General features: G+C 41.0%; 3 protein-coding genes and 1 pseudogene across 4 annotated transcripts; 1 reads left to right on the top strand and 3 right to left on the bottom strand.

Moving 5' to 3' along the window:
• Window positions 1–11,913: 11,913 nt before the first annotated feature.
• Window positions 11,914–23,935, bottom strand: IRF1 (interferon regulatory factor 1). Of its 2 annotated transcripts, XM_043979985.1 has the most exons (10): window positions 23,632–23,935; window positions 21,750–21,841; window positions 20,236–20,335; window positions 19,176–19,352; window positions 19,002–19,051; window positions 18,769–18,904; window positions 17,448–17,570; window positions 16,770–16,816; window positions 14,213–14,345; window positions 11,914–12,853 (listed from the first exon to the last, which is right to left on the bottom strand). In XM_043979985.1, exons 2-10 carry the CDS (start codon window positions 21,834–21,836, stop codon window positions 12,729–12,731), a joined length of 978 nt encoding a protein of 325 aa, XP_043835920.1. In that variant the 5' UTR covers window positions 21,837–21,841; window positions 23,632–23,935; the 3' UTR covers window positions 11,914–12,728. The 2 variants fall into 2 exon arrangements, with proteins under 2 accessions (XP_043835920.1, XP_043835921.1); XM_043979986.1 differs by lacking the exon at window positions 21,750–21,841.
• A 42,641-nt stretch (window positions 23,936–66,576) lies between these two features.
• SLC22A5 (solute carrier family 22 member 5) lies at window positions 66,577–143,210 on the bottom strand. Its single transcript, XM_043987500.1, has 10 exons — window positions 141,463–143,210; window positions 101,718–101,821; window positions 88,875–89,029; window positions 87,518–87,689; window positions 86,176–86,302; window positions 79,668–79,768; window positions 72,106–72,320; window positions 70,262–70,444; window positions 68,894–69,029; window positions 66,577–67,963 (listed from the first exon to the last, which is right to left on the bottom strand). Exons 1-10 carry the CDS (start codon window positions 141,853–141,855, stop codon window positions 67,864–67,866), a joined length of 1,686 nt encoding a protein of 561 aa, XP_043843435.1. The 5' UTR covers window positions 141,856–143,210; the 3' UTR covers window positions 66,577–67,863.
• On the top strand, window positions 81,820–82,569 carry LOC122742911 (CDGSH iron-sulfur domain-containing protein 1-like). The gene is given in 2 exon segments (XM_043987501.1): window positions 81,820–82,206; window positions 82,208–82,569. Coding segments are annotated over 2 exon segments (540 nt in total). The 5' UTR covers window positions 81,820–81,834; the 3' UTR covers window positions 82,376–82,569.
• LOC122742913 lies at window positions 98,758–99,180 on the bottom strand (annotated as a pseudogene).
• Window positions 143,211–144,179: the final 969 nt, after the last annotated feature.

Here is a 144,179-nt window from a genome sequence, read left to right as displayed (position 1 = left end):
GTCTGTGATGTCTAGGTAGGGGCTAGTCTGAAGTGTATACTGTAGCAATGCCAGCTCTGGGCCTTGGAGGTGGCTGCAACAGTAGCAGCAAAAGCTTTGGGAGCTTTCCACATAGAGGTAGTTAAGGGGATTGGACACCTGGTCAGAAAAGGTTACAGAAGATCCCTGTGCTAGCACTAGGCACAGGATCGAGTGCTGTTTGGCAATTCCATTGCTCATACCCAGTTGCTGGTTACTGTTCTAGGACATAGGAGTGCTAGCTCTTGTGGCTGCAAGGAAATAGGGTCTCTTCCTGGGTAAGAATCGTAGTACAGTCCAGGAATGCAGTAACCACACCTGTACCTGGATCATACCACCCTGGAAACACTGAAAACATACAAACCCCCAGAAGTATCTGTGAAAAGTGAAGACAGAGCTTGAAAAGTCCTGAACCTTCAGAACTGCCCCTGGTAAGCAGAATCCAACCTTAACATAAAGTTCAAAATGAAGAAATAGTCTGGGGAAATGAGCAAATAACAACAATAACAACAAAGAACCAGACTATAAAAAGCTGTTTTGGGGACAGGGAAGGCCAAGACACAAATTCAGAAGAAGGCAAGCATGTGAAAACATCAACAAGCAAAGCCTCAAAGAAAAAAAACTGCAGATTGAACACAAGCTCAACAAGAATTCCTAGAAGAGCTAGAGAAAGAGTGAAAAAAAAGATTTGAAAAATCAAATAAGAGTGGTAGAGGAAAAATTGGGAAAAGAAATGAGAGCAATGCAAGAAAATTATGAAAAGACAATGGCTTGATAAAATGCACAAAAATACTGAAGAAAGGGACACTTTAAAAAATAAAATTGGTCAAATGGAAAAGGTGCTACAAAACCATACTGAAGAAAAAACTTCCTTGAACACTGTACACAGTAACAGCAATATTGTATGATGAACAACTGTGAGTGGATTAGCTATTCTCAGCAATACAATGATCCAAGACAATTCCAAAGAAGTCATGAGGAAAATGCTATCTGCCTCCAGAGAAAGAATTGATGTTGTCTGAATATGGACTGAAGCATACTATTTTTCACTTTCTTTTTGTTGTTGTTCAAGTTTTCTTGCACAAAATTACTAATATGGAAATGTTTTACATGATTACACATGCTTACCATCTCAAGGAGAAGAGCAGAAGAAAGAGAGATGGACAGAATTTAGAATTCAAAACTTTTTTTAAAAACCCAATGAATAGTTTTAAAAAGTGTTTTTGCATATAATTGGGGAAAGGTAAAATATTTTAAAATGTTTTCAATTATACAAGGAAAATAACTAAATTATTTATACCCTTTAACCCAGCAATCCCTAAGTAATTCAAGGACACAATCAAATATATTCATAGCAGGAAGTAAAGAACAAAGAGGGTATCCTGGCAGCTACGTGGCACAGTGGATAACTCTTTGGCCCTGGATTCAGGAGGACCTTAGTTCAAATCCAACCTCAGACACTTGACGCTTGCTAGCTGTGTGACTCTGGGCAAGTCACTTAACCTTCATTACCCTGCAAAAAACAAACAAAACCTCACTTCTTTTGGGAGGGGGAGAAAAAAGGGGATATCCAAATGGAGAATGCCATGTATATAAATGTAATAGAGTATTACTGTGCAGTAAGAAATGATAGATAAGAGGAATTTAGAGAAATGTGGAAACATTGATAGGAATAATGATAAGGATGGGAATTAGAACTAGGAATTCTTGGATAAGGAAACTCCTTTTATCAATGTAGGTCATACCTTCCCTTCAATTTGTATTCTAATTGACTTGCCCTAGATCACATTTGGTATGAACTGATGCAGAGTGAAATAAGCAGAACCAAAAAGACAATATGAAGAATGATGACAGTACAGCAAATAAAAAAAGAAATCACTAACAGGAGGCTGAACTGTGAATTGAAAAATCAGTAAAGATCCTAGAGAAAAATGTATCTGAGAGATAAAGGGACCACTGGGGCAGAATGTTGACTATGTAGTCAGATGAGGCCACTAGGTAAGATGTTTTTGCTTGGCTCTTTTCTTGATTCCAAGGGAGGATTCAATTTGGAAGCTGGGAGAAAGGATATTTCCCAAAAACTGTGATATGAAAACAAAAAGGGATCTATAAAGCATTTAAAAAAAGATTTGGTGAGGAAGGTGGACTGCAAATGGCAGAGAATCAGAAAGAAATACAGCAAGTTCTCCACCCAAAACTCCTTCAAACAGATCTCCAAAATACACCAGACTGAATCCTGATGAGGAAAAACATTTTCTTTTTCAGCCCACATCAACTTAGGGAAACAGAGAGGTCTTTGGACCCAGAGGTGGTGGTAGTGGGTCTGGCCAGAAGCATGCTACATGGAGCATTCAAGTGCAGGGAAATATTGTGCACCAGGGCAAGACAGGGTCCCAGATCCAGTTTGCTATTCCACAACCTCATGCAGGGTGGCAGAACAGGTGCCCATTGTCAGCTTTGTCATTCATTACCCAGTTCTATATCACAAATCCAGAGTGAACTGAGGAAGGTGCCTGCTCTTAGGGGTCCTGGAATGCCAGGGCAAGGAGTCACCCTCCCTGGTGTGTACAGAGAAAAACAAATAGCAACTGTGTAGTTCAGAACCCCAGGAACATAGCAGAGATCTTAGTTTCAACTTCTAGCCCAGAATGAACCTTGCAAAGGAATAACTAGGGCAGGAATCCCAGACCAAAGGGAAGTCTGCAGTTCTGTCACTCTCAACCAAATAGTGGCTGATAGCAGCTGAGCTTAAAAGCAGTCCAGTGTTGCTCAGATCCAGACCTTGGTCAGGAACTTGCAGAACTGAGACCTGTTGGGCTGTGATGAGACTTTGCCCTGGATCAAACAAACCACTTTGGAAGCACCAAAAACTTACAGGTCCCTAGGCTAAGCTCTCCCTAAAAGCCTGGATTAATGTAACATCCAATACCTCTAAGAAAGCAGCAATGGGACCAGTCAAGACCTCCCATTTAGAAGTATTTAGAAGCCCAATCCTAACATCAGGTCCAAAGTCAGGAATTAAACTGGAAGAATGAGCAAACAAAAAGAGAATTTCACCATAAAAAATATTAGGGTGACAGGGATGCTTAAGACACAAACCCCAGAGCAGAAAATTACTCCAAAACATCTCCAAGCAAAATTATAAAGAAAAACATAACATGGGCACAAATTAAACTAGAACTCATGAAAGAGATGTATCAAGACTTTTAAAATGTTTTTATAAATGAAATGAGAGCACTAGAAGGGAAAATAGAGAAGAAATAGAAATAATGCAAGAAAGAATTGGAAAGGGAACTAACATCTTGGCATAAAAGGTATAAAACCTTACCCAAGCAACAAAACTCCTTGCAAATTAGAATGGAGCTAATAGAAGTCAGTGACTCGGGGCAGCTAGGTGGCACAGTGGGTAGAGCACCAGCCCTGGATTCAGGAGGACCTGAGTTCAAATCCGACCTCAGACACTTGACACTTACTAGCTGTGTGACCCTGGGCAAGTCACTTAACCCCAATTGCCTCACAAAAAAAAAAAGTCAGTGACTCTGTAAGACAACAAGAAATATTAAAACAAAGTCAAAAGACTGAAAACAGAAGAAACTGTAAGGTATCTCATAGCAACAAAAACAAACAAACAAAAAAGAACCTGGAAAACAGATCAAGATGAAAAAATTTAAGAATCATTGAATTACCTGAAAACCATGACCAAAAAAAAGAGCCTAGACATCATATTTGAAGAAATCTTTTAAAAAAATTACTCAGATCTCTTAGACAGCAAAATGGAAATAGAATCTGTCAATCACCTCCCAAAAGAAACCCCAAGATGAAAACTCCCAGGAATATTATAGTAAAAATCTAGAACTTTCAGGCCAAAGTGTCGGGAAAATTTTTTAAGTCCGACGGAAGAACGAAAATGACAAAGCTTCCAGGCTGAAGCAAATAGGTTTATTGAGAGAGGGTTAGCCCCCCAACAAAACCAATAGGTTTATTGAGAGGGTTTTAGCCTCCCAATAAATCCGGTCATCCAGGCATTGGGCCTGAAAGACCCAGAATTACAAAATTCATGGGTTTATATACCCTTCCAAAGTTACACTTGTACTGTATTATATCATTAGTTACATTTCTAAAATTAGAACATATTCTTAGGAAATATAAGGAACTATCTAAATGACTATAAATGACAGCACTATGATAACAATAGGGTAGATCATTGTTAGGCCACTGGTCAACAGCGTGAACTCTTATAGGCACTCGTGATTATTAAAATATAGTATTGCTGACTACTAGATCTTGTGATATTACCTAATGCTTGTCATTGGAAAATTAAGAAATATGGGAAAAGACTTAACCTTTTAACCTTATGCAATCTATATGAAATAGAATAAGTCACAATTTTTTTAGTTAATATATTGATTATTATCTTAATCAAATCACTTATAACTATAGTAAATCTCTTATAACTAAGGGATGGGGAAAATCTCACTCACAAAAGAAAAAAATACTACAAGTGGTCAAAATAAAAGAATTCAAGTACTGAGGAGCTACAGAGAGGATCACTCACTATTTAATAGCATAAGGAGTAGAGAACTTGGAATACTATATTCCAGAAGGTAAAGGATACGGGCTTATAACCAAGAATAACTTACCCAACAAAACCTAATATAATTATACAAGGGAAAAAATGGATCTTTAATGAGAAGACTTTCAAATATTCCTGATGAAACTTGCAGAGATGCACAGAGACTTTGAATTTCAAACAAAGGAGTTGAGAAAAACTTAAAAGGGTAAACATGAATGAACAATGATAAAGAACTAAACATGGATAAACTGCTTATATTCTAATATGGGGAGATGAAACATTTATCCCCTCTCAAGTCTTTTATCATTATGGGGTCATAGAGGCAGTCTAATTAGACTAAAGGCCTAGAAGTGGTTCTGTTATATCTTGATGATCTTAAAAAAAATAAAGGAGGGGGCAGCTAGGTGGCACAGTGGATAAAGCAACAACCCTGGATTCAGGAGAACCTGAGTTCAAATCTGACCTCAGACACTTTACACTTACTAACTGTGTGACCCTGAGAAAGTCACTTAACCCCCACTGCCCCGCAAAAAAAAAAAAAAAGATTGTTAAAAAATAAAGGATAAGAGGAATATATTAGGGGAAAAGGAAAGAAAAGTTAGAGAAATACTCTCACATAATCAGGGTATGCAAGTAGAAGTCTATACAAAAAAAGGGGAGGAAGTAGCTCATATTTGAATTTCACTCTCATCTGAATTGGTCAAAGGAAGAAAGAAAAAAATATATACACACATATATACATATATATATATACACACATATACATATGCATATATATGTCTGTGTGTATATATATTTACATATATTCACACACAAAGAGTTGAGTACAGAAACACATTTCATTCAATAGGGAAATAGGAGGAAAAGGGGGAAAGGGGGAGGGGGGAGTTAAAAGGGAGAGAAGGGAAGGATTATTCCTAAACAAAACAAAGTATAACTAAGGATGCACAAAAATATTTATACCTCTTTTTGAGGTGTCAAAGAATGGGAATTTTGAGGGGTGCTCATCATTTGGGAATGGCTGAATAAATTATGGTATATAAATGTGATGGGATAATATCATGCTGTAAGAAATGATGAAAGAGATTGTTTCTGAGAAACCTGGAAAGACTTATATGAACTGATGCAGAGTGAAGGGAATAGAACAATCTATACAGAGATAGGAACATTGTAAAGATAAACAATTTTAAATGACTTGGGGACTCAGATCTTTGTAATAACGAATCACTTTTAGAGTACTAAAATGAACCATACTACCTACTTCCTAATAGAGATGTAAAGGACTCAGAGTACAGAATGAATACATACATACCTATGTATATACACACATTCATATGTATATACATACATACATTTTCTTTTAGACATGACCAATAGGGAAATCTGTTTTGCTTAATTATATTTATTTGTAACAGAGAGGTTTTTGTTTTTCTTTTGTTCTCAATTTGGAGGGGGTAGGGAGAGAAGTTGGATTATTGTTGATTGAAAATACTAAAATGTAATTTAAAAAAAGATTTGTAAGGGGCTAAAATGCTAGCTAGTCTGTCTAAAAATCTAATGAGTGGTCACCAATAAATTAGAAGCTTTAGCAAGAGTTTAGACTTTTAAGCATTTATTAAAGAGCATTAGGATCTAATGATCCAAGAGAAAGGTAAAAACCCAACTATTTCTAAGAGACCCCATCATCCGACCTGCCATGTCGAGGTCAGGTACAAAAAGGACCCAACGCTTCCTTCCTCCTCCCACAAGCCTCCTGTCTAAACCGGAAACATCAAACATCACTTCCTGACAACAAGGAACTGACCTTCCAAGCCACATGGCTTGCCCTCAGACACTTTCTCCTCATGGTGGAGCTTTCCTACAGTATCTTTCCAGCAGCGGGCGTCACTTCAATTGTGACAGATTTGGAAATAATCAGAGCACTGAGGTGTCAAAAGAATAGGGACAAGCTCTGTGGTTTAATTGATATAGAGAGCTCTCAGGTAAGGACATTTGTATAGACAGGGAGCTAGTCAGGTAGATAGAAGTTTGTCTAGCACTTGCACTTTCTACTTTGGAGGGCACTTCTCTGTGCCAATAAGTAAGATGATTTAAATGGGGAAAGAGTGGTGATGAACCTTAGAATGTCAGAATAAGCAGATCATAGAACTAGGAGGTCACAGAACAAGAAGTTTACAACAACTGCTCCTACAATGAGTCAGTTGTCCAAGCTTTAGTCTCTGGCTCTCCTGGATCCTGGATACTTCTCTTTGTTCTCAAAGGAGTTTGATCCTTCTGGTTAGGATTACTTGGCCCCTCGAAGCCATAAGACCTTAGGTATCTATTCTGATCCTACTCAGGAGAGAAGCTCCAAGGGCATTGTTTTTGGTCCTTTGGATAGGACATGATGGAAATTGTTCTTCCTTCGAATTTGACAATTGAAGTATTGGGATATATAAATGAGAACCTGCAAGACCATCTCCTTCACAGCTTCTCAGGTCAAATGAGGTGAACTGAGCCAATCAGCCCTGATCTAAGAGACTTTGCCCAAGAAATCTCTCTCCCTAATTACATAAATTAACCTCAGCCCCTATGCTGTCAAATGGTGGTTAGTATTAAATTGCAGCTGGGGCTTATTGTGGAAGAAGGTTCATTAAATCTCCAGGATTAACTGGGAAAGCCTTTGTTAAATTTTGAACATGAAACAAAAAAGGTGAGAGATGGGTCATAACCTCCCCCTCCCTCCCCTCCTCGATTCAGGCCTCTTCCTGCACTTTCCAGACTCATGTTCTATACCTTGATCCCTGGCCCACATTTTGCGTGACTTCCTCCTTATCACTCCAAAGAGCTAGGAACATACGTGCCATAGCAATAAGGCGTTGATGAACCCTGTACCCCTTTCCCTTCTGTCTCCCACAAAAGAGAGAGACACGAATCATGCTTTTCATTCTAACACATAGCGTGGTAGCAGGGCCATGGGGTTGGCCAGCCAGACTATCCGTTGCCCCTGCTGAGTGCTCTGTATAAATCATCCTTCTTGTCTCCTTTGGCTTTTAAGGGATGATCTGTAGACCCTAAGCACTGTCCCCAGTTTTTATATGGCCATGAGTCATAGAACACTACAGTATTTTGAGAACTGAAATTGAAAACCACCCAAAAGGGAATGGGGAGATGCACAGTGGGTATGACTGGATTGGCAACATGTTACAAACAAGGAATTTTGAAGGAATGGCCGAGTAAAGGATGTCATCAAAGATGCTCCAGGCATGTGTAAGGGAGAGAGGGCCTATCTACTGGACATCTCACACTCACCATTGGGGAATCGCAGTCACAGTGTCAAGGAGACATAAGGATGCACTCTAGGTGAACTTCCCATGAGAAACTTGTGGGAGACCAAGGACAAGAGTCACACGGGATGGGCTGGCATGGAAGAGTGGCGACCTGTATCCCTGGAGGGAATACATTGATGAGATCTTAGATCCACTTGAATCAAAGGTGCTAGTACCTGAAAGTCAGAGATCCTTCAGTAGTTCAGTCTAGGGGGAGCCCTCTTTTCAGGGGCCCCTAACTTCAGTAAGAAGTATCAGTTCTTCACTAATGCATTGTTGGTGGAGCTGTGAACTAATCCAACCATTCTGGAGAGCAATTTGGAATTATGCCCAAAGGGCAATAAAGCTGTCCATACCCTTTGACCCAGCAATACTACTTTTGGGTCTTTTTTTCCAAAGAAATCATGGAAAGGGGAGAGGGACCCACATGTACAAAAATATTTATAGCTGTTCTTTATGTGGTGGCAAGGAATTAGAAGTTGAGGGGATGCCCATCAATTGGGGAATGGCTGGACAAGTTGTGGTATATGAATACAATGGAATACTATTGTGCTGTAAGAAATGATGAGCAGGAGGAGTTCAGAGAAACCTGGAGGGTCTTGCATGGACTGATGATGAGTGAGATGAGCAGAACCAGAAGAACATTGTACACAGTATCATCAACATTGAGTGTTGATCTACTGTGATGGACTATATTCTTCTTGCCAATGCAATGGTACAGAAGAGTTCCAGGGAACTCATGATAGAAGAGGATCTCCAAATCTAGGAAAAAAAAAAAAAAGAACTGTGGAGTATAGATGCTGAATGAAACATACTATTTCTTTTGGTTTTGGTGCTGTTGTTTTTTCTATTTTGAGGTTTTTCATCATTGCTCTGATTTTTCTCTTATGGCATGACTAGTGCAGAAATAGGATTAATGTTATTATGTGTATAAAACCTATATCAGATTGCCTGCTGTCTAAGGGAGGGGGGGGGGAGGGAGGGAGAAAAATCTGAAATTGGAAAACCTGTATAAACAAAAGTTGGGAACTATCTTTACATGTAACGGGAAAAAAATAAAATACTTTATTAAATATATAAAAAAAAGAAGTATCAGTTCTTGCATTTTATAGACTATTAACAGGGCTATCCCATTAGCCTTTCATTTGCATGAAATTATTCCTGTGTCTTTACCGTTTTTCTACATTCTCTAGCTTTTTTATTATTTTCCCAGCTTTAGCCTATACCTTCTCCAAGTGCCCAGGATCACATCTAGGCCAGGAGGCTACATAATGTGAAAATATTCATTGCCTCTTCAGAAAAAAGGGAGCACGAATACAGGCCAGCATTACCTCTCACATTCAGAGAAACTGAGCCAGAGAGATATGGAAGAGACAGAGGCAGAGAAAGCCAGAGATAGAGACAGAGACAGAAAGAGACAGAGACAAAGAGACAGAATTTATTAAGCACTTTCTATGTTCCAGCCTCCTAACTCAGCTGCCTGACTTTAGTCTCTCATCTTCCAGTGCATCTGATCCATGGTCTTCATGAACTGCTCTGATTATGTTACTGTTGTTTGCACACTCTCTGTGGCTCACCACCACCTACAGAAGAGACTTCTGATTGCAGTCCTCATGGTCTTCCATCTGCTGCTGGCTTCACCCAACCTTTTTTTTCCAGTCTTCTATCATTCATGAACCCTGGTGGACAGTTAGGTGGTGTAGTGGATAGAGTACTGGCCCTGAAGTCAGGAGGACCTGAGTTCAAATCTCAGCTCAGACACTTACTATGGTGACACTGGGCAAGTCACTTAACCCCAATTGCCTTAAACATCCAGGGCCATCTCCAGTCATCCTGATATCTATCTTACCACTGGACCCAGATGGCTCTGGAGAAGAGAGTGAGTCTGGTGACCTTGCACAGCCCTCCCTCACCTAAATCCAATTCAGTGCAAGTCATGACATCATCTCCCAGTATCATGGTCCTCTTCGAGAATGATGGACAAACAACATTCATGAACCCTAGGTTCCAGCTAAATCTGGACTAATCTACACTCTGCTCCCCCTGACACACCCTCTCTTTGTTTTGTTCTCTTCCATTTATGTCTTTATTGGTGCTTAGCAGGGGCTATCTGTTCTTCTGCCTCCCCCTTCATTTCTTCCAATTAAAATCTGTCCAATTCTAGCTCTGATATCAAATCCATGAGGCCCTCCCTTTTGCCCAAATCCCTTCCAAAAAGGTTTCTCTCTTATATTTTTCCCAGTGTGCTTTGGCTAGGCTTCTTTGCTCTTATAATATACTGCCTTGTTAGATTACAAGCTTCTCTAGGGCATAATTCTGAGTGATTCCATTTTATCTTTGTATCCCCAATGCCTAGCACTGCATTATACGTAAGTAAATGTTTACCAAATTGAATGATCCACTGTGCATTCTTCCTCCTGAAAAGAGGGGGATTCATTATTTCTATTCCTTTTTTTTTTCCCAGTACATGTTACCTTGCATTCTTAAGGTAAGACTTGAACTGAGAATGAGTTCATCAGCATCAATCATCTATGCAGATATTTCTAAGCTCTATTTATCCAGCCCTAACCTCTCTCCTTACCTCTAGTCTTTCATCTCCAAATGCCTACGGGGCATCTTGAACTGGCTGTCTTGTAGACGTGTTAAACTTAACATGCCCAAAACTGAACTCATTTTTTTCCCCAACTCCTCCCTGCTCTTCTGTGTGTGTGTGTGTGTGTGTGATTTTTTTTTTAGTAAGGCAATTGGGGTCAAGCGACTTGCCCAGGGTCACACAGCTAGTAAGGGTTAAGTGTCTGAGACCGGATTGGACTCAGGTCCTCCTGACTCCAGGGCTGGTGCTCTATCCACTACACCATCTAGCTGCCCCTTCTCCCTGCTCTTCTGAACTTCCTATTCCTGTTGAGAGTACCGCTCCAAACACAAGTATCATTCTTTTGGTTTTTACGGGGCAATGAGGGTTAAGTGACTTGTCCAAGGTCACACAGCTAGTAAGTATTAAGTATCTGAGACCGGATTTGAACTCAGGCCCTTGTGACTCCAGGGCCAGTGCTCTATCCACTGCGCCACCTAGCAGTCCCCCCCCCACCAAGTATTATTCTTAACTGTCCCTCTCCTTCACTGCCAATATCCATTCATTTGCCAAGTCTTGTCAATTCTACCCTCATGTCACATATCTCTCTCTCACACACACAATTCTTCCCTTTGAACCTGCCACTACCCTGGTTGGTGCAGGCTTTCATCACTCCACACCTGGACTACAATAGCTTTCTTGGCATTCTAGTCTCCCCACTCCAGTCCATTTGCTCCTAAGCTGCCAGGGATTTTCCTAAAGCACAGGCCTGAACATATCACTCCGCACTCAGCTTAACTCTAATGGCTCCAGCCTGCTTCCAGGATCTATCATAAAATCCTGTTTGGCTTTTAAAGCCCTTCACAGCCTGACTGCTTCTTGCCTTTCTAGTTAGTTTTACACTTGACTTCCCTCCATGTCTGCTGCATGCCAGTGGTACTGGCCTTCCTGGCGGCTCCTTACGACTTTTCACTGGCTGTCCTCTATGTCTGGAGTGCTCTTCTCTCCTCACCTCCACGGTTCCCTCGAGTATCAGTTAAAATCTCACTTTCTCCTGGAAGCCTTTGCCTATCCTTAACTGGAATGCCTTCCCTTTGTTTATCACCTCCAGTCTATCCTGTATGTATCCTTTAAGTTTGGGGTTGTTTGCATCTTGTCTCCCCCATTAGACTATGAGCTCTGTGACAGCAGGCACTGGTTTTGTCCTTTTTTTGTATCCCCAGCCCTTAGCACAATGCCTAGCACGTAGAAAGAGTTTAAGAACATTCTTTATAAAAGCGTAAGTTTATCTTCATCTCCATTTTCTGATATACATATATATATACAAATATATATATATATAAATATATATACACACAAACACACATATATATACACACATACATATATGTACACACACACACACATATATATATTCCACATAAAGGGTCATCCTCAGATGATTCCTCTGTAAACATTTTTTAATAAAAACAAATTTACATATTTACACATATGTACATTGGATCACACACATGACTTAGTAATGGATGGTGTTTCAGACTTTAAAGCCAAGGCACATTCGCTTCTCTCCTCAAGCACTGTCGGGTACACAGCACTTCCTCAAGAGACAGTATAAATAAATGCAGATGGTCACTAGATTTTGGGGAAAAAATAGTGTGTACACAGCTCTGTGAGGGAAAAACTATTCACAGCCAATGGGAACTTGGATTCAGGAGACGGCTTCCTTCCTAACACAAAGTCTGGAGGAAGGAAGATTGTATGTGATTCTTTTTCCTTCACATTTCACTGGCCTTAAAACATTTACACGCCAGCCCAACGGTCTTTAGGGGAAAGGGCTCATTTAGTGCAAATGATTATGAAATAGGGTCATTTTTAGTGCAAATGACTGTCCCCAGTGGTTCTTGCTGAACTCTCTTGTCCAGCATGGGGGCATCAAGAGGCCTGACTGAACCGATCCTTCCTTCCCTCCACCAAACCAGAGAAGTTTGCCCAGACCTCACAGCCGCCATATCTGGGGGCAGCCCAGAATATAGCAGTTGGGAGCTTATGAAATGGGAAACTAAGGACTAGGAATGGAGTTGCAGCCCCTGCCTTCATTGTCTTTCTGACATGCTTTGAAATCCAGATTTCAGTCTTCTTAGGAGGCAGGTCCAGCCCCCTTCTGACTCTAAGTTTCTTGGAGCTCTGCAGTAAAATGTCTGTCTTCATCAGCTACCAAAACCCTGCCCTGTGGGCTCCCGGAGGGCAGAGGACATGGTTACTGTCCACAAGAAATAGCCTGGATGTTGGGTTGTCTAACTGGTGTCAGCAGGTTGTCCATCCAACTTGCATCCAGGGTCCTCAATTCTGTGAAAGCTCGATGTAAATTCAACTCAATGACCTCTGGAAGAGAAATGAAAAAGGAAGTGTGAGATTTGTTAGCCAAAGGCTGGATCAACAAAAATCTTTTTTTCAAGACTTGCACATTTAAGAGGCATACCTATGGCCTCCTTTACCTACATCACTGGGAAAAGGAGGCCTTCCAGAAACCTAGGTTACTTCTCCATGGGTTCCAGAGGGTCTTGGGTCTATGACCCAAATGATATCAGGAGAAAAGAGAAGGGAAGGAGGCACCTTTCTCTAAATGAATTCTATATTATTTACCCAAGCTTGCATGCCAATGGGTGAGGGAGCAGCTGGGAAAGGCCTTCTTATTTTAGGGTAATTTCAGGGGAGAAGAAACAGCAGTTATTCTTAAGTGACTTGCCCAGGGTCACACAGCTGGTAAGTGTCTGAGGCCGGATTTGAACTCAGGTCCTCCTGACTCCAGGGCCAGTGCTCATCCACTGCGCCACTGAGCTGCCCCAGCAGTTATTCTTTAATCAGCAATGTTAGAAATGAGGCTCATACTGGGAAGGGGTTTAGAACTAGGGACGTCTTGCTTCAGTTACTCTCTGAAACTTACCCACTAATAGTTCCTCAGGCTTTTGGAAATCTTTAGTTCTAAAGCTCCTCCTTTATCTTATTTAATCACCCAGTTAATAAGCATTCATTGAGTACCTATTATATGCCCCAAACACAAAGACAAAAGCTAAACAAGGTCTGCCCTTGGGGCATTTACAATTGGGGGGGGGGGGTGTCAGAGTAGATAAAAGGTAAAGAGGGGGTAGGCAAAGCACAGTTGGAGGGATTAGGAAAGGCTGCACTTATTTAGGTGGGCTAAGTCCTGAAGGAAAGTAAGGATTCAAAGAGGTACATGTGAGGAGGGAGTGCATTCCAGGCAATGGGGAAGAACCAATGAGGACAGGAGACATGAGAGCTGAGGAACAATAAGGACAGTGTGGCTACTCCAGAGTATAGGGGACTGGTGACCTGTAATAAGGAAAGCTAAGTAGGGGCCAGGCCTGTTTGAATGCCAAACAGGAATCGATATCTGAAACTCAGAAGTGATAGGGAGCTACTGGAAGTTCTTGAGCAGGGGAGTAGCCTGCACTTTAAGGAAAACACTGGGCAAAGCATGGGCTGGAGTGGAGGGACATCATGCAGGGAACCAGTTAGGTGCAACAGGTGATGAGGGCCTCAACTTGGGTGGTATCTGAGTGAGTGGAGACAAAGGGAAAGATGTGACATCATTGGGGGAGGTAGCAAATACAATGTCACCATGCCTGTCTTTGGAGAAGGATGCTGACCAGAGGTTTACACAGCCATGAAGCCCTTCACTTCCCTTCCCCCACAGGACTTTGAACCCAGGCCTCTCCCTACCTCCTGAACCATCCATGTCACTCTCTTCTTCCTTCAAGTTGAAGTTACTGTAGATGGGCTGGGTGCCTAGTTCATTAAGCAGATACCCTTTACCGTCGATATCAGTCGGCTGCCAGTCTGACTGTTCTATTAGCTGGGAGGGATAAGAAAGGAAGAGGTTATCTTATGTTCTTGCTTCCCCATCATCCCCTTGACAAACCAAAGTGCCTGTGACAGGAAACTACTGCCCAGGGCCAATGCTGTGGCCTTGGATTCGGCTCCAGACATAGTGCATAAGGAGCCTTGAATGACAATATGTAGTACCAGCCCACAACATCGGCCTATAGGCTTATTAACTCCCTAATACATCATCTTTTTTCTCCCTGGTGCCCTTTTCACTGTGCTCCACCAAGAGCCTGGAGCTAATCTTTAAGTCATAATGTCAGAGTTGAAAGGGACTTTAGATCATCTAGTTCATCTCTTTCATTTTCCTGATGGGGAAATTGAAGCCCAAAGAAGAATGAATGACCTCCCCAGGGTCACACAGATAACAGGTGACAGAAAAATCAAGACTTCGTCCCAGGTCTTTGGATTCAGCACTCTTAACACTGTCATGCTATTGTGTTTTAGCTTAATTAGATGAGGGAATATCAAACAAGATCAGAAGTGAAATACAGTTAGCTTTCCATTATTTTTAATCCCGTTACTCCTTTGCCCAAAAGGCTTCAGTGGCTTCCCGTTGCCGACCACACTTTAGAAGGCCTACTGAGCACCTTCGCCTGGCTGGCCCCTAAGAACCTAAACTCACCGTGTCTAAAGCTGAATCCCATCTTTTCTAACACCATGGTTTCTCTCCTGGGCCTAGGAGACCTTTTGACTTTTTCCTACTCCTCTTCTACCGCTGAACTCAGTTGTCAAGGTTTGATCTTCACAGTATCTTCTGCACCTGGTCTCTGCTTTCTACTCCTCTGCAACTACCCTAATTCAGTGTGCAAATCTCCTCCCCTGGACTACTGGGTTTGTTTTTTTTTTTTTTTTTAGTGAGGCAATTGGGGTTAAGTGACTTGCCCAGGGTCACACAGCTAGTAAATGTTAAGTGTCTGAGGCCCGATTTGAACTCAGGTACTCCTGACTCCAGGGCCGGTGCTCTATCCACTGCACCACCTAGCCGCCCCTGGACTATTGTTAATAGTCTCCTCTCATTCTAACCTTCATGTCTTTACCTCTTTTGATTATAAAAACTCCTCTTCCTCAAATCCTCCAGCGTTTCTCCCCACTGTTTACCAATTAAATGTTACACGCCAGATCTTTTCAAGTTCTTCCCTAATCTGGCTCCAGCGACCTCAGTTTCTATCAACTTTTTGCCCTTTCTGTTTTCCATGCATGCCCTCGTTTCTGGCCATAACCTCATGCCTTGAATAGACTTGCTGACCTTAACTCCATCTCCATCTGCTCAAGTCCCTCTCCCTTGCAGACCTACCTCAGGTGCTCCTTTCTCTGTGAATCCTGCCCTGAATCCCTCCCCACCCTCAGCTCAAAGCTGAAGCAGGCCCTTCTTCCCTCGATGGCTTCCACAGTTCCTCCCAGCTCTATCTCCTATCCTAGATTTTCCATAACACATTGCTTTGGACCTTTCTACAGCTTTTATCACACTTTCTTCTGACATCATTATCTGCATGTGGAACTGTCCCCTTCACTAGATTGTAAGCTTCTTGAAACCAAAGCCTATCTCTTATCTATGGTTGTAAACTCAACATCTGACAGGAATAGCTCATACTCATGCATGGCTTTAATTTTTGCAAATCCTCTTACATGCGTGATCTTTTTGAACTTTCAGCCCTGCCTCACTTAAATCCAATTCACTGCAAGTCATGACATCTCCCCAATGTCATAGCCCTCTTGGAGAATGAAGGGCAAACACCACCACCATACTATCTGGAACCTTATAGCTCTGTGAGGTGAGTGTTGTAATTATAACCACTTTACAGATGAGGAAACAGGCCAGAGAGGGTAAGTGACCTGTCCAGGGGCACAGAGCTTCCAAGTGTGTGAGGCAGGAAAGTCTAGCACTCTAGTCACTAGCCTCATGCCTCAGTGCTTTGTACATGCCAACCACTTCATGTTTATTAAATGAAAATTTTCTTTAGGAAAACATAATTGGGTACACAAGTTTTCTGCAGGCAAAAGAGAGATATGATCTTACATTCCCAAGACCAGTGCAAAGCATTAACCTACATTCCCTCAGTGCCTACTGACTAACAGGGAAGAAGACGGCTGAGAGTTCAATCTAAGCTATGCACCTTAGAGTACATTAGATTAGCCATGTGAAAGTAATTGGAGCTTTTCTTTCATTACTACAATGTCCCCACAATATAGAGCCTCTCTGCAGTTAGACAAAGAGAACTGAGCATTCCTGTAGTAATTGGTGTGTGCCTTCATCTCTGTGGTAACAAACTAGCACCTGACATTTTTTTCCAGAAGCTTCCTTGTTTCTTGTTTGTTTTGGTCCCCCCCCCCCCATGACTAACAAACTGCCACTTCCTTAAAGCTGACCATAAAAGCAGAAAGGGATTTTTACCTTGATGATGTCCTCAGGTATTTTTTCTTCTTCCTCCTCATCCGTTGCTGAAGTATTGTGGTAAAGGGTAGAGAAAAGGTGGTTTTTCAGTCATTTCTTCCATCTCCTTGGTAAGCCAGCCCCACCAAACTCTCCCTACACCCAATCTTACATGCCAGCTTCCTAACAGCAGGAGGATGCACAGGCTGGACTGACTATTATTGGAAACAGTCCTCACTTGAGAAACTAGTCTGAACAGTCAGCTGTTTCTGGCCTCCCAGATTCCTGAAAGCCCCATCACTATTCCTACCCCATCTTTTTCATGTGGAGGAGAGATCTACCAGTGACAGCTACAGAGAAACTAGGGGACCAAGCTGCTTCCCTCCCAAAACAAACCTTTGCCCGAGCTACCAATAATCCCCTGTTAGACAGGAATCCTTCGCCATGCCCTCTGTCCCACCCCCCTTGCTTCCTGTACCCCACTACAGTCCACACCTGGCCTGTAATGCCAGGATATCCTTGCTGCCTCATCTCTTCCTGGACTATCTTTGAAGCTTCCCAATGAGAAGGAAATGCTAACATTCCTTCCTGGGACGCTCCACAGAACCTTCTGGGAAAGCTTTGCAGAAAATGGGAATACTAAAGCACTTTCTGCAGTCAAGTCTGGGAGTAGTTCTGTGGGTCCCAGGAGACACGAACCATCAGAGCTTGAAGGCATGGGCGACACCTGGAAGGGGTACACGTCATTGGTGCTGTCAGGGATGATATCCATTGGGACCTGCCAGTCAGGGAGGGTGCTGCTGACATCACAGGAGGAGAGATCTGGGGAATGGGAAAGAGCCAAGAATCAGAGCTTCAGATCTGTGTAAAAGATCACAAGTCTTCCCAGTCACAGACTCCCATAATTTAGCATTAGAAGGGGCCTCAGCAGTCATTCAGAGCAAGTCACAACTGAAAAAGAATTCCTACTAAAGCACACCTGACAAACAGCCCGTCTAAGCTCTGTTCACAGACCTCCGAAGGGTCTGCTTCCCTTGGCAACCTATTCATTCCACTTTTGGACAGTTCTAATTGTTAAGAAGCCTTTTCCAATTCTGAGCTCTGTGCAATTTCTAGCCATTGCTCCTGGTTCTGACTTCTCAGACCAAAGAGAACAGAGGGAATCCCTCTTTCACATGACAACCTTTCAAATACTTGAAAACAGGAATCACATTCCCCAGTATTCATTCCTCCAGGCTAAACATCACAGCTTCTTTCAACTCATTCTTATATGGCACAGATTCCAAGGACTATCTACCATTCTGATTATTTTCCTCTGATGCTAACCAGCTTATCAGTGTCCTAAACTGTGGCACCCAGAACTATATAGAGTACTCTAGGTGTGGTTAGACCAGGGCAGAGTACAATGGAACCATTCCTTCCTTATTCCTGGAAGCTATTCCTGCCTTGAATTAGCTTTTTTTTGGCCATCATATCATACTGATAACTCATACTGAACTTGACTTGCAGATTTTTTTTCCTGGACCAAGCTGTTTTTCTATGACCCAGATAACATCTGAATCCACTAAAAAACATGTAACCTTGAACCTCCAACTTGACTGATGATGATTCAGGGCAATGTGAAAGTGCCGAGAGTAGGGCACAATGTTTAAATTTCTAAGCACCTGGCTACCTCTAGTATCCAGTATCTTTTGAACCCCAAAATAAATGGATAAACTTGGCTAGCAAAGAGCTAAGCACTAAAACCAGCTTTGAGACCCCTCCCTCAGTAACAATGGTCTTAGGAAAGAGCTGGGTCCTTGTCCCGGTTACTACTAGCTACAGTAGAATCATGATTAAATCCTTCCCCTCCATGGGCCTTACTGTTCTTCTCTATAAAGTAAGGAGGTTAGGCTAAGGACCTTCTAGCTGAGGTACCGTAGTACACTGAGCCCTGTGAGGCACTCAATGCCATCTTCAGGGTCACAGAAAGAAGGAAGGCTCTCACAAGGGAGTGGTGGACACATGGTCACTGACTTACCCAAAGAGACAGAGGAGCTTTCCACCTCCATGTCCTGCTCAGGATAAATCTGAGCTGTGTATCCACTGTGGTCATCGGGGAGAGTCAAGCTGCTAAGCCCATCTGACTGGGTGTCAGAGCTGGATTCTGCATAGGACTGACAAAAACAGAAGCGATTCAGGCCCCTGCCTAGCACTTATCTCCCAGTTTCCCTTATGTTCCCGACCAGACAGTCTCCTTAAGGAAATACCTACCTTTCTCTTGCTCTTGCTTCTAGACTCTTTGGATGACTTGGATTTTCTCTCTGTGAAACAGACATTAGGTGAGATCTATGCTGTCTCCCTGAATGCAGCCTCCTTTATCCATCCTACCTGCCCTCCCCCCACCTCCCTCCCCCTTCCCTTCCACCCAGTAGCAGTCCCCTGTACCTTTCCTCTGGGTCTTAGTTAGAGGTGGGAGCATCCGGTACACTCTCACAGCTGAGCTGCCCTTGTTCCTGCTTTGGTCCTTCACTTCCTCTATGTCAGGGAGGGAGTTCATGGCACAACGGAAATTGGCCTTCCATGTCTTAGGGTCTGGCTCCCTCTCCCCAGCTTTGTATCGGCCTAAAGAAGATAAAACGAGGATGTCAGAATAATTGTGAGAAGGCAAATGGATGTCTCACAGAGTATCTTATATTTTCCCTTGGGAGACTTGGATTGAATGGGTTGAGACTCATTCTCTCTCTCTCTCTTTTTTTTTTTGGCGGGGCAATGAGGGTTAAGTGACTTGCCCAGGGTTACACAGCTATTAAGTGTCAAGTGTCTGAGGCTGGATTTGAACTCAGGTCCTCCTGAATTCAGGGCTGGTGCTTTATCCACTGTGCCACCTAGCTGCCCTCAAGACTCATTCTTGACATAGGCAGTGTCTGCTATGAAGGGAGCCCCTTACTGTCTATTGAGCAACCACTCTGCGACCTTAGGTTATCCTGACATGCTCAAAAAGACCATCTGTGCCTCCACACTTTGGCATTTCCTTATATAATATCCTCTAATTGTTTTACATGGGTACATTCTAGCTCTCCAACTAGACTATAAGCTTCCTGAAGGAAGGGGTCACAGGTCAGACTTTCTTTTTTTAAAATCATCTTTAATCATCTAGCTCAAGAACATGATGATTGTCAATAAGCTGGTTAGTTGATTGATTAATTGGCTGGCCAGCAACACAAGGTAAAAGAGTCATATTTATATGTTCCTACATGGGGGTGGGGGTGGGGGGTGGGAAGCCCAGACTGAGTGGGCACGAGGTCCAGTCAGAATAGAGATTTCTCCAAGGGATGAGGGAACCCAATAAAGGACTCAGAGCAGAGAGAAACTGTCCTCTCTTTGACTAGAACAAGCTCTGAGAATTTTAAACAGATCCCATCTGTCTGAGTCCCCATCTCCCATTCTCTGCATCCCTGAGATTTCCCATGCCGAAGGCCCAGCTCCAGGCATGGCACCTACCTACCTGTGTGAATGGCCCAGCTCCGAAAAAGACAAGCATCCTTGTTGATGTCCCAGCCATGCTTTGCTGCATGTTTCCATGGGATCTGGAAGGTCATCTCTTCCTGGGGTTTAAAGCAGAGCTCAGGATGAATATACAACTGTACCTCTGTGTGTATCCAAAAGTCACCAAGAAGCAGTACTATGCAAAGGCAGAGTATATAGACTAAGGCTGGAGCTATACAATAATAAAACAAGGGGCAAGAAATCTATGTCAAGAATGAAATCTGAAGTGGATTATGATGGGACATTTCATCTCTCCCCAGCTAGACTCCCATAACATGATAAGACTTGGTGCTATTTGGCAAGAGAGAAGGACTCATGTTCCCAAGCATGTATACTATATTCACGGCAAACCTCCCCCTAGCCTTATGGGGCAACCTCTGACCCTGGTTCTGAGTTTTGTCTGGAGCCCTTTTCTGGCTACACAGTCTGCTTTAAGTACAAAGATGAGCCATAATGCATCCTTTTGAGATGGGGTCCTCCTCTGAGCACAGTGAACCTCAATATTGTTTCCTAAACTGACAGATTCCCCTCACCCCATACAACTGGTTAAAGGGACCCAAGTTAAAGCTCAGGTTCTGCTGCTAACTCATTATCCAACTCTGGGCAGGCTGCTTCAACTCTCTGGACTTCAGTTCCCTTATCTTTAAAATAAGGATACCTATCTCTCAGGGGTTTATGAAGATCAAGTGAGAGATGGTGTCATATATGACAGTAGAAAATCCAAGATGAGAGGCGGTGTGGGGTAGTGCATAGATACAGGTGGGAGGGAACCCAGGACAATCTGGGTTCAAGTCCTCCCTCTGATACACACAGGTTGTGAGATCGTGCCTAGATCATGTAATCCCCTTATGTCCCAGGCTGCTCCCTAAAATTAAGGGAGCTTATAAAAGCCCCACTGATTGCTGAGCTGTGTTGATAAAGGGAATTTCATCACGGGGGTTCCCTATGCTGATGAAATCACAGGTCTAGAAAGGAAAATACAATTTATTATTATTATTATTATTCCCCTGCATTAGGAAAGAGCTAAATAGTTCACTAAAGGCTCATTCCTCCACCTAAAAGCAGAATACACTTCTGGCTGGTTCTCTACTCCTTACAGATCTCAGTCAGAAAGTGTCTATCTCTGGCACCAAGAGGGAGATTCTGTAGTGGGTAAGGCCAGTTTGAGGTTGGAAATGAGCGCCATGGGAAGTTGTTGGTTACTCTTAGGTCTGGGTCTAGTCTGTGCTAAAACAGAGGAGAGATGGGAGTGCCCAGAAGTCCTAAACACCAAGGACAGCAGGTGCCTAGTTGATTGTGCCTTGCACATGTTTGGCATACTTCATACAGGGTCTGGCCTGGGATAACACATTCTTCTACCTCTTAAAGTCTTTCCTCTCCGAGATCCGTTTGGAACTTTAGTTCATATAGTATGAAGACTTGGTTAGCAGGAGAGGATGGGGAAAAAAAACAACAAACAGGTGGGGCTCTCACCTTGTTAATCCAGGTCAGGCCTGGGATTTGGTTGGAATTAATCTGCATCTCTAGCCAGGGTCTCATGCGCATTCTGGCAATGGGCATGTTGTCTGTGAAGCCAAGAAAAAGGCTCAGGTTTAACTGGGCAGGAAACAACTGCTCTACACATCCACCTCGATCGCACGGACACGAGGAGACACATATGCAGCTACAACACGAAGAGTGATGGATGCATGAAGTGAAGGACAGTTAAGGCAAGAGGACATCCTTAAAGACAGAGCACAAACAGTTCTCCTAAATTCTTCCCTTCTCAAGAAACAGCCCGAGGCATGAGGGCCAAAGAAAGGAAGGAAATAAGATAAATCGAGGATTTTGTAGAAGAGGAGATTAAGACCCACTTTTATATTTAAATGCCTGGCCGGCCTTTTTTTCACCGATAAAAAAAAATTCTTTTTGAAGGCGGGGCCTTCATTTTCATTTTCTAGGCCACTTGTTGCCAAGAAAAGTATCTCCAGCTAAGAATTATCCCACGGAGATGAACGGTCTACTCTCTCTCCACTCTGTTATTAACAAAACTAATCACTTTGGGCAGCCAGAGATTTTCCTCCCTATTTTGCGAAGGAAGACATCAACATTTACTAAGCAAGCTTGGCCTGCAACGTCTCAAAACGCAGCTTTCTAGATCTACCAGCCATTCAGCAGAGCGTTAACTATTTATCCGATCTCACTACAACCCCCCCCACCCCCCCCCACCCCTGTTCTAAGGAGGAGCTCAGCCTCCCGGCCAAATTAGCCTCCCAAGCTTCCTCCAGGAAGCTCCTCCCACGACTGTCTTGGGGGAGCTATACCTCCAGTTCGTCCCCGCAACTGGTGCCCCAGACCTTTCCCTGCAAGGACAATTTGCCGCCAGCGCCCTGGCATGGGGTCACTGGAGTTTGAGCCTATACACTTGCTGCGCGGGGACAGGTGGCTCTGAGCTGGGTTTTCTGAAAGTTGGGGACTAGTCGGCAACTGGGCCATTCTTCCCAGAATTGGGGGGATGGGCAGGCTGGTCCTCTGTTGGCCTTCTCTTGGGGGCACGTGCAACACAGATTCCGGTGGTGTAGCCTCCCAGTGGTTCCCAGGCAGTAGTTATATCCTGCGGGTGCCCAGGGATAATGACCCTGTGCTCCTGGGGTTGTGTAGTTTCATAGAGGCGTGTGCTGAGAAGGAGCCAGATATCATCACCCTTAGGCCGGAGCCAAATGATCCCAAGATCAGGGACCAAAATCCAAGGGCTTCCTGGCCTGAGGACTTGGGAGGGGAAATGGCTGGGTGGAGGGAGGGTCAGCGCGTCCCGGCCTTTCCTCTCTGTGGGCAGCTAGCACCCCCTCCCTCTGGGCTGCTTGTCCTCAAACGCCCTCCCAAGGCCAAGCTCCTCAGGCACAGCAGAGAAGAGAAGAGCAGGGGAGCCGAGCCGAGCTCAGCTCTGCTCAGCACACAGCACACAGCACACAGCACACAGCACACAGCACACAGCACACAGCACACAGCACACAGCACGGCAAGCACGGCACACACACAGCAGACGGGAGAACACAGAACAAGTGGGCTTAGCAACAGCGCGGGCGCCCGGTTAGCTCTCTTGCCTTTTATTATTTTTTTTAATGGTCTTTACTTCCTGGTCTGGGGGAAGAGACGCCCAAGCCTTTAGCAGAAGAAATGACAGGGGCGACCTAGCGAGGAGTGCGCCCCTCCCCCCACCCAAAGGATCAGCCCCCGGCCGCAGACATACACCGCTCTCCTACTTTCCGTCCCGGCGCTCTTTCCCGGTGCGAGGGAAGAGGGATAGGGTTGGGGGGAGGGGAGTGTTGTGGCCCAGGTCTCCCAGAAAAGGATGTGAGCTAGAGGCCCCGTTTACCTGGGTCGGGGTTCCGCGCCGCCGCTGTCTTAGAAGTCTGGCTTGGAAAGCTGGAGCTCGCCTGGTCCCCAATCTTCGGCCGCCTGGTTCTGGGCCCGCCGTCGCCTCCCGTGGGGCAGCTCCAGGGGCTTCAAGCAGGGAAGGTTAATCTGCTCCAGGTGTCCCCAGGCGCGGTTAGGCTGCAGAGTCCGAGGCACGGATTCTGCTCCTGCTCCTGCTCCTGCTTTTGAGCTCCTGCTTCTAGGACGGCGCCTTTAGCACTGAGCCTAGGTCCTCTAGCCGGCCGCGAAGACTAAACATTGAGCGGGATTCCCCGCTCTGGGCAGAGCTGGTCCCCGCCCAATGGGGAGCCGCGCCACCACTGATTGGCTACAAGGCGAACATCATTTCGGGGAAATCAGGCCGTTGTAGTGCTAGAGGCTAGGGGGGAAGTACAGCGCCTCTTTCCCTCCCTAGTTCGCTAGCTAGATCTCCCTCTGCTTTCCTCCCTCTCTTCCTCCTCCTGCCCCCGAGGGCTACTGACACACCCCCGACTGACAGTCTGGCTTGCCCAGGAGAGAGAACCCTCTGGTGTCCAACCCTCTGGGCTCCAAGCTTCTAGCTGCCTGCCCTTAGAGAAAAGGAGAGAGGTCATTGAGGTATACCCCGCTCCTGATTTTTCTTTTTCACGCCAGGCTTTGGAATCCTGCCCTTCTACATAATTATTTTATTCCTCTAGTCATGTTTTCTCTGCACTTACCGGACCGAGGTGAGACGGCAGGCAGGGGTGTTGCCCTAGGGGGAGGGTGCTAGGTTGTGGTGCCAGGGACTCACCTTTCTCTGGAATGTAGTATCTGCCACCTTTAGGGTGGCCACAAAGATTGAAACCAGGAAAAGCAGCAGAAGTCATTGTGCTAGGCAGTAAAAGATCTGGAGTTTTTAGCTTTCACCTTGCCCCTGACTCCCTAAACGATCTTAGATAGAGACCGATGACAGAGAAGTCTGTCTATCTGTAAATCTTATCACCAAATTAAACTTAAAAGCACAAACCTTCCCGTCTTGGTTCTGTTACGCCACCTACATTACAGTTGTTGTGAGGAAAGTGTTTTGTGAATCATAGAACACTGGATGTAAACTCCACCGGCAGCCTCTTCCCCTTCACAATGTCTCTCCACTATAGGAGCAATTCCAGTATGCTGAACTCCATCCCAGTTGATCTGAGTGTTGGAGAGGCAGAAGTAGGGTGAATCCACTTTGCAGTTCAGTACAAATACAGAGTAATACAATGGTTTGTTGGGCGGGGGGGGGGGGGGGGGGGGCGGGGGGGGGGCGGGGGGCGCAGGGAAGGGGAGGACATGATTCCCTTCCCCTACCTGTCTCCTTTAGCTATTATTCAGTCAGTCAATAAACATTTATTAAGTGTCTACAAATGTGCTGGGCATTGTGATAAGCACTGGGGATCTAATATCAATCAATAGGGGACAGCTAGGTGGTGCAGTGGATAAAGCCCGGGCTCTGGATTCAGGAGGACCTGAGTTCAAATGTGGCTCCAGACACTTGACATTTACTAGCTGTGTCATTGCCCTCATTGCCCTGCAAAAAAAGGAAAAAAAATCAATCAATAAACATTTGTGAAGCACCTACCACGTGCCACTTGCTGTTCAGTCATGTCCAACTCTTTCCTGGCTCCATGTGGGGTTTTCTTGGCAAAGATGCTGGAGTGGTTTGCCATTTCCTTCTCCAGCTCATTTTGCAAATTTGGAAACTGAGGCAAACAGGCTTAAGTGACTTGCCCATTGTCACAGATCTAGTAAGTGTCTAAGGCTAAATTTGAATTCAGGTCTTCCTGACTTCAAGCCTGGTGCTCTATCCACTGTGCAACCTAGCTGTTCACAATATGTGTCAGGCTATAAAGCTAAATGATGAGAATAAAAAAAAGGAGGCAAAAGACAGTCCCTGCCCTCAAGGAGCTCACATGGAGAAACTCAATCAATTCCCAACTGAGTGAAAGTCTTCTCACATTCAGCAGGAGGCTGTTTTCTCCTTATTTTGGCATTTCAAATCTATCACATTCTGTCTCCCAACATTCCTTTTCAAGCTTACTACACATCAATCCCCTTCATACACTCTGCTTTCTGACTAAACTGGTCTTCTTTCTGTTCCGAGTACACAGCTTTTCATTACCATCCCCTCCTTGCCTCTACCCAGGTGTACGGCCACACCTGGGAAGTTCTTCCCTTATTCCTTAGCTTTCCTCAAGGCTCAGTTCCAGTGATCCTTCCTACATGAGGCCTATCCATAAGTACCCCCCCTCCCCCCCCCCTACTCGGTCCCTCTCCTCCACCCACATTACTGTATGTTGATTTTGCATATATATTTATATTTCTTTATCTCTGTAGATATGTTTGCTCTCCCTGAGGGCAGGGACTGTTTCATTTTTTTCTTTGTGTACCCAGCATTTAGCACAGTGCTTGGTGAATGTTGAATGAAATTGTGGAAGAACCTCCCTTGTAGACCCTTTGTCAAGGGGAGAAGCATAAGAATAAACAGGCCTTCCCCAGAGGGGGAAAGCTCAGATAAGCTTCAGACAATAAAGAGAAAGGATTGAAGCATGTGTACATACAGATATGTATGTCATGGAAGGTATATTGGAGGGCTTTAGGGGCCTAGGTATTCATGTGTGGATCTTAGAAAAGTTCATTGGATTTGGTGTCAGACCTGTATTCAAATCCTACCTCTGTTACCATCTTTGACAAGTCACTTCGGCTCTGTAGTCAATTTTCTCACTTGTAAATGAAAGAGTTGGACTAGACTGCCCCAAAGTTTCCTTCCAATCCTAAATCTCTGTTCCTATGAGATGAGACTGTATGAGGAAGAACCAAGGCTTCTCTTGTTCTTAGTTGTTATTTGGTGGCACCTCGGAGAGACTAGTAACTGAACTGAGTTATAACCCATTAACCTGGATCAGATTTCAGGCCAATTATATTGCTCTCACACACTTAATCTCTATTGTATTTAACTTCCTGATACATTGGGTCTGACCTTGTCTTCAGGTGACCCAAGCTAACCTTCAACCTCCTGAGGAGTTGCTGCTGATTCATAAGTTGGTTCCAGGGACTTAACTCATCATGTCCCTTACTTCAACCTCTGATTGCCCCTCTTTATCATTAGACTGTTAAAATTTATGGCCAGAAATGGATATTTTCCACCTTTTCTATTTATCATTCGATCAACTTTGTCCTTCCTTTACATCAAGTGTGTACACCACTGGGCCAGAGTTATTAAAGCCAAGGTCAGGGCTGTCTCTCTCACCTGTCAGGAGAGGTGAAAACAAGGGGTATGTTGGAGTCAACTCAAATAGATCTAGTGAGAGCCTGTTGTTAAATTTTCAGTGTGAACATTTACACCACTACTAATCAGGGCTTGATTTATTGTTTTGTTGATTGCTTGGAAGAGTGAAGGAGAAAATGTTAATAATGTAGATTAAACTTAAAAGTAAGTCCTATATATATTTCCTGCCCCTTTCTCCCCACCCCAGCCAATTGTTACCAGCACATCCCTGAATGGAAAGAAGACTGTATTTCAAATCACAGACCCAAGTCAGATTGAGTTTGAATCCCAATTCTATTATTTGTAGCATACATAACTTTAAGCAAGTCATTTAACCTCTTTGGGCCTCAGTTTCCTTATCCATAAAATGGGGGGTAGATCAGTGTGCTGGTTGTTGTCATTTGTTCTTGAAGAGAACCAAAATGACATCACCATGTCAGAGTCAAAGCACGGGGTGTCTGACTGATCAGACCAATATGAGCTCAGAATGCTCTACTACAGGTTAGAGCCAAATAGTCCACATGAACATTTGGAGTGGAGTTGTCTCTAAATGTGCACTTCATATTTCTTTTGAGCCACTACAATTCTGCTTTAAGCACAGCACCTTCTCTGATGTGGGCACACCCTACTGGGCAGTCCTGTGCCAATGTCTCCCATGTCTCACAACCAATTCCAAAGTTCTTCACAGAGACCTTAGGGATGTCCCTCTATCACTTCTTCTGACCTCTAAGCATGGAACATCTTCATAGGCCAACCAATGTTTGTCATTCAAACAACATGGCCAGCCCATCAGAGATGTGCTCTCTGCAGTAGAGTCTGAATACTTGGAAGCTCATTTGAAGAAAGGACCTCAATGTCTGGTACTAAGGTACCTTGTCAGGTGATCTTCAGAATCTGCCTAAAACAATTCAAATGGAAACAATTCAGTTTTCTGGCATGGTGCTGGTATGCTGTCCAGGTCTCAGAGGCACATACAACAATGAGGTCAGCACAACAGCTCTGTAGAACTTCAGATTGCTAGGTAACCTAACTCTTCTTTTCCATACTTTGCTTCAGAGCCTCTCAAACACTGAGCCAACTCTGGCAATGAGTGCATCAACCTCATCATCTCTGTGTACATCTCTGGAAAGTATACTGCTAAGGGAAGTGACTTTTTGCACAGCATTCAGAATTTCCCCATTGGCTGTAACCAATGGTTCTATGTATGGATGGTGTGAAGTTGGCTGATGGAGAACCTGTGTTTTCTTAGTGTTAATTGTTAGGCCAAAATTGACAAAAGTGGCAGAGAAGCCATCCATACTTTGTTGCATCTCAGCCACAGAGGCTACACTAAGTGCACAATCATCTGCAAACAAAAAGTCATGCACCAACTCTCCCTCCACTTTAGTCCTAGCTGAAGGTGCCGACATCTCTAAAACTTAAAGAGCATGGGAGCATGCACATAACCCCACTTTACTCCAATGATGACTGGGAAAGCATGAGAACATTGTCCATTATCTAGAACCCATGCAGGCATGCTGTCATGAAACTAATGTATAATACTGATGAACTTCTCCGGGAATCCAAATTTTGTCATGATCTTCCAAAAACTCTCATGTCTGACAGTATCAAAGGTTTTGGTCAGATCCACAGACTTCTGTTCTGTTCCTGGCATTTCTGCTAGAGTTGTCAGGAAGAAAACACCATATAAACCGTTCCTTGGACCTTTCTGAAGCCACACTGGCTCTTGGGTAAATGACCACCTTCCAGGTAAAGAATCAGCCTTTTAAGGAAGGCTCTGGCAAGAATCTTGCCAGCAATGACTAAAAGAGAGATTTCCCCATAATTGTCACAGGACAACCTGTAACGATTGGAATGACGCCACCTGCTGGAGACTTACTGTAGAAGAGTTCCGCCCATGAAAGGAAGGTCTTTGAGGGCAAGACCAGGAGTCTTTTCTTTGGCGTCAGGAAGTGACGCGGCCTAGTGGGAGGAGGAAGGAAGAGACTGGCACGCGCTCTCTGGCTCTTTCCTTTGGACTCTGGTGGAGAGCGGAGCTAGAAATGTGCTCTCCCTTTAATAGATAGGAATCTAGGCCTCTCTCTCTCTTTACCAAATTCTTATTCTCCTTAATAAATGCTTAAAAGTCTAACTCTTGCAAAAGCTTATAATTTATTGGCGACCACTCATTAGATATTTTAGACAGTTTAGCTAGAATTTTAGCCCTTAACAAACCTATTTCCTTTTCTTGGACAATGGAAGCATCCTTGATCTCGGGGCCAGGGTGGGGGGATTTCAGTCAGCTTTTGTATGAGTCATGAACCCCCTGCCTTGTAAATCTCAGCTGGAATAGAATTATCACTAGGTGCTTTGCCACATGCTAGGGGCCTCTTCTTCAATTGGAAGTTCTGCTAGAGAGGGACTGACTTCAACCTGAAGTATACAGTCTTTGACTCCAGCATTGGTTGATCATGGTCTGTTGAGAATACTATAGAAGTGTTCAACCCCTCTCTTCCTTATCACTAATCAATATGGCTCCATTAGTACTAAGTAGTTTCAATGCACCTTAGGTCTTTGGCCCATAAATAGCCTTCAGGGAATCATAAAAACATTTTGGATTGTTATCATCAACTTAAAACTGAATTTCACCTGCCTTCTTACTGAGTCAAGACTCCTGCATCTCTCCAAGCTGCGTTTGCACTTTACTTTTGATAGTTAGACCTTGCCTTCTCAGAGACAGATGAGTGGAGTTCTCATTTTTCATTTAGCCACCTTTGAATTTCTCCATCATATTTTGTAAACCAGTCTTGATGTTTGTTTTGGTTCAGTTTTCCCTCCAAGTCAGCAACAAACTTCACCCATGGAGAAGCATTCTTATCAGTTGGCATGAATTTTCTGGTACTCATCTTGCCTCAGGGTCTCTGCTTTTGTTGAATATGAATGTTTAACTTGGAAAGGATAAGTCTATGATCAGTACAGCACTCTGTGTATCACCTACACTCTCACATCCTGTCTGTTTCTTCTTACAATGACATAGTCTATTAAATATCAATATTTGCTGTTAGGATGCATCCATGAAGTTGTATTGCCTATAGGTAAATGGAAGACAGTTTTAGTGATAAGAAGATCATGACATGCACAAGTCATCAGTAGTAAGGGACTATTGCTGTTGCTATTTCTGACTCCATTCCTCCCAAGGACTTCCTGTCATGTGTGATAGTCTGTGCCTCCTCTGACATTAAAGTCACCTGGAATTACAAGTTGTCCTCTTGATGATGAGGGTCTCCAGGTCTTCATAAAATTTTTCTTTGACCATATCAGGGTTCAGCATGGTGGGAGCAAAGGCACTGATGATGGTGGTTTGGCACTTTCCTGCAAGTGGCAATCGTGTTATCCTAAGTCTGTTGTTCATTCTTTTTGAGAGGCATATATGCTTGTTGACTGGACAAGATTTAATTGTGAAACTTCTGTAGGCTTCATGGTGCTCCTCATCATGGCAACCACTTCAGAAAAACATGTCTCCAGCTCCAGCTTTGGTAAGCTGGCCTTCATTTGCCAGCCTTGTTTTACTCAGAGCTGGTATTGGATGCAATACCTGCTGAGTTCTCTGGTAACAAGAGCTGTTTGTCTTTCGGGTCTACTGCATTTCTTTTTGTCCATAAATGTGCTTACATTTCATGTACCAATGGTGAGTAGGATAATTTTTGCAAAAGGTTTTGAATTTTTTGTGTTTTGACCACAGGGTAGAATCCCTCCTTGCTATAATAAGCAGACCAGAGCTAGGTTAGGTGAAACAGACAATTTTTAGGGAACTTTTTCTAGCCCCTTCTTCATGTCATGAAGTGAGCAGTACAATCCAAAAAAGGCAAATCAGACACCCAGGGGGTTGGGTGAATCCCACTGCTGTTTCAGTCTAGTGAGAGGATGGCCATAGGACTTCCAGTGTATCCACACCTGTAGCTTTTTCACTTGCCTATCACCACAGGACTTTGAGGTAGGTAAAGATGGTAAAAAATGGTATGGGTATTGTCTTTTGGCTTGGACTTGATTGAAGTAGAGTTGCTCAAAGTCATTGGCCTCACTCTTTCTTTCTTCCAGAGTCATAGGAGTCCAATGGCAAGACAAAAGTCAAGATGACTGGAGATGGCCTGGGAAATAGTGGAGGACCATAGCATCTTTGATGTCTAACTAAACTCTAAGTACCCCAAAGTGCCTGCTTCAGCCACTATCATGAATGTTGGAATACATTGTTTTCATCTGCCCATTCTACCAGGGGAAGTCTTCTCACACTTTGGGTAGATGCCCCCTAACTCACCAATGGGTTTCAGACTTCTCATTTATTCTTTTTTTTTCTTTTGTGAGGCAATGAGGGTTAAGTGACTTGCCCAGGGTCACACAGCTAGTATGTATTAAGTGTCTGAGGCCGGATTTGAACTCAGGTCCTCCTGAATCCAGGGCTGGTGCTTTATCCTCTGCGCCACCTAGCTGTCCCCCCTCATTTATTCTTTTTTTGGGGTGGGGTGGGGCAATGAGGGTTAAGTGACTTGCCCAGGGTCACACAGCTAGTAAGTGTCAAGTGTCTGAGGCCGGATTTGAACTCAGGTACTCCTAAATCCAGGGCTAGTGCTTTATCCACTGTGCCACCTAGCCGCCCCCCCCCATTTACTCTTAACCTGGTTTTGCCCAACCTTTTTTTTGTTTGTTTGTTTAGGAAAACAAATTCCTGCATCGATCATGTCTATAAAATTTGTTGCATTCTGCATCCTACTTCCATTACCTCACTGTCAGGAGGTGTGTATCATGCATGAAGCCTTTTCTTATCCTCTCTGTTGCTTGCTATTCATATGTAAGGTCCTGAGTTCAAAAAAGAGACAAATTATTTTTCATGTACTCAGTTGACTAAGGGAGAAGGGTTGTACAATGCAATTTACTTGCTATCAATGCTACTAATGGTCTCCCCATCCCACCTCAATATCTTGTATCAATTTTGTATACTCCTATATATGTCCATGTTCTCTTCCTTAGCTATATAGACTGTAAGCTCCTTGAGGTCAGGGACTAAAGTTTCACCTGTGTTTTTGTAACCCCAGCACTTAGCACAGTGTGGGCACATAGGAGGCATTTGAAAAATGCTTGGAGATTGGTCATTGAACAGGATTATCTGTGTGGTTGGATTTATTAAGGAATCTTGTATGATCTTAACTTATGCAGTGGTGATAACTTCATGTAAGAGAGCTGTCCAATTGCTGGAAACCCTGGAAGGATCTGTCCTGTCTTCCCCAAGTCAAGTCTGGGGTAGGTCAGCCTGCCCCATGGTGCCAGGTGGGAAATAAACACTGGATGACTGTGACCCAGATTGAGTTTGGCCTGTTGTTGTGGATATTACATTATGATGGTGCCTTAGTTTGTCTGCATGGTTGGTTACTAGCCCAGGATCAGGACCAGACATGTAGTTCATCAACAATATTCCGGTTACTGGAGGAAAGCCACAGGATTGGCAGATGAAGGACTTGGGCCCTGCTCCTTACTAAGCCCCTGGCTCTTCATATGTGAGACCTGAGAAAAGTCAAACGAATCTACTGAAACCACAATTTCCTCTCTTGGTAAAATGCAAACAGAATCAATCCTCTAGTTAGACGTTTAGTTTAGATGGGTTGGATTGTTTTATTCATTTATTTTTAATAAATATTTTACTGGAATTCCCCACCACCTTCCTCTATCAGAATCCTCATTTATAACAAATAAGCACAATTAAGTAAAACAAACCAATATACTGGCCATGTCTAATAAGGTCTGCCTCATTCTGTACCTGTAGTCTACAATCTCTCTGCCTGCTTCACCCTCACTGCAGTCATAACTGTTCACTTTGATCAGAGTTCCAATATCTTCCAGTATTTTTTTTAATTACTAAGGTCATTGTGCAAATTGTTACTAGTTGATGGGTTTGAGAATAGATCCTGATGCCAGAGAAGTATTAAACTTGGAATAGAACAGGGTCCAATAATGGTAATTCCCATTTGTAGAGGAAGAATAGGATTTCATCACTAAGAAGTTCACAGGAATGTGCTTTTTTTGGGCTAAAGGAAACTGCTAAGGGTACCCAGAAAAAGCCTTTTGTTGACTGAGTGGTTTCAGGGACTTGATGACTCACTGCTTTGTGATAGGGACTCACCGTGAAGAAGCAGTTTCATGAAAGCTGTTCATGAGTGAAATGACACTTTTTGCTTTGGATTACAATATTCATTTTCAGTATTCACCAGTTTAACCCTCATGGTTGGATTTGGGTTGTTTTCTGAGTCCTGTTGGAATTTTGATTTTAAAGATTTTTTATTTTACCTTAGAGCTTTTAAGAATCAGTTTCTAGGTCCAGTAACTGCTTATTTATTTTGTATGTATGAGCAAGAGGCATTCTTGATGCAGTCAACAAGGATTTTTTTAAGCACTTACTATGCACTAGGCACTTATTAAGCACTGGGGATACTGTAAGCTGTAACTCTGTAAGTTCTCAAGTTATTAAAAAAAATTTTTTATGAAAGTCTAAACTGCTTTGTACAACCCTTCTCCCTTAGTCAACTGAGTACATGAAAAGTAATTTGCCTCTTTTTGACTCAGGGTCTTTCACATGAATAGCAAGCAACAGTGTTGTGAAGTTGAAAGAGCAGGAGGACCTAGGAACTGACTTCAAATCTGATGCTCATTATTGTTCAAATGACCATAAAGATTCTGTCCATGGTCTCAACCATCTTATCTATCCTGATGACTTCCAGATCTCTAACTTTAGCCCTGATTATTTCTCCAGACTTTCAGTTCTATGTTTCTAAATGCCTATTGTGCATTTCTACCTGTATATCCCAGTGATTCTTTAAACTCAACATATCCAAAATTGAAGTCATCTTCCCCCCAAAACATCCACTTCTTTGGACCTCCCCATTTCTGTCAATATAGAATATCTCAGAAGTCTTGGTGTGGTTTTAAGCTTTAATTAATTGTGAGATCCTTGAGAGTAGGGGCTGTTTTTTGTGTTTCTTTGTATTCTCAGTGCTTAGCACAGTTCTTGACACATACAGTTATCCCTTCTACATTTGAGGGGTTAAGGGCGTGGCACAACCCCCCCCCCCAACTGGAAAATCCCCTTAAAATTTTTTGGGCCTCTCTTCATACCAGAGAAGAAGTCTGAATTTTTTTTTATTTTATGGGGTGTTTACAGTACTTTATTGCAAAATTTGGGTTGATATTGAAAAACACAATTTTTTCTAAGAACTGACTAATCCTTACCTATTATCCATTCCCATGCCAATGAATTGCCTGGGGCTGACCAGATTTTGTCAATTATAGCTTCTTATTATTTTATAGGTCTCCCAAACTCTCCCCTCCAAAGATTCCCAAGCTTTCTTTATGTACTTTTTTGTATGTTTGTTTTTTGTGGGACAATGAGGCTTAAGTGACTTGCCCAGGGTCACACAGCTAGTAAGTGTCAAGTGTCTGAGGCTGGATTTGAACTCAGGTCCTCCTGAATCCAGGGCTGGTGCTTTATCCACTGCTCCCCCTAGCTGCCCCCTTCTTTATGTACTTTTTACTTTTGATGTAAAACACCTTACTGCCTCACACCTAGCAGGTGTGGCAAAAAAAAAAGGAAAATAATAAATGTCTAAACTGTGCATACCCTTTGACCCATCAATACCACTATTAGGTCTGTATCCCAAAGAGATAATAAAAAAGGGAAAAGGATCCACATGTAAAAAAAATATTTATAGCAGCTCTATTTGTGGTGGCAAAGAATTGAAAACTGAGGAGATCCCCATCAGTTAGAGAATGACTGAACAAGTTGTGGCATAAATGTAATGGAATACTATTATGCTATAAGAAATGAGGAGCTGGCAGATTTCAGAAAAACATGGAAAGACTTAAGTGGACCGATGCTGAGTGAAGTGAGCAGAACCAGGGGAACATTATACACCATTGTGTATAATGTGTATTATACAACATCGTGTGATGATCAGCTGTGATAGACTTTGCTTTTCTCAGCAATGCAATGATCCAAGACAATTCCAAAGAACTCATGATGGGAAATAATCTCCATATCCAGAAAAAAGAATTGTGAAATCTGAATGCAGATTGAACCATACTATTTTTTTTTCTTTCTTGAGGTTTTCCTCTTTTGTTCTGATTCTTCTTTTACAACATGACTAATGTGAAAATATGTTTAATGTGATTGTACATATATAACAACAGATTGCCTTCTGTCTTGGGGAGGAGGGAAGAAAGGGAGGGAGAAAAATTTGGAACTAGAAATCATAAAAACGAATGTTAAAAACTAAACAAACAAACAAACAGCAACTTACCTTGTGAAACTATGAGAAATGTACTCTTCCCAAGGGCAGCCTCATTTCTCTTTCTTTTCTGTTACCCCATATAAACTCTGTCCCCAGTGTCCATCTTTGGCTATTCCTAGCATTGCTTTGTTATACTCTGAGTTATAACTCGTCTGCCCTGATTAAAGACCTTACTTAATTCTGTTATATTGTTTCATAAAATTTCAGGTTAACAATATTATACAATACTATACATATATTTTATGCATTTCTGAGTTTCTAAACTTTTTCTTATGGTCTGCTGGTCTTCACATGTGCAGCTTCCACAAAACTCCCCCCAAATTCCCATTTATTGCCAACCCAAGATAGATTGAAACTGTGATGGGGAAAGTCTCAATGTGGAAGGGATAACTCTAGTAGGAGCCAGGTTCAAAACTTTTGTCATTTGTCCTTCCCTCCTCACTCACTCATTCACTCACTCACTCACTTACTCCTTCCCATCATCTGTGGGATTTTTTTTTTTTTTTGGTGGGGCAATGAGGGTTAAGTGACTTGCCCAGGGTCACTCCAATTTTTTGTCGTTGTTGTCGTTTTTCAACAATATGTTGGGGCAGCTAGGTGGCGCAGTGTATAGAGCACTGGCCCTGTATTCAGGAGGACCTGAGTTCAAATCTGGCCTCAGACACTTAACACTTACTAGCTGTGTGACCCTGGGCAAGTCACTTAACCCCAATTGCCTCACTCAAAAATAAAATAAAATAAAATAAAAAAACAATATGTCTTGAATCTCACTCCTTTCAGCTCTCAGTACCACCACAATAGTCCAGGCCCCCAGGACCTTTTACCTAGACTGTCATAGTGGTTTTTCAGTTGGTCTCTGGTCTCTCCCTGACAACACACTACTACAGATTACTCTTCCAAACGTGCTGGTCTGCTCTGGCCACTCCCTTGCTAAAAAAACAAACAAACAAAAAATCCTCGGTTACTAGTCCAAAATCCTTAGCCTGGCATTCAAAATTCTCAACAAAGGCTCTAACCTACAATTCTAAATGCAGTTTATATTATGATCTGGTATGAGCTGTCCACTCCAGCCAAACCTGTATCTTTGCTGTCTCTAGAGCATCTCCTTTAGCTTCTTGCCTCTTTGCTCATAGCACCCTTTTCTTTGTGGAATGCTTTTCTCATTTCCCCATGTCCATTTAGGGAAATTTCATTCATCCTCAGAGAGGTCCCATGGTATAGAAGCTTGACCTTGATACCAAAATATCCTATCTCTGGTACAGAGAGGCTATGTAACCTCAGGCAAGTCACTTACCCTCTCAGTGACCTCTCCCTTTTGTGGCTAAACTCCTTGAGAAGACCATTTACTAGAGGTGCCTCCGCTTCCTCTCCTCTTACTCTCAGCAGTCTGGCTTCCAATCTTATACTTTAACTGAAACTGCCCTCTCCAGAATTACCAATGATCTCTAAGATGCAAAATCTAATAGCATTTTCTCAGTCCTCATTCTTCTTGACGTCTCTGTAGCCTTTGACACTGTCGAACACTCTCTTCTCCTTGATATTCTCTTCTCTCTAGGTTTTCATGACAATGCTCTTTCCTGGTTTTCCTCCTTTTCTGACTTCTCTATCTCTTTTGTTGGTTCTTCATCCACATCATGCCCACTAAGATAGGGAGTCCCCCAAGGTTCTGTCCTGGGCTCTCTTCTCCTCTTCCTCTATACTGTTTCACTTGGTGATCTGATCAGTTCCTATGGTTTTAATTATCATCTTTATGCAGATGACTCTCAAATATACTTGTCTAGACCTGACCCCTCTCTTAACTGATAGTCTCACATCTCCAACTGCTTTTTAGACATATCCAAATGGAAGTTTTGCACTTTATCTGCAACTTATTGCCAGTCAATTAGCATTAATTACGTGCCACCACAAGCCAGGCACTGCTCCAAACCCTGGGGATACAAAGAAAGGCAAAGCAAACAACAACAAAAACTAGCCCCTGCTCTCAAAGAGCTTACAATCTAGTGAAAGTGACAATATGCAAACTACATGTAAAAGCAATACAGATACAGGATAAATTGGAGGTATTCTCAAAGGGAAGGCACTAAGATTTGGGAGGACTGGGACAGGCTTCTTGCAGAAGGTAAAAAGGCAGGGCATTCCAGCATTACTGGGAGTGGGGATAGCCAGTGAAAATACTCAGAGTCCAGAATTGGCGTGTGAAACATCCTGTAGGCCATTATCACTCGATCGTAAAGTATATGGAAAGAAGGAAGGTCTAAGGAGACAGGAGAGGTAAGAAGGGGCCAGGTTATAAAGAGCTTTGAAAGCCAAACTGAAGACTTTATATTTGATCCTGAAGGTCATAGGGTACCACTGAAATTTATGGAATACAGGGAAGGGGTGGGGACATAGTCGGACCTTAGAGTTGGGAAGACCAGTTTGACAACTGAGTGGAAGATGGACTGGAGTGGGATGAAGAACATGAAGCAGAAAGCTATGCAGTATTCCAGGGATGAGGTAAGAAAGGCCTGTCCCAGGTCTCTGGTAGTGTAAGAGAAGAGAAGGGTGCACATATGGAGAAATGTTTTGAAGGTAGAAACTACAGGACTTGACAACTGATTGGGTATTGGTGGGGAAGGGTTGAAAAAGAGTGAGGAGTAGAGCATGAGACATGGGTTTCAAGCATGGGTGCCTAGGAAGATAGTGGTGCCCTTGTTTGTTTGAGGGGTGTGGGGTGGGGACAAGACATCTATTTAGGTACATCTTATATCTCTAGTCACCAGTTCCTAGTGTTAGGGCTGCCTAAGATAATATGGATGCAGGAGAAGTTTGGCTGGGTAGCTAGGTGGTAGTGTGGTTAGATTGGGCTTGAAAGCAAGAAAACCTAGGTTCAAACCTTGCCTTTGACACTTATTAACTGAGTGACTCTGAGCAAGCCACTTAATTTTTCTCAGCTTCAATTTCCTCCCCTACAAAACAAAGGGGGTTGGATTTGAGGGCCTCTAAGACCCCTTCCTGGATCTAATCATGATCCTTCAAGACCCAACTTAAAAGTCATGTTCTTGGGGGCAGCTACATGGCACAGTGGATAAAGCATGGGCCCTGGATTCAGGAGTACCTGAGTTCAAATCTGGCCTCAGACACTTGACACTACCTGTGTGACCCTGGGCAATTCACTTAACCCTCACTGCCTTGCAAACAAACAAACAAACAAATAAATAAATAAGTAAATAAATAACCTTGAAAAAAAAGTGATGTTCTTACAGCTGTGATTACTCCCTCCTTAGAATTCCTTGATTAATAGTTAATGTCGGGGCAGCTAGGTGGTGAAGTGGATTAAGCACTAGCCCTGGATTCAGGAATACCTGAGTTCAAATCCGGCCTCAGACACTTGACACTTACTAGCTGTGTGACCCTGGGCAAGTCACTTAACCCCCATTGCCCCGCAAAAAAAAAAAAGTTAATGTCTATGTTTGGCACATAACTTCTCTTGACTTATTTTGGCACCTTTTCCATCTAGATTGTAAGCTCCCCTGGGCCACAATTCTTATCTCATAGGTGTAGCTGGTGGTGTGGTGGATAGAGCACCTGACTCCAGGAGTTAGGAGGACCTGAGTTCAAATTTGACCTCAGACACTTGACACTTACTGTGTGACCCTGGGTGAGTCACTTTACTTCAATTGCCTCACACACAAAAAAAATATCTAGTAGTTAAAAAAAAAAACAATAAAAAACCCTTACAGTACCTTGCCCAGCAGATGTCATATTGCTCTGATGATCAGATGCACCCTTAAAATGAGATCTATTTGGGAAATACACATGCACGGGTATTACTGTAGCCAGCAAAACACCTCTCTTTCTTCCATGTGCACTGGACACACATACATGTCCCCTCTGTGTATATTTCACATGCATGATTCCTATACGAGCTTACTCTTCCCTGTGATAAGGCATATATTTTTGGGAGAGAATATGTCCCAATTTTGTGGGGGAAATGTTCTATTGTGATGTTTCTCATGTACTATTTTTTGTTTTTGTTTTTGTTTTTTTGAGGGGCAATTGGGGTTAAGTGACTTGCCCAGGGTCACACAGCTAGTAAGTGTTAAGTGTCTGAGGCCGGATTTGAACTCAGGTACTCCTGAATCCAGGGCCGGTGCTCTATCCACTGTGCCATCTAGCTGCCCCTCTCATGTACTATTGACTAAATGCCTTTGCTATGAACTAACTGTATGTTCTGGGTGATGGAGGAAAAAAGTTAGCCTGTGAGGGAGGTGCTTTAGAGAAAGCTAAAGTGCTAGTCTTAGAGTCAGAAAGAACTGAGTTTGACTGGAAAACAGTATGGCAGAAATTAGGTATAGATCAACATCTCACACCATATATTAAAATAAGGTCAAAATGGGTACATGATTTACACATAAAGGATGATACCATAAGCAAATTAAAGGAGTATGGAATTATTTATCTGTCAGATTTATGGGCAGGGGAAGAATTTAGGACCAAAGAAAATATAGAGAATAAAATTTAATGTAGAATAGATTATTTTGATTATATAAAATTAAAACGCTTTTGCACAAAGAAAACTAATGTAACCAAGATTACAAGGGAAATAGAAAACTGGGAAAGAATTTTTGAAATAAATATCTCTGATAAAGGCCTCATTTCTCAAATATATAAGACAACTGCATAAAATTTATAAAAATGTAAGTCATTCCCCAGTTGATAAATGGTCAAAGGATATGAACAGGTAGTTTTTAGACAAAGAAATCAAAGCTATCTATAATCATATGAAAAAATGCTCTAGATAATTATCAATTAGAGAAATGCAATTTAAAATGCAAAATAAAGAGAAATGCAAATTAAAACAACTCTGAGGCATCACCCCACACCTTCAAGAGTGGCAAATATAACAAAAATGGAAAATATTGGATGTTGGAGGGGATGTGGGAAAGCTGGGATAATAATCCACTTTTGGTGGAATTATGAAAAGATCCAACCATTCTGGAGAACAATGCCCAAAGAGCCATAGAACCATGTGTACTCTTTGATCCAGCAATAGCACTACTAGGTTTATATTCCAAAGACATCCCCCAAAAGAGAAAAAGACCTATCTATACAAAAATATTTATAGCAGCTCTTTTTGTGGTGGCTAAGAATTGGAAATCAAAGGAATGTCCATCAATTGGGGAATGGCTAAACAAACTTTGGTATATGATGGTGATGGAATATTATTGTGCTATAAGAAATGATGACTTCAGAAAGGCCTGGAAAAACATGTATGAAATGATTTATTGTGAAGTGAGCAGAACCAAGAGAACATAGTACACAGAGACAGCAATATTGTTTGATGAAGAACTGTGAATGACTTGACTATTCACAACAATACAATGATCCAAGACAATCCCAAATGAATATTGATAAAACATACTATCTACCTCCAAAGAAAGAAGTGATATTGGGGCAGCTAGGTGGCGCAGTGGATAGAGCACTGGCCCTGGATTCAGGAGGACCTGAGTTCAAATCTGGCCTCAGACACTTAACACTTACTAGCTGTGTGACCCTGGGCAAGTCACTTAACCCCAATTGCCTCACCAAAAAAAGAAAGAAAGAAGTGATATTTATGGAACAGACTGAAGCATGCTATTTTTCACTTTCTTTCATTTTTTTCTTTTAATTAAGTTTTCTTGTACAAAATGACAAATTTGGGAATGTTTTATATAATCATACATGTATAAGCCATATCTGATTGTTTGCCACCTCAGGGAGGGGAGGGAGGGAAAGAAGGATAAAAATTGGAACCCCAAACTATAAATAAAAATGTTTATTATTAAAAAAGAACTGAGTTTGAATTCTTGGATATATTCTAGCTACGTGACCCTTAGTTCCTCAGTTTCCTGATCTGTAAAATGGGAAAGAACAGTCCCTACTTTATAGGGTTGTTGTGAGGGTCAATTATTTGAACACTGATTTGCAAGCTTTGATACTATATAAATATTAACTATTATTAAGTAGCAACAACTTCTAGCTTGCACTTGGGTTTTAGAGAAGCTATATTTTGGGGGAATGTATGGCATATTTTTATACCAATATGATATACTCTCAGGGAAACCACACTGGGAAAGAGCCTAGTATCTGGTCTGTATGCCCAAAGGAAATAACTTGTTCACCAAACACAGCCACTTATTGGGTGCTGTGGATGAGATCTGAACCAAATTACTCTGTTTTCCAAATGCAACAGAAGGGTCAGCCAGGAACACTAGGCTGAAATCAGGGCTACAGTTTTACTTCTAACTGTGTGAACTGTTAATACAAATGTAATAGGTGTGATTTCCAAATTCATTTTCATTTGAAAATATCAGGAAATTGCCCATACTCCTATGCCTCCCAGCTGCTTGTCTCTTCTTCCTGCATTTCCACAGGAATCAGCCTTGGCTGTAGTCTCAAGGCACCTTGGCATGACAAGTTTTCTTCTAGCTAGGTCCAGGGAGTGGGAATGTCTTATAGATAGGAGAGTAAAAGGGGCTTGTTTTTTGGAGAATACCTGTGTGCCATCTTGGGCAGCCCAATCAACAGGGAAGCAGGGATAACTGTGGCAATGGGTGCTAGGCCTTGCAATAGGAAGCTGCTCAGGGGAAGCCCAGCCCTTGCTGGGCTTTCATCCAAGTTTCAGTCTGTGGCTAGAGGTCACTCACTGTCTCTGCCCCTTTTCTTCTGCAGAACAGTCTGAGGCTGGACTCCTTGATTTTAATACAGAGCCTGGGCCTTCCCCATGGGTTGACTTCCCTTGCTATGGGCTCTGGGTAATTCCCCTCAGTCCCTGGCCTCAGACCACTGCAGATGGACAGCCAAAACCAACAAGGGCCAGTCACTCATGGAAGGGATTTCTCTTCCTGTGGCAGCCATGTACTGTGATGGGGTCTGCTGAGTGACTCCTATCTTCTTCACAGGCCTTATCAATTGCATCCCTAACTCTCTCAGTTCAGGTGTTCCATGGAGATAAGCTCGTTGAACTCTTCTGCCAATGGGGGAGAAGGGAGGGACTGCTGGACAGGATGACTATATTTATTAGAAGAATTTAAGTCTATGGGAAGGGAGGGGTGAAGGCTTTTGGAGATATATCTTCTAAGGCGTTAAGAGTCCCTGGAACTCAGCCTGGGTTCTCTAGTAAGGAACTTGTTCTTGGCCCTTTTAGGGCCTTGGGGCTCTGTCACTTGGCAAATTTCCCTCTAAAATACAACCAGGGAACTACGTCTATAGGAAGGAGAAGTAGGAAAACCCTTGTGTGAACACATTTGGCCAGACTAGGCAGGGTCAACAAAACAAATCAATAAGTGCAGTCCAAAGATCAGATCAGACATGTGGAAATAGGACTAGTCCTTCTTATCTGAAGGGCGCTTAAAGAAATTAAACTAAATTTTTTTCACATCTTTTATTTGTAAATGACCTACATTTCCCAACGTATCCTTTCCCCCAGAAAGTCATTCCTTCTAACAAAATAAAAAAGATGAAAAAGAAGTTCAGCAAAACCAACCAACATCTCAAAAAAGTATAACTGTATGCAGTTTTCCATACCCAGTCTTCCATCTCTCCAAAGGGTGGTACCTTCTGAAGAAAACCTGTAACTTAACTTTGCAAGTGCTTTCATATTCACCTAAACAAACATTAAAACTAGTGTAGTTTATATTAGCATAGCCATATATCCAGTAGGAGAATAGACTTTGAGGAGTAGGAGCAACCTCATTTTATAAATGAGACCAAAAGAAGTGAGTGATTTGTTCATGGTCACAAAGGCCCTTCTTTGTATCCCCAGCATTCAAAACAGTGCCCTGTCCAGAGTAGGAACTTAACACATGCTTATTGACTAACTCACATTCTAACCCTCAACCCCAAGTGGTATTCTGGTATCCATTCTGCTACTTGATAACATCTGGTGCAATCGCTTATCACCTCATGCCTGGATTTTTGCTATAGCCTGCCTGCTGGTTGGTCTCCCTGCTACAAGTCTCTCCCCACTCCAGCTCATCCTCCACTGAGCTGTCAAAATGATTTTCCTAAAGTGCAGGCCTGAGCATGTCACTCCCTTACTCAATAAACTCCAGTGGCTCCCTATTACCTCCAGGATCAAATATAAAATCCTCTTTTGTTCAAAGCTCTTCATAACCCTATTCCCCATCACCAACACACTCACCTCTAGAGGCAGCTAGTACAGGGCCTGGAGTCAGGAAGACTTTATTTCAAGTCCCTTCCTTAGTTGTGTGACCTAATGAGGATAATAAAATCACCCACCTTGAAGGGTTGTTGTGAGGATCACATCAAATGAGATGATAGCACAGTGCCTGGTACATGGTAGGTGCTATATAAATGCTTATTTCCTTCCCCTCTGTGATCCAGTGACACTGGCTTCCTTGCTGTTCCTCACACATAACACTCCAACTGCTGACTAAGCATTTTCACTGGCTGTCCCCAATACCTGGAGCCCTCTCTCTTATCTCTGCCTTCTTCCTGTCCTGGCTCCTTCAGGTCTCAGGCCTTTACTGGGTATCCTGAATCTTAGTGCCTTCCTTCTGAAACTACCTCCAGTTTATGCTGCCTGTGTCTTGTTTGTCCATAATTGTTTGCATATCCTCTGCTCTATTAGAATGCAAGTTCCTTGAGAGAATGGACTGATATTTTTTTGCCTTTCTTTGTATCCCCAAGCATTTAGCACAGTGCCTGGCACATAGTACAAGCTTAGAAAACACTTCTGGGGCAGCTAGGCGGTGCAATGGATAAAGCACTGTCCCTGGATTCAGGAGGACCTGAGTTCAAATACATCCTCAGACACTTGACACTTACTAGCTGTGTGACCCTGGGCAAGTCACTTAACCCCAATTGCCTCACAGAAGGAAGAAGAAGAAGAAGAAGAAGAAGAAGAAGAAGAAGAAGAAGAAGAAGAAGAAGAAGAAGAAGAAGAAGAAGAAGAAGGAGAAGGAGAAGAAGAAGGAGAAGAAGGAGAAGAAGGAGAAGAAGGAGAAGAAGGAGAAGAAGGAGAAGAAGGAGAAGAAGGAGAAGAAGAAGGAGAAGAAGGAGAAGAAGAAGAAGAAGGAGAAGAAGGAGAAGAAGAAGAAGAAGAAGAAGAAGGAGAAGGAGAAGGAGAAGAAGAAGAAGAAGAAGAAGAAGAAGAAGAAGAAGAAGAAGAAGAAGAAGAAGAAGAAAACACTCACTTCTGGTTTTAAATCTGCCAGATGATGAACTTTAAATGCTAAACCAAGAAATGTACATTTTATCCTAGAAGCAATAGGGAGCCACTGGAGGTTCTTTTGGGAAAAGAGTGGCTTGTTTTGGTAGCTTAGATTAGAGAGGAGAAAGACTGAAAGGAGAATATTGCATTAATCCAGAGGAGATGTGCCTGAACTAAGGGAGTAGCTGTGTGAATAGAGAGGAGAAGGGATGGTTCAAGAGATTTTTGTCGGGGTAGAACTGGCAAATCTTGATGACTGGTTGGATATGAAGAGATTAGGGAGAGAAGAGACAAGGATGACATTGAGATTTTGAATTTGAGTGACTGGAAGGACAGTGGTCCCCTCAATACCTTCTCTCACATAGTCTCCATCTCCACAGTTAACCAGAAGAGTCCCCAACAGCTGAATATTAACTATACTTACATATTACATATACAATATTATTTATACAATTACATACAATTATATTACATATACAATATTAACTCTATTAACTATTATATAGTATTAACTATACTTGCCCCTTTCTTCCTTTCTTTTCCTTCATCTTCCTTTTCACCCCAGTGAAACAACTGCTAATTGTAATGGGAGGAATGTTTGCTGCAAGGAATTCCTGGTTCCTGTACTCTAAGGAGGAAAAAAACCCTGAAAACTCACAGAACCATTGGTACTTAGAGAGGAACTATTTGTTGACATGGAGCAGAAGGAGCCTACCTCCTCTTAGAAGGACTAGGGCAGGAAATAGCTATTATAGTGAGAGAATATGATATTATGGGGAGGGGGTAGAACCAGGCCAACTTTTTTTTGGCGGGGCAATGAGGGTTAAGTGACTTGCCCAGGGTCACACAGCTAGTAAGTGTCAAGTGTTTGAGGCTGGATTTGAACTCAGGTCCTTCTGAATCCAGGTCTGGAGCTTTATCCACTGTGCCACCTAGCTGCCCCCAGAACCAGGCCAACTTGTGACTAGGAGACAATTGAGTCTTCTCTGGGCCCTTGGGAGGGAGATCATAGGATTATAGTGTAGAGTTAGAGCTGGAAGAGACCATAGGCCAATCACCTCACTTTATGATTGAGGAACTGAAGCTCAGAAAGGCAAAGTCCCTTTCCTGTTTCAGACAGGTATAGATGGTATCAGAGGTGAGATCTGAAACCAAGTTCTCTGACTACAAATACAGCAATGTTTCCATCACAACAGGGGATGTAGAGAGACATGGCTAGGGATCAGTGAACAGAAAATGGTAGTTGGAGAGTTTGAAAGGGTTTGCAGGTGAGGAAATTGAGGCTTAAAAAGGTTAAATGACTTGATCAAGGTCACAGAATCAAAGACCAAGATTTATTAAGTTCACTTGCACATTACTATGTGCAAAGCCCTCTTCTAGGTGCTAAATATGAAAGAGTTGAGCAAAACAGTCCAGCCTTCAAAGACACATGCTGGGGCATTGGTGGGGGCAATAAAAGCACAAAGCTAACTAATTACCAGCTATATATAACATGAATACAAATACTTTCCAGGAGCACAAGCAACAGGAAAGGTCCTTTGAAGGAGGTGGCCTTTGACCTGAGCCATGAAGTGACTGAGAGAGGGAGTACTCTCTTTGTCTGGGCAGCCTGGGAAAGGCAAGAAATGGATAGATTGCAATTAGATTGTGAAGGGCTTTAAATGCTGGGGGGTTGTATTTTATCCTAGAGGCAATGGGAATTGGATGAAGCTTTAAGGGATGACAGTATTCCTAGGATTTAGGAATACCAATTTGGTAACTGTCCAGGAGGATGGATCATTGGAGGCAGAGTAGTTGAGGGGAGTGCATTTAAGAAGCCGGCTATTTCAGCAGTCCAGGTGAGAGGGGATGAGTCCAAGTGGCGAGGCTGGGATTCCACTGCACCAAGGTGTCCGTATGAATCAGGAAGAACTGTGAACTATTTTCAGATGAAAAAAAAAAAACCCAACCAAACCCAAACCAACCAAACCCACGTAATTTTAAAAAGAACTATTTTTTAAGAAAAAAAAATTGAAAGCAGTTAAGATTCAGACATGTAGCATCCTAATAAGATGTTGGGATGGGAGATAGAGAGGGAAGGTTTTCCTTTCTTGTAAATGCCTTTCTGATAGGAAAAGGGCCAGGCTCTGAGTGAGACATAGTCACTTGCCCAAAGGGAGACACAACAGAAAAAATACTGGCTTACATTCCTGAACTACCCGTAGCGGGTGAATACACTCTGAACAGGAAGAACTGAACGAATAGAGAGGGAGGGAATGAACTGGGAGAGTGGAGCTTAACTATACCCTTTGGTAGCGAGAATGGCAAATGAATACACTCTGGGCAGCTTATTCTATCACTTTGGTTCCTCTTGCAAAATGTCTTTCTGGTTCTCCGTGCATTCAGCTGCTCTCCCTGTCTCAGCGAGGCTTTGCAAGGAAACAGGCTGATTTCCCACCCAGGAAGGCGGGGGAGGGGTAGGGAGAAGAGAGGAGGGCTAGGGAGGAGCTCTGGTGAGGAAGCCTTGGAGCTTATAACTGGGCTGATTTCCTGGAAAAGGTAAGAGTCAGCCTCAGCTGTTTTAGGGGGCGCTGTGCGGGTCAGATGAGCTCACCTGCGGCAAAAGCTTCAGCACGGGGGAGGGGGGGGGAAGGTTACAGGGAAGGGGCGGGGCGGACTAGCCAACCCTGCCATGCATTGTGCCAGATTCTAGCCTCTTCCTTCTCCGGCCTGGGGGGCAAGTTGCCCTAGCCCTAGATTGCTAACTAGTTAGTCAGAGACCAGCAAAATCCAGAAGGCAAATCCAGAGTTTAAACGAGTAACTATCCTACAGCCACTGCCCACACGGGCTTATGCAGACTTTGGGAGCCTTTTGGCCTCTTCCTCGCAGCACAGACAATAGGGAGACTTGCATATGAGTAGGACTTCATGCATATGGAGGCTGGTTCACTTAGGCCTGTGTCTGCCCGATTTCCATCTCCACAGATCCGGCCTAGGACGGGACATGAGCTTTTCCTAGACCTCTACAGCCTCTCCAGACTGGAAGGGGCTCAGCTGGTCCAGTCTCTTCTGCAGACGAAAACATGAAGTGACTGACCCGTGGCAACACAGCCAAGCCCTGGAAGAGCAAGAGAGGGCCAAAGGAAGCCCTTTCTCTCCAGCAATGTCTTCCAGCCTCTGTGCAGTGTAGACGTGGCGGCCTCGCGGCTTTGCTACCTGTGTGACCTCGGGCAGGTTTCAATTTCCCTCAGTGGAAAACGCAGGAGTGCGTATGGGTGACCCCGGGTTGTCCCAGCCCCCTCCCGCCAGGCTCCATGTCCGGCTTTCCGGTCAGTTTCCCGGGAGCCCAGCACGGCGGGGCCGCCACCCCTGCGCAGCACGCGGCGGCCGCCTGCCTCGGCCCCGCTCGCCTCCGGGGGGGGCAGTTTCGGTTTCTTGCAAAGCCCATTCGGACGGCGAAATCGAGGAGTTTCCGGGAACTAGGCAGGCAGCGCCGCAGTCGGCTCGGAGCGGCCCCGGGCGGGGCGGGGGGCGGGGCCGCCGCAGGGGAGGGGGGAGGGAGGAGGGGGAAGCCGCTGGGGTCAAGGGCAGCTGGCGTGGGGGAGTCCCGACCTGAGTCAGGGCCCTGGCAGGCCGGCGGGAGTCCAGAGGCTGGAAGTTCCAAGGGGGAAAACCGGCCCCGGAAAAGCCCGGCCGGAGGACCCGTCTTCCCTCTCCTTCCCACTCCTCTCTTCTCTCCCCGAGGCTCGTGTCCCCGGGTCAGGAAGGCCACTGCAACCGGGCGCCACCGCCCGCAGTGCCTGATAGCCTCGCGCTACCCAGAGGCCTGGGCTGCGGGCCGAAAGAGCGGGCGGTTGGCAGCGCCCCCAGGTGGCCGGTGGCGGGAGTGCTGTTGAACCCGAGGAAGGGGAAGGGGAAGGAGGAGGGAGAGAAAGAGGATAGGAAATGAGGAGAGGAAGAGGATAGAGAATATGGAGAATGAAGAGGAGTGGGACAGGGGTTGGAGGAGAGGAAAGGGAGAGAGAGGGAAAAGGGGGGGAAACGAAGAGGAGGGGGAAAGGGCCTTTCCTCATTTGTCAAATGAAAAGCCCCAAACAGCAGAGCACTGAGTCCCTCCATCGGAGGTGGGGGACGATTAAGAAGTCTAGGTGACTTTTTCTTTGCAGCTGGGCCCGGGACACTGACTAATCCAGTGGAGACATTGCATAGGATTTTCGTTGGGAAATGTTAGAGTTTGATTTTAAATATCTAGGCCAACTCCTCTCCCCAAGCCTTAGTTTACTACATGTAGCAAGGACTAAACAATATCTTCCTTTATCAGAACCTTTTCTCTTGCCTAAAGGTGCCTAGGGGAAGAGCATGATCTAGCCTTCCTTTTCCAGTGCTTGGCTCACTTTCATTGGGCAGCCCTGATGTCCCAGAATAAGATAGGAGGTGGGAGGACAGAAAGGGAGCTGCAGGGCCTCTCCCAACATAGCTGGAGTGGGAGGAACACATATCAGTGTTTGCTGCCACTTAGGTGAGTTTTCCCTCTAAAAAGGTAGTCGAACTGCCTTTCAATCTTAATTGTCCCTGGGGACTACGACTCTGATCTTTGACTTAGCTTCCTGGTGGCCCAAAGACAAATGCCAGTGGATGAGGAGTAAGGGGCTCCTCCTTCAAGACTGATAAGCTTTTAACATGTCCACAAATGTGGCTAACACAAAGGCAAGGAAGCTGTGCCCAACTGAATTCAATGCTATAGCCTTTCCATGCTACAGTTAAGTAAACTTGCTTTTATCAATTCTTAGATGGTCTTTGGGTGCTTCCTTTTGTTCCAATCCTGTCCTCTCCTCCTGGGGACACCTCATAGTATTTGGTTGACTGGCACCAACAAAAGCACAAACTTTACTTTGCATCACACTCCCCCAACTTCAACAAGGCCATTCTGACAAAATACTGCCAATTTTCACCAATTGTTATATGTCAGGCCTAATTTAGGCTGCTCTACAGCTTCAGGTCTATAACTGGAATTAAGTGAGGCACTCATAGACCATCTAAGATTTCACAAAAGAATCTTTAGCCATAGCATGGAAAGGACACTGAAGAAGGGTACAGCATTGATTCAGGGGAGCACAGCTTCCTTATCTCTGTGCTGGCCATGCTGCTGTACTGGTCAAGCCTGAAGAATAGCTCTTAGGGGCAGCTAGGTGGTGCAGTGGATAGAGCATTGGCCCTGGATTCAGGAGTACCTGCGTTCAAATTCCGGCCTCAAACATTTAACACTTACTAGCTATGTGACCCTGGGCAAGTCACTTAACCCCATTGCCTCACAAAAAAAAAAAAAAAAGAATAGCTCTTATCTGTTCACAGGCTGGCTTTTTTTTTTTTTTGTACTTAGGTCACCTGGAAGCTACTTCTCTGCAGAATCAGTCCCCTGAGCCAACTAATTTCAACAGTGGATTCTAATACCCTTCAGTGAAAAACTAGCCTGGCTCATTAGCTATTTTTCCTACTGTGAAAGTTAGTTTTTCCCCAAAAAGCTAATGAAGGGGCAGCTAGGTGGTACAGTGGATAGAACATTGGCCCTGGAGCCCGGAGGACCCGAGTTCAAATGTGGCCTCAGGCACTTAACACTTACTAGCTGTATGACCCTGGGCAAGTCACTTAACCCCAATTGCCTCACCAAAAAAAAAAAAAAAAAAAAAAAAGCTAATGAAATCATCTTCCAAACCCCTCGGGCCACTGAAATAGCTTCTTGGTGCTAGGAAGCCAGGAGATAGAAATTGTTCTCTCTCTAGTTTGTCTGGTTCTTAAACATAGCCAACACAGAGGAAGGGAAGCTGTACCCAATGGAGTCAATTCTGTATCTTTGCTGACTAGCCTTTCCATGCTAGGGCTAAGTAAGCTTCATTTTGTTAACTCATAGATGGTCTTTGAGTGTTCCATTTTGTACCAGTCTTGGACCTAAACCAACAAGGCATCTTGAGGCTGGCCTTGCCTGATATTTCCAAAACTCAGTGGGAAGTACTGATGTCAGTAATAGGAATACTGCATGAGGACCAGGTGAGGGAAGAGGTAAACAGCTGTCTATGGTGAGTCATTTCATAGAAGATAATAGAGACTTGTTGGAGGCCTTTTGGGTTCTCCCCATTATTTGGCTCTCATTCACTATTAAAAGTAGGGGAACCCCTATGGCAAGAGAGTTGCAAAAAACAAACATGCAGCGCTTCTTGTATAGAGGAATGAATCTCAAGCCCTTGCCACTTTTTGGAAGCGCCACCCAAGTTAGGATTGTGTAAGTCATAAGGCTTTCACAAGCCCCAGAGAGCACAAGTTGGCCCATTGGAAGGGGGCCTCTTACTACTCTATAGGCTCAGAGGTGAGTTCTTTTACCTTGTCCCAGGGCCCCAACCCAAGGTAATACTGTAAATTACATGGACTATACAGGTCCTTGGTGATGGGAGTAGGGGACTTCAGTACATGGAAGAGGAAACTCTTGATTTGCTATGGGCTTGAATGTGAGTTGTTTTTGTTCATTTACTGTTAATATAATAATGGCATTTTTATAGTGTTTTAAGATTTGAAAATCACTTTACAAATAGAGTTTACCCTTACAAAAACCTGGGGGGCAGGTGCTATTTTTATCTCCATTTTCCAGATGAAGAAACTGAGACAGAGGTTAAGTGACTTGCCCAGGATCACACAGTCTATGTTTAGATGCCTTTTGAGCCAGAGAGCTTGTAAGGAAGAATGCTAATTGTTGAAGTTCTAGGTCTCACTGGGCACAGGCAATGAGATAGAGATGTACAGAGGTCCCCAAAGTATACCCAAGTCTTTTGTGTCTAGGAGGAGCCTCTGACACAAAGAAAGGGAGAAACTAAGGCTCAGGCCAAAGGTTGCCCAAATAAGAAGTAGTGAAACCATGAACAATCTAGAGCCTCTTGTTCTTCTCCCACGCCATGCTGCTTTCTAGCTCATTTGAAGGAACATCCCAAGTTTGTGTTGCAGTGGTTTGGTTTTGTGTGTTACTATGCTAAGTTCCTTGACTCAGAACTCAGAATACTTTAAAAACCTTAATCTTGACCAGTGGACAACAAAACATGATGGAGAACCTTTCCCTTTCTGAGCCCCTCTTAATTCCATTGCCTTCCTTCTGTTAATCATTTCCTGTTCATCGTGTATATAGCTTGTTTGTACATAGTTGTTTTCATGTCTCCCCCATTTGATTGTGAGCCCCTTGAAGGCAGGGACTGTCTTTTGCCTCGGTGCTTTGGCACATAGTAAGCACTTAATAAATGCTTCTTGATGGAGTGAAAGACTCATACAAGGTCTGGGTACAAGGGACCAAAGGCAACTGTCTAAGCTCTTGCCATATATCATCTTGTGTAATCATAAGAATAATCCTTGCCCACAAGAGCCTCTCAGGGGAAACAAGATTAAAACAAATGACATAACAGGACAAAACCATGTAGAAAAGTACTAAATTATATAGGAGAGACAGAGAATAAGATGGTATATAATAAAGTGCTAATTAAGTGGTAGAAGAAACACTACAGTAGAATGAGAACTAAGAGAGGAATGAGGATGGGGCAGTTTCATGGAGAAATTTAAGCTGGATTTTGAGATTGGAGAAAGATGATACGGAAATAACTTTTGAAGCATGGCATGGCAATTGAGATTTATGGAGAGATTTCAGAACTTATTCTGAAGGGGGGATTGTGGGAAGACTAAGATTTAAAAAATCTCTTCAATAAATTAACGCTGTGAACCACTTTAAGCACTTAGCTTTCTACGGAGATCATTTTTATGTTTAATAGACATTGTTGTGTCTATTTCATGCCAGTCAATCAATAAGCATTTAATGAAGTACCTTCTATGTGCCAGGTACTGTGCTAAATTGCCAAAGACAGTCCCTGTCCTCAAGGAGCTCACAATCAAATGCAAAGTCAGAAGCAAACAATATGTATAAACATGCTATATATAAGATGAATGGGAAATGAAGGCACAGGAATTAAGAGGGGCTGGGAAGGGCTTTATGTACCAGATTTTAAGAATTTTTCTGGGACTTGAAGGAGGCTAGGGAAGCTAGGAGGTGGAGGTGACACGAATAGTCAGGAAAATGCCAGGAGTTGGGAGATAGAGTGTCTTGGTTGTTGGAATAGCAAAAAGGCCAGCGTAACCGGATCAGAGAGTAAGTAGAGGGGTATAAGGTGTCTCCTGAAATGCAACACCCTTCAAATGACCTGTCTTTTGACACCAGGTTTTGCACTGACTTCATCTTTAGTATGTCTTACCCTTTCAGAAGATCTCAAGAGATTTTACCTTTAACATTTGGCTGCTCCTCTAAACAAATGAATCCTAAGCTGGGGCTCCCCCTTGTCAAGAAAATTCAGTTAAATTTAATTGAATTAAGATTAAATGCCTACCATCGGCTCCTTCTCAGTTTCCTTTGCGGGATCTTCATCTAGCCCAGGGCTTCTTTCGGGGCTCTTTCCACTTGGGACCCCTTTTTGCCCAAGAAATTTTATGCAACCCTGGTATATAGGTATATAAAATAGGTATACAAATCAAACATTTACTGCTAAATTTCTCATGGCCCCACATTGTTACTCAACCCCATATGGGAAACTTTGATGTAGGGAATACCCACCAAATGTGGGTGTCACTTTGGGTTCTGTGCTGGGCTCTTTTCTTCCTCTATACCATTTCAGTTGGTCATCTCAACTCTCATAGCTTCAGTTTTCACCTATGTGCTGATGATTCTCAGTTCTATTTATTCAGTTCTATTTACCTCTTGGCTGACCAACTACCTATTAGACATCTCCATGTGGATGTCCTGTAGACATGTCCAACACTGAACTCCATAATCTTTACCCTCAAACCCTCCCCTTCCAAGCTTCTTTTACTGTTAAGGTACCACTATCCTATTATCACTAGGTACCACTACCACTATCTTCTCTAGCCTCATAACCCAGGTATCATCCTTGACTCCTCCCTCTCTCAGATCCCATATGTTTTGCTGCTGAGGTCTGTTGATTTTACTTTCATAACATCTCTCCCCTACACCTCCATCTTTCCTTTGTTATTACCACTACCCTGGTACTGGCTCTCATCTCCTCACATCTAGACTATTACAATAGCCTGTTGATTAGTCTACCTGCCACAGATCTCTTCTCACTCCAGTCTATCTTCTATTCAGCTGCGAAAGTGATTTTGTTAAAACACAGGTCTATGTCACCTCTTCTCTCCCCTCCCCCAATAAACTCCAGTGGCTCCCTATTGCCTTCAAGATCAATTATAAAATCCTTTAGCATTCAAAGCCTTTAGCTCTCTCCTCCCCGCAAAGCTTTCTGGTCTTCTTATACTTTAACTGATCCCTCCTCCCCCACATATAGATTCTTTCATCCAGTGACACCAATCTTGCTGTTCCTTGAACAAGATACTCCGTCTCCTGATTCTGGAATTTTCACTGGGTATTCTTCATGCTTGGAAGGTTTCCCTCAGCATCTCTGCTGTCTAGTTTCTCTAGTTTCCTTCAAGTCCCAGCTAAAACTCCACCTATTACAGGAAACCTTTCCCAATTCCACTTTATTCCAGTGTTTCCTCTGTTGGTTATGTAATATGGAGGAGCTTTTACAAAGCGAATGTTTGCTTCTAAGGGTATAATCACAAATATACAAATTTACTTCCTCCAACACATGGGAGGTGTAATCCTCCCTCCCTCTCACCTCCCCTCTCCTCACCCCACCCTTTCCCAAATCAGTCTCTGGGGAGGGGAAGAGGATTAGGTTCATAGCCGAACTTGGTTCCCATAGAGCACAGGCCCAGTTCCAAGTCCAGAACCCCTACTGGGCACAGTTCCAGGCACCTTGTCTTCTCAGTTCTTCCATGATGGCCTGGCTGGCTGCACTACCTCACCTACAATCCTGGCTCCAATCCTGGGTTCACGGAACCTGACAGAGCAGAAACAAAAGCCACCAGATCCATTGCTTGGAGCTTCAGTGAAGAAGTAGCAGGGGAACACAAGTAGCTCCCTTTTCACTGGTTTAATTCATGGCATCCATGGTGAGCACAGTAGCTAGGAGCTGCTGAAAAGATGATGGGAAAAGAGCTACTGGCTCAGTCTCATTAGTTTTAAAACTTCAAGCCGCCATTCAAATGTTACTCTGCTCACATGGTAGGGCATGCCCTGACTTCCTGTTAGGCTAATTGGGCAAATTCAAAGGCCCCTCAAGGCAGGCTCCATGTTAAAACAGGGCATGCTTAGACCAGTCTATGGTTGCAGTTATTTTCTATTTATCCTATATTTGGCTTATTTGTACACAGTTGTTTGCATGTTGTCTCCCCTATTAGATTGTGAGTGCCTCAAGGGCAGGATTGTCTTTTGCCTTTCTTTCTATCCCTAGTGCTTAAAAGAGTATCTGGCATGTGGTTGTTGTTTGTCCTTCATTCTCTTTTCTTTTCTTTTTCTTTTTTTTTGGTGGGGAAATTGGGGTTAAGTGACTTGCCCAGGGTCACACAGCTAGTAAGTGTCAAGTGTCTGAGGTCAGATTTGAACTCAGGTCCTCTGGAATCCAAGGCCAGTGTTTTATCCACTGTACCACCTAGCTGCCCCTTTGTCCTTCATTCTCAAAGAGGACCATGACATCAGGGTGATGTCATGACTTGCACTGAATTGGATTTAAGTGAGAGAGAGCTGTGCAAGGTCACCAACCTCACTTTCTCCTCCACAGCCATCTGGGTCCAGTGGCAAGATATGTAGCAGGATGACTGGAGATGGCCCCCAAAGGCAATTAGAATTAAGCAGTTTGCCCAGGGTCACACAGCTAGTGACTGAGGTTAAATTTGAACTCAGGTCCTCCCAACTTTAGGACTAGTGCTCTATTCACTTCATCACCTAGCTGTTCCCTGGCACATAGTAGGCACTAAATGAATGTTCATTGTCTGACTGATACACATGGTACTATGCTTAATGCTGGGGATACACAAATAAAAATGACAAAGTTCATGCCTTCAAAGTATCTGAAGCAATAATAATCATAGAGATAAGGTATTGACCGAAAAGAGGAAGAGGATTTAAAATATATATATATATATATATATATTTTTAGTGAGGCGATTGGGGTTAAGCGACTTGCCCAGGGTCACACAGCTAGCTATTAAGTGTCTGAGGCCGGATTTGAACTCAGGTACTCCTGAATCCAGGGCCGGTGCTCTATCCACTGCGCCATCTAGCTGCCCCTAAAAAATATATTTTTAAAAAGCAATAAAGACAAATGGAAAAAAACACATACCTAACTCATAATTTTAAATGGGAATGGACCAAACAATAAAAAGAGCATCAGAATGGGTAAGGAAGCAAAACCCCACAATATGTTGCTTATAATAAACACATCTAAAAAGCAAATATTCATAGAATTAAAATGAGAGGCTGCGAAAAAATTTGCTGTGCATCAGGTGAATCCCAAAAAGTATGAGTTGCAATCATACTATTAAGGAAACCTAAAATTCAGGATATCAATAAACAAATCGCATCATGCTTAAAGGAACCATAAACATCAAACTAATATCAATATAGAATATATAAAATTGTATAATATCTAAATTCATAAGTGAAAAATCAATTGAATTGCAAAAAAAGACATGAATAACAACACAAAAATAGTAGATTTAACTGTTCCACTTGCAGATATGGACAAAAATAACAAAGATAGACAAAAAGGAAATTATAGAACTGAACGAACTCAGAGAATTTAAAAGTAAAAGATTCATGGTGCCTTTTGTTTTGTTTTTTGTTTTGTTTTGTTTTTGGGTTGGGCAGTGAAGGTTAAGTGACTTGCCCAAGGTCACAAAGCTAGTAAGTGTCAAGTGTCTGAGGCCAGATTTGAACTCAGGTCTTCCTGACTCCAGGGCCAGTGTTCTATCCACTGCTCCACCTAGATGCTCCCATGGTGCCTTTTGAATGAGACACTAAACATTATTTCTCAGCACCATATGGCATATAAAATAGACCATGCATCAGACAGAGAAATTGCAAGTCAACATTAAAAAGTAGAAACAACACACATATTTATTATAGTCATTGAGGTTTTTTTGTTTTTGTTTTTATGGGGCGATGAGGGTTAAGTGACTTGTCCAGGGTCACACTGCTAGCAAGTGTCAAGTGTCTGAGGCCAGATTTGAACTCAGGTCCTCCTGACTCCAGGGCTGGTGTTTTATCCACTGCACCACTTAGCTGCCCCTCGTCATTCAGTTATTAAGGATTTATTAAGCACCTACTAGGTGCCAGGCACTGTGCCAAGTACCGGGGATACAAAGAAGGGAAAAAGATAGCCACTGCCCTTGAAGGGGGTCATACTCTACTGGGGGAGACAGCATTCTAACAACTAACTGTATCAACAAGCTATATACAAGATAAATAGAATATAATTAACAGTGGGAATGCACTAGAATTAAGAGAGATTGGGAAAAAGCTTCCTGTAAAAGGTGAGATTTTATAATCAGAGAAATCAGGAGATAGAGATGAGGAAGGAGGACATTCCAGGTTTGGGAAACAGCCAGTGAAAATGCTCAGAGCAGGGGGCAGCTAGGTGGTGTAGTGGCTAAAGCACCGGCCCTGGATTCAGGAGTACCTGAGTTCAAATCCAGCCTCAGATACTTGACACTAACTAGCTGTGTGACCCTGGGCAAGTCACTTAACCCCCATTGCCGTGCAAAAAAAAAAAAAAAAAGAAAAAATAAATAAAATGAGCATTTGGTTATAGATCATAATGCAATAAAAATAATAATTTAGGGATCACAAGCAAAAGACCTAGATCTAAAGGGAGACTTAATGATGACAATCTAAATCATGAGTGGGTCAACAAACAAATTATAGAAACAATAACCATGGAAAAAGATAATGATGGGACAAAATACCAAAATTTCTGGGATCCATCTAAAGAATCCATCAAAGTAAAATATATCTTTGAAAACATGTAATCAAGGGGGCAGCTAGGTGGCGCAGTGGATAAGGCACCAGCCCTGGACTTAGGAGGACCTGAATTCAAATCTGACCTCAGACGCTTAACACTTGATAGCTGTATGACCCTGGGCAAATCACTTAACCCTCATTGCCCAGCCAAAACAAAACAAAATAAAACAAAAACAAAAAACCCAAGAAAACATAATCAAAGTAGAAGACAATGAACTGAATGTGCAGTTATAGATGAGAAAGCCAAAAAGTAAACAAACCCAAAATACAAACAAAAAAGAAAAGCTTGAAGATTAGAGAAACAGAGAAGTTGAAAATTTAAAAAACCCATAGAAATAATAAAGCCAAAGAGAGACTGTATGGTATAATGGATAAAGAGTTGGCCACGGAGACCTGGATTCAAGTCCTTTCTTGGACACACTGGACTTGTACATTTATGCAGAAGTATTTGAGGACCTGCCTTTTATTACTGGCTCCTTCCTTAGATTTTTTTTCTCCTGTGAATTACTGGGTATCTCTACGCTATTCTTTTTGAATTTTAGTTATTATCTATGGTATTTAAATATAATATTTTATTTTTATTCCTGATTATATGTAAAAACAATTTTAACATTTAAAAAATTTTGAGTTACAAATTCAATCCTTTCCTCCCTCCCCTCCCTGCTCCTTGACATGGCAAGCAAGTCGATATGGGTTGTACATGTGCAATCATGCAAAACATTTTTGTTAGTCATGTTGTAAAAGAAAACACAGACTAAGAAAAAAATCCCCACAAAAAAAAAGTTTAAAAAAAAAGTGTACTTGGATCTTCATTCATACTCTATCAGTTCTCTCTCTCTGGAGGTAGATAGTATTTTTCATCCTAAATTCTTTGGAATTATCTTAAATCATTGTATTGCTGAGAATAGCTGTCATTCCTAGTGGATCATTGTATAATATTACCGTCACTATGTACAATGTTCTCCTGGTACTACTCATTTCACTTTGTTTTAGTTTATGTAAGCATTTCTAGGTTTTTCTGAAATCCTGCTTGCCATGTCTTATAGTACAATAGCATTCCATTACAATCATACACCATAAACTTGTTCAGCCATTCACCAGTTGATGGATATCTCTTCAATTTCCAGTTCTTTGCCACCACAAAAAGAGCTGCTATAAATATTTTTATACAAATAAGTCCTTCCCTCCCTGGCTCCACCCCTTTTGAAAAAAATCTCTTTACAATACAGACCTAATACTGATATTATTGGATTAAAGGGTATGCACAGTTTTATAGCCCTTTGGGCATAGTTCCAAATTATTCTCCAGAATGGTTGGATCAGTTCACAGCTCCACCAACAGTGTATTAGTGTCCTAGTTTTCCTACAGCTCCTTTAATACTTATCATTTTCCTTTTCTGTCCTATTAGCCTATCTGATAGTTATGAGGTAGCTTTTGGGTAGTCCAGTAATTCTTTAATTATCTCTCCTTGATCTATTTTCCAGGTGAATTGTTTTTCCAATGAGATATTTCAGATTTTCTTCTATATTTTTCATTCTTTTGATTTGATTTTATTGTTTCTTGATGTCTCATGAAGTCATTAGCTTCCACTTGACCAATTCAAATTTTTAATATTCTAGTATTTTATTATTTTCTAGTTACATGTAGAGATGGTTTTCAACATTTGTTTCCATAAGATTTCTAGTTTCAAATCTTCCTTCCTCCCCTCTCTCCCCCTTCCCAAAACAGCAAGCAATCTGATATAGGTTATATATGTACAATCACATTAAACATACTAATTCAAATTTTTAAGGAATTATTTTCTTCAGTGCCTTTTTTTTTTGCCTCCTTTTCCATTTGATCATTCTACTTTTTAAGGAATTGTTTTCTTCAGTGATTTTTTTTGTACATTTTCCCCCATTTTTTGTTCTTCCTTTACCAAGCTGTTGACTCTTTTTCCATGATTCTCTTGTATCACTCTTATTTCTTTCCCCAATTTTTCTTCTAGTTCTCTTATTTGATTTTTTTTTTCAGGGCAATGAGTGACTTGCCCAGGGTCAACACAGCTAGTAAGTGTCAAGTGTCTGAGGCCAGATTTGAATTCAGGTCCTTCTGAATCCAGGGCCAGTGCTTTATCCACTGTGCCACCTAGCTGCCCCCTCTTATTTGTGTAAGAATATTTTGTTACTAACTGACTGGCCTAATCTGTTGACTTTTGACTGGCTAGCTATGTGACTGCTATTAATTTCCTAAGCCAGTCTCTTAGGGCTGTTTAAAAAATCCCACACTGCTTCTCCCAAATTGATAAGCAAAAGATTAAGATGCCTCTTCCAATTTAATAGCAGAGGGTTTATTTATGAGATACAATTTAAAAATAAGAATACAGGAAAATAAAATGTACAACCTGACTGCTTTCTGGCATGTCTCTCTCCTGCTGTGGCTTGTACTTACTCTTTGCCGTGTCTACAACTTTCTTAGTGTTCTCCGCTCTCTGTCCTGTCTCTCTAGCTCCTCGCTAGCTCTTTCGCCATCCCTGCACTGCAAAAAGCCCCCTGCTTCACTCTTTAACTTTTCTCTCACTACTGTAGCCTCAGTCTCCTTGCGAACCCTCCTTCTGTACTGTCATGATGACTCCCCAAACGCTTCTTCTCTCACAGACCTCCCAGCGTCTACCTCCCAGGCTATATATGTCCCTTCTCTCCCCTCAAACCTCGGACTCCCTGCACCCCCGCACATGCCAAGCTAATTTGCTGGCTGCCCTAACATCATGGCCAGGGGGCTTGAGTGAGCTGCGTGCACCACACCCAGGGTTCGAGGGGCCTGTGCCCCTTGCTGTGTGCCTGGGACCTCTGCATAGGTGGCACTGTGCCACACCCGGGGCTAGCCCAGGATCTCCAGGGTAGATCCCCTCAGGGTGGAGGGAGCTGAAGCTTTTCTCAGCCATCCAGCCTGGCTCAGAGGCCTCCCACAGCTGAAATGGAGGGGGAGGGGCACCAGCCCATCTTACACAGAGAAAAACCCTGAGGGCCTAAGGCTTTTAAATCTCAGCCCAAAGGCAGGGTCCCCAAATCACAATGAATTTCCTCATTTGATTTTTAAAATCCTTTTTGCCCTCTTTCAGGAGTTCTTTTGGGGCCTGAGACCAATTCATACTTTTTCTTTGAGGCTTTGCATGTAACTGTTTTCACAATGTTTTCCTCTTCTGAATTTCTGTTTTGATCTTCTGTCAGCATAGTAACTTCCATGGTTAGGTTTGTTTTTTGTTTTATATTCATTTCCCAGCCTATTTTGTGACTTTTAACTTTATGTTAAGGTTGGGCTTTGCTCTTGGGGTGGCATGGAAACTGGCCCAAACTTCTTGCACCAGGGACTGAGGCCCTCCCTGCTAGCTTATTGTAGGGTTTGGGGACTTCCTGATGGCTTGCCTGGATGCCATCTGCACTGAACTGTACTCCCATTTTACCCTCATAATACAGGTATTTCCTGCTTACCTTCTAAGTTGTTGAGCTAGAAAATTGTTTTACCTCATTCTTTTGTTGATTCTGCCCTTCCACAATTTGTTTTGAGAAGACATTTTATAGTTGTTTAGAGGTGAATTTGGGAGAGTTCAGGTGAGTTCCAGCTTTACTCTGCCATCTTGGCTCCACCCATCTCTTTATAGTATTTAGCTTGGTTAGTTACCCATGGGCAGTTTCCCCTCTCCCCTTTCCTTTCTGATTTAAAGCCCTTTAGACAATATTTGTAAGACTCAGTCAAATATATTTTTGTCAGTTCTCATGAGTTGCATTCTATCCCTGGTCAAGAACCTGTTAATCCTTTGCTTTAAACTGTAATGCAACAAGCCAAATTCAATTCTTAGAGACCCTTAGCCAAATGTCTGCTTCTCAGAAATCCCCTTATCTTCTAAAGCACTTGTCTTCAACTTGTCTTGACTTCAGTCTTGAAAATACTATCTATACCCTTAAAGTCATCAATTTCTTGCCAAAGACCTCAAACTCCATAGCCATGCTTTCTAGCTTTTTTTTGGGGGGGGGCAGTATAGTTTCTCCCAATATGAGTCACTAGAAGTGGTTAGTAGGCAGATTTGACAAGTCTTGAGAGATTTCTCCACATTTCATATACAGGCTGTTGGAAAATAGCCTATTTTTCTAATTATTGCCATATTGGTTCTCTATTGTCTGGTGAAGGCCTCCCAGCATTCCTCTCCTCCATCCCCCAGGGAGCTTTGTTCTGAACTTGGAATTTGTGGAGCTTAACTTTGACTGAGAAGTTAGCTCCTCCAATGTTATATGGTTATGAGAGAGAAGAGAAGCCAGTGCAAAGTTGGAGAGAGGAACATGCAGGAACTGGAGAGGCTGAAGTGGCAGAAAGGCAGCATCTGAAACTCTGGGACCAAAGCCTATAGGGGCAGGCTGTTCTTTTGCTGTTGGAAGTGCCCTTTGGTCTGGACTGGAGATTTTAGATTTAATTTTTTTCTTCTCCACTTTCCCATTGCCTGTTCTAGCCTGGCATAGCACCACATCACTGCTAGTCAACAAACAGCTGCCTTGGTACCACTCAGTAGGGACTTGTAAAACTCTTCTACTTGATTATTTTTCCTCTGACTCCTAAATGCTGATGTTTCTCTCATCACCTGAGGATTCACATAATTATTTCTTGGAGGACAAGCTTCCTCTTCAGAGGGTCCAGCTCCATCATCTTAATTTCCTAGTGAATTTATTGTTTTTTGCCTTTTTTCCCCCTAAGAAACATTTCTTTATCTTCTTCACTGATTCACCTCACTTTTCTTTTCTTTTCTTTTTTTTTTTAGTGAGGCAACTGGGGCTAAGTGACTTGCCCAAGGTCACACAGCCAATAAGTATTAAATGTCTGAGGCCGGATTTGAACTCAGGTACTCCTGACTCCAGGGCCGGTGCTCTATCCACTGCGCACCACCTAGCTGCCGATTCACCTCCCTTTTTATCCATTCTAAAATTTTATTCTCCAATTCGTGGTCTATATATCCCTATTTATTTCTTTAATATTTTAATATTTCTCATAGAATTAAAGCTTTTAAAGTACTTAGTTTGAGCCCCACCTTCTAATTAATTTTTATTTAATTGCCTTTATAGATCTTGCCCTTTTGCATTTCTTTTTTTTTTTTTTGTGGGGCAGTGGGGGTTAAGTGACTTGCCCAGGGTCACACAGCTAATAAGTGTCAAGGGTCTGAGGCCGGATTTGAACTCAGGTCCTCCTGAATCCAGGGCTGGTGCTTTATCCACTGTGCCACCTAGCTGCCCCCTGCATTTTTTCCTTATTATCCTTCACTTAAAAATATCAATTGATGAGGGAAGTAATGTGTCTAGAAGCAGTACTGTTTGGTAGGAATTTCCCTCTGTCCTAAACTGTGCAAAATAATTCTACCCACTGAACTCCCCATGATTCTCCTTCCTATTAGCCATGTAATGATTATATAGAGACTCCTACCCTCTTCTGTGTGCCAGATGCCCCTAAAATCTTGAATATTTCTTTTCCTAGGGGCAGGATGTTAACTGGAGATAAAATACTTCTCCAGAGAAGGTTATCCCTCAAGGTATCACCCCCAGATAAAACCCATTTTAAAGTCTCCATCTCATATAATAAGAGTAAACCTCTTCCCTCCATGAGTGCTTTTCGGTGAGGACTCCCCCTTTCTGCCCTTCATTCTACCAGTTTCAGTGCCTCCCTTCCTTCACTTTTCCAATTCTTCTATCTTCCCTCTTTTTGCTGAGAGACTATAAGGTGTCATCACTACTTCACTGTTTACCTATGGACTTGATAAGAGTACATTACACATTTCCTTCTATAGTTCCCCTCCCTTCTCTTCATCTGTGGAGTCTCCCACTTAACAATTTTGTCCCACAGAATATTTTATTCCACATGCAGGTGGGTTGTTGGTGTAATCATGACATTTCAATTTGGCTTCTTCACCTTAATTTCTCCTCTTTTTTTCCAATTCCTTTACATCTTTATTCCCTTCTGTCCTTTTTTTTTTTTTAAATCTTTTGGTAATTCTTTCCTCCACCCTTGTAGGTTACCCTTTTAAAATTTTTTTCTTGGGGCAGCTAGGTGGCTCAGTGGATAGAGCACTGGCCCTGGAGTCTGGAGGATCTGAGTTCAAATGTGACCTCAGACACTTGACACTAGTTGTGTGACCCTGGGCAAGTCACTTAACCCCCAATTGCCTCATCAATAATAATAATAATAATATCTTTTTAAAAATAATAACTGTTGAACATTGGTAACTAATTTCATTACTTCTTTACTTATTCTTTCTTTGGTAATTGTACTTATTTACCTTTCTTGTATTTCTGTGGTTTGGGGTATTTGTAAATCGAATATTCTATTCCTGTCTTTTTCCTTTTCTTCCCAGAATGCCTCAAATTCTTCTTGAATGGCCATCTTTCATTTCACTGATGAGTAGGCTCAAGTTTATAGACTGTCATTTTGGGTTATAGCTTAACCTCTTTTGCTTTTCTGATGATTCCATTCCTTTCTGTAGTTTTGAGGCAGTGCAGAATAATCTTGTGTTATTTGAATTTTTTTCTTTATATTTGAAGATCTTTCTCCTGGTTGCTTGCAGAATTTATTGCTTTTCATTAGAATTGCTTAATTTAACCACTATGTATTTTAGAATTTGAAGTACAGTTTTTTTCTGGAGGTGAACTATGGATTATTTGAATCAATGCCTTGTTTTCTATGGTCAGAGATTCTGGACAATTTTCTTATTTCCTGAATTATGGTGTTCAAGCTTTTTGATTTGTCATGTTCTTCTTAAATTGTCTCTGTCTATCTTGTCTTTGAGGTCAATATCTTATAGGGACTGTGAGTTCTTTTAATGTTATAATTTTCTTCTCTTCAGCCAGATTTTCCTCTACTTCAGTATTTTTATTTTCTAAATCCATTAATCTCTCTTTTACATCTTTTGAGAAACTCGCTATTATGGATTCAGAAATTTTGCTAGTCTGTTCATTTACTTTTTCATTACTACATTGAGGCCTATAACTTCTTTACTTTTTTAAAATAAATTTTTATTGATGTTTTTATGTTACCATGATTTTTCCCAGCATCCCTCCCTCAATCTTTCTGAGTGCCATCCCAAATAACAAATAGTGTTTTTTAAAGACAAAAAAGAGGAAAAAGTAAGTATAATTGATCAATACATTGAAAGAGTCTAAAAATGTGTTCAATGTGAAGCACTTGTGGACCTCCCATCTCTGCAAAGGGGTTGGGTGAGAGGAAACTTATTTCTGACATATATTCATTCTTAATTTATTTTATGGATTTTGTTTCTCTTTTGAACCATTTTGGAATTTCTTGTTGCTGTCTAAACTCTTGGGATTCTACAGGAGGCTGCATTTCACTGGGCATTGGTTCCTTTCTTTTGTCTCATAATATTTGTTGAGAACTTTGGAATTTCTCTGAGGGTTAATACTCAGTCTTTCTTCTCATTTTAGGATTCTCTGTTGATTTACCTGTTTGTGTTCTGGATTTTTATTGAGTTTTCTTCCTCTTGAAATCTTTGATATTTCTACCTTTTTTTTTTCTTTATACAGGATATATCACTGTTACTCACTTTCTGATTCCTCCTTTGATGCCTTAGGCTTCTACCATGTTAGAGGATTTAGGTTTCATTGGTCTTGGCTCCTGTCCCTAGTAGCCCAGCTGGGTTTTAGTTTCCTTTCCTTCAGGCCTAGCAAGCCACTTATGTTGTTCCTCTGTCCTAGTTTCTCCCTTAGCTCTTGTCCTTTCCTTCTCTGTTTAGATAATTAGTGTCTGTCCCCTTTTTCAGGGTTCTGAGAGGGTTGAAATAGTCTCTTAAGCCTTTGGGGTCTCTAACCTAGGAAATACTCCAAGCAGACGGCAGCATGATTTGTGTTGCTGGGCAGAATTGGTTATGTGCTGCTTATTGCAGAAATGGGAGGCCAGCCGGGGGTGAGGTATATACTACAGTGACTTAGTAGCTGCAGCGGGGTCCCACCGTGGGTTCCAGTCACAAGCATATGAATCAGTTTGTGTGTCTACTTAAGGGCATGGAATCTGGTTGAGAAAGGAGTGCTGAGTAAGCAGTTTTAAGGTTTATTATTCTGATATTAATTCATAAGGACTTTACCACATGGTAAACCTCTCACTTTTTTGTTCCTTTAACTCAACTGTCAGTATTCTGTGTGGTACTTAATTACTCTTTGTGAATTCTTCTGTGAGTTAAGGAGGAACAGGAAAAATGTTTGGTCCGCTACATGGTCAAGTGTATTGCATTTTCTCCATTATCCTCTGGCCCAGTATTGGTCATTATGCTTCACATAACTCTTTCCATTTACATGTTTACAATCATTGTGAATATTGTTTTCTGGTTCTGCTCATTTCACTCTGTATTAGTTCATATAAGACTTCCCATGCTTCCTTGGATTATTCATATGAATCACTCCTTACAGTCCTTCAGGTACCAATTAGTTTAACCCTATCCTCACTGATGAACATCAACTTTGTTTCCAATTCTTCGCTATCACAAAAAATTAGTTTGCAAATATTTTGGTGTATATAGGGTTTTTCTTTTTTGTCTTTGACAGTATATGCTTGGCATATATGCTTAGCTGTGGGATCTCTAGGTCAAAGTATATTAACATTTTAATCTTTATTTTAGATTGCAAATTATTTTCTGATATGGTTGGACCATTTTATAGTTCCACTAATAATCTATGTGTGCCTGTTTTCCCATAGCTACTTCAAACACTACTTCCATCTTTTGTTCTCTTTGCCAATTTGATTGGTATAAGCTGAAAACTCAGTTATTTCAGTGCTCTTATTAGTGGTTTAGAGCAATCTCTAATATGGTTGTTAATAGCTGATTGGAAGGACCCATCTGTGGGCTGGGTTATGCAGAGGTCAGACCGTGAGAGAGGTCTGAGTTGCGTGCCTGGGTTTGGTGAGGAACTGGAGTACCAATTTATGGGTGATGAACAGTGTGAAGTTGTTTGACCGACAAAGAGATCTACTTCATTAACCTTGGCTGTTGAATCAACCAAGCCGACTTTTTACAAAGTCTGTGGGAAGATAGAGTAGATGATGATAGAGTTTTTTAGACCTTAGGTTAAACTAAGTAGAAGAGTGATAAATAAATCAGTTGCTTTAATAGAAGTAAAGGTTGTAGACATCTATAATTTTTTTTTAAAAAAAATTTGTTTATTACAGTTTTTTTTCACATCCCTAAGACACCACACTAGTTTTCACACACACACACAAATGCATTTTTTGACCAGGTGAAGAATATGCTTTAGTTGTACCATGGCAATAGAATCGGGGGGCGGGAGGGGGGGAGAAGGCAAATCAAGTTTACTACCCTCCTCACCCCACAACCAGTTTCAACTATAGCTGTCACACGACTTAAAGTAAGTACTTCTGTTACTTGGATGAGTAGATATACTCATGCCCACAATCTAACAGGACAAACTCAAATCACATCCATGGTCTTAGTCATTTTTTCCATGATAGAGATTAGAAAAGGAAAGTACCCCATGTCGTCACTTTTGGCATCTACACAAGTACTAGCAGCATTGGCTCCTAGCACATATTTACTCACATCCCGTTTATTTGCAGCTGGGCACAGATGGCAAAAACTTAGGGACCAGTTAGCCCCCTTTTCCAAGTATAGTTTGAAGGGCAAATGATCTAAAGAGAAAACCCTTCCCCTCTACACTCTGTTGGAAAAATCTCGAGGCTTTGAGAAAACAGATATTAACTTGTTTTCTCTCTCCAGCCTCCCCAATATTCTCCTCAATTCTGTGTTCCTTTTAGACTACTAGGGATAAAACAAAACAACAATCTATCACCTCAGAGCCACATTGAAGGTTTGACTTATCTAACAATGGAAAATAGAGGGGCAGAATTGTGATAGTTTTTATGTGGGCCTGGAGAAGCCCAACGCTTTGATCATCCAGTATCTGTGCCAAGTGATTAGAGAAATTCTGCGAGCAAATTACTGAATGATGGCCAACATTCTACATAATAAAATCCATTCCCACCCTAACTACATTCAGGTTTTCTCAGCACCCATCCTTTCCTCAGCCCTGGGGAAACAAGTCTGGTTAAATAGTCCTTGGGAACATAGGAAAACAAGACAAGCAAAATTGCCATCTCCCAGCAAATGAAGGAAGGAAGGAAAATAAACATCCCGTTTTATTAGTGGCTTTTTCCAGAGAATCTCAACTTACTCTGTCAGTTTAGTACATTACCCCCACACCAACTTCAAATACCCATTAATTCTAGTAGGTATTGAACTTTTTATGAGGAGCCAAGTCCATTCTGATATTGAAAGCAAACTGGTCTTGATTTCTCCAAGAACAGTGTCTATGTGCCTATTCAACAATCAAGGGAAGAATGGGTTAGATGTAATAAATACCAGGGTGTTTGATACCCCAGGACACTTAGTGTTCTCATAAGCTCTTGTAGGAAGGTCTTCAGCCTCTTACTGAATACAGGCTTCACTAAAAGGGTGTGCTTTTAAGGACTCTGTGTCTCTCTTCATCTTCTTTTAATATCGTCGTGTCATTGCTGTTGCTGCTAGGACTTTGTCTGTATTTTATTCTATAAAAAATATAGCAAATGAAATTTAGTCAGAAATGTATAAAGCCGGCCTCTATCAGAGATTTATCTGTTCTAATCACAGCATTTAAAAATAGAATGTATTTTGAAAAGGGTAGAACTTCACCAAGGGAAAAGGAAAGACCATATCCTATAGGCCTCTTATGACCGTTCTTCCCATTGTTTGCATTATAACAAAGCTTTTGTTTCTGGAGAGACATTTAAAGAGCTGGTGTGGGGCAGGATCAGACAGGAGGATATATGCTGGGAACACCTGCGGTGTCTAGCACACTGGAGGCTACATGATTCTGCAACCTCCCCCACCCCCCACAGCCCTACTGTTTTCACACGTGTTCTCACTCAGCATTTCTAGGCCTTTTTACTCGCTGTCCTGCATGCCTGGAATGCTCTCTATCCTCATATTCACCTCCTGGTTTTCTTCAAGTCCTAGATAAAATCCCACCTTCTACAGGAAACATTTCCTGATCCCCCTTAATTCTAGTGCCTTCTCTCTGTTATCTATTACATTTATCCTCTATGTGTGTGTGATACACACACACACACACACACAGAATCTGTATATAGCTGTTTGCATGTCATCTCCTTCATTGGACTCTGAGCACTTTGAGGGCAGGGACTGTGTTTTGACTTTTTTGTATCCCCAGTAGGTACTTAATAAATGCTTATTGACTGATAGCAAGATCCCTGGGACTGCTTTCCCCTGGTAGGCATTGCATGGAGAATGTTGGGCCTTTCTGTTTTTATTTTGACTACTCCAAGGGAATAAACTATTCCTGTTACACTACATACAAATCCACAGCATGCCCTGGGTCCTGTGGTGTCTGAATGGAACAGTCAGGGAATATGCCAGCTGTGAGGGTTGACTGAATCAAGAAGAAAGATTTTAGGATCTTAGAGAAGAGATTTCCTTACCCTTTGACCCTCAGCATCTGATCAATGGTATCTGGGAGAGGGATCCCAAAGCTCTCTGGGAGGAACAAGGTAAGGATGGCTGTCAGTACAGTCAGGCTTCCCATGAGGATGTAGGGCAGGAAGCGGTCATAGGCACCTAAGACACAGATCTGGGTGATTACAATGGGGCTTGGCTCTCAATACAGCATGACCTGGGGCTATACTCTTGCCATTTGGCCCTAGTACTTATTGGGCTAGCTTTCAATCCTCTCTCCTTCCCATCTCCCCTCCCCCATCCCATCCTTGCTTCCCCTCACCAGCTCCCACAACACAATATTCACAACAGATTGGCCTTTCAGCCCAGCATTGCCAGAGCACTGTATGACTCACCAGAAGACAAGGCCAATGGGCTGAGGACAGTAGCCTCTTGGACATCTATACTGGGTGTAGCTAATCAAGGATGTCATTAAAGGTCCAAATACTTAGTGTTGTTTCTGCATGTTTCCCAGTGTCACACTTCCAAGACAACCATGGCTTCAACTTATAGACAGAAATAACCTGATGAGACCAGCCCCACAGATAGGCCACACCCTGTCTATGTACCTTTATGCTGAATGAAGCGAGTTTCCACTTGTTGGAACCACACAGCCTGTGCACAAAGGACTGACTGCAAATGCTCATGGGCATAATACCCTACAGGTCCAAAGGCAGGGATCACAGCTGGGTAAGTGTGGCCATTCCTGGGTGAGGAAACCTTACCCAGCCAACAACAGCCACAAGATCATCAAATTAAGAAAAGTAGCCAAGCAGTAAAAGCACTGAACTTGAAGTCAGGAGAGACGAGTTCCAGTTCTGACTTGGCTATCTACTAGCTATATGAACCTAATAAATATGTGCATTTTCATACAGTTTCTTTATTCTCAGGATCTTAAATGAATGTCTCTGTGGGAGAAATGCAGATAGAAGTAGCTGAGGCAAAAATAATAAGTAGCCCCATTTGAGTTTTTGTAGACTTGGTCATTTTCTCATTTGGAAAGTACCACCCCCACAATCAGTCCACATACCTTCTCACCACTAACCCATGAGTTATGCTTTTTAATCACCCAGAGACACCATGTGGTAGAATCATAAATTGTCAGAGCTGGAAGGGACCTTGGAGATCATCTTCTACCTCTGAACAGAATTTAAGTGTCCACCTCAAGTGGCTACTCTACTGTACTTAGCTTTTCATAAGGTAACTGCTAGTTCATAGAAAAACCAAAGACTATGCTTGTCAGCTAAAGTCAAGCCAGTCTGTTCAAATCTTATGCTAAACTCTGACATGCTAGCTTAGGAATACGATTGGTATATCCCTTTTGTTCAGGCTACACACTGTCCACAGCAACTCACCGAGATAAACAAAGTAAGGAGACAAGATGCTGCCCAGCCTTGATGCCATGGAACTGGCTCCCACTCCCATGTTCCTGACCACCGTGGGATAGAGTTCAGCTGTGTACACGTACACCATGGCGAAAGCACTGGTGATCCCAAACTTCCCGATCATCACCAAGCCAGTTGACAAGAGGTATAAGTCTGGGGAGACAAAGCAGGGGCAGGAAGACCGCCCTTCAGTGAACTTCGGAGCAAGTGCCCTGCCTGCCACATTACTCCAATCACTTCTTCTTTTTTTTTTTTTTTGTGAGGCAATTGGGGTTAAGTGACTTGCCCAGGGTCACACAGCTAGTAAGTGTTAAGTGTCTGAGGCCAGATTTGAACTCAGGTACTCCTGACTCCAGGGCCGGTGCTCTATCCACTGTGCCACCTAGCTGCCCCTCCAATCACTTCTAAAGTGCTGATAACTCCTCTTTGCCTGAAGATTTTTTTCCTTTATACAGTGAAGACTATATCTCTATTTCTTTGTCAGTTTACATAACTTGTTAATGTAAAAGGAGAGTTGTGCCCAAGGTCCTGACTCCAGTCCTTGTACATGTGTGAGGTTCACCTGGAAACCCTAGTGCACATGGTCAGCATGTGCTGCCCACCATCAGGGCAGTGTCAGCGAGAAACTGAGAGCCTCAGCCTACATATTGAAGGAATACTGCAGAGGTCCTTTCAAGAACCACATCTTTGGCTCTATTAACCTAACGGTTGTTATTTGGCTCTATAACAACCTGCATTCAATAGTTCTTGAACTCGGTTTCCAAACATTCCCACTGTGCATTTGCTTCTAAAATGTGGCACCTGAGCCCTGTGCTATAGCCACTGGGGTTTGCTCTCATGCTTTTCTAGCTGCTTGAGAAGGACGCTCCCCGGGTGGTGCTCACGTTCTTCATTTTCCCCACCCTGTACCGGCCAAGGCAGATTTCTTCAGATCCATCCCATTGTCAGATAACCCAACAGAGACGTGCATCTCTTGCAGTTCTTTAAGAATACCTCCTCACAACCACACTTGTATGTAGTTTAACGCTTTCCCTGTTACAAATAATCTGCTGGTAGAGTCCAGTGACCTTGGAGTCTGTGAGCAGTTTAGCAATATTTCCATTCTGAGTCATCTGTCCTTGTGACTTCCCCATTCCTGGTCTGGCTCAGGTCAGGACTTTGTCCCAACAATATGGGGCTAGCAGCTTCTACTCACTCAAGGGTACCTAACTGTGAGGTTTCGTCTTCAATTCCTGTGTTGCTACAGCTTCCTTAACACTAGGAAATCATACTACAGTTCAATACAGGCAGGATGGGAATGTGATGATATTGGACATTTGGTTCCTGCCTGTGGTGTCAGCGTGGTTATAGGGATAGTAGGAAGTAATTCCCACTTTGCAAGCTTTCCTTTCTCTCCACTAAGAAACATTTCTCACCCGAGAGTCAGATGTGATGGCCACAATCAAGGCAGTGTCAATGTCTGGAAGAAAAAAGGGTTTTAACAGTGATTGGGCTCATGGTGGGGAAAATGGAAGAGGAAGAGTCTTCCTTTCTCTTATGGAGAGAAAAGAGTGCCAGAATGTCCTGGAATATTTCTTACCCACTTAGGACCGGGACAGAATTTAAAGGGGCTGGAGCCCCTTCTCTCAATCCTGGTTTAAAATAATACCCCAGCCTTATAGAGAATTGCATATCCATAGTCCTTGGCCAGTAATGTTAGATCAACTAGAAGGAACTGACACTTAATTTTACTTCCTGTGCTAGTGTGGGAGGGGAGTCATTTATCTACTAGGGCGTGCAGAGAAAACAAAGAGCATGACCCACAGGGCCCTCACCTGGGGGCACTAGCTGTATGAAGAGGAGAACACTGCCACCCAGGAAAAGGGCAGATGACATGGAATACCGCCGGGGCAGGTTCCGTAAGAGCAGCCAAGCAATTATGTATGCAGGGACCTCGATCACAGCAGAGAGGAAGCAGTTCAAGTAGCTATCACCATGTAAGTTTGGAGTGTCAAGTGAAAGACCAAAGTAGCCCACTGATATGGTCATCCTGTTAAGAAATGGTGATCGTTAAGGGAAAAACAAAGCTGGAAAGACCATCCCTCACCCCATTCCACAACATGAGTTAACATCTGTGGCCATCCCCTGATACTCACAGAAGGGAGGCTTTTGTAATTTGATTACTGCAAGAAGCAAAAGTAGAGGATAGAAGAATGCAGTCCATTGATCTATTGCTGCTCTAAAAGAAAACTTCCTGAGTAAACTCGGGGAGGAAGATGCTACAGACAAACTTTGTTGAGCTAGGAATAGTTACCACTGCAAACATTAGGCTTTACACCACCTTCAGATGTTTTAGCACATAAATGAAGTATTGCCATTGCCCCTAAAGAAAATGAATAATTTCCAATGTGTCTCATAGTCCCCCCACCAATATAATGCACAAAAGCACCTTATGATTCATCTCAGACACCTGGGGAAGGGGGTCTGCCCACTAGGCAAAAGTGCAAAGGATACTTTTTATAAGGGCAGATTTATAATGAATGTTAAACTTAATTTAAGGAAGCAAAAACACCTTGGAGAATGAGGGAAGAAGTATCAGCTCCAGTGAATGGGATGAAACTTGATGAGAGGTTGATGTTAGACTCATGGAAGGTTAGAGCTGGAAGTGCCCTTAGAATTCATTTACCCCAACCCTGATACTTTACAGGTGGGGAAACTAAGGTCCTGAGAAATGAAATGACCAGACTCAGGTCACACGGTGAGTGAGTTAGGTCAAATGAAAGAAGAAAAAAGTACTGACAGACCCCCTGACTACAGCCACCAAGAAAAAAATTGACAAGATAATGGACAAAAGTCTGCTCTCTGTGGGCAGGGACTGGGCCTTTTCTTTCCTGAATTCTTACCCCTTACCCCCTGCCCCCACTGCTCTCTGATCCAGTCAGTGACTTGCCTCCTGGTTGCACCACATTCAAGACCCTCCATTTCTTTGTTCCCAAGTTTCGAAGGCTCTCCCTCCTCATCGCTGCCTTTTGGCCTCCCTGGCTTCCTTCAGGTCCCAATAAAATCTCACCTTCTACTGGAAGCCTTTCCTGACCTCCCTTAATTTTTGTATCTTCCCTCTGCTGGTGATTTCCTGTTTATCCTGTATATAGTTCATTTGGATGCATGTGGTTTCCCCACCCCCTGGCCCCCACTACAGACTGTAAGCTTGAGAGCAGAAACAGTGTTTTAACTTTCTTTGTATCCTTCGTGCTTAGCACAGAGCCTGGCACATAGTAGGTGCCTGATAAATGTCCACTGACTGAAGATCAAATAAAAGAATCTATGTTAAACACTCTTAAAATCTGAAGAACTATATAAACGGCAGTTATCGTTTGCCTTCTGGATTTCAGAAAAACCTGGACTTAAATGAACTGATGTTGAGTGAACTGAGCAGAACCAGAAGAACATTGTACATAGTAACAGCAACATTGTGGGATGATTGACTGTGAAAGACAGCTCTTCTCAGCAATACAATGATCCAAGGCAATTCCAAAGGACTCATGATGGAAAATATTATCCACATCCAGAAAAAGAACTATGGAGTCAGATACAGATCAAAGTATACTATTTTCACTTTATTTGTTGTTATTTTTTTCTTGTGGTTTTCCCTTTTGTTCTGATTCTTCTTTTACAACATGACGAATACGGAAATATATATAACATGATTGTACATATATAACCTATATCTGATTGCTTGCTGTCTTGGGGAGGGGGAAGGGAAGGGAGGGAGAAAATTTGGATCTCAAAATCTTACAAAATTGAATGTTGGCCCCCCAAAAAAGAGCATTAATAAAAATGAATGTTGAAAACAATCTTTACATGTAATTGGAAAATAAAATAAAATACTACCAAAAAAAGGAGAATGATTTGCTTTCACTAGAATTAAAGCCACCAAAATAATTGGAACCAGACACTAATCACTGTCACTTCTTCCCTTCACCTTCCCCTCTTTGAAAACTGCTCTCATACAGTCATCCTGATCTAAACTCCAACCCAGGTTGTAATATTTCTTCTATGGCCCCTCTCAACTTCCAACCTCTTTCACATTTTTCCCTTCACAGAGATTTCAGGTTAACTCAAAAACTTGCCATTCAGATGGAGAATCTTACTGGGAGGTTCATTTTCTATTTTATTTTAATTAGATCATGGCCTCTGAATACTGTTATCATTCTATATAGGAGCCCTAGGATGCAAGATGAAGGCAATACCTTCCCTTCCCCACTCCCACACATGCACTCTCGCTCACACCAAGGCCCAGGGGGCTTGCTGGACTGCAGAACCCAAGGTAAACTCTACCCTCATTGCCTCCAGATGACTCTTCCCAATCACAGACTGAGCCCTGAACACAGGAGGTATTTAGTCCATGGTACCATATGAGCAGCACTTACAGTCTGGGAGCAAGGCTGGGCTGAACAGGGTGTGTCAGGTATGATCTGGGGCTAACTGTATCCTGGGCAGGGCTTGTGGGTTTTTTTGCATGTCGAAATCCCTATAAATGTACTTTTTTCTAAAAGGCAATTGGGGTTAAGTGACTTGCCCAGGGTCACACAGCTAGTAAGTGTTAAGTGTCTGAAGTCAAATTTGAACTCAGGTCCTCCTGACTCCAGGGCCAGTGCTCCATCCACTGAGCCACCTAGCTTCCCCCTAAATGTACTTTAAAAAAGTATTTTTCGACACCTGGAAATCTCAGGGAAAGGAGAAGAATTATAGGGCACCATGGAGTGACTCACTGTAGCCTGGAAGTTCCCAGTGTGGCTGGGATCCTTGCTGTATCTTGTATGAGAAGCCTGTGCTATTCCTTAGAAATGAATGACTCACAGATACCTCTAATCCATAATGTGATGTGCCTGGATTTCCTCTTAGAGTAACTCCACAAAGTATATATGCTGTGATTCAGTTTCTATCTGTCTGTCTGTCTCTGAGGCAGGATTTGTACCTTCTTGACTCTAAGACTAGCTCTCAAACCACTATACTTCTCCCTTGTGGGGAGGGTGGGGTGGGTGGGGTGGGAACCAGGATACTCCATCACTATGGTGACTTTACCCAGGGGCAGCTAGGTGGCGAAGTGGATAGAGCACTGGTCCTGGAGTCAGGAGGACCTGAGTTCAAATCAGGTCTCAGACACTTGATACTTACTAGCTGTGTGACCCTGGGCAAGTCATTTAACCCCAATTGCCTCAAACATCCAAGGCTATCTCTAGTCCTCCTGATGTATATCTTGTCACTGGACCCAGATGGCTCTGGAGGAGTGAGGCTGGTGACTTTGCAGAGTCTTCACTTAAATCCAATTCACTGTAAGTCATGACATCACCTCCTGATGTCAACAAGACTTTTCCCAAGTTGGGTATATAGGATTGGCTTGAAAGTCTTCAACAGCATTTTCCCCTTCTTACCTAAGGTGCTGAAGATTATTTAGTTGCTAAAATTTCTTGGTCTTTTCATAAGGAGTTTTATGAATAACAATGAAGACCATGTAGTTGAGTGCATTAGGATCTTTTTTCCCCCATTACCTAGCCGTTTCTAAACATATTATATATATATAAGAAAGCGTATGTAATAAGGGGCAGTTAGGTAGCACAGTGGATAGAGTGCTAAGCCTGGACCCAGGAAGATTCATCTTCCTGAGTTCAAATCTAGCCCCAGACATTTACTAACTGTGTGACCCTGGGCAAGTCACTTAACCCTGTCTACCTCAGTTTCCTCATCTGTCAAATGAGCTGGAGAAGGGAATAGCAAATCACCCCAATATCTTTGCCAAGAAAAACCCAATTAGGGTCACAAAGAGTTGTACACAAATGAACAACAACTTTAATAAGGACCTGGAGATAAGGTTCCTCCTTATCATTACTATTATTTAACAGTCTTTGTTAATAGCCTCTGTGTCTATGGCCCTGGATATCATGTAGAGTGATTTAGAAAAGCAGACAGACCTTGTCTTCAGGAACCTGGTCTTAAACCAGGTTCTGACTAGAACAAACCTAAGGAGACAGTCCAATTCATTCCCCTGCCACCAGATAGTCCTCTACCCAGCCATCCTAGAGAAGAGTTCATCCTGTCTCCATTTTCTGGAGTAGTCACTCTTTCCAGATAAGTGATTACCAACCCCACCAACACACAGGATATAGCACCTCCACACCCACTACTTTCAGAAGTCAAGAAGGCTTTTCTTTGTGGGGATTCATCTAGGCTCCCATAACCACTATCTACCTAAGGGGAGTTGAGGCAGAATCCTATTTTGGAATCCATAAACTGAGAGGAACTTGGTTTTGCACCTGCCTCAGCATTTGGGGTGACCTGGGGCTTCTTCTGGTCATTTCTCTTCCCTGTGTCTATGTTTCTTCAGTTCTGGCTCTTAGGGGGGATCATCTTCACTTTTACTGTTCTTGTTTCCCACTATGAAGATTAAAGAGCTTTGTGGAAAGATATGTTAAGGAGGCAGAGTCAAGATGGTGGAGTGAATCCAGCATTTTTGCCAAATGCTCACAACACTCCTCCTCCATAACAACCAAAAAAAAAAATGCACCAAACCAAATTCTGTGCAAGAAAGCCAATTTAAAGTCACAGTGAATCATTTTTCTAGCCAAGGGCAGCTTAGGAAATCAGAAGGAGAGGCCAGTGGGTGGGGTGGGGGTGGGGGCTAGCCAGAAGCATGGGCCAGCAGAAATGGTACCAGTGATGATGGCAGCAATTAGTTATGACAGTGGCAGCAGTGGTGGGGAGCAGCCTAACACCTAGGGACTGAACATTTATTTAGAAAGATATCCCAGAAGATTCCTGTACTAAAACTGGGAGCAAGAATGACAGTTTTGTCACCTGTTATCTAATTCCAGGGTAGAGTGAAGCAGTTGTGTGGTCACAAGGAAGCAGGAGCCCTACCTGTATAAGGATGAGAGGGTAGTGACCAGACCTCTCCCTGGTTTATACCATATTGAAAGCACTGAAAACTTACAGGCCTAAAGACCTGTTTTAAAAGCAGCAAAAGGTCATAAAAGACAGAAGCTCAGGCCAGTCATTCCAACTTTTCTTCCCCCTCCCCTGGCCCCAAGTTGAGCTGAGCCCAACAGAACATAAAATACAAAAAACTACTATAGTTGACAGGGAAACTTGAGACTCAAACTCAGTAGAAGACAATGACCTGAAAACATTTATAAGTAAAGCCTCAAAGGAAAAAAAAAAAAGAAAAAAAAGAGGCAAACTGGATACAAGCTCAACAAGAATTCCTAGAAAAAGCTAAAGAAAGATATTTTAAAAGAGCAAAAAATGATTTTGAAAATTAAATAAGAGTGGTAGAGAAAAAAATTGGGAAAAGGAATGAGAAAATTATGAAAAGAGAATGAACAGGGGCAGCTAGGTGGTGCAGTGGCTAGAGCACCGGCCTTGGAGTCAGGAGTACCTGAGTTCAAATCCGGCCTCAGACACTTAACACTTACTAGCTGTGTGACCCTGGGCAAGTCACTTAACCCCAATTGCCTCACTTAAAAAAAAAAAAAGAGAATGAACAGTTTGGTAAGAAGCACAAAAATACTAAAGAAAATAACTACTTAAAAATTAAAATTGGCCAAATGGAAAAAGAAATATAAAAGTTCACTGAAGAAAATACTTAAAAAGTTAGAATTGGTAAGGTGGAAGCAAATGACTCCATGAGATATCAAGAAACAAACATAGTTAAAAGGCTGAAATAATAGAAGAAAATGTTAACTATCTCAGGAAAAACAACTGACCTGGAAAACTGAGGAGAAACAATTTAAAATTTATTGAACTACCTGAGAGCCGTGATGAAAAAAGGAGTCTAGACATTATATTCCAAGAAATTATAAAGGAAAACTGACCAGATATCTTAGAACCAGAGGGCAAAGTAGAAATTGAAAGAATTTACAAATTACCTCCTGAAAGAAATTCTAAAATGAAAACTTCCAGGAATATAATAGCCTAAATCCGGAGCTCTCAGGTAAAGGAGAAAATACTGAAAGCAGCCAGAAAGAAATTATTCAAATATTGTAGTGCCACAGTCAGGATTATACAAGACTTACCAGCTACCATGTTAAAGGAATAGAAAGCTTGGAATATGATATTCTGGAAGACAAAGGAGCCTTCCAATCAACAATAATATACCCACTAAAACTGAGCATAATCAACAGGGGGAAACATGGATATTTAAAAAGACAGAAAACTTTCAATCATTCTTGATGAAAAGACCAGAGCTGAATAGAAAATGTGACATTTAAACACGACTCAAGAGGAACATAAAAAGGAAACATGAGTGAGAAATTATAAGAAACTTAACAAGATTAAATTGTTTACATTTCTATATGGGAAGATGATACTTGTAACTCCTAAGAACTTTATCATTATTAGGGTAGTTAGAAAGAGTCTATTTAGATAAAGGGCATGGGTATGAGTCTATTATATTGGAATGATCTCAAAAGAAGAAAAGAAGGCTGAAAAAGAAGATGCACTGGGAGAACATTGAAGGAAGAGGAAGAAGAAAATTATCTCATAAAAGAGACATGCAAGGAACGTTTATAAAATGGAGAGGAAAATAGTGGAGGGTAGTGGGCCACACTTGAACCTTATTCTCATCTGAACTGGTACAAGATGGGAAGAATATAGATATACACAACTAGGTACAGAAATTCATCTTACCCAACAGTAAAGTAGGAAGGGAATGGAATAAAAGAAAGGGGAGTGGCAATAAGAGGGAGGGAGGATTAAGGGAGGCAGTAGTCAGAAACAAAATGTACTTTTGAGGAGGGGATGGGGTAAAAAAAGAAAAAAATAAATAGAAGAGAATAGAATGGAAGGAAATACACAGTAATCACGACCATGAATGTAAATGGGATGAACTTGCACAATAAACAAACAGCTGAATGGATTAGAAATCAGAATCTAATATGTAGTTTACAAGAAATACACTTGGAACAGAAACACACAGAGAGAGTTAAATTAAGAGGTTGGAGCAGGATCTACTATACTTCATCTGAAGTAAAAAAAAAAAAGGCAAGAGATAGCCATCATGAAATTAGTTAAAACAAGAACAAAAATAGGCCTAATTAAAAGAGATAATCAGGGAAACTACATTTTGTTAAAAGATACCATAGATGATGAAATAATATCAATACTGAACCATATATGCACCAACTAGCATAGCATCCAAATCCTTGGTGGTATAACTGTTTGACAGAAAGGCTTTAGACAATGTCTCACCTTTAACATTTCACATCTTCCCCTGATTTTTTTTCTTCAAATTTACATTACTGATTTGATCCCTGTTTGCTTTTTTGTTTCTAAGTAATCAGGATTTTAACCTAGCCATGAGTGCTGTTCTGGTAGCACCGAGGAGACCTCACTTACTCACCACAGAATTATAGACATGATGGTGATAGTCCGGATGTTCTGGGTTCGAAGTAGGTCCAAAATACTGTGGGACTGCTGCTTCCGGGAATTCAGGTCTTGTAACTGTAGGAAAGACAGGGTAGTGAGGGAAGAGACTTCAGCCAGCAGACAAACATGACTTCAAAGGACAGGGTGCCAAGTTTTTTTCATAACACAGGGCTTTTTTCTCTTGAGTCTTCTGAAGAGCTTCCTAGTCCTTAGCAGCAGCAAAACTGGAGACAAGTTTTCTACCTGTATTTTTTTATGAAGTTGCACCAGAATGCTAAGATAGCCAGTTACTCCTTAGCTTAGAATTTAAGGCCATTCATAATTCGCCACCCTGACTTTCTAATATCTAACATTACTCCCCTTCCTGTGCTCTGTGTTCCAGTCAAACTGGACTTGTTCATTATCCCCCATATTGTCCCTGGGCTTTCCCACCTCTTTGCCTTTGCTTAAGTATTATGCCAGAAATGACCTCTTCTTTCTCTTTCCTCTCTCCTCCCCACTCCTTCACTGTTATTCAATTCCTACCCATCCTTTAAAGCCCAACTGGAATGAGGCTTTCTCTGATCTCTTTAGTAATGACCCCTCCCCCAACCTTACCCACTATTTTGTCTACACTTGATACTTTTATGTATTATTTTCATTGTAGTTATTTTATGTGCTTTATATTTCACTGCCAAACTATAATACAAGTTCCATGAGGGCAAGAGCTGTCCCACCTGAACGCTATCTTCCTCCCAGTATTAGAACAATGATTTGCTATAGGCTAATGATACAGTGGATAGAGTGCCAGGCCTGAAGTCAGGATGACCTGAATTCAAATCTGACTTTAGCCACTAATTGTGTTACTTAACCTTGTTTGCTTCAGTTTCTCATCTGTAAAATGAGCTGGAGAAGGAAATGGCAAGAGATACCATTCTGGTATCTTTTCTAACCCCAAATCGGGTAAGGAAGATCAGACATGATTAAAACAACTCAACAACTTAATGTTTGTTGAACCAAATCATTCCTAGTTGGGCATGAGGCCAGAACAAGAACACAAACTGACAGCTCATTTCCTTGACTGCTATGAAAGGATTTACAGTGCAGGTTAAATAGAATCATAGCATCTTTAAATCCTTAGGCTATGAGAGTTGTAAGGGACATTTGAAGTCATCTAGTCCAACCCCCTCATTTAACAGATGAGGGTCATAAGACATCTGCATCAGTGATTGCAATTTTTGGGAAGGTCTTGCCACTCCTTTGTGTCTGAGCTAAATAAGCCATTTAAAAAAATATATTTTTTCTGAAAAGCTGGGATGATTTACTTTTTGTTCTGTGCAGTTTTCATTTATGATTTCTTGAAATACAGATCTGAAAAAACAAGCTTTAAAAAAGCCCAGTGTGTTTCAAATGGAACTACTTGTTGTTCAATCTTGTTCAACTCTTTGTGAACCAACAGCACTCCAGATCCTTCTACTCTCCAATATCTCTGACCAAGTTCATATTTGTTGTTTCCATGATACTATTTATCTATCTTATCCTCTGCCATCTTCTTCTCCTTTTGCCTTCAGTCTTTCCTAATATCAGGGTTTTTTTTCAATGAATCCCCTCTTCTCATTATGTGGTCAGCTTCAGTATTCGACTTTTCCAATGAATAGCCTGAATTAATTTCTTTAAGTATTAACTGATTTGATCTCCTTGCTCTCCAAGGGACTCTCAAACATCTTCTCCAGCAGCACAATTTGAAAGCGTTGTGATTCTGGAATACTCAGCTTTCCTCATAGTCCAACTCTCACAGCTATACATTGCTACTAGAAAAACCAGAGCTTTGATTTTACAAACCTTTGTTTGCAAGGTGATGTCTTTGCTTTTTGGTATGCTGTTCAGATTTTTCCACAGATTTCCTCTCAAAGAGCAAGTGTCTTTTAATTTCATGGCTGCAGTCACAGTCTGTAGGGTCTTTGCACCCAAGAACATAAAATTTGATGCTGCTTCCATTTCTTCTCACTCTATTTGCCAGAAAGAAAGTGATGGGACCAGCTGCCAAGATCTTAGGGTCTTGTTTGTTTTTGTTTTTTGATGTTAAGCTTCTAGCCCTTTTTGACATTCTCTTCTTTCTTTCATTCTCACTTTTAAACCCAAATCACTCTGGCTTTAATTGAATGGCCAATAATAGCCCTCAGCCCAAGCCTTTAGATTTTGATGGTTTAAGAATGAGTGGTAAGGCCTCGGGAGCTTCGGGGTCCGCGGGCGGCGGGTGGAACGAGCCCCGGTGTTCGGTGTTCGGTGAGGGCCGGCAGGGAGGGCCTGCACGAGGCTGCGGCGGCGCCCCCCCTACCCCGCCCATCCCCTTCCCGCGGAGCGCCGGCGCCGCCATGGGCCTGCATTCCAACCTGTCGGTGCGAGCGGACTGCATTGCAGCTGTGGCACTGGCTGCTGGGACTGCTGTGGTGGGCTATCTAGCTTACAAAAGGTTTTTGGTGAAAGAAAAACGCTACAGGTCCATGGTCAACCTCACCATCCAGAAAGACAACCCCCAAGGTTGTCCACGCATTTGACATGGAAGACTTAGGAGAGAAAGCTGTGTACTGCCGCTGCTGGAGGTCCAAGAAGTTCCCATTCTGTGATGGTGCCCACACAAAGCACAATGAAGAGACCGGTGACAACGTGGGACCACTGATCATCAAGAAAAAAGAGGCATAATCAATGGACAGTGTAGACTGATTTATCCTAATGTTGCTGATTGTTTTACAAGGAATTAGATTACTTCTGTCCAATTTCCTTTCCCCGGGTTCTCAGTGTGGTCTCTTGTAAGCTAAGGCTTTCATCTCTGTGCCCTCTGCCTTACTACTTGTCCAAACGCCGTGGATACGCTCACTATAAAGAATCTTCCTGTCCTGTGGGTTGTTCTTCTGTCTTGTAGGGATTGTGTTCATTGGTTTCCTCAAATTTCAAATAATGGCAGGATATCCTTGGATCTGTATGTTGATGTTAATATATTAAATTATTTTCAAAATAAAAAAAAAGAATGAATTGTTTTCTGTTCTGGTCAAAAACTTTGAGGGTCTTTTCCTCCTAGGTAGATATTTTTGTAATGGCAAATTAGGCCATTTTTTGTCTCAATTCTTACCTAGGCTTTAATCACTGAATGGATGTTGCCTCAGACAAACTGGGAAAAACCTTAATTCAGGAAGGCCACTCACCCACTGCATCCCGAGCCATCCCCAGTTGTCTTGACTTTTGTCTTGCCGTGGGATTTCGATGACTGGAGGAGAGAGTGAGACTGACAACTGTGTACAGCTCTGCCTCACTTCTATCCAATTCACAAGCAAGTCCAGACATCACCCTGTGATGTCATTGGTTCTCTTCAAAAATAAAGGATGAATTACAACAAACAAGCCATTTTCCTTATTAACATCTAGCCTAAGACCTTGCATATGGTAGGTGCTCAATAAATGTTTGAAATGAACTTGAACCAATCTGTTTGCTTGGAAGCATTTCTGTTATTTGTTCTCACACTGTATGTTTACAGAACTGGTCTTAGGGAAAAGAGAATTTGGAAAGAAAAACAGGAGAACTGACCCAAGCTTCACCCAGAGTTACTTCCTGTCAAACTTGGTGCAGCCTTAGCTATTAATCAAGTTCATGTCCAAACATTCTGATGTTTCTTCTTAAGTAAACTGGGCTTTGAGTGGTGGATTTTTCCCCTAGTTAGCAGTTCAATAAAAGGTCAGTTTGTGACTTTAATGGGATTCACTGAAATAGCCTCTTTTCCCCAAAGCAGTCTTCTATTGGAGGGGGATAGATGGTAGTCTCAATTTTTCTCCAAACATTCTGGTTCACCCAATATGAACCTTGGTTAAACATATTTCTGTGACCATGTTTCCTTCCTCTTCCATTTATCAGGGGCTGTCAGTGAGTGTTTCCAAGCCTCCCTCCTACTGCAGCGCCAGGATATCTAGGCTAAAGGGTCAGGAAATATTTAGTTTTGGGCCCTTTCCAGGGAGCAAAGGAAAGAGGGAAGACATAAGCTAGTAGATGGAGTGTTGTAAGGGGGAGAGAGAGGGGGATGGGACCAAGAGTTCTGGAAACTGTGAGAAGACTGGTAGCTAGGTAGAAGCACCTTAGTGCTCTGAAATACTAGGTCACCTAAAGTCCCTTCTAGCTCTAAATCTATGATCCTCTGAGTTGACAGAATTTGCCAGAGCTCCTGCCTGAAATGGAGGGCATTTTTCCTCTTGGGCCTTTTTAAGAATCACGACAGTCCTGGATTCAGAATGTAGTGAAGATGAGAATATCTCACCATGCTGTGGTAAAAATTATTTGTGGTAAAGATTAATATTGCCGTTTTTAACTGACTCATTTGGGAGAGGCCACACCTGGCCTACCCCGAGGTTACGTATGCTGCTGAGGTCAGAAGGAGAACTCTCCATAGGCGGTTTTTGAAGGACCTCTCCTTTTGGGGGAGGAAAGATTGAACGCTCCCTGAAGGGAGGCGGAGGGTTCTTCCTGAACGCTAGGCTTTTTCCAGAAGGCGATCTCTCAGTCTTCTGCTCTTGTGGTGGTGGCTCGTGTTCACTCTGTCTTGGGCAGCTGTTTTCCTGGTAGGCTCGGGAAACTGTAGACTGTCCAGGCTTTGGTGAGTTAATTAAGGAAAACCTTAAATTCCTTTGAACTAGCTTAATTGGAAATGGTCTGAGGATTGAATAGGTTAAGTTTAGAGTTAAGAGCATTTATCTGTATTTCTATTTTCCTATTTCCTTGTCTTTGATTTTTTATTAGTTCCACCTTTGTTGTTTAATTAATTTCTAAGTAATAAAATCTAATCCTTCTGTGAGTTAAAGCTATAAGGCTCCTTTCTTATTGTCCTGGGAGAAATATGTAAAAAGGGCAGTTCAGAGGGGAGGGGGAACCTAAAAGGTCCCTCATATTTCCGGGACCCCAATATTCTGGCGAGTCACCCAAATAACGCTCCGTATATCAAATTTTGGCCCTCACAATGCCATCCTTCACATCTCTACTGTAGGCACCGGCTCTGGAGAGCAAAGATTACTGTTCACTGGAGAGTTCCCAGGAGCCATTCTGCATTCATGGTTTCTCCAATCCAGGCTCCTGGGGGCCTACCAAAGGTACAGCTAGGACATAGTTTAGCAACAAACACTCCTGGGCTTTTCTGCTCCATGGTAGGACCAAGGGGCAGTATAGCCCTGCTATAGCTGTGGGCCAAAAAAAAGGGAGAAGGAAGGGAGAATAATAGGAAAGTAAACAGCCTACACCAGGGCTCTTGGAAGGAATAGGGTCTAGCAGTCAGATTTCAGGGTTTGGACACATATAGCAAACTACCCACTCATACCTAGGAGGTGATGCCCACAAGCAACATGGAGGCTTTTTTTTTTTACCAACAAACTCAAATCCCAAATATGTTATTGCTTCTTTTTAGTGTATGTATGTATGTGTGTATATGTGTGTGTGTGTGTGTGTGTGTGTGTATTTAAAAGTTATATCTCTCTGACAGGTCTTTGAACTAACAATACCTACATTTACCTATCACTGTTTTTTTTTGGTTGTGTTTTGTGTTTTTTGGTTTTTTTGCGGGGCAATGAGGGTTAAGTGACTTGCCCAGGGTCACACAGCTAGTAAGCGTCAAGTGCCTGAGGCCGAATTTGAACTCAGGTCCTCCTGAACCCAGCGCTGGTGCTCTAACCACTGTACCACCTAGCTGCCCCTGTTTTTAAAGCACTTTTAAAGTCACCAGGCATTTAACATTGAAGATATAAATACAAGCAAGCAGTACCTGGCTTCAAGGAGCTTATGTTCTTAAAGAAGAAAATAAATATAAGAAATCTGAAAAGGTGGAGGTGGAGGAAGTGGGGATTTAGGGGACATAAAAGAGAAAATCTAGGTTTCTATCCATTGTCTCAATGAGCTGCTTTGAAGCAGTAAGAAATTCAAATAGACAAAAACTGCAAAATGCTAGTGTTAAATGCCTAATATTTATTACCAATAAAGGGTTATTATTAATAGCCTAATAAGTAATCATTGTTTTCCAGGGAGCTCCAGCTTCCTGCTTTGGGAGAAAAAAAAGTAAAATCAACCCATAAGGATGAAAGTTTGATTGATAACACCTTCTCCCCTAACCTAACTGCATAAAATAAGCATTTAATAGTTTAAAAATCTGAGTGAATGGCTAGAATAAGAATTCTGTGCTAGAATAGTAGCTGCTTTTCCAACAGGTAGTAGCAAATACAGATGAAGGTTTGCTCTCTAATTTTGCCAACAAAGCATTAATTTATACTAAAGATCATGGATCCTAAATTTATCCTAAAGAAAGAACAAGAAACTGCCATCCATTGACACCAGACTCATTTCTCTGAAACTACCCTGCTCCTACTGCTAAGGACAGAGAATACTCTCTTCTGTTGGCATGTAATACATCTAGAAATAGATGGTCTCAGAGTGATTCAAATGCATGACTAATTTGTCGCATCTCTCTCAGCACTTACCTCCATGGGGTCAAATATTACTGATGGTCCAACAATCCCGTTGATTTTTGCAGCCTTCTGGATGATGACCTCTGCTTCTTTCAATCTTCCCTGAGACAAAAGCCATCTGGGCGACTCAGGAATGACCCTGTAGCAGCAAATTTGATAAGCATGCAGAATCTACACTGCATGACAATTACAAGGTAATCACTACCAGGATGCTACAAAGAAAACAGACTGAGACTGCTGTCCTAATAGAAAAGGTTAGGGCACAAACCTTGTCATATCTAGTCAGAAAAAACAAGCACAAACGAATATTGTAAGTTCCCAGAGTTTTCCTTACTCAAAGGTAGGCCAGACTACCACGATAAAATCTAAACACAAAGGTTGTTTGGTAACTTAGTCTCCACTTCCCTGACCTTTTTTTTTTTTTGGGTGTGGATAAAACAATGTGACTTCTTATGAAATTAACACACCACTTCTGATAGTTGAAGCATACCCATGCAATATAAAAGCAATGGCACCATCTTGTGGACAATGGGAGGAGATGGGAAAATTTATTTTTTTAGACTGTCAATCAGGCAGGATTAATTAACTGTAGCAAGACGTGTGGCAGGAATGAATGGGCTTGTGGTGTAGCCAGATTTCTTTGGAACCTGAATGGGAAATTTATAAATAATTCTTGAACATCTCTCACTCTCCCATACCCATTACCCTCGTCCAGGTTCAATAGTCTTTCTGTATACTACCAATAGGCACATCTTTCTACCCCCCCCCCCAACCAAGATTAGGAAATCAGTTTCCTAGTTTCTACTACATAAAACTTAAAGTTTACTCCCAACTATTCCATATGATTTCCTACTGCCCTCACTATATACCTCCTCCTCTAGAGAAATTGTTTTCTCCCCAAACACACTCAGAACTCCTGTAGGCAGGAGACTGTTTTCTCCTTCTTTTGTAACTCTAGCTCCAAGCACAGGCTTGTACACTAATTTGATGAATTATTTATTTTTTGTGGGACTGAGAAATAATCTCTTTCAAAAAATTTGAAAAGTAAATAGGCTTCCTGTACTTGAAAGTTTTGATTAGAGAGTAACCAAATTGTTTTCTTCTCTATTTTTAGGAGCAAACTACAGAACATATAAGCTTTTTTTTTTTTTTCGGGGCAATGGGGGTTAAGTGACTTGCCCAGGGTCACACAGCTAGTAAGTGTCAAGTGTCTGAGGCTGTATTTGAACTCAGGCACTCCTGAATCCAGGGCCGGTACTTTATCCACTGCACTACCTAGCTGCCCCACATAAGCTTTAAGATCAAATTCAAACAGCTACAAAAAAGTTCTCTCTGTGAATGATGTCGTACTTACCACCATAGCGGAACACACAGCAACCCTGGCAGAGTTAGGGCCAGCAGCAACATCCTCCATTCTCGAATGAAATAAGCAAATAATGGCAGGAGCATGTAGCCAATTGCATAAAAAATGCAGACTCCCAATGTGGAGAATATTATTCGAATTGATTTGCCCAGAATTTCTGTTCCTTTAAAAAAAAAGAGAGACATATATTAGCACTGTAACTTGGCTTATTGACTGTTGATAGCAAAAGTGTGATATTGTCTTCATTTCAGAGACTGGACTAGCTAACAAACCCCAAGGTGTAGAATGAGGCAGAAACTGGATTAACAGTTCCAGAATAGTGGTATGAGTCTATTGCTGGCTCATTCATGTGATCTCTCACTTTCCCCTCATATCAGACTAAAGAGAATGGACTAAAGGTAATAATACAAAGCAAAGTCCTAATGATGTTATGTAAAGTAAGTGCTTCTTAGTAGTTGATATTAAATTCCAATGGAGGGGAAAGTTAGTAAGAAAAAAAAGGTCCATAGAGGGGTGGGTGATAATGAAATTAAATCAAGAGGGAATGCTGTTGATTAAATCTGAGGAGATAATAACTCCCTTGAAACTGTATAAACCAAGGGAAACCAAAGGCCAGTGACTCTGGGACTTTTGTCCAGGAGACAAAAGGAGATCTGGCTTCAGCAATTTCTGATTTTCTAGACAGATAATATATTAGAAACCTAAAGCCTTTCTGTGGATCTGGCTGGTCTCCTCTATCCCTGCTTACAATTTTAATTAAATAATTAGACAGGAATTATAGACCATATTAATAAAATCCCTTTCTTTCAAACTTTTTCTTTTAAGTAGTTTCTGCTTTTCTCTAGGAGGGAACAATTTCTATTTTGATAAGTTCATTGATCACAACCTCCTTCTTAATTTATGCAATCCCAAAGCTCAAACCACATTTTCTTCCACAGGTCACACTCAGTGCCTGGAATTGGTGAAAACTGCTTTATTGGCTAGGTTTTTATTACATCTCTGCTTTAAAAGGCGAACAAGTTAAAAATTTAGATGTCTAGTTACTTTTGAGATCAAGGCAGCAGCGGGGCTCTAACTTTGGCTCTACCATTAGTTCATCTTGGACAAAATCCTACTGGCTTCTGTTTTGCCTCTTTTTTATCCCTGGCACTTAGCACAGTGCCTGACACATAGTAGACACTAAATAAACATTTATTACTGAATTTTCCTGTATGTAAATGGGATCCACTATTTCTAGTCAGGAACAAACTCCTGGGTGAGGAACATCAGGGATATCGTGGGGGAATATAAAGGATGGGATATGAATGAGAGACACAACAAGTACTCAGCTCAGCAGAGACTGTCATACCAAGAACAAAAGCGGCCACATAGTTTGAGATCTGTCCCATGCCCACAAGGACAAACAGCACTGAGAACATCTCATAGCTTGTTGAGAAGACTTGTAGAAAACTAAATCCCGTCTGCATCCCCATCGTCACAAAGAGAACATTCTTCCGGCCAAACCTTAGGGAAAGAAAGAAAGGCCATTGACAAAGGAATGACATCATGAGAACAACACACCTACTGAAAGGAAGTAGAGACTTGTTCTATGGGGATGAGGCCCTTCCTTAAAGCCGCGAGAAAGCAAAACTTGGAAGCAGAACTGCCAGGTGATCTGGTTTTACCACTCTCTGCTGATGAATGAGTGAGAAGGTTCCCAAGCTTGGCCTAAGGTCACATGAACTTTTTCTGGCTGCTATTTCACACTGCTAACTCTTCATGAGCTTGTTTACAGGGCATTAAAAACCTGGAGGCTTTTTTTTTTTCACGTAACTCTTGTCTAACCACATCCTTTCTATTGTTGACTTGTAAAATCCAAGTGTAAGACTTTATATTAATTCATATTAAAAATCCTCATGTTTAATTTGGTCCATCCTTCTGGCCTGCTAAGATCTTATAGATCCTGTCTCTGTCATCCAGCATGTTATTAATCTGTTCTGGTTAGTTTTTCATCATCTGAAAAAATTGATAAGCATGCCATCTGTGCCTTCCTCTAAATCATTGCTTAAACCAGGAGATAGAGAGAAGTTGAATATTAGAGAGATGGGGCATGACTGAAGTTTCAATCTGCTAGAGAAGATGGGAGGGAATGGGATCAAGGATTTGTCTTGGCAAGGTGAGGGGCCACCTCATTAGAGCTTGAGGCAAAGGAGGAGAGATCAGGGGACAATGTCAAGGAGTTTTGAGATGAAAAGGAGAGAAGAGGGCTTTCACAGTAAGTGGTCTCAATTTTCTCTTTTTAATTTTTTCTTAATAGTATTTAATTTTTTCCAGTTACATGTAATAGTTTTTGACATTAGTTTTAAAAGATTTTGAGTTCCAATTTTCTCAATAAAGTAAGGAGCTCTGGTGTGTGTGTGTGTGTGTGTGTGTGAGAGAGAGAGAGAGAGAGAGAGAGAGAGAGAGAGAGAGAGAGAGAGAGAGAGAGAGAGAGATGAGGGGGAAATATAGGAGGTTTGGGAAGCGAAAAAACATAGGTCAAATATGTGCTTTTATAAACATGATCACATTTGATCCTCACAATAACCCTTTGAGGTAGTAGTAGTAGTAGCCTTCCGCCAGTCACAGACGACCATGGATCAGCGCCTTGAAGAGCCACAGGCCACAGTGTGGCTGTGCGTGTTGTGTCTACCCCATGAGGAGTAGCTGGAGTGTCCTCTCCAGGACGCTGGCCTGGGCGGATCAATATGGAGAACAAGCTGTTGCCCATGCAGCAGGTTTCCCTCTCCGAGACATTGGTGGATCCAAAGGAGAGGCAGAGCCAGTACAGTTTGGCACCAGTGCCGCCACAGGAGTTGCCAGAGGGATGTGATGTCCAACATCCAACTGCCTAAGGGACTCCTACCCTTTGAGGTAGGTGCTATTATTATCCCCATTTTACAGTTGGGGAAACTGAGGCAAATCAAGGACAAGTGACTTGCTTAGGGTCACATAGCTAGTATATGTCTACGTTCAGATTTGAAATCAGGCCCAGTGCCCTAGCCATTGTGCTGCCAATTGTCTCAAGTTGCCTGAGAAAGTACTGAGAGGCAGAGGGATCTACCACCACAATGAGGGACAAGAATAGGTTTAAGAGAGTTAAGGCATAGGGCAAGATGGAATGATAGGATGTTATATATATTCAGGTAGAAGGATGTCAGTTTTTGATTGAAGAAGTAGAACACTTTTGGAGAACAGCAATCCAGAGTGTGACTACTCCCATGTGTGGCTGAAATGGAGTAAAGGAGGAGGTCATGGGATTTAAGGTTATTGGAGAATTGGGAGATTAGGGAGCATCGGCATAGTTACAGAACTCTTCTCGTAGAAGGACAGAACTTGGGGAGGAAAAGGAGCCAGTATCTAGTTTTCCCCTTGTATCACTGCTCATAGCCAACCCTCTCCACTCATACAGCTACTATTCTAGTTCACGTCCTTGTTGCCTTTTGCCTGGACTATTTGCAATAGCCTCCTAATCCTTTTCTCTGCCTCGAATCTCTCACTCTATAATCCATCCTCCAGAAAGCTGCTAAAGAATCTTCCTGAGGCAAAGGCCTGAACTTGTCAACCCTCTGCTCAAAGATCTTCAAGTGGCAATCTGATTTCAGGATAAAATGCAAAGTCCTTAGCTTGGCATTTAAAACCTTCCACAGTCTGGGTCCTACTTACCTACCCAGACTCATTTCAAATTACCCTGTATTCCAACTAAACAGGCTTACTGGCTGTTCCCTAAACTTGATATGCCTCATCCTATCTTTATGTTGTTTCATAGGTAGAAACCCCCCTCCACTCCCCACCATGCTGACAATACACTTCCCCTTCCTTCAAGGGGAAGTTCCATGATTATATCCTACTTTAAACCTTCCCCACCCATACACATGTTCCTTATTAATGTGTTTACTTCTTCAAATTCCTTATCTGTGTACATGTTGTATTTCCCCTATAGAAAACAAGCTCCTTGAAGGCAAGGAATGTTTAGTTCGTGTCCTTGCATCACCAACTGCTAGCAGTGGAGGCACTTGAAACAGATGTCTTAAATCAAAGACCCTTTTTAATGAAACATTTACAATAAAGTCTCAGTAACAGGTTTGCTTGTCAAGGGGCATGATCAGTTTTGTGATTTATTGGAGAGTTCATCCATCCTTTCCCTTTATTTGATAATTTGGACATATGCCCATCTCCTATCCTTAGGGCATTTCTACTGATCTCTGCAATTATCCTAAGATCACTGACAGTGGCTCGCTAGTCACCTCTGCCAATTCCTTGAGTATCTTAGAATGCCTGGTGATTGGAACACTAAAGGTAGCTTGATGTTCCCTACCATCTCTTTACTATCTAGGGGTTTATTTTCCTGTTAACTATTTTTGTTCTGTCCTTCCCAAGCTGAAGATTGTTTTCCTTAGAAGAAACAGAAGCAGATTAAGAGTTGGATAGTTTTATTATTCATCCTCACCCAGCCCAACTCCCTGGAACAGTCATCCTATCTCTTCTTTCTTCTTTCTTGCCCCCATCATAAGCTTAAAAAAGTCTTAAAAAATTTTTTTTTTAGCATTCATTGCTGTTTCAGCTTCTGTTTTAGTGCTTCTAACACTTTTCTTACAAGATCATTCCTCTTGTTTGTATTCATCCTTAGTTGCCTTTTCTTGCTTCTATCTTCCATATGACTTCTTTAAATCTAAGTCTCTAAGTGTTATGAACACCTACATTAGTTTCTTTAGAGAGCGATTCCTCATCAAAATCATTTGTGTCAGAAGATTTCATTCTTTTTGCGGGGGGGGTGGGGGGGGTGGGGGGCAGGGTAATGAGGGTTAAGTGACTTGCCCAGGGTCACACAGCTAGTAAGTGTCAAGTGTGTGAGGCCAGATTTGAACTCAGGTCCTCCTGACTCCAGGGCCAGTGCTTATCCACTGCTCCACCTTGCTGCCCCTTAAAATTGTATTTACCTCCTTCACTTCTTTCTTATTTTATTTTTTTCTTTTTGCAGGGCAATGAGGGTTAAGTGACTTGCCCAGGGTCACACAGCCAGTAAGTGTCAAGTGTCTGAAGTTGGATTTGAACTCAGGTCCTCCTGAATCCAGGGCCGGTGTTTTATCCACTGTGCCATCTAACTGTCCCATGCAGCAGATTTCATTTTTGACAGAATCCTAAACACACAGATTTCAATAATTATACTGGAATGACTTCCTTAGCAGAAATTTAGGGCAGGGAATACCTATCTACATACATATATACCATATGCATATATATTTTTTCAGCTCTTCCTTTCCCTTTGCTTCCTAAAATCCCTTCTCCTGAAATCTAGGGTATGTATCAGAGTATTTCAACTTTCCATTTCTTATCTATTACAAATTCAAAGATGAAATGGTCACTTCCTTCCAAATATCCCATCATTTCTACTACCATTTCCTCCTTCTAAGAATCATGTCTGTAATATAAATTTCCCTTGTTACTTCCCCCACTTTCTAAATGTTTTTTACATGCATTTATGTTTCTCCCATTAGCACCTTTATTGAATAACCCCCCAGAAACCCCATTCTGAAAAAACCCTCATCATCATAGTCCTACAAAATAAATTTCCACATTGGTGATGCATGAAAATATATGTCTCTCTCTGCATTTTAAGTTCATTACCTCTCTGGCAAGAGGTGAATGGCATGTTTCATTTTCAGTCCTCTGGATTAGTGGTTATCATTGCAGTGAATGAGTTCTAATGTCTTTCAAAGTTGCTTTTTTCCCCTACAATGTTGTCATTATATAAAATGTTTTTCTAGTTAGGCTCACTTCACTATGCATCAGTTTATAAAGCTCTTCCTCATTTCCTCAGAAACTACCTTTTTTTCATTTCTCATGGCAAAATAATTTTTTATTATATTCATACACCATAATTTGTTTAGATATTCCCAATTGGAGTTTCCAGTTTAGGGTAACTATAAAAAGAACTTCTATAAATATTTTTATATACGTCTTTTTCTTCTTGCTTTCTTTTTAGTTCTTAGTACTATTATACACAGGTTAGTTACTTTTGGGGGCATAATTCCAAATTGCTTTTTAGAATGGCTGTACCAACAGTATAGAAAACAGTGAGCAGTGTAAGTCGCCTTCCCCCCCCCCCAAAACTCTTTCAGCATTAGTCATTTTTTTTGGGTCATGTATCTATTTAGAGTTTGTCTTGGCATATAGTATGACATTTTGGTATAAATCTAATGTCTGCCAGGCTGTTGTCCAGTTTTCATAAGTTTTTTGTTTGTTTGTTTGTTTGTTTGTGTTTTTTTGCAGGGCAATGGGGGTTAAGTGACTTGCCCAGGATCACACAGCTAGTAAGTGTCAAGTGTCTGAGGCTGGATTTGAACTCAGGTACTCCTGAATCCAGGGCTGGTGCTTTATCCACTGCGCCACCTAGCTGCCCCTCATAAGTTTTTTTTTAAATGAGAAGCCCTTAGCCTAGTGTTTAAAAAACCATTATGTTACTGTGTTCAGTTCCTTCTTTATGTGTATCTAATCCACTGATCAATCAGTGGGACAACCAAATTATTTTAATTACTACTGCCTTATAGTACAGTTTGTTATAGTACTGTTAACTTTTCTCCCTGTTTCCTTCCCACTTTTTTTCATTATTACTTTTGAGATTCTTGGATTTTCGTTCCTCCATATGAATTTTTCTTTTGCAGTTTAGTATAACGTTGAATAAGTAAATTAATTTAGCTGCTCTTATCATTTTTATTATACTGGCTCAGCTACCCATGAAACAAATGTTCCTCCCATTTATTTGTCTTTATTTCTGCAAAAAGTGTTTTATAGTTAGGCCAATTATGGTTCCTGGTTGTTTTCTTGGTAGGCACCCACATATTTGGGGGGGGGGCAGGGCAACGGGGGTTAAGTGACTTGCCCAGGGTCACACAGCTAGTAAGGGTTAAGTGTCTGAGGCTGGCTTTGAACTCAGGTCCTCCTGACTCCAGGGCCAGTGCTCTATCCACTGTGCCACCTAGCTGCCCCTACTTGTTTCCTTCTTTCTGGAAGGTTATAGTATTTTTTTTCTTTCACCTGGAAGTTCTGGATTTTGGCTATGATGTTCCTAGAAGTTTTCATCTGGGAATTTCTTTTAGGTGATCAGTAGGTTGTTTTTTCAGGTTGCTTTCTTGTCCAAAGAGTTCTGAGGAGTTTTCATTTATAATTTCTTGAAAGCTGGTATCCAGGCTATTTTTGGGTTATGGTTTTTAACTACTTCAATAATTCTTAGATTACTGCTCCTTGATCTGTTTTCTAGGTTAGCTGTTTTTAAAAAAATATTAAAAAAAAAAATACAATGTATTAGGGAAGCTGGGTGGCGCAGTGGATAAAGCACCAGGCCTGGATTCAGGAGGACTTGAGTTCACTTGACACTTACTAGCTGTGTGACCCCGGGCAAGTCACTTAACCCTTATTGCCCTGCAAAACAAAACAACATATAAAAACGGTATATATAAATACAATGTATTAGGTTTTCTTTTTTCCCCTCCAGTTTAAAAATGTTGTTGTAATATTTCTTTTCTTATTGAGTTGTTTTCTACCTGGCTCACTTCCATTTTTAGGGCATTTATTTCTTGAGTGACTTTTTCTACTACCCATTCTAAGGCATCAGTTCTGCTTGCCAGTCTCTCCTCCCTGGCTAGTTCATTTCTTCCAGCTATTCCAGTAACTTTTGTGGCTGAGATATATTTTTCTTTGATGCTTTGCTTGGATTTTTTGTAGGGTTACTCTCTTTTTCAGAGGCATCTCTCAAATAAAGTTATTTCTTCATGGTATTTGGAATTTACCTTAGTTTGATCATCTCAAACAGTCTCAGTATCTGGGTTGGGGGTTCTGTGCTTGGGCTAGGCTTTGCCACTGAATGGCATAGACAGGGCCTGCCTGGTCCTGAGTATGGTATCTAAGACTAGGTACCTCCTTCACTGACATTGGGTTGCTTCATGGCTGCTCTCTGCCTAGGGGCTCTTTCTTGCCCAGGGCACCAGACCCTTCCTCCCCCCTGATTTAGGTCTTTTTTTTAAACTATTAATTTAATTTAATTAAAAAATTTTTTTGGTGAGGCAATTGGGGTTAAGTGACTTGCCCAGGGTCACACAGCTAGTAAGTGTCTGAGGTGATATTTGAACTCAGGTCCTCCTGACTCCAGTGCTTTATCCATTGTGTCATCTAGCTGCCCCTCCCCCCACCCCTTTTAACTTACACAGTATTATGTATTAAGTATTATGAGGTTTTTTGACATACAATTTATTATTTTGTTTTTCCCCCTAGTCTTTTGATTTTGCTGTACTATTTTGTTCATTATTGAGTTTTTGTTGTTTTCTACCTGGCCTATTTCAATGTTCATAGCATTTATTTCTTTGATCCTTACAACAACCCTGTGAAGTAAGTGCTATTAATATCCTCATTTTACAGATGAAGAAACTGAGACAGACAGAGGTTAAGTAACTTGTGTAAGGTCACACAGCTACTAAATGTTTGAGGTCAGATTTGGACTCAGGTCTTCCTGACTCCAATTCCAGGCCTCTATACAGTGCAAAACCCCCACACTTAGGATTCCAAGGGTGCTTCCAGGATTGGGTAGAGGACTGCTGAGGCGATTCTTCTTAATTCTAATTGGATTGGTACATTTCTAAGCCCCTCCTCTAATGCTACCATATTCTCATATGAGGGCATGTTAAGTATTATCTGCTCTAATTAAACGGACAATGAGCTTTCAAAAAAAACAAAACAAAACAAAACCAAAAAAACCAGACAAGAGCTTGAGCAAATAGCTCAAGTCTCTGATCACTATTATAGCCTACCTCCATGCCACTTTTATGACTTTTTTCCTAAACTCATTTGGCTAGGAAATTTGTTGTCTACTTCCACTATGATATTATTTCTATTTCTCCCCCATTGATTCTCACTCAAATGTTCTCTTCTATGCTTCCTGGATTTTCTCACATGAGCATATCTTCTTAATAATGTTAGTCCATCTTCCCTTTAATCTAAGATATTATTTTTGAATAGATTTGATGGCCTTCCTTAGTGACATTGCAATACTGAGTCACAACCCAATGCGTCTTATTATACTCCCCAAATTACTTCGATATTGGCTATGTCTTCTTGCATTATGCTAATTCATATTATTCCTGTAATCTCTGTAAGCAGGTATTTAGGGTTTTGATTTTTCAAATTACTGCCTCTCTTTCCTGTATCTTGTCCCTTGTGGGTTATTAATCCTTTCCACTGATAATTCTCTTCCTTAGGTATCTGGCTTGGGCAAATGGATGTGGGTAATTTTGTTCTTTCTTCCTGCATTCTCCATTTGAAGTCCTCCCATATCAGATTCACAAGTCTTTAGGCAAAAACATTTTTTTTATTAGCTTTCAGCAGATACACCATTCCTGGCCAAGATCTTATCATTCCTATACTTCAAACCGTGGTGTAGAGAACCAAATCTTATTCTCAAATACCATCTTTTCATTTCATTTCTCAAACTTCACTTTTTTCTTCCTTGGAAACCTTTACCTTTGATTGACACTAGCAAGGAAGATACAGCTTGTGCCCTTTAAATTCTTCAGTTCTTCACCCATGGCTTCATAATCTTTGAAGAAGGCAGCAGGAATTTTCTTGACATTTTCAGAAGACCTGGAACTCATATGCACTTTAGGACAAAAGCATATGACATCTCCAATGCTGAATAATGACGGCATAAAATTAAGTCTGCAATCTATTTCTTGTATATTTTGGCTGCCAGAGATATGACTACCCTCAAAATTATACTCTAGCTAAGACACAGGTTTGGGACTGTACTTCTACAGAATGGACCCTGCCCTTCCATAACTCTGTAGGTTTTCATTATAGCTATTTACAGCAAAGAAGGCAAATACTAACAATAAGCTTCTGGTTGTGGCTAAGCCAGGCTGCTGAAAATGACATAGGAAAATGATGAGGAAACTCCAAGAAAGTCTTCAGGATTTCTCATTTATCTTCCCTACCTCAAGTTGATTAATAGCTTCCATTTCCATGGCATTTTACAGTTTATAAAGCAATTTTTCTCACAAACTTTATGAGGTAGTACAGATGTTATCCTTATTTGACAGATGAAGAAACTGAAGCACAAAGAAATGATTTTGGAAGATTTACACAGTAGGAAATGTTAAGACTCAAAGCCAATTCTCCTAATTCCAAGTTCAAGTCCAGGGCGCTTTCTACTGTCTAAAACTTAACTAGTTCCTTTTCACAAACAAACATGGTTGTCAACGTCTCTATTTCTGATTCATGGAATCCAAACAAGTTCAAACAAATGCTCAGGGGGTTGAGGTGGTCTTTTAGTAGTCCTGACAGAAATGCCTCCCATTGCAGCTATTAATACTGCCTTCTCAATTCCTGGATTACCTCTACCTTTCACACACTACTCCACATACCAGAAAGTAACTCCTATAAAATACCACTAACCACATTTATTTTTTCCCAGGATTGAGCACTTTAGGCAAAATCAAATCTTTTGAAATATACTGTAGAGAGCAGGTCTGCTTTCTTCTGGCTAGAATGTGGACTCTAGACTGAACTAGAAGGACCAAAAAAGCGTTTAGATTCAAAATGCTGTGATTTTTATAAACAATCTTTGTTAAGTTGAAAGGTATTTGTCTTCCCCATTACAGAGCAGATGAAAAAGAAGCACCAAAGAAAGATCTATAATGTCATCTGGAACCAAGCCCAAAGTGGGCAAAAGGGATAGCTAATCCTGTAGCTGTTCAGTATCCCTTAGTAATGAGGCCTGGGGACAGCAAGGAAAAAGCAAAATCTGTTTACTCTCCAAAGAACAACATTGTCCTCTCCTCACATACCCAACCTATCTAGCTAAACTGGTTTGATCTTCATCTATTTTCCCTTCCCTAGTTCTTTCTGGTGGAGAAATTCTAAAAAGCAAAAAAAAAAAAAAATGGTGAAGAGCAGAAAAGAGAAAGAAGGTGGTCTAGGGAACCCACCGTCTTGGATAAACAATTCCTGATAATCTTGAATTGACTGGAAGTCTAGCAAGCCAACTCTAAAGAGGTAAGCTTTTAGGTTGTAGAAAAAGGAAGCTTTGGAAAAATACCACATACATACAATTTCTTTCAAAAAAACAACACTAAATATTAAACTGTATTTTCTGTCCTCATACTATTAAACTGTATTTTCTGTCCTCATACTGTTCTTTTTTTTAATTAAGATTTTATTATGTTGACATGTTTCTCATTCCACATCATCTTCGGCCAAGCTCTGTACACTCACAATTCTCTGGCTTATTGTTGGCAGCTTAGTCAGAAGCATCTGGGACACTGGTGATGGAAGAGTCTGCTGTGGCTGCCCACAGACAGCAATGGCATTTGTCAAGTGGTCAACACCCTTTTCATATTCACCTTGGGCTAGTAATTCCTCACCAAGCTGTATTTCTTCAAGGAAGAACTTCTGAACAGCCTCAGAATTTTTAAGGTTGGGTAATTTTGAAAGTCCAGCTCTCTCTTTAGCAAGCTTCTGTTTCTTCGCTCTCGAAGCCTGTTCATGAAGTTGGGGTCGCTCTGTCTCTTGCGGTCAAAGTAAATACAGTAGCCGATGAAGAGAGGCCCGCACACACTGGCGGCGATTGCTCCACTCTGTCCCACCATGTTTCCGGCAGCTGCTTATGAAGCAGGTAGCAGCAGCCACGCCGTCCCCCCGCTGACCCTCAAGCCCCCTCATACTGTTCTATTAAAATATATACATAATACATATATGTACATGTATACATACACACGGATACATATATAATGGTCAAATTCAAGTCTCTGCCAATGCAAATTCAAATCATTCTTAAACTTAGGGATTATTTATTTTGCAGAGAAAGAGCTTAAACCTTGGCCTGTACAAGCATTAATCAGCACTAATCATAGAAACTGGCCTGTATGAACAAAGTGTTCATTCAAGATGGTAATTAAGCTTGCTATCCTTAATGTTATTGGTCTGGGTTTTGGAACTGCTTTACTAACAAATGACTAGATATGCTAGAGAATAGGATCATACAGTTAGAACTGGAAAAGACTTTGGAGGTCATCTAGTCCAAACTCCTCATTTTATAGGGGATGCCAGAGAAAGGAGGTGACACAGATAGTTCTGGAATTTGGATATAGTTACTCTGCCACCAAATACAGCACTTTCCACAGTAACACACCGCCTCTCAATTTATGAATGGGTTGTATTCCTCAAATTTGTATGTTAGTTGCTTGGTCCTAGGAATGTGTTTTCCCAGAGAAACAATGATCTAACTCATATGATTTTAGATCAGCCCATAAAAAATTTATTTAACCAAGAATGTAGTTGAAATATTAACATTGTTTTCTTGAGAAAATGCATTCCATTTTCAAATTCACCTCACGGTGCTAGAAACAGTTTGTCATCCTGACCTTATTTATACCAAGAAGGCTACTGGTTGAAAAGAAAACCATTCCTGGCCCTCTGCCCAGACACTTCTGGCCCCAGTGTAACTGAAGTCGGGAAATCCCTTGACCAAACAAAGGCAGGAGGGAGTGTCCTCTTCATTCGAGACTGCCACTGGTATGACAGGGACATGAACATTCCATATTTTAGAAAATGTCTCTATCTTCAATGAACATCTTCACTTAATTTTGCTCAAAGAAGATTATAGGAATTTCTCTTCCTTCATCTCTGCATGATGCCTTGGAAGAAGCCAATTCTAGTGAGAAATAAACATATTTGGTTTCACAGGTCTTGAAGTTGGAAGAAACCTCAGAAGCCATCTAAGTTAATCTAGAGAATACCTTCATGAGAAAAAATTCACAGCTTTCTCCTGTAACTCTCATCAATATAAAAATATTTATACAATCACAACCAACCACAGTTCTGTGCCACAACCTAGGAAACTGCTCTTTTCTTTTTTTTTTTTCATTTCTTTCTTTCTTTTTTTTTTGGTGAGGCAATTAGGGTTAAGTGACTTGCCCAGGGCCACACAGATAGTAAGTGTCAAGTGTCTGAGGCTGGATTTGAACTCAGGTCCTCCTGACACCAGGGCCGGTGCTCTATCCACTGCCACCTAGTTGCCCTGAAACTGCCCTTTTCTTAAGGAAAAATGTTTTTCTTTACTGCAAAAACAACCTCAAAGCCCAAAATAGCCTGGAGGAAAGTAATTGAAATGAATTACAATGGAAGCATAATGTAGCCTTATCATCCTGATCCCTCTGATAACTTATAGAATCTAAGACACAGTTGCTACCTAAGCAGAAGTCATTCCTATAAGAAAAAATTCATGCCTGAACTTTTCATACATTTATCCTTTATAGGATCCTAACATCCTTTGCTTGGAAAGACTTATGGTTCCTCAAAGCCATTTTTCTCTATATCCTAAGTATTTTTCTATGCAAGGGCACCTAGAAGATTTGAAGACAAGTCCTGGGTAGGAAGATTTCATATAACAGATGGTTTTGGCCACACCAACACTGTCTTACAACAAATACTAAATAGGTAATAGTACAGGTAAAATGTCACCAGCACTAATCAGTATTCTACCAATTATCCAATCTCTGGCTAAAAGAGGCATCTCATAAATAAGACCTCTCATTTGTCAGGTGGAAATCTGCTGTGAGGTTGCAAAATAGGCAAGGTTCTAACATCACTTGACCTAGAGTTTTGTTTTACTTTCCCATCTATTCCACCAGCCCCTGGGAAAAAGGGAAGGAATAGCAACCGGGCACAGCTATTTTGGGACTATCCAGTGAAAGAAAATGCTAATTGCCTACTGGGTGGATTAGACAAACCCCTTGGATAGTTCAGGCCCTACACATTTTTATTTTCATTGTCAGGAGGGTGTGGGAGACTTTTCCTTCTTGAGGCTTCACAGTGGAACTTGCTGGTGAAGATAAAGTTAGTCTTTAAAAACAGAATTCTCAGGCCTAAGGAAACAACTCACATGTTCCTTCACCATCTGAGCTTTGGTTAAAAATGTTCCTTAGTCATGGGGAAATGAAGAAAAGAAGAGTAGGAGTGGAATCTATGAGTGAGGTTAAGGACTTCTTTACCCTAAAAACCTCATCCCAAAGGAAGAAGGCCATGCAAGCCCTGCTGTATGACACTACTTCACACTGAGCACAACTGAGCAGCAAAGAGAGAAATAGCTAATTGCTTCACAGCCAGTAGAGTGGATATACTTTACTTGTCTGAGAGCTGTCCTGAAATAAAGGATCCGATAAGCACACCCACAAAAAATAAGGAGGTAGTTAGTGGAGCTTTCCAGTCATCCTCACAGACCAGGTCCCACTGTAAAAGAAACAAAGGAAGACTTCACTTTTACAGTTTATCAACATCATCTTGGCACATTCTATTAAGAGGTACCCCATTATCCCACCTGTTTCAGATATTTAGTGAGGATTCCATTACCCTTGATTCTGTCTTCACACACATATACAAATGTGCACATACTAGGGTGTACACTTCATGTTGTTTTTTGTCCATATGTCACTGGGAGCAGGGGAGGCAAAAAGAAGTGGGAAGAGGAAGAAGCAAGAAATTTTTGGTTTGGAGAACAAGTTTTCCTTCTCTGCCAAAATCAGGCAAAAGCCATCCCCCACCCCACCCCCCAACCCCTGCCTTGAAACAAAGTACAAAGCAGCCTTCCTTTGACCTTTCAGAAAAGGGCTAAATTTCTGGTTCTTAGGGCATTCATCAGAGTCCAGCATCAGAGATAGGGATCAGCATATTCCCTATATCCATTTGAAGTTTTTAACAGGGTGTACTGCCAATTCCCATCAAGTAACTGAAAAAAAAAAGTCCACCACAGAAACCACCAAGTAACCTAAGAAGAAGGAGCTGGTCTTGAATACTCTACTGGTCTCCAAGCTGGTTGAGTGAAGCCCCTGTCTCTGGCACCAGGTCTGTGTTTCCTCATCTCCACCCTTCCCCTTATTCCCTCCCATCTTCCTTAGTCCACTCTCTCTATCTCTCAGACTTTAGGAAGATCAGAAATATAATCTGAGAGTTGCTGGGTTCCTAAGGGTAGTAACATCACCTGTAGTGCTTTGGGACAACCTAGGAGGTTCTAAGCCTGTTCTTTTTGTTGTTGTTCGGTCATGTCCTACTCTTTGTGACCCTATTTGGGATTTTCTTGGCAAATATACTGGAGTGGTTTGCCATTTTCTTCTCCAGCTGATGACGAAACTGAGGCATACAGGGTTAAGTGATTTGTTCAGGATCACATAGCTACTAAATGTCTGAGGCCACATTTGAATTCAGGTCTTCCTAACCCCAAACCCAGCAGTCTATCCACCAAGCCATCCAGCTGCCCCTAAGCCTGTCTTTAGACACAAAATTAATACTCAATGCTGATCTCAAAAAGAACTAGTCCACAGTCAAGGCTACATTTTGTTAACACAATGTAGAGGAGGCAGAGCCAAGATGCTAGAGAGGAAGCAGCAAGCTGCCTGAGCTCTCCTTCTGTTCCCTCAAAAAGAACAGTAAATCAAGCCTCTGGACGGATTCTGAAACTACAGAACCTGCAAAGAGACAGAGAGACACAGTCCTCCAACCAGAGATAATTTAGAAGACTTCAGGAAAAGGTTGGTCTGACTCGGGCAAAAGGGAGGCCCAGTGTAGGGCAGCAACCCAATGCCGAGGGGGTCGGGGCAAGTCAGCAGGAGCTACGGGCCACAGCCAAACAACTGAGGCCCCTGGAACCTGGTTCAAAAATCTGGTGGCCAAGAAGGACAGTGGAAAAACCTACCTGCACCGGCCGGGAGAGCCACGAATGGGTCAGGCGGGATCAGACACCGAGTTCGGGCACCTGACTGGCCAAGCGCAATCAGACAGGAAGTGCAGGGCGGGGGATCTCCACACACCATAAAGGCCTCAGAGTAAAAACCCGGTCACACAGCACCTATACCCCTGCACAAGAAGCCCAAAACAGGGACCCTGGTGCCCCCAGAGCAGACCTCAACTTAAAAAATAAATAAATAAACTGTAATAATGAGTAAGAAGCAAAAAAGAGCCCTCTCCATTGAGAGCTTCTGTATCAATAGTGAAGAAGCCAACACAAACTCAGATGAGGACAATAGCCTCAAATTGCCTACATCTGAAGCTTCACGAGGGAAGGTGAATTGGTCTCGAGAACAAAAAGCCTTCCTGGAAGAGCTCAAAAAGGATTTTAAAAATCAATTGAGAGAGGTAGAGGAAAAAATGGGGAGAGAAATGAAAGCAAAACAAGAAAACTATTAAAAAAGAATCAGCAGCTTGGAAAAGGAAGCTGAAGAAAACAAAGCCTTAAAAAATTCATTTGGCCAAATGGAAAAAAAGGTGCATAATCTCACTGAAGAAAACAATGCCTTAAAAATTAAAGTGGGACAGTTGGAAGATAAGGAATCCATGAGACACCAAGAATCAGTCAAGCAGAATAAAAAAAATGAAAAAATAGAAGAAAATGTGAAATACCTCATTGGAAAGACAACTGATCTGGAAAACAGATCGAGGAGAGACAATTTGAGAATCATTGGACTGCCTGAAAGCCATGACCAGAAAAAGAATCTAGATACCATATTCCAGGAAATTATTAAGGAGAACTGCCCTGATATTATAGAATCAGAGGATAAAATCATCACTGAAAAGAATCCACCGATCACCTCCTGAAAGAGACCCCAAAAGGAAAACTCCAAGGAATATTGTAGCCAAATTCCAGAATTATCAGGTGAAGGAGAAAATACTCCAAGCAGCCAGAAAGAAGCAATTTAAATATCATGGAGCCACAGTCAGGATTGCTCAGGACCTGGCAGCTTCAACATTAAAGGACCGCAAGGCTTGGAATATGATATTCCGGAAGGCAAAGGAGATCGGATTGCAGCCGAGAATCTATTACCCAGCAAAAATGTGCATTTTCTTTCAGGGGAAAAGATGGACATTTAATGACATTGGGGACTTTCAATCTTTCCTGGTGAAAAGACCAGAACTGAATAGAAAATTCGATCTCAACATACATGACTCAAGAGAAGTTTAAAAAGGTAAACAGAAGGGGGAAAAAAAAGGTTACCCTATTAGGTTAAACTGTTTATATCCCTACACAGGAAGATAATACTCATAACTCTTAAGAACTGTAAATGTATTTGGGCAGAGAGAAGGACTTTACATAGAGGGTATAAATATAAATTCTCTTTGATGTGATGATACAAAAAAGAATTAAGGGGTTAAAAAAGGAATCTATGGGGAGGAGAGAAAGGGGAGCTGGAATGGAATGAATTATATCATATGAAGAGGTGGAAAAAAAAACCTATTACAACAGAGGGAAAGAAAGGAGGGGGAACATTGTTTCAACCCTATTCTCATTAGATTTGATTCAAAGAGGGAATAACATATACATTCATTGGGATAAAGAAACTTAACTCATTCTTTAGGGAAGCAAAAGGGGAAGGGAAAGGGGGGACTGATAGAAGGGAGGACAAAAGCAAGGGAGGAAAGGGTAAAGAAAAGAGGGAAATAAAATACTTTATTAATTAAAAAAAAAGAAAAGAGAGGGGGGTGATAAAAAGGGAGGGCAGATTGGGGGAGGCAGGAGTAAGAAGTAAAAACGTCGGTGAGGAAGAATAAAGTTAAAGAAGGGGGGAAAAGTACAAAGGGGGTAAATAGAATGGAGGGGAATAGACAGTAATAATAACTGTGAATATGAATGGGATGCACTCTGCTATAAAATGGAAGCGAATTGCAGAGTGGATTAAAAACCAGAATCCTACAAATGCTGTTTACAAGAAACACATTTGAAGCAGAGAGATACAAGCAGAGTAAAGGTAAAAGGCTGGAGCAGAATATATTATGCCTCAGCTAAAGTAAAAAAGGCAGGGGTAGCAATCCTTATCTCAGACAAAGTGCAGGCAAAAATAGATCTCATTAAAAGAGATAAGGAAGGAAATTATATCTTGCTTAAAGGTACTATAGATAATGAAGTAATATCAATACTAAATATGTATGCGCCAAGTGGTCTAGCATCCAAATTCTTAGAGGAGAAGTTAAATGAGTTACAAGAAGAATTAGACAGTAATACTATACTAGTGGGGGATCTGAATCTACCCCTCTCAGAATTAGATAAATCTAGCCAAAAAAAAAAATAAGAAAGAAGTGAAAGAGGTGAATAGATTACTAGAAAAGTTAGACATGATAGATGTCTGGAGAAAATTGAATGGGGATAGAAAGGAATATACCTTCTCAGCAGTACATGGCACATTTTCAAAAACTGACCATGTATTAGGGCACAAAAACATCACAGTCAAATGTAGAAAGGCAGAAATAGTAAATGCATCCTTCTCAGATCATGATGCAATAAAAATTACATGTAAGAAAGAGCCAGGGAAAAGTAGAATGAAAATCAATTGGAAACTAAATAATTTCATTCTAAAGAATGAATGGGCCAAACAAGAAATCATAGAAACAATCAATAACTATATCCAAGAGAATGACAATAATGAGACAACATACCAAAATCTATGGGATGCAGCCAAAGCAGTGCTTAGGGGAAAATTTATGGCTCTAAATGCTTACATGAATAAAAAAGAGAAAGAGGAGATTAATGAATTGGGCATGCAACTTAAAAAGCTAGAAAAAGAACAAATTAGAAATCCCCAATTAGACACTAAATTAGAGATCCTGAAAATTAAAGGAGAAATTAATAAGATTGAAAGCAAAAAAACTATAGAATTAATCAATAAAACTAAGAGCTGGTTTTATGAAAAAAACAATAAAATAGATAAAATATTGGTTAATTTGATTAAAAAAAAGAAAGAAGAAAACCAAATTACCAATATCAAAAATGAAAAGGGTGATGTTACCACCAATGAAGTGGAAATTAAATCAATAATTAGGAATTATTTTGCCCAACTGTATGCCAATAAATTTGACAATCTAAATGAAATGGATGAATATTTACAAAAATACAAACTGCCCAGGTTAACTGAAGAAGAAATAAAATCCTTAAATAAACCCATATTAGAAAAAGAAATTGAACAAGCCATTAATGAACTCCCTAAGAAAAAATCCCCAGGGCCAGATGGGTTACGGGTGAATTTTAACAAACATTTAAAGAACAATTAATTCCAATATTATACAAATTATTTGGAAAAATAGGTGAAGGAGTTCTACCAAATTCGTTTTATGACACAAATATGGTGGTGATTCCAAAACCAGGCAAAGCAAAAACAGAGAAAGAAAATTATAGACCAATTTCCCTAATGAATATTGATGCTAAAATCTTAAATAAGATATTAGCAAGGAGATTACAGCAAGTGATCACCAGGATAATACACTATGACCAGGTGGGATTTATACCAGGAATGCAGGGCTGGTTCAACATTAGGAAAACTATTAACATAATCAACCACATCAATAAGAAAACCAACCAAAATCATATGATTATCTCAATAGATGCAGAGAAAGCTTTTGACAAAGTACAACACCCATTCCTAATAAAAACACTAGAGAGTTTAGGAATAGGTGGAGCTTTCCTTAGAATAATAAACAGTATCTACTTAAAGCCATCAGCAACTATTATATGCAATGGAGATAAATTAGAGGCCTTCCCAATAAGATCAGGGGTGAAACAGGGATGTCCATTATCACCCCGATTATTTAATATTGTCCTAGAAATGTTAGCTTTAGCAATCAGAGAAGAGAAAGGAATTAAAGGAATTAGAATAGGCAAGGAGGAAACAAAACTATCACTCTTTGCAGATGATATGATGGTACACTTAAAGAATCCTAGAGAATCAACTCAAAAATTACTTGAAACAATTAACAACTTTAGCAAAGTAGCAGGATATAAAATAAATCCACATAAATCATCAGCATTTCTATACATGACCAACAAAGTCCAGCAGCAAGAGATAGAAGGAGAAATTCCATTTAAAGTAATGGTAGATAATATAAAATACTTGGGAGTCTACTTGCCAAGACAAACCCAGGAACTCTATGAACACAACTACCAAACACTCTTCACACAAATCAAATCAGATCTAAATAATTGGAAAGATATCAATTGCTCATGGATAGGCAGACCTAATATAGTAAAAATGACAATACTGCCTAAATTAATTTACTTATTCAGTGCCATACCAATCAGACTACCTAAAAATTATTTTTTAGAGCTAGAAAAAATAATAACAAAATTCATCTGGAAAACAAAAAATCAAGAATATCCAGGGAAATAATGAAAAAAAATTCACAGGAAGTGGGGTTAGCGGTACCAAACCTGGAGCTTTACTATAAAGCGGCAGTCATCAAAACTATCTGGTACTGGCTAAAAAATAGAGTGGTAGATCAATGGAATAGGCTAGGCTCAGGAAATCCAGTAGTAAATGACACCAGTAATGTAGTGTTTGATAAACCCAAAGACTCCAGCTTCTGGGATAGAAACTCAGTATTTGACAAAAACTGCTGGGAAAACTGGAAGATAGTATGGCAGAAATTAGGCATAGACCAACATCTGACACCTTATACTAAAATAAGGTCAAAATGGATACATGATTTAGACATAAGAGGTGATACCATAAGTAAATTAGGAGAGAAAGGAATAGTCTACCTATCAGATCTTTGGAAAGGAAAACAGTTTATGACCAAACAAGAGATAGAGTATATTATAAAATGCAAAATGGATGATTTTGATTATATTAAATTAAAAAATTTTTGTACAAACAGAAGCAATGCATCCAAAATTAGAAGGGAGGCAGAAAGCTGGGAAACAATTTTTGAGGCCAGTACTTCTGATAAAGGCCTCATCTCTAAAATATATAGGGAACTAAATAAAATTTATAAGAATCCAAGTCATTCCCCAATTGAGAAATGGTCAAAGGATATGAACAGGCAGTTTTCTGATGAAGAAACCAAAGCTATCTATTCCCATATGAAAAAATGCTCTAAATCTCTAATGATTAGAGAGATGCAAATTAAAACAACTCTGAGGTACTACCTGACACCTATCAGATTGGCAAAAATGACAAAAAAGGAAAATAATAAATGTTGGAGAAGCTGTGGGAAAATTGGAACACTAATTCATTGTTGGTGGAGCTGTGAACTGATCCAACCATTCTGGAGAGCAATTTGGAATTATGCCCAAAGAGCTATAAAGCTGTGCATAACCTTTGACACAGCAATACCACTCTTGGGTCTTTTTCCCAAAGAGATCATGGAAAGGGGAAAGGGACCCACATGTACAAAAATATTTATAGCTGCTCTTTACATGGTAGCAAGGAATTGGAAGTTGAGGGGGTGCCCATCAATTGGGGAATGGCTGGACAAGTTGTGGTATATGAATACAATGGAATACTATTGTGCTGTAAGAAATGATGAGCAGGAGGAGTTCAGAGAAACCTGGAGGGTCTTGTGTGAGCTGATGATGAGTGAGATGAGCAGAACCAGAAGAACATTGTACACAGTATCATCAACATTGAGTGTTGACCTACTGTGATGGACTATATTCTTCTCACCAATGCAATGGTACAGAAAAGTTCCAGGGAACTCATGATGGAAGAGGATCTCCAAATCCAAGAAAAAAAAAAAAAAGAACTGTGGAGTATAGATGCTGATTGAACCATACTATTTCTTTTGTTTTTGGTGCTGGTTTTTTTTTCTATTTTGAGGTTTTGCATCATTGCTCTGATTTTTTCTCTTATAACAGGACTAATGCAGAAATAGGATTAATGTTATTATGTGTATATATATATATATATGTGTGTGTGTGTGTGTTTGTGTATAGATATAGGTATATGTATATGTATATATAGATATAACCTATATCAGATTACCTGCTGTCTAGGGGAGGGGGGAGGGAGGGAGAAAAATCTGAAATTGTAAAGCTTGTATAAACAAAAGTTGAGAACTATCTTTACATGTAACGGAAAAAATAAAATACCTTATATGTAAAAAACAAAACAAAACAAACAAACAAACAAAAAACCACAATGTTGAAACATAGATAGGCCTTACCTACAACTATTATTGTTAGTGATTCCAAAAGCTTAGTGACCTTTCACTCTCTCTGGGTCAGTGACAAACCTAATGGTAACTGTCCAGGCCTAAGCATAACTTGTACCCCAACCTATATCATCAAAAATGGTACAAAACATTTATAGCAACATTTATAAAACATTTACTTTTCAAATTGAACTATTAGGGCACCATCCCCTCCAGCCTTAGCTTTGACTCTGCAAGGAAAATTATAGGCAGAATAAAAAGACCGAAAATAGTATGATGAGAAAGACAAGCAATGACTCCTTCCATTGCACCTTTTTCTCTGGCTTCTGGGTCAGTTGGTGGGTGCTTCACAGGCTAGACAGAGAATAGTTGCAGTTACATTACATATGCAGTCGGGTGGCACTCAGCGGTCTGTTAGGAGGTGGGGAGCATGCTTGATCACTGATCCTCTGGAATTATGATAACTCATTGCATTGATAAGTCATTCAAAGTTGTTTTTATAATGTTATTACATGAATTGTTCTCCTAGTTCTGCTTAATTTATTTTTTGTATAAGTTCATACAAGTCTTCTTAGGTTTTTCTGAAACCATCCTCTTCATAATTTTTTATTTCACAATAGTATTCTGTCACATCCAAATACCATAATTTGTTTAGTCATTCCTCATTGATGGGTACCTCCTTAGTTTCCAGATCTTTGCCACTACAAAAAGAGTTGCTATAAATTTTTTTTGTACATTTGGTTCCTTTTTTTCTTTCTTTGGGGATATAAGCTTAGTAACTGTTTTACTGGGTCAAAAGGTATGCATAATAACTTTTCTTTGGTATAAATTGCTTTCCAGAATGGCTGGACCAGTTCACAGATCTAACAAACAGTGCATTAATATACTTGTTTTCCCACAGCCCCTCCAACCTTGTCATATTCCATTTTTTTTTTCAGTTTTGCCAATATGATGGGCATGAGGTAGAATTTCAGAGTTACTTAATTTATATTTTTCTAATCATTGAATTTGGAACATTTTTCCATCTTGCTATTCATAATTTGTATTGCTTTCTTTGAAAACTCCCTGTTTGTATTCTTTTGCCATTATCTATTGAGGAATAGCTCTTATTCTTATAAATTTGAATCAGTTCCTTATATTTTTGGGAAATGAGATCCTAATCAGAGAAATTGCTTTCTTTCCAATTTTAGATGCATTATTTTTGTGCAAAAACTTCAATTTTCTGTAATAAAAACTGTCTATTTTATCCTCTGTGGTCTTCTCTATCCCTTGTCTGGTCATAAACTATTCCCTTACCCATCGATGTGAAAGGTTATATTTTCCTTCCTTTTCTAATTTATGATATTACTCTTTGTCTAACTCATGCATCCATTTGGATCTTATCTCTAGCTACTTCTTTATGACTTGAAGAAGAAGCTATATTTCTAAACTTAATCCAAATTGTCAATTTGGACAATTTATATTTTTGTAAATATCCATCTACACACGGCTATGTATATTAGCTGATTTTATAATATTACCTCATTGTAGCTTTCTCAATTTTTCCTCTTGGGCAATTTGTGTTCTTTTTCTGTGTCTCTTCTCTAGCTCCTTCTCTCCTTTTAAAAATTATATTAGTCAACGATTTGTCAACTTTATTGCTTTTTATAAAAACTTGGATTATTTATGTCTAATTTTAAATAATTTTGTTTGCATCTTTTATTTGTATATCATTGTCTTTCCTAAACTTAGTCTATTTCACCTTGACCCAAGGCAAAAGTGAATCTTTTCTTGTAACAAAGAAAATCAGTTAAACAAACAAACAAAACAATCCACTACTAATAAAACATACCCTTTTCCTCACAGAAGAGAGGTAGGGGAGGAGACTGCTAAGGCAGACTTTTATATATGATCAGATTTCACTGTATCAAATGTGCTTGTTTTTTTTTGTTATCACAAGAGAGTTCAGGCTGGAAGAGGGAAAAATTTCTTTTATAGAAATGAGTGACCAATACAAAATATATGGAAAAATAATCTAAATATTATATATACAATTGATATGTAAATGTGGGAAAAAATAAACAAAAACAACTGCTAAAATAACCCCATGACTAAAAATGGAAGTAACATTCTGCCTTAGTAGTGAAGAGCCAGCCAGGAGTTAATTAACCTATATCTTATGGAAATTATACTATCTCCAAGTGAAATTGTAGATATTGTCACAGCAGGAAATTCCTTAGTAGCCTCAGAAGAAGCTTCCACAGAATGGCCTCTCCAGGAGCCACACTGGGATTATAACAATCCACAGCAATTCCAAGAGCACATGGCTCTGTCCTCTAGAAAGGGTTATTGAACCTTATTGCTTGATTTATAAGACAATTAATGAACATATTGAGTCTCACTGATGTTTTATTTCCTTTTGATAAATTGTTTATAGTATCTGTTATTGTCATTGTACTAGATAGAGAATTCATGGACAAGATGATGTGGTTTACTTGTTTAATGAAGATTCTGTAATAATATTTAATAATATCAGCCATTTACATTCATTTATCATTTGTATGTCATTGTGACTATGTATACTCTGGGTTTGGTTTGGGATTATATATAATATATATATATATATATATATATATTTCAAGTATATCCTAAGTTATGCAGTGAAGCATGCATTTTTTACCATCATATTGTCTTTGGTGAAATTAATATGAGATTTATGATTTATGAAAACTTACCATTTCAGAGACTAATTGCTCTTACACTGAGCTTGACAGAGATGGTTCAACTCCACCATGCAGGCCCTGGAGAGAACATATGTACAACAGGAGGAGAGACAGGTACACATAAGATACCCTGATGGAGGCTGAGAGAACAGCCAAGTACATTCAGGAAGTCCATAGTTTGCTTATGATAGTGGCTATGTAGAGCACAATTGCTGGACATAGTCCAGTTTCTTCTTCACTTACTCCAAAAATGGTCTGGTGTCATGTTAGCCCCGACACATGCACCTGGTTTAACTTAACTTGGCTTTTTCACTCAGTCTGGTGGCATGGTCAGAATCCATCCACCTGAGGTCCACCACAATTATGGGATGTCTACAGAACCACCACATGTGGTATGGTAACCTTCCCATAACATTTTCAAGTGTCATCACAGACACATTACCGAATTTGGCCTTGATCCAGACATATGGCGGTAAAAAGTATTATTGATGTCATAAATGCCTCAACTCTATATTGCATATGGGTATAAGTATCCTCCAAAGGGGGGGGACTCCAATATGTTGTATGTATCATGTTTTAATTTGTTTTGTATATTTTGAAGACCTTTCACTGTTTTTGGAAGAAATTTCATTATTTAATTTGAACATTTTGGACAATGCTATGCTAAAGATTAGTGAAAATTCAGCAGTTCAACAGTTCCAGCAATTCAACAGCTAAAGAGATAACCAGTATCCAGAGACAACCAGAAACCTGAGTCCAGACCACAATCCAGATCCCCTGATGACATCTCAACCCTCCTATGAAGACAAGATTTCAAGGACTCTAAATGAACATTTTTGTTTTTTGTTTTTCCTTCTGTTACTATATACATCATCTGTAATATGTATTTTCCCTTTCCTATATTGTTATTAGTATATTGTTTGTTAGCATGGGTTATGATATTCTGTTATTTTTTTATCTATTTATTGTTCATTATTTATTGTTACATCAAGGAAACACCCAGTGTTTCTTGATGAAACAAAGGGGGAAAGGTAAAGAATTAATTGTTATTTGAGGTTTTTATGACCCCATCTTTTGGCTAGAATTTAAAAAACCCCGGCATGTGCACTGGCCTGGGGCTCAGGCACCGCGCCACCTCAATGGCACAATGCTCCACCCACTAGTTGTAGCTGTTGCCACAGGCCTGGCAAAATTATAATGACTGGAAACCCAGTGAGGGCAGTCATGTGACTCAGTCAGGGCTGCCAGCCAATTGGCTTGGGGCTGTGTGTGGTCAGCCTGGGGTCTGCTAGGAAGGAGAAGGGAAGAATTTCGTCATTCTAGCTTGAAGCTGGAAAGTGATAGGATGCAGCCATGTGTTCTCAGCTGATCCCTGGGCAGTGGTGTTATTCAGGTTGTATCATATCCCTTTCCCCATTTTTTTCCTTTCCCTTAATTCTACTGATCTTGCTTGTGTTTTTAAGTTTGTTCTTGTTAATAAACCCTGTTCTGTTTTTGAGGGAGGCTGTTGATCTCCTTCCTTGCCCCAATATTGTGGCGAGCTGCCTAACTAACATTCCCCAATTAAAATTTGGCCCCTACAGTAGCCTTCTTTTTCTCTGTCAAAAGCCAAGGGTAGGGGCAGCTAGGTGGAGCAGTGGATAGAGCACCGGCCCTGGAGTCAGGAGTACCTGGGTTCAAATCTGGCCTCCGACACATAACACTTACTAGCTGTGTGACCCTGGGCAAGTCACTTAACCCCAACTGCCTCACTAAAAAAAAAAAAAAAAAAAAAAAAAAAGCCAAGGGTTGCATTTCATGATCTGTTCTCTGGGACTGTCATGGTTTACAAAAAATTACCTGAGTGTGATGTCCTTTCATTGATCTTTACTTTACTTTACTAATTGTGCATATTATTCTCATGATAACTGCCTACTTTACTCTTCACCAGTTCATATAGAACTCCCCATGTATTCTTCTGTATTCTGTATTCTTCATATTCATCATTTGTTTACTAAGTTCTGATTGCTTCTTTTCCTACTTTCCTTAGGTTATACCCATGTTTGTCTCCGCCCCCCCTTCCCCCTACTCTATACCCAGTATCATTAACATGCACATATTTCATTTTTCTCTCACTAGAAAAGGATTAGGACCATGATTTTACCTCAGAACAAATCTGGCCACATCTCAAAGACTTTGATTTGTAGTATTTATAGTTTGGTTGTCAAATTTTCCTCATTTCCTTTTGTAATTATGTTCTTGTTATTTAATCCTAATTTTTGTGAGAATTGGAATGACGCCTCCTGCTGGGAGGGAGATTGTGAGCTCTGGCCTGAAAAGAAACCATGTGACTTTAGTGTCCAGAACTGACCTTTTCTGGGGTTTTGAAGGTCAGTTCAGAATCAGGAAGTGATGTTTGCTCATGGATCCTGTCAATCAAAGTTACCAGCAAATTAGCTTGGAGCTGTGTGTGTGTGGACGGCCCTTTTTCCTGTTTCACAAGAGGTTCTGGGAGTAGCTGCTGAAGCGTTCATCTTTTGGGTTCCTGACCTTGACTTGGGGTTCAGATGCTGGGGTCTATTAGATAGTTAGAAGAAGTTTGCCTTTTACCTTTCTCTCTGTATTCACTAACTTCTTTTTTTTTTTTTTTTTGCAGGGCAATGAGGATTAAGTGACTTGCCCAGGGTCACACAGGTAGTTAAGTGTCAAGTGTCTGAGGCTGGATTTGAACTCAGGTCCTCCTGAATCCAAGGCCAGTGCTTTATCCACTGCGCCACCTAGCTGCCCCTATTCACTAACTTCTAAGGCACTTTAATAAATACTTAAAAGTCTAAACTCTTGCTAAAGCTTCTAATTTAAGTTGACCATTCATTAGATTTTAGACATCATAGCTACAATTTTAGCCCCTTACATTTTATTAGTCATTTCAGAAATAGCGTATAAATGTTCTGCCTTTTTCTATTTGCTAAGAGCAATTTTGCATATGTGACCTTTTTTGTGAAAGGTTTATGAGCACTTGGAATAAAAAAAGGATATTCCCTACTTTTTTCCATTTTATTCTCTCCAGATATGCTTATTCCAACTTTTTTTTTTAAGTTCAATCCTAGTTTATTAAAATGAATTAAAAATGAATAAATGAATGTATAGCCTCTTCAAAGGGGATTTGCTTCCTGTTACAGTAAGTAAGGTATTTATTTAATTACTTGGTTCAAATCATTTTGTGGAAATATTGTAATGCAAATGAAGATATTGACACATTTTTAAAAACTATTTTTAGTTACATTTTAAGTTCAGAATTGTCTTACTCCCTTCCCACCCCACACTAGAGAAGGCCACCATTTGATACATATGTAAATGTATATAAAGCCATACAATCCATATTTCTTTTTTTTGCATATTTCTATTTATTAGTTCTTTCTCTGGAGGTGAATATTATCTTCCCTCATAGGTACTTTGTAGTTCATTTAAGTATTTGTAATACTCAGAATAACTTGGTCATTCATAGTTGTTCTTGAACAATACTGATGTTACTATATACAGTGTTCTCTTGGTTGTGCTCATTTCACTCTTCATTATTTCCCACAAGTTTTTCTACATGTTTAGGCTAAAATTTTAGCTATTCTGTCTAAAATATCTAATGAGTGGTCGCCAATAAATTATTAGCTTTAGCAAGAGTTAGGCTTTGAAGCATTTATTAAGGAGAATAAGAATTTGGTAAAGAGAGAGAGAAAGGCCTACATTCATCTATTAAAGGGAGAGCGCATTTCTAGCTCTGCTCTCCGCCAGAGTCCACAGGAAAGAGATCGAGTCAGAGTGCCAGGCTCCCCCTTCCTCCTCCCACTAGCAAACGTCACTTCCTGATGTCAAAGAAAAGATGCATGCTCTGGCCCTCAGAGACCTTCACCTCATGGCAGAGCTTTTCTACAGTAAGTCTCCAGCAGGTGGCGTCATTCCAATCATGATAGTCCCTGCTTTGTTTCTTCAAGAAATAGGGCATTTCCTTGATGAAACAGTCAAAAATAACAGAATATAATAACCTATGCTAACTAACAATATGTTAATAACAATATAGAAAAGGGAGAGAGGAAAGTTTTGTCCAGAGGGGCAGTTTTTTTTGTCCTCATGAACCGGCGCTTTGACATTGGTTTTGCAAAGGGAGGGCCTCTGCAGAGAGTACATGTTACAGATGGTGTATAATAACAGAAGGAGATAACAAAAACTAACAAGGGGCAGCTAGATAGCACAGTGGATAAAGCACCGGCCCTGGATTCAGGAGTACCTGAGTTCAAATCCGGCCCCAGACACTTGACACTTACTAGCTGTGTGACCCTGGGCAAGTCACTTAACCCCCATTGCCCTGCAAAAACAAAACAAAACAAAACAAAAACCCCAAACAAAAACTAACAAAACAAAACTGTTCATATAAAGTCTCTGAGTTCTCTTTATTTGTTTTTCAGATGAAACAAAGGGGGGGATGTGATAAAAAATGGAAGTTTTAGCTGAATCATTTGAGAGTTGAGCACATGCTACTGAAGTGGCTTTTGAAGGACCTCCCTTTTGGGGTGCAGTCCACGATGAACTTCCGGCATGCCAGCTTAAAACTGAGGGTGGAACGGAAGTTCGGTCTCTCTGGCTTTTCAGCTTAGCCGTGGCGGCGCACATGTTTGTTGTTCAGTGCTGGTTCTCAGCCTGGCAGGCAGTTTGGGATTCGCTGGAGTTTTATAAAGGAATATAGACTAAGCTTAGATCTAAGATTATTCATTTGTATTTCTACTTTCCTATTTCCCTAATTGGTATTGTCTAATTAATTCCCAAACAATAAAAACTAATCCCTCACTGATTAAAGCTCAGAGGCTTCTTTTTCTTAGTGGTCTGGGAGATATATAAGGGAAAAGTTAAAAGGTGGAATTTAACGCTCGTATATCCAATTTTAAATCTCACATACATTTTTCTAAAATCAACCGGCTCATCATTTCTTACAACACAGTAGTATTCCATTACAATTATATATCACAACTTGTTTAGCCATTTAACTATTCCCCAATTGATGGATTTTCCCTCAATTTCCAGTTCTTTGCCATCACAAAAAGAGTTTCTATAAACATTTTAGAACATATAGGTTCTTTTCTTTTTTCCCTGATCATCTTGAGAAACACACCTAATGATGGTATTGCTGGGTCAAAGGGTATACACAGTTTTATAACTCTGAGCATAATTCCATATTGCTTGGGGGCAGCTAGGTGGTACAGTGGACAGAGCACCATCCCTGGATTCAAGAAGACCTGAGTTCAAATCCAGTCTCAGATACTTGAAACTTACTAGTTGTATGACCCTGTGCAAGTCACTTAACCCTCATTGCCCTGCAAAAAAATAAATAAAATTCCAGACTACTCTCCAAAAGGGTTAGATCAGTTCTACCAACAGTGTATAAGTGTTCCTATTTTTCCACATCTCCTCCAACATTTGTCATTTTCCCCTTCTATCATTTTAGCCAATCTGATAGGTGTGAGATTCTATCTTAAAGTTGTTTTAATTTTCACTTTTTCTAATCACTGATTTAGAGCATTTTTCCATATGTATAGCCCCATGTAATTTTGATTTCTTCATTAAAAACTGCTTGTTCATATCCTTTGATCATTTATCAACTGGGGAATGACTTGTATTCTTTTTTTTTTTTTGCTGGGCAATGAGGGTTAAGTGACTTGCCCAGGGTCACATAGCTAGTAAGTGTCAAGTGTCTGAGGCCAGGTTTTAACTCAGATCCTCCTAAATCCAGGGTCAGTGCTTTATCCACTGTACCACCTAGCTGCCGTGGACTTATATTCTTATAAATTTGACAAAGTTCTCTATATACTTGAGATATGAGACCTTAATGTGAGAAACTTTCCCCCAATTTTCTGCTTTTCTTCTAATCTTACTTACATTAGTTTTATTTGTATAAAATCATTTTAATAAAATATAATAATCAAAATGATCCATTTTGTATTTCACTATGCTCTTATTTATTCATAAAATCTCCTATTCATAAGTCTGATAAGTACTATGTTCCATGTTTTTCTAATTTTCTTAAGCTATCTCCCTTTAAATATAGGTTATGCACTTAACACTTACTAGCTGTGTGACCCTTGGCAAGTCACTTAACCCCAATTGCCTCACTAAAAAAAAAAATTAAATATAGGTCATGTATCCATTTTAATCTTATCTTGGTAAATGGTGTATGATATTGGTCTATATCCAATTTCTATCAGATTGCTTTCCAGTTTTCCTAACAATTTTTTGGGGTGGGCCAATAAGGGTTAAGTGACTTGCCCAGGGTCACATAGCTAGTAAGTGTCAAGTGTCTGAGGCAGGATTGGAACTCAAGTCCTCCTGAATCCAAGGCTGGTGCTCTATCTATTGTGCCACCTAACTGCTCCCTTTCCCAACTATTTTTACCAAATAGTGAATTCTTATCCCCCAAACTCAATTCTTTATATTTGTCAAACACAAGGTTATTATAATACTGTGTATTGTATGTATACTCTATCTCACTGATTCACCTTTCTATTTCTTAGGCAGTACCAGATAGTTTTGATAATTACTGCCTTATAACAAACCTTGAGATCTGGTATTGTTAAGCCTCCTTCTTTTACATTTCTTTTCCCATTTTCCCTTGATATTATCTCCTTGATATTCTTTTGTTCTTCCAAATGAATTTTGTTATTATTTTTTCTAGCTCAATGAAATAACATTTTGGTAATTTAGTTGGGATGGCATTGAATAAGTACATCAGTTTAGGAGAAATTGTCATTTGTATTATATTGATTCTGCCTAGTTAATATTTCTCCAATTATTTAAATCTGACTTTATTTGTACAAAAAGTGTTTTATAATTATGTTCACCTGGTTCTTGGCTTTGTGTTGGCAAATATACTCACAGCTATTTTACACTGTCTATACTTATTTTAAATGAGGTATCTCTATCTCTTCTGGTGGGATTTTGTTGGTGATATATAGCAATGCTGATTTATATGGATTTATTTTATATCCTGCTATTTTGCTAAAATGATCCATTGTTTCAACTAATGTTTTAGTTAAATCTCTAGGATTTTCCAAGTATATCATCATATTGTCTACCGAAAGAGATAGCTTTAGAAACCTGGAAGGACTTGCATGAACTGATGATGAGTGAGATGAGCAGAACCAGAAGAACATTATACACAGTATCATCAGCATTATGTGTTGATAAACTGTGATAGACTGGATTCTTCTCACCAATACAATGGTACAAGAAAGTTCCAGGGGACTCAAGATGGAAAAGGCTCTCCAAATCCAGAAAAAAACAACACTGTGGAATATGGATGCTGATTGAAACATACTATTTCTTCTGTTTTTGGTGCTGTTGTTTTTTCTATTTTGAGGCTTTCCTTATTGCTCTGATTCTTCTCTTATGGCATGACTGATACAGAAATGTGTTTAATGTTGTTATGTATATGTATGTGTATATATGTGTGTATATATATATAAATAATATATATGTATATATAAATATATATGTATGTATGCATGTATATATATTAAACCTATATCTGATTGCCTGCTGTCTAGGGGAGGGGGGGAGAAAAATTTGTAATTGGAAATCTTATATAAACAAATGCTGAAAACGATCTCTACATGTAACTGGAAAATAAAACTTTTATTTTTTTAAAAAAGAAAGAGATAACTTTATTGTCTCACTGCCCAATCTGATTCCTTCAACATCTTTTTCTTCTCTTATTGTATTGTTAATATTTCTAATACAATATTGAATAACATTGGTGATAATGGACATCCTTGATGCCTGCTTCTGATCTTATTGGCAAGATTTCTAGCTTATCCCCTTTATAAATATACGTGCTTATGGTTTTAGGTATATGCTTCGTATCATTTTAAGGAATATTCATTTATACTGATGCTTTCAAGGGTTTGTTTGCATTTTTTTGAGGGGGAATGAGGGTTAAGTGACTTGCCCAGGGTCACACAGCTAGCAAGCATCAAGTGGCTGAGGCCAGATTTGATGATCATCCCATTTGTGATGGGAATTTTTTCTCAGTGGTATGTGGTACCTTTACAAAAACTAACTATATATTAGAGATTAAAACTTCAGAGTTAAGTGCAGAATAGCAGAAATATCAAATTCATCCTTTTTATATTCATAATGTAATAAAAATTACATTTAAGAAGAGATCACAAAAAGATTAAAATTAATTGGAAACTAACCTAATCTTAAAGAATGAGTGGGTTAAAGAACAAGTCATAGAAGCAATAAGTAATTTTATAAACAAGAATGACAATAATGAGACAACATATCAAAAATTATGGGATGTAGCAAAAGTAATAATCAGAGGAAAATTTATATCTCTAAATATTTATATAAATAAAACAGAAAAAGCAAACCAATGGATTAGTATGCAAATTTTTTTCTTTGGCAGGGCAATGAGGGTTAAGTGACTTGCCCAGGGTCACACAGCTAGTGTCAAGTGTTTGAGGCCGGATTTGAACTCAGGTACTCCTGAATCGAGGGCTGGTGCTTTATCCATTGCGCCACCTAGCCACCCCCCTCCATGTGTATCTAATTTTAAATGTGTTTCTTGTAAACACCATATTGTTGGATTCTGATTTTTAATCTATTCTGCTGTTTCCATTTTATGGGTGAATTCATCCCACTCCCATTCACAATTATAATTACTAATTGTGCATTTCCCTCCATACTGTTTTTCCTCACTGTGTATCCTCTCCTTTTACCCTATCCCTCCTCAAAGTCTAATTTACTTCTAACCATTGCCTCCCTAATCCTCATTCCTTGTTGGTATGAGATAATTACTCCATTTTACCTCTACCTACCCAATTTTATTTTTTAGGATCATCCCATCACATACAACACAACTGCAAGATTTCTATCTATGTATGCTCTTTCAAACTACCCAAGTAATGATAACAGTCTATAAAAAATATTATTAACACTGGGCCTAATCTGTGAACTCCTGGCTAGCTATCTGCCGGCTTTTAGCTGGTAAAGCTATAGCTGGCTATTAGCTACCTAAGCCAGTATGCAAGGGCTATTTAAAAAATCCCCACTGCCTCCTAGACTGATAAGCAAATGCCTTTTAAAAAAATAATCAAAGCAGGGTTTATTTATATGAAACCAACTTAGAATTGAATAAAAAAAATACAACCTGACTGAGTTTTAAACTTTCTCTCCTGCTGGTGCATCTCTCTCACCTGAGGGTATGCTGGCCCCTGCCTCTGAGGCCTGCAGCCACCCCTTGCTTGGACTGGTTCATCTCCCCCTCTCTATCTTGCTGCTTGCACTTTCTCCTTCCTTCCGTGGCATCTTTCACTACCTTCCCTCTTTCACTTGTAATGACCTCTCTTTCTAACTCAAAGCCCAACTTCTTCTAGCATCCTTTCTTTCCGTACTGTCTCCCTGGCATCTCTCTCTCCCTAGGCTATATAACCCTTATCACCCCTCAAACATCGGGCCGTTACACCTACACATGCCAAACTAATTGGTGCTGCCAGGGCTAGGCCCAAGGCCAGCTACAGCACTAAGCCTTCATGCTGTGTGCACCTGGAGCTGGGGCTGGGTGGAGTAAACTCTGGAGTCCCTCAGGCCTCCCATGGGCATCTCCACTGAGCAGAGGAACCTGGGGCATGGCCCATGAGGCTTGCATGCCCTAGGGCAGACGGGGGTGGGGTGGGGGGGTGGTGGTGGTGGTGGTGGTGGTGGTGGTGGCAGGGCAGGGAGCCGTGCAGGGCAGCTGAGGCTAATTTTAACACTTACAAGTCTTAAGAGTTAGAGTTTCACATATAAGGAGTAAACAGTTTGACCTTATTAAATCCCTTATTATTGGTTTTTTATGTTTACCTTATGTTTCTCCTGATTTTTTGTAGGTCAAATTTTCTGCTCAGTTCTGGTCTTTTCCTCACAAATACCTGAAAGTCCTTTAATTTATGAAATGTCCTTTTTTTTTTTAAACCATGCAAGACTATACTTGGCTTTTTCTGAGTAACTTATTCTTTTTTTTTTCTTTTAGACTTTTATTTTTCAAATTACATGTAAAAGCAAATTTTGACATCAATTTTTTTTAAACTTTGTGTTCCAACTTCTCTTCCTCCCTCCCCTCCCACCCCCACCCTCAGAACTCAAACAATTCAACATAAATTATACATGAGTAGTCATGGCAAATAATTCTACCTTATCTAGGTTGTAAGAGAAAACAGATAAAAACAAAACTTCAGATTAAGGAATTGCCACAAAAAAAATGTGTTTCAGTCTGTTTTCAGAAATTTTCAGTTCTTTCTCTGTAGATGTACTACAATTTTCCTAAGTTCTTCAGAGTTATATTGGATCATTACCTTGCTGAAAATAACCACGTGCTTCCCAACAGATCATCTTACACTAATGCTGTTATTTTGTATACAGTACATTTCTCTCTGCTTCAGTTCATGTGGGTCTTTCCAGGTTTTTCTGATAGCATCCTGTTCATCATAATTTTTATATAGTACCTTGAACTTGACAGAAAATTTTCTTCACAATAGCCCAGCAGAGTAGGTACCATAGGTTTTGACATTGTAGTCAATCATCATAACTATTTCCCTCCATTCCATTCCCTTCCAATGATATTTATTCCATTGTCTATCTTATTTTGCCCTAATCCTCCTCAAAAGTATTTTGCTTCTGAGTGCCCCATCCCCCGCACTACCTTCCCTTCATTCACCCTTCCCTCCTTATCCTCTTCCCTTCCTACTTTCCTGTAGGGTTAATTAGATTACTCTTCCCTATTGGAAGTATGTGTTATTTCCTTCTTGAGCCCACTCTGATGAGATTATGGCCTTTGAGCTAATTCTGTTTTCTAAATTTTTCTTCCTCCCTCCCTCCTCAACTCTCTCTATGAAATCAAGCAATTCAATATATGTCATACATGTTGTGTTATTCCGAATATCTTCACCTTCCTCTAAAGTGTTTTGCTTTTTACAGCTCCCTCCCCCAAACTTCCCTTTCCTCCTTCCTCTCTTCTCCCCACCCTCTCATCTCCTTCTCCTCCCACTTTTCCTCAGGGCAAAAATATATTACTATACCTATTTAAGCATGTATGTTATTCCCTCTTTGAGCCAATTCTGATGATAGTGAAGTTCACCCACTCCCCCCTCTTCCCCAGGCTTTTTTCTTGTTTCCTCCATGCGAGCTATCTCTCCCCATTCCACCTCTCCCCTCCCTGCTTCCCCAGTCTATTCCTCCTACCCCTCCCCCCTATTTTAAAGAAGTCATCATGGGTTAGCTGGGTGGCACAGTGGACAAAGCACCAGCCCTGGGCCCAGGAAGCCCAGAGCCCAAATCCAGCCCCAGACACCAGACAACCCACCCTGTTTGCTCCAGAAAGAACAAGGATACACAAAAAATAAATGCTTTACAAATACCATCCCTTTGTATTTATTTCAGATCTGTGTTCTCTGTGTATTCCTTGCTGAAAAAGTTCTTATGAGTTAGAAGTATTATTTTTTCATGTATGACTGTAAACAGTTTAACCTTTTAATGTCCCTTGTGATTTCTTTTTCCTTTTTACCTTTTTATGATTCTCTAGGGTCTTATATTTGAAAGTCAAATTTTCTATGAAAAACATCACAAATGCCTCAAGTCCTCTTTTTCATTGAAGTCCCATTTTTTCCTCTGGAATATTATATACAGTTTTGCTGGGTACGTGATTTTTAGCTGTAGTCCCAGTTCCTTTGCCCTCTGGAATATCATATTCCATGCCCTCCGGTCCTTTAATATAGAAGCTACTAGATCTTGCTTTATCCTTATTGGAGCTCCACAGTATTTTTTTTTTAAATTTTTTTTTAGTGAGGCAATTGGGGTTAAATGACTTGCCCAGGGTCACACAGCTAGTAAGTGTTAAGTGTCTGAGGCCGGATTTGAACTCAGATACTCCTGACTCCAGGGCCAGTGCTCTATCCACTGTGCCATCTAGCTGCCCCAGAGCTCCCCAGTATTTGAATTCCTTTTTTCTAGCTGCTTGCAATATTTTCTCCTTGACCTGGGAGTTCTGGAATTTGGCTATAATATTCCTGGAGGTTTTCCTTTTGGGATCTCTTTCAGGAGGTGATTGGTGCATTCTTTCAATTTCTATTTTAGCTTCTGCTTCTAGAATATCAGGGCAATTTTCCCTCACAATCTCTTAGAGGATGGTGTCTAAGTTCTTGTTTTTGTCATGGTTTTCAGGTAGTCCAATGATTTTCAAATTATCTCTCCTAGGGCAGCTAGCTAGATGGCATAGTGGATAGAGCACTGGCCCTGGATTCAGGAGTACTTGAGTTCAAATCCGGCCTCAGACACTTAACAATTACTAGCTGTGTGACCCTGGGCAAGTCACTTAACCCCAATTGCCTCACCAAAAAAAAAAATCTCTCTCCTAGATTTATTTTCCAGGTCAGCTGTTTTTTCCAAGGAGATATTTCACATTGCTCTCTATTTTTTCATTCAATTGGATTTGCTTTACTGTGTCTTGGTTTCTCATAAGGTCACTAGCTTCCATTTGTTCAATCCTAATTCTTAGGCAATAATTTTCATCAGACAGTTTTTTAATCTCCTTTTCCATTTGGCTTTTCAAATTGTTGACTTTTTTCTCATGACTCTCCTGCATTGCTCTCATTTCTCTTTCCATTCTTTCCTCCCTCTCTCTACATCTTCCTTCTATCTCTCCTACTTTCTCTTCAAAGTCCCTTTTGGGAGCTTCCATGGCCTGAGACCAGTTCATATTTTTCTTGGAAGCTTTGGATGTGGGGGCCCTGTGGTTGATTTCCTCATCTGAGGCTGCACCTTGATCTTCCTTGTCACTGAAAAAGCTTTCTATAGTTCTGAACTTTCTTTGCCTGCTCATCTTTTACTTTATTTTAATCTCTCCACTGTGTGTGTGTGTGTGTGTGGGGCTGCTTCTTGACTCTACTCCTTTTCCAGCTTCAGAGGGTCTCAGGTGTTTTGGTTTGAGGGAGGGCATGTTTTGCCCTGGCCTGACCTGTTCTCTGATCTGAAGATAACCTCAAGCATACTTACTAAACAACCAACCAACAAAGCTTTCTGTGGTGTGGTTCTTAATTTCGGGATGAGCCTGTGCCCCTCCCCCACCTGAGCCTCCCACTGCTCAGGATTTCTTCCTGGTCCCCTACTGGGGTGGGACAGCCAAATTCTTTCCCCATTCCTGCTGGTCCCCCTTCAGTTTCCCCTCACCCCCCTTCCAGCTGATCAGCCCCCTCACCCAACCACACACTCTGTTCTAGAAGAAGCTGGTATTGTAGCTGATCCAGAGGCTCTGGGGTAAATTCCTCTGGGAGTGTGTCTGGTGTGTCTGTCAGTGTGATTGCGGGGTTAAACTTTACTTGTGGTCCAGCACGACCACCTGAAATCTATCTATAGCTGGAGAATCATCTCAGCCTGTATTTTTGTGTGTTTTTCTGCTCCAAGGGTACTTTTATTGCTGTTTTTGGGGTGATTGTATCAGGAGCTCTGTGCTTTTAATGTCTTTCCTCTGCCATCTTGGCTCCCTGAGTAACTTATTCTTGGTTGCAAACACAGCTTCTTTGCTCTTTGAAATATAATGTTCCATGCCCTTCAGTCTTTTAATGTAGATGCTGCTAAACCTTGTATTATCCTGCCTGTAGCTCCACAGTATTTACTTTTTTTTCTAGTTGCTTGTAGTATTTTTTCCTTAACTTGGGCGCTTCAAAACTTAGCTATAAGTTCCCTCCTGTAAGTTTTCATCTTTAGGTGATGATTAGTGGATTTTTTGCAATTTTTATTTTACCCTCTAGTTCTAAAATTTCAGGGCAACTTTCCTTAAGAATTTCTTTAAGTATGGTGTTGACTCTTTTTTTGATCATAACTTTTAGGTAGTCCAACAATTCTTACTTATATTGTCTCTCCTTGATCTCTTCTCCAGATCAGTTGTTCTTCTAATGAGATTCTTCGCATTCTTTTTAATTTTTTTCATTCTTTTGATTTTGTTTTATTATTTCTTGATGTCTTATGAAGTCATTAGCTTCCTCTTGTACAATTCTAATTTTTTAAGGAGTTATTTTCTTCTGTAAGTTTTTAAATCTCTTTTCCCAATTGGTTGACTTTCTTTTTCATAATTTTCTTGATTTTCTTACATTGCTCATATTTTCCCCCCACCTAATTTTTCCTCAACCTGTCTTATTTGATTTTTTAAGTCCTTTTTAAGGTCTTCCAAAAACTCATTTTTGGGCTTATGACCATTTCATTTTTTTTCTTTGAAGTAGCAGTAGATGCTTTTCTCAGGCTCCTGATTTTTTTGTGCTATTGTTTACTGAGCTCTCTCTGGAGGCCTGGCCTCAGGTACTCCTCTCTACCCTAGAGCCATGACCAGGGCCCCCAGCAATGCTGTCACCACAGATGCTTTACTCCCTGCAGTCCCTCCCATGGCTATAAACTTCAGTTCACCCTTCTACCCTAGAACCAAAGCCAGAGACTCCAATTTCCTACAAGTGACCACAGCCAGCAGCCCCCCTGCTGCCCTTCTGTAACTGCATTCACTGGTGTATACTTATTCCTCCTCCTTACCCATAGCTACAGACTGGGACTGTCTGGTCTGCACACATGGATCAGTAAGACTAGCAAGTTTTTTCTGGTCAGTGATTCCTTTTTAACATCTTTTTTGCAGGGCAGCTAGGTGGCACAGTGGATAGAGCAATGGCCCTGGATTCAGGAGGACCTGAGTTCAAATCCAGCCTCAGACACATAACACTTACTAGGTGTGTGAACCTGGGCAAGTCACTTAACCCCAATTGCCTCACAAAAAAAAATCTTTTTGCCTGATCTTCTAATATTATTAGATTTCTTTTTCCTCTTATAATAATGTCATTTTAAATGCATTTAATCCCCTATTATTTGAGGACATATACATTTAATATTTGTTTTTCTAAAAAATAATTTACTTTTAAACATGATTTAATCCTTGCCACTCCTTTAAGCTTTCTAATTACATAAAATCCAATGTCATTACTAATCTTCTTGTCTTTCTTGAGCTAGCAGTACATGTTATATTTTTGTCCAGCATATAAGTTTGAAGATGTCTGAATCTTTTAGCATTATATGTATTTCTTTGGGGGGGTAATTAATAATCAGTTTATTAATTAGGCTAGCAAATAATAAATTAATGGTCAGTGGTCTCTCTCTAGGCAACCAAAGAATATATGTATTTCTTATAAGCAACATATTGTTTTTATTTTTTAAAATTCAATTTTATTTTACTTTTAGTTCCAAAATTTCTGTTTCCATCCTCTCCCTGTCCCACCTATTAAGAAGGCAAGAAAAACAAAACCCATTACAAATATGTATTGTCACACAAAAAAATTTTCATATTAGTCAGGTTCCCCCCCAGAAAAGCAAGAAAGAGGAAAAAATATGCTTTAATTTGTATTTGGAGTCCATTAGTTCTCTATCTAAAGGTAGACAGTATTTTGCATCATGAGTCCTTTCAATTGTGATTGGTTGTTGTGTTGACTGGCGTGATTAAGCCTTTCACAGCTAATTATCTTTACAATATTGCTATTACTGTATAAATTGTTCCCCTGGTTCTGCTTACTTCACTTTGCATCAGTTCATACAAGTCTTCCCAAGCTCTTCTGAAATTATACCCTTCATAATTTCTTATAGCACAATAGCATTCCATTGTATTTATATGTAGAACTTGTTCAGCCATTCCCTAATTGATAAGCATCCCTTTAGTTTCCAATTCTTTGCCACTACAAAAAGAGCACTATACATATTTTTGTACATATGGATCCTTTTCCTCTTTCTTTAATCCCTTTGGGGTATAGATGTAGTACCAGTATTTCTGGGCCAAAGGGTTTATACAGTTTAATAGCTTTTAAGGTAAATTTCTTTCCAGAATGGTTGAACTAATTGTACCTATTTTCCCACATCCCTTCCAGCATTTGTCATTTTCCTTTGTTGTCATTATATCCAGTCTATGGGGTATGAGGTGATACCTCAGAGTTATTTTAATTTGCATTTCTCTGTTAGTGATTTAGAATATTTTTTCATATGGCTACTGATAGCTTAGATTTTTTTTCCTCAGAAAATTATTCATATCCTTTAACCATTAATCATTTGGAGAGTGGCTTTTAATCATAAATTGGACTCAGTTGCCTATATATTTTATTTTTTGGTTTTTTTTTGCGGGGCAATGGGGGTTAAGTGACTTGCCCAGGGTCACACAGCTAGTAAGTGTCAAGTGTCTGAGACTGGATTTGAACTCAGGTACTCCTGAATCCAGGACCGGTATCTTTATCCACTGCACCACCTAGCCGCCCCCTTTTTTTTTGTTTTTGCCTATATATTTTAGAAATGAGACCTTTATCAGAGAAATTTCCTGCAAAGATTCTCCCCCCTATTGCGTTTCCTACTTTTCATCTAATTTTAGCTGCATTGATATTGTTTGTGCAAAAACCTTTTGCATTTTATGCAATCTAAAATTTTCTGTTTTACCTCCTGTTATCCTGTCACTTGTTTGATCATGAGCTCTTTCCCTATCCATAGATCTGACAGGTCATTTTTTCTATATTCTATGAATTTGCTAATGATGTCAAATAGTGACTTCCTGCTCCAACAGTTGGGATTTTGGGGTTTATCAACTCTAGGTTACTGTGTTGAATTACTTTTGAATATTATGTACCTAATCAGTTCCAACGATTAACCACTCTATTTTTACCAAATTGTTTTGTTTTTTTTTTGCAGGGCAATTGGGGTTAAGTGACTTGCCCAGGGTCACACAGCTAGTAAGTGTTAAGTGTCTGAGGCCAGATTTGAACTCAGGTACTCCTGAATCCAGGGCCGGTGCTCCATCCACTGCGCCATCTAGCTGCCCCCCAAATTGTTTTGAAGAGTATTTCTTTGTAGTATAGTTTGAGATTTGGTACTGCTAGGCCCCCCTCCCTTTGCATGTTATTGTTTTTCACTGATATTCTTGACCTTTTGTTTTTTCAGATGAATTATTTTTTCTAGCTCTATGAAATAAGCATGACACTGAATAAGTAAGTTAATTTAGGTAGTTTATTTGCCTTTATAGGGTTGTGGAAGTAAACTTTCATTTGAGTTTTGCTTTTTTAATCTAATTGATAACTTTTTATTTTTAATGGAGGCATTTAGCCTATTCATATTTAGTGTTATAAATGCGAGGATTGATTTGCTTTGTAATTTTGAGTATAACCTTTTTAATTCTTCTAATTCTAAGTATATTGAAAGTTGAATTGAACTGAATCAAACTATCTTAGATTAATATTATTAATAATGTATATTTACCTCAAGTTTGATTCCCCTTTATTAAAGATTGAAGGTTTGCTTTTAGGTTATCTATATAACAAATTTTTATTTATTCTTCTGAAATATAACACACAAAAATGATAGAATCTTATAGTTGAAAGGGTCTTTTTGGACTATCAAGTCTAACCTGTACCTGACTAAGAATCTCCTATATAACATCCCTAACATATGGTCATCCAATCCTCACTGGAAGACCTTAAGTGAGGGAGAGACTATAACATCTTTTAAGACAGCTCACTCTACTTAAAAAAACTAATTTTCTTGTTTTACGTAATTGCACATGTATAACCTATATCTGATTGCTTACCATTTCAGGGATGGGAGAGAGAGAGAGAGATGGAATTTGGAACTCAAAATTTTAAATAAAAATAGTTGTAGGCATTAAAAAATTTAATTTCACATTCATTAAAAAATTTATTTGAGTTCCAAATGAGTGCATTCCACGTTGGGATAGCTTTTGTTTAATGATTTACTTTTTTCTCTTATTCCTTTTTCAAAAACAAACTACATTAAAACATTAAGATGAAACACTTAACTTAAAACATCTTAGTACTTCTTTCCATAACTTGTGTCTCACATAAAATTGAACAGGCTTTGGAAACCTTTTAGATAATCCAGAACTTAGAGTTGCTGCTTCACCTTTGACTGTGAGCTTCTTTTAAAGAGTGGGCTTTTTGTCAACAAATTATTTGGAAGCTTGTTGTTAAGTGTTTCTTCTGCAGATGTTTAAAAGTTGCTGGGAAGGTGATCTATAGGATCACAGAATTTATAGCTTGAAAAACTCAGCAATAATTTTGTTTTAATCCTTTCATTTGCAGAGTTGAAGAAACAGGTCCACAGAGGTTAAAAAACTTTCCAAGATCACAGCCACAGAATGGGGATTCAAAGTCAGGTCTTCTGACACCAAATCCGTTGCTCTTCCCATTACACCATACTGCCTGAGACCCATCCCCACACCTTTCAATTTTGTGTATACTTTGGTTTATTTGCCATCTTGTTTTTACCATTTCTTTTGGGTAGGTTGGCCTTAGTATACTTGGTATCTTTTCATATGTCAATTCATGCTTGAGGCTTAAAGGATCTTTTCCTTAATATCAAGACTTCTAGAATATAAGGACCATGTACCTTGAGTTCAATCTATTTTTGCTTATCTTTATTGTGGATTCTTTCTGACTAAAGATATTTCTTCTTTGTTCTAGTTAACTGTCCTCAACTACTTCTTTTTAAAGATAGTGTCAGGGCAGCTAGGTGGCACAGTGGATAAAGTACCGGTCCTGGATTCAGGAGGACCTGAGTTCAAATGTGGCCTCAGACACTTGATACTTACTAGCTGTGTGACCCTGGGCAAGTCACTTAACCCTCACTGCCCTGCAAAAAGGGGGGAAAAAAGATAGTGCCCTAGCTTTTCCCCTTCTTGGTAATCTTTGGGTTTGACTTTTTTAATCCTATTTTTAAAGGCTGGTCATTATTTATCTTTATTAATTACCTTTGAATTCTGGAGTTTCTTTCCTCATCCCCAATTTGTTTATGCCATCAGTTGTTTTCTGCCTCACAGCATAAATTCTGCTTTTAACTGCATTCAGGGACATTTTTTATTTCCTCCATGTCACTTGCCAATCTTATAAATTCTTTTTTTGTCTCTAGTGTTTCAGGTGAAGAATCCATGTCATTCTTCAATTCTTTCAGTATAACTTATCCATTCTATTTCATCTTCCCAAATTTTCTCCTGTTCACTTCTTGGCTCTCTCCTCTCTGATCATGGTTTCCTCGGGAGCTAAATCTCAACACTATCTATCAGCCTCTTTCCACATGAGGCAATTCACTGGCATGCTAGCCTAAGTATCTACCCCAAATGACTTTTTGGTGGACAGAACTGGCCCCAGCAGGATGCTGAGCACTTTCTCTCAGTCTTAGTGGAGTGTCCTGTGCTGCACCCAGCCTTTCCCCCTCCCCCTCTAACACACACATTGTATCCTGTCTGGCTCCTTCTGTTCCTTAGGTCTACAGCCCTGTAGAGCTACCACACTGGTGCTACTGGATTGATTTTTATAGTTTGGGTCTCTGTGGCTCTGAGAGGAAGGGGTGGGGTGGGATGTGGTATTGAGCTCAATTTCCAGCCCAAACACTGTTCCATCCCTCCCCCCTTTTGCAGCACTGGCTATTTGGCTTCAGGGAACTTCCCTAGAGTGCTACAGAGGCAAGCTGTCCTGGCTAGAATGGACTTCCACAACCTGGAGCTGGAATCTCCATGGAACTGGAATGGAGCTGGAGTCTACACAGCACTGGAAAGAAAGACAGGAGATGTGGGTGTAAAGTTGGGCTTTGTTTTGAGCTCATGTGGGTCAGCTGGTATAGCCTCATTGCCCAACATGGGCCAGTCTAGATGTCACTTCATGGGTTTTATTTCCTTCTTTTGGATTCAGTGTCCTAAATTACAAAGACGGTTGAAAGTTCTTTTTTTAATCTGTTGTTTCATAATTTCTATTCTGGAGAGGTTTCTGTTTCTCTAATGGAGAAGCAGAAAATAATTAGTCTTCCATTTTGTTTATAATGTGAGCTCTCTTATTTTTCTTGTTGATATTTCTAGTTTTATTTCTTCCTGGTTTTCCTAAAGTTGCTATTATAGAGATTAATGGAAGCTGATACTCCAAATGATTCTCATCCTCTTATCTCCCTGAAGTTTCCAAATGGGTCTTTTCTTAAATGCCCCATCTAAGGTAATGGAGTGCCATTATAAAATTGTATTTAAAAAACATACAGAGGGGCAGCTAGGTGGCACAGTGGAAAGAGCATTGGCCCTGGAGTCAGGAGGACCTGAGTTCAAATGTGACCTCAGACACCTAACACTTACAAGCTGTGTGACCCTGGGCAAGTCACTTAGCCCCAATTGCCTCACCAAAAAAACCCAAACAAACAAAAAACCATACAGACTTCACACAAACATAGTTCATTTATTTTTATTAAATTTTTTTCCTTTGGTGAGGCAATTGGGGTTAAGTGACTTGCCCAGGGTCACACAGCTAGTAAGTGTCAAGTGTCTGAAGCTGGATTTGAACTCAGGTCCTCCTGAATCCAGGGCCCGTGCTCTACTGCGCCACCTAGATGCCCCTCATTTATTGTTTTTGAACATACAATACTCATGTAGTTCATTCAGGCCCATGTTCTCATCAATACAAGGTAACCAGAAGGAGAAATCGTGAGTTTACCTTGTGTTTTGAATGTCTGGTATAGGTGGGAGGGAAAGGGAAGGAAATTAACATTTATATAGTGCCTTCAATAAGAGAAGCACTAAGTGCTTTGAAAATATCTCATTTGATCCTCATAAAAACCCTGTGAGGTAGATGCTGTTATTTTACAGTTGAGGAAACTGAGGCAAAAAGATTAAGAGACTTGTCCACCCTCTAGGCACAGCTAGTGAGTGTCTGAGGTCACTTTTGAACTCAGGTCTTCTTGACTCCAAGTCTGATGCTTGATCCAATGGGTAACCTAGCAATCTCAAAAGGGTAAAACTCTTTATCTCCCTTCCATGCCACTCTCTATGTCCAAATACCCCTTCCACCACTGCAAGAGCATTCCCACAAAGGGTTCAAGAACTGCCAACTTCCCTACTCTTATTCCTACTGTCATCCAAGTGGATTTGAATTTCCATCACCCTGTGTGGAAACCCTAGATCTGACTTAGAGACAAAGGAAGAACTGGACCGGCTCCCAGCCTAGTTGTCTGGTGAATATTAAAGTATTTGTGGCTTAGAGTCATTTCTTATAAGAGGATTTGATTATTACTGGTTTGGGGCCTTTGAAAAAAGGTCCATAGGCATGCATGCATATTAATTAGTTGCCAAGTAACAAAGATAATTGGCATTTTCATCATTTATAAAGGAAGATTGTGAGGCATTGATGGATGAAAGAGGAGAATGAGAAGGAAGGAGGTGCCAGGGAGGAAAAAGAAAGAAGTGAAGTCAAGAGGACAAAACTTGTACTCAGTAAAAACTGTGCACTCTATTTTACCCCAGTCCCAGACCTCAGTTTACTTATTCTGCCTTTGGATTCAGTACCTGGGCTATGATCAGCATGACCAGGAAAGATACTTGGACTGAATAATGTCTATCTCGACTCCATCTCCAGTATACCTTTTAAAGGCTGAGAGGCCAGGACCAAGACCCAAAGGCCTTGACATTGGGCCTTGACAGATGGAGGCTCCGCTCTCAGTTCTCTAGCTATCTCCCCAGGGATAGGCAGAAACAAAATATTTTTGTTATATATTTCTACTTTTGTGCCTTGGCCCAAGTAGAAAATGAACTTGTTAAGGCATGGCTAATTTAGGCAAATAAACTGTTTCAGGATACGACAATACTCCAAGCCTCTCTACCCCACATTTTGGGATGTTTAGAGAAAAAAACCATCCTGTGTGAGGGGCACAATGAAATCCTACAGAATGGGTATAATTTAGCAACCACTAAAACTATGATATCTTTGGCAAGAAGGGAATTCCCAAAATACAAATGTACCATCCAATGAGATTTATATTGTCTTAAAAGGCATATGCTGACATATATGGAGCATCATAGGATTTTTGAGTTGGGTGATATGTTGACTTTCCAGTTCTGTTTTGTGCTCAGGCTTGCTTCATTGGTATTTTTCTCTAACCCTAAAATAAATCAACTCTGTCCTGCTACTCCAAGTGCTAAGAGGCAAGAGCACAAGAAGCCTAAGCCTGGGATGTATCCTGGCACTAACAATGGACCTGGGCCAAACTCACACTTCAAAGAGGCCATTTGCTGCCTGCATATAGTAGGCAAAGGAGCAAGTGTATAAGATGGGACAAGTCATTAATCCATCTTTATTAGGAACTACTGGTTCCATGCCATTGTTCTCTATTGTCCCACTAGATTTGGAAAGTCACCTCCCTATCTGTGCATTACTTTGTATAAAATCATGGACACGTCAGAGGGCATCTATGCAAATTACTGTAGGGGTCCACTCAAGAGATTTGTGCATTACAGTTAGACTGCCTTTGTGACAATGGCACAGATTTATTATTATCAGCAAGTTAACAAAAGTCTCCTGACTCCTAGTTTAGGCTTCTTTATCCCATATATGTTCTAATGAATCTGAATTCACACCTGACAAATGCACCAGGGTCACTATACATCCACACAGAGTAGGGGCAGCCTGATGTAATGGAAAGAATGCTAGATTTATAGACCAAAGACATGAGTTAAAGGTCCAGCTCTGCTCCTTAGGACCTGTGTGACAAGTCCTTCTTCTCGCTGGGCCTCAGTTTCCTCATCTATAGAATGAGTAGATTAGACGAAGGTTCCTTTCAGCCCTATATCCGTGGTTCTTGATCTGCAGTCTCTAGGACCCATCCTTTGTGTTGCTCTTCATTCTCTTTCCATGTGCCATGTGTGGCCTAGCTTAGAGATGCTATAAGGCACAGGGATGCCTTAGAACAAAAGCCTTTCCTATGTGTAATACTAACTTGTCCTTACTGCATTGAGCCCACAGCCCTGTCCAAATCAATAGCATGTGCTAAGCCCAACACTCCTCTAGCCACAATCTATCTACCTTTACTTGCCTAAATACTACAAAAGGCAGGAGGAATTCACTTTCCTTAGGCCCATCAATCAGATCCTTAAATCATAATAGAGCAGGAAGGGTCCCCAGAGGGAACTGGGGCACAGTGTTGGAACTAGAATGGATCTGTTCATGTGGTTCAATGAGAGGCACCCTTTCATAGGACAGGGACCTTTTTTATGCACTTAAAATAGAACTCTTTGAAAAGTTGTTTTTTATATATGTATTTTTAGTGGTACCAGAGAGATTTTATACTGACCTCATCTGTACTATTTTATATTTAGATAAATCATATTAGTAGTAAAAACAAATAATCATTGTCTCTAGAAGACCCTTGTCTTCTGCCATTAATGTAAATAGTAAAATGAGCTTAAATATTAATTTTTACCTTGGAAAGTAGACTAGGCTAGGCCTTACAGGAATTAGGCACTAGATAGGACAAAACTACGGTAGTGATAAAGGGAAATATGGCAGCAGCAAGGTTGGGGGCAGGGGAGGTGGGAATGGGAAATGGACTAAAGACAAGTGGAAAGAAAGAAGGCTCAGGTTGGGGCACACTTCAAGGGAGGAGAGAAAAGGAGTATGAATGCTCTGTTCATCTCTAAAGCTAATGATTTACTAATGTTTGCCCATTAATGAGATGATTCAACACTCAGACATTCATGTTAATTCATTTTGGCTAAATGATGATAGGCATACATAATAACTCAGTGGTAAGCCACTAAATACCCAATCTAGTTCAGCTCTTGCATTTTACAGATGGGAAAACTGAGGTGGAGAGAGGAGATGTGACTCATCCATAATCTCATAGAGAATTAATGGTAGAGCCAAACCTTAGAACCTGGATCTCCTAAACCTTGGGTCAGTATTTTTTCACTACTTGGGATCAAATAACATGATATTGAATTGTTTTGGAGATCACGCTCCTTCATTTGGGATTCAGCCCTTCAGAGCTGGCCTCAATTTACTTGAATCTCCTCCAGGACTCCCCTTTACATATTGCTTCTTTCAGGTAGTCTGCCTTACTTATCACTGGACAGATCCTGTCCCCTCTTAACTCCTATGCCTTTATCTACACCTTCTTTTCTGTTTGTAATGACTTTCTCTGTCATCCTTTAACTGTCAAAATCCTCTGACTTTTCCAAGTCCTTCTCAGATGCCAGATGTACTTGAGAGGGCAGCAAGTCTTCAGTTCTTCCGCTGTGAACTCTTTTAACACTTTACTATCACTTTTTTTTTTCAAGAGACCTGCGATTTCATTATTCTTGGGAACTCTTGGTGAGGAACTTTTTCTAATAATTCAGGTGGGAGCCTTTTCTGTATCTTCTGGTCTTAGAGGGTTGTCTAGAACACTGAGGAGCTGTGCAGGGTCACACAGCCAGAATACCGTAGAGGTGGGTCCAGGTCCTGCTGACTCCAAGGACTCTGTCTACTATCACTCTGATTTTATTTTACTCAACATGATACTTATATTTTAGGTTTATCTCCTACCCCAGCCCTGATAGAAGTGTCATGGGGTGCAGAGCACCCCAGAATTTCTCTGGGGCACACCAAGGAATCTTCTCCTTGAGAAACTAAACCAGAGGACAGATAACGCCTAGAGAGATAAGCTGAACCAAATCGGACTGAGCTAGCTTGGGATTCCTACCCTCCATTCTGGTCTCCCTTACCCTGGGGAGATAAGTTTGGGTGTGGCTGCGGCCTTTGTGTCCTGAAGAGGGATCCGTAGCCACCCCTCACCCAATTCCTCTAGTCACTACCAGTGGGGGATGGTCCTCCACTCCTCACCCAATTCCCCCAGCTACCACCAGTGGGGGATGGTCCTCTCTCACTAAAGGAACTTTTCACGGGCAGATGGGCCACCCTCATCAGTCCCCTATAAAAGTACCTTCCAGTCTCCTGTTCCAGGAGATTTGGTACCTCTGAGCCATGTGCTTTATGCCAAATCTCCCCATGAAAAGTCCAAGGATTTCTCTCATGGTTTCCCTCCCCCCACCCTTCCCTTCCCTTGGCCCTAAATAAACTATCACCTTGTTCTAACTAAGTTTTGTGTGCAAGAGGGTGTAATTCTTTAAAGAGGAATTCCTAAGAACCCCAACCCCAACCCGTACCCCATTTCCCACCATATCAGAAGGCAAGCTCCTTGAGGACAGGGCCTCACTTATTTTCATTTTAAAAAATCCCTAATAATACCTGGAACATGGCATTTGCTCAATCAGGATGTACTGAAGGATTATTTTCATTCTCCAGCTGGGAAAACTGAGTTTAGCAAACTTGGTCAAAGCAATATATTAGTCAAATGATATATGTATAGCCCTCAGCAAACCATAAAACACTATACAAATTCCAGAATTTTCCAGGCTTTCAAGTGCTATATAAATGTCAATTATCACTATCACCTACATTTTCGGACATCAGTGGCCATAATCTCACAAACATCTGGTAATGATTGCAGGCTCTGAGGTCTGTTTTGTTCTGGTGCTCCCCGATCCCTTCCTCATGTGAATGGAAAAGGGAGATGATCACAGAAAGAAAAGGGAAGGCAGCTGTAGGCCAATCCTCAAACAAAACCATAACTTCTTTAAATATATATATATATATATATATATATATATATATATATATAGAGAGAGAGAGAGAGAGAGAGAGAGAGAGAGAGAGAGAGAGAGAGAGAGAGAGAGAGAGAGAACTGCAAAATTTACAGAGAACTGATTCCCCACCCAGTCCCCTCTTTCCCAGGCAAGTGAATTGCCTGGGGCTGACTGTCTTTGTCATTTCCAGACTCTTGATGGACCTTCCCCCAAGCAACTTATCCCCTCCCAATGTTCCCCACCTTACTCTCTGGACTTTAAGTTATTATGTAAAAAGGGTCCACGTACATTAAGTAGTTTCTATTCAGAGTCATTAACGCCTATACTTAACTTAGGAACAGTTCTATTATTTCTTTGGTCAAAGGTTCATGTACATTAATTAGCTATATGTCACTCTGGAGCAATCCTTTGGTTCCCTTTTTGTTCTGTTACCCCATTAAAAACCCTGTCCTCTGTTCCCATCTTTGGGTATTCCTAGCTTCCGAGCTTTGTGATACCATGAGCCCCCTCTGCCCCAATTAAAGACCTTATTTCTCCTATATTGTTTCCTTAATTTCCAGGTTAACTATATATATATATATATATATATATATATATATTTTGCGGGGCAATGGGGGTTAAGTGACTTGCCCAGGGTCACACAGCTAGTAAATGCCAAGTGTCTGAGGCTGGATTTGAACTCAGGTCCTCCTGTGCTTTATCCACTGCACCACCTAGCTGCATAACTTCTGATGAAGGTACAGTTTATCTTAAGCCAAGAGCTTGGAAAGAAAATGGGTCGGAAAAAATAAAGCATTATTAGTTGGATTAGGGACAAGTTGCCCAATAGTGACAGTTCCTCAAAGTGAACAAAGAAATACAAGAAGCCTAGGACTAGAGGTCCTCAAGCAAACTTAGGTAGGGCTAGACTTGCTTCCTAGCTAACTTATGACAGCCTGAAAGTAGGGGAAAGGGCACACAGCTCTTGCGCCATTCCTAAGGAAGCACAAATCACTTGTGTGTAAAAAGGTGAGGCTAGAAGCATGCTGCTGCTAATTACTCTACCATTGACTGAATGACAACAACCTACCAAACCAGCATCCGTAAGCCTAGTAAAGTCTCCGAGCCCTTAGGGAAGCACAACAAAGCAGAAATGAGTGAAGCAAAATGAGGAGAAAGGTATTTTTAAAAGATGGGAAAAAATGCAAAATGCCTTGTATGGTGAAAGAAGCTAAAAAGCATCAGAGTAAGAGAGAGAGAATTCCAGATCAAGGAAGGGAGAGATAGGGTTATCCAGTCTAATCTTCCTACCTAGGGAAGTTTAAGTCGCTAAGTAGGGTATCTACAGTAACTACTTATAATGGTAAGCACAAAGCCTTAGCACCTAGTAAGCACCAAATTCCGGTTGACAAAAGACAACTCTTTCCACTTATAAACAGCTCCAAACCCTACTTTTAAAAGAACCTTTCAGTTCAGTTTTATGGTCCCCAGGCTGGTTTTTAAAGTTTGTTGTTATTCTCAAGGAGGATTACAATAAATTCCATTAAAGAACTGAAACTCCTAGGGTTCAAAATCTCTGGTAAAGAGACACCTGTCAGATCTACCATTCACCAATAAAAACAAAAACCTTTTCCATTCTTTTGTCAAATTGTAAAAGTACCATTCAGTTAAAAGCAAAATGGGGCCATTCCATACTTTTAAGATTTCAAGTACTCTCCTCAGACTTCAGTGAGATAATGATTATCCCTATTTTTACAGATGAGTAAACTGAGGCTAGAAAGGTTAAGTAACTGGTCTATTGTCTGCCATTCTTTCCACTGAACCATTTTGCCTTTACTACTAGGGAGAGGGAAACCACACACCAACTTTACTGTTAAGTACAGCTGGGTGGGAGACAAAGACATATAATTTCATAACAACCCTGAAAGCAGACATGGAGAAAGTAAGTTACACTGTATTCCTATAAAGAGAAAGATAACAAATCCACAGTAGGAATAACCAGCCCTTCCCTGTCTCCAAGTTAAAGTCTGATTAGTCATCAGTAAGCAGAGTCAATTCAGGAAGAAGAAAAAACAGTTGTAGGCCACAGCCCTGAAATCTCCCAGGCTCCACAGAATGGGGGCCTTACTATTCCATGTATTTCTTTGGGTCTTATGATGCTCACAATCCTTCTAGCCCCTTTGTTTTCTCATGTACTAAAGTTGGGATGGGTGTTTATGCACGCATGACTCAAATTTTCAAACCACTAATGTAGCAAAATTCTGAACACACCTTCTCGAGATTCAAAACCAAGGTTTCTTGATTCCAATTTCTAATGGTCTTTCCATCATACTATCCTACTCCTATGCAGGATTTAAAACTGGAAGGTTTTAAAAAATAATAATAATTTGCTCATAACACCCTCCTTTATAAAAAGAGAGAGAGATGGAAACAGGTTCTAAGAAATCAAGGGACTTGCCCAAGGTGACATGGGTAGTAAGTAGCAAAGCCAGGATTTAAACACAGGTCCTCTGTCTCCAAATCCAATGTTCTTTCCACTGGACCACCCTCTTAAAACAAAGGCTAAAACTGGAAGACACCTTCGAGGTCACCTAGTCTAACCCCAGAACTTTCTCCATTTTCCATTTGCCCTCTGTGAACATTGATTGATATATTAATTTGAATGAAGAATAAAACTAAACTTTTCCACCATCATATGAACAACTGCCAAAGTCTACCGCATTTTCTCAGTTGAGACCCATGAAACCATCTTCAACTTGAAACATGCAAAAACTTCATTTATACATACCATCTAGGTAGTTTGGGAACCAAGAATGGATTATTAGGAGCAGATTGATTTGTTTTCATTTAAAATGTGGTTATTAGTTGCAAGTAAACAGAAACATGCCATGGCTTCCCATCCCATTTATGTAAAGTTCTTCGATAAAAATGCAGTCAATCTCTTAAACCAAATGACATGGGAAAAAAATTGTTCTGGGGAGATGAGGGTGCCTCTGTATGTTAGAGAGGAGGAGCACTTTGCTAAAGACATGCTTTTTCTTTTCACGTTATCAGCAAGTTACTGAAAATTTACCATGTCTTGACATCTTATAAGAGGAAAGGTTAGTGACACAAGACACCTTTTTATATCTGACTCTGCTACTATGTAACCATGAACAAGTTATTTCCTCTCTATAAGCCTCAGTGTCCCCATCTGCAAAATGAGAAACACGTTTAAGATATCTCTTAGCATCACAACATTTATTCTAGCAATCTAAGAGTCCTTTTAGTTCTAACCTTCTAGGAATGTTCTATTCCTTCCTGATATAAAGTAAGCCAGTGTAGAGCAGGGGATAGGTGGCTATCTGGGCTGCCTCTTTTCTAAGGAACGAAAGAATCCAAAGCAGAAAAAGTCTGTGATGTTATTTAATTCTGTATATTTTTTTTGAGACTCCGCTTTAAGTGTGTGTGGAAAAGTGCACTGTGGGAGAGGCTGAAAGTCATAAAGCTTTCAAGAGTCATCAGTGAAGACGCCCTAAGCAAGCAGGTGGCAGTGAAAAGTTAGAGGTTGTACTTCTTGTGGACTCATCTCCTTCAATGATGCTTTATTACAGGCAAAGGGGCAGGGGCTGGATGAATGATGGTCACTAACAAAAAGCACTACCTGCACGTCGGCGCGAGGACGGTTAAAGGAAGCACGCCTGTCTACCCTATAGACACTTGCAAGGGGCTGCCCCACGCCCGGCATTGTCCCCAGCGCCCCGCGTGGCCCCGGCCCCAGCCCCAGCCTGGGTACTCACCTCGGTGACGATGGTGGACAGGTACGTGTCCTGGCTGTACTCCCAGCCATCCAGACAGGGCTCCAGCGCCACCTGACTCAGATTCACGTCCCTCCCGGGCACCAGTCCCTGGGCCGAGAAATTGGTCAGCGCCGCGAGCTGGTAGCGCCGGCACTTTCCGGGCACCTCGCGGCCATCCTGCAGCTGCAGCGGGATACTGTGGTTGCGCCACTCGCTGCTCAGGTTCGCCGAGGCGGGCACCAGGCAGTGGTGCTCGGGGACCCCTGCCAGGAACACCACGGAGATGCCATTGAAGCCGTTGGGGATGATGCTGGCGCTGAGCAGGAAGAAGATGAGGCGCTGGAAGGGTCCCCACTCGCCCAGGAAGGCTGTCACCTCGTCGTAGTCCCGCATGTCGCGGGCGGCGCCGGGGCGAATGAAGGCGGCCCCGGGCAGAGAGGGGACGCGCGAGCCGAGGAGCCGCCTGAGGGCGCGTGCGCGGAGGGCGGGAGGGCGGCCGGGCTCACTCCGCGACCCGATAGACTAAGCGCCCCGGGCCCGACTCGCACCGGCCTTAACTAGCAGGGGAGGGGAAAGCAGGGCAGAACGGAGGAGGAGCGGGGCGCCGAGGCCGGGGGCGGGCCGGGGGCGGGGCCACTAACCGTTGGCTTCCTTCAGCCGCGATCAAGGCCGGGGCTTCCAGCTCCTTGGCTCGGGATCTTCTGGATCCTGCTGTTCCCAAGGCACTTTCCCCGCCCCTCCCCGGAGCACTGAAGCCTTTCTCCTAAGGCCCAGGCGAGCGGTGCGCAGAGGCCTCCGGCGGGGCCTCCTTGTCCAAGTCTAGGGCGAGCCCCTGCAGAACAGTGGCTGCGATTGGCTGGTCCTAGAAAGGGTAGGGGGAAAGCGCGGGCCTCGTGGTGCTCCCAGTCTGAGGGGAAGGTCCAGTTAAAGGGACAACCTGCAGGCGTCTGCTGTCTAAAGGGAAGATTTTCTGAAACCCTTTGGAGAGAAGGGGCTTTTTGAGCGTGGCTCAGAACTATAAGAGTGCTGTCAGGTTCACTTGCAACGTTAGTTTTGTTGAACTTTTCCTTTTTTTCCCTTTTCCCTTCTTTCTTTTTTCTTTGTAGCAAGGGATGGCTTGCCGGGTAGTTAGAGGATACAGTTTACGGAAATGGAGGTGATGTAAAAATAAGTGTAAATAAAATCAAGAAAGAAAATAAACTCAGAAACTTCCCTCTCTTGAATACAGTATTCAGCACTGGCCCTCGGATGTTCAGCCCTTAGTCACTGAATGGGCGTTGCCTTAGACAAACTCAGGGCTGGGAAAGACCTTAATTTTAAAAGGCCAAGGTCATCCGCTGCATCCTGGTCCATCTCTTGCCACTGGACTTTGGTGACTTCAGGAGAGAGCGAGGTTGTGACGACTTTGCGAAACTCTGCCTCTCTTAAATCCAATTAATGCCCAAGAGAAGACATCACCCTCTTGACGTCATTGGTTCCCTTCCAGAAGGAAGGGCAAACAACTGCCCGGGCAGATGTTCCAGTGTATTTGCTCAGGTGATTGGGGCTAGGAAGATGAAGAATTTTAAAGCAGCCCTTAGTTTCTTCAAAGGAAAGTTGTAAACTTGCATGAAATAATGAAGCAGAACCAAGAGATCTTAGTGTACAGTAATAGCAATGTTTGAAGAACAAATGTCAACGACTAAGTTATTTTGAGTCTTATAAATACTCAAATCATCTACAAAGGACCTATGAAGAAATATGCTATCCACCTCCAGAGAAAGAACTGATAAATAGAAGCATGTGTACTAAGGTTTTACACACATGAACACACACACACATCTGTGTAATGGGTGGCCTTCTCTAGTACAGGATGGGAAGAAAAAAATTAAAAGTACATAACAGAGAACAAAAGAAAACTCAGGAAGCACAGAAAAGCTGGGTAGCTTTAAAAATGATGTGTAGTATTTATTACATAGTTTTTAAAAAGTAACTGAAATGGAGATTTATGGTTTCATATTGAATCCTCTTTTTGTGTGTACATGAAATGGGTTTTGGTTTTGGTTTTGATTTTGGTCTTTTAGTATTTAAGTTCAAAAGGAATAAAAGAAAATGCTAAAAGAAAAAAGGAAAGTTGTAAATGAAGATCCTTCTTAAATTACCATTCACTCACCCTAGGAAAGGAGGAGTGGCACTTGAAAGCCTTAATAATCTTGAAATTATTTATATTTGGTTTTGAAATGAGAGCTGTTTAGGCAAATCTGACTATTGTGTTTCCTGAGCTGCAGGAACTTCATTAACAGGCCTAGAACCCACTATTAGGGGAAAACAACCTAAGTTGAAAGTTACACATTTTTCATATCTGTCAGTGATGAAGATCAGATAGGAATTAAAATGTAAAGTTCAACAACTTAAACTATTAAATAACATAAAACCACTTTTTGGCTATGATCCTGCTGACCTGGTAATAGAAAAAGCACCCTGTCATTTGGATGCAATCGTAGTCAATAAGGAATATATTTTAGTTTTGACACCAAACCACAAAGATAAATCTCTTAGCATCACAATAATTATTCTAGCAATTTGGGCACAAGGAAATGTAGCCAGTCCCATAAAATGTGGGAAGTTACAAAGAAGTAAAGTTTCAGCTCACCCAGCAAATTGACAAAGATGACAAAAGACAGGAAGTCATTTTGGAAGGGATCTGGAAAAGTATTTGTGGAGTTGTGAATTCATCT

This window comes from Dromiciops gliroides, chromosome 2 (genome assembly GCF_019393635.1).
Source record: "Dromiciops gliroides isolate mDroGli1 chromosome 2, mDroGli1.pri, whole genome shotgun sequence".
Classification (NCBI taxonomy): Eukaryota; Metazoa; Chordata; class Mammalia; order Microbiotheria; family Microbiotheriidae; genus Dromiciops; species Dromiciops gliroides.
The sequence above is the reverse complement of the archived record's forward strand: the minus strand, read 5'-3'. Positions and strand labels throughout refer to the sequence as shown.

What these genes read in the sequence shown, in the direction of transcription:
- SLC22A5 (XM_043987500.1), bottom strand. Translation starts at nt 141,855, where the DNA reads ATGCGGGACTACGACGAGGTGACAGCCTTCCTGGGCGAGTGGGGACCC. An exon ending in CTGTGTGTTCCGCTATGGTG is followed by an intron (nt 86,303 to 87,517) that starts GTAAGTACGACA and finishes TTGCTGCTACAG; the next exon opens with GGTCATTCCTGAGTCGCCCA. An exon ending in CAGATGCTGAGGGTCAAAGG is followed by an intron (nt 67,964 to 68,893) that starts GTAAGGAAATCT and finishes TATTTTTTATAG; the next exon opens with AATAAAATACAGACAAAGTC.
- IRF1 (XM_043979985.1), bottom strand. Translation starts at nt 21,836, where the DNA reads ATGCCCATTGCCAGAATGCGCATGAGACCCTGGCTAGAGATGCAGATT. An exon ending in GAGCTGGGCCATTCACACAG is followed by an intron (nt 19,353 to 20,235) that starts GTAGGTAGGTGC and finishes TATCTTCTTTAG; the next exon opens with GCCGATACAAAGCTGGGGAG. An exon ending in AAGCTCCTCTGTCTCTTTGG is followed by an intron (nt 17,571 to 18,768) that starts GTAAGTCAGTGA and finishes CCCATTCCCCAG; the next exon opens with ATCTCTCCTCCTGTGATGTC.